A 144,179-nucleotide genomic window follows, 5' to 3' on the forward strand; every position below is an offset into this window, starting at 1 on the left:
TTATGGATGACCTCAGCCAGTACAGGAATTGAACCCATGCAGTTGGTATTACTCTGTATTGTAACCAGCCATCCAAGCCAACGGACCTCCAAACAAAAACAATGCCATCCAATGTAGTCAAGTGAGCATAAGAATGCATTCACAGGGCAAAATGCCTGACATTTCTCTGGATCACAAATCACACTGAATGGCTCAGATTTCACATTCCCTTAAAAAGAACAATAAAATACTTCAGCATTCTTAATGCACTTCATTATCATTCACACTTTTTCATTTCCAGAATCAGAACCCTTGAAAAAAATTAGAATTGAAGCTGTGTTGATTCTCCACCTCCCTTACTATTTCCACTTAAAAATAAAATTGGTAACAAAATAAAAATCGACAAAATGTCTTGTTACAACCAGTCCCCGGGTGAGGGCCCCCAATTTGTTAACTTCCCGAACGGGATCTTGTCATGCTCCCAGGTGAGGGGCAATGAGCTGGCTCCCCTTCTTTATTCAATCCCTTCGGTTGGTCGCAACAAGGTTAATTTAAAAGGAGCCCATTCACCCACCCCACCCAGCCCCCGTGGATAGCTTTTCCCAATCCAAATGTATATATTTTTTAAGAAGGAGCCAGTTTGACCAGGCTTTCTTAGTTTATTAGTGAGCGCATTAGTTACTAAAACCCGAGAAAAATATAAAAAAAAGCAATACACATACACACAAATCAGAAATGAGAAGTTAAGATTCCTAATAAAAGTTTTAATATAATACAAGTCAGTCTTTGGCTTGTCCATGAGACATAGATGGTGATATGTTGCGATTGTTAAATTGGGTGATTCCAGTAGAGTTGAGTTTGGCAGTTTTGCAGTTGGTTTGGAGATACTTGGTTCTGCAGGGTACCTGAAGAGGCTGTCCTGTTTCCTTTTTGATTGTGGATTTTGCTGAGTCTTGCCTCCAGAAACAGAGAGAGAAAAAGAGAGAGAGAGAGACTTTGCCTGCAACTGCAGGGGTGACTAGTTGGTTTTCTTGTGCTGTCACTCTCACAGCACACCAGCACACACTGCACTGCTCTGCAGCTAGCTTTCTAACTCATTTTCCCTGTGTACCCCATGAGGAGAAATGGACATCTTGCATCCATCTCAGAACTATTTACACATTCTGAGATATATATCAACAGGAGATGGATTTTTGGGTGACTGCTGAGATGTGAAAATCAGTATTTTGTCTCCACAACTGCAGGAGAATAAAGTTTAGTCTATTGCATCTTTCCTATCTCCCTTTCAAGTGTCTCTGCTTGAAGAAGGCCATGACACCTTTCCAGGCATGGCATTCTACAATCTCTTAGGACAGGTCTGTTAGTATAACCCAAATAGGAATTTCTCAGAAAGTGGTCACTTTACATTATCAGCCTTTTGCTCGGTGTTCTTGCCTGTAATTCTTTAAAAAATACACACATCTTCCTTAAAAATTTCAATATGCTTGAAAGTAATTTGATATTTGTCCAGCTGTATTAATGGTATTTAAAAAAAATGAATGGTGCTGCTTCAGACTCCATGTGAATATGAATCTTTTATTCTTTCATGGGCTGTGGGCGTCTCTGCCAAGACCAGCATTTGTTACCTATCCCTAACTGCACTTAAGAAAGTAGTAGTGCACTGCCTTCGTGAACCACAGCAGTCCATGTGGTGTAGGTATGCCCACAGTGCTGTTAGTGAGGGAGTTCTATCATTTGGACCCAGTGACAGTAAAGGAACAGCGATATATTTCCAAGTCAGAATGTTGTGTGACTTGGTGGGGAACTTGCAGGTGGTGGTGATCCCATCTGTCCGCTGCCCTTGTCCTAGATGATAAAGGCGTAGATTTGGAAGGTGCTGTTGAAGGAGCCTTGGTGAGTTGCTGCAGTGCATCTTGTGGATGGTACACACTGCTGCCATTCTGTGCCGGTAGTGGAGGGAGCAAATGTTTATAAGTGCCAATGAGGAGGGATGCTTTGTCCTGAATGGTTTTGGGTTTGATGCTGGAACTGTACTCATCCAGGTAAATGGAGAGTATTCCGTCGCAAACCTGACTTGTGCCTTGTAGATGGTGGACAGGCTTTGGGGAGTCAGGAGATGAGTTACTTACTTTGGAATTCCCAGCGTCTGACCTACTCTTCTAGCCAGAGTATTTACATGGCTGCTCCAATCAGGTTTCTGCTCAATAATCCCTAGAATGTTGATAGTAGGTGATTCAGTGATGGCAATGCCATTGAATGTCTGGGGGAGATTTGAATATAGTTTTCCTCATGTATTTTCTGTACAGCTGCAGATGGGGCTGCTTAGACTATAATTTGTTTCAGGAATCACTGTTGTTGCACCTTATGTTGCTGAACCTTAACATTTTCATCAACCATAAACAATTCAGTTGATAGATCATCAATTGTCATCTTCCAAAGGCACAGAAGTAGAGTAATTAGTCATTCAATTTTAAGGTGTAATTTCCTGCATAAATTGCCTGTGACTGGATGGTAGGCCAGTGGCTTTATCTCTTAATAATCCAAGAGAACGATAACTTGGACTCTTTATTTTCTTATTGATTTGTAATGCTTTTACAAATTGTTAGTGTTCTGAGTCTGTTAGTTTGATGGAATCGACTCATGCTGCCCTATAACTTGCGTATTAACAAAACTCAGGATCATAAGAATATTATTCCCTTGTGATCTGAGTTTGATATTCATATCCTTTACATATGTACTTCTTCAATCTCTCCCAATTTAGACATGGTTCAAAAATAATTTGTAATTAATTAATAATTAATAAAATAAAACACAATTCAAAAGTTACTGAAGGTTCCCAGGTGGTTACTGGGCTTTATGGGATCCTGGGCATTATAAATAGAAGTACAGAGTACAAAAGTAATGAAGCTATGGTGAATCTTGATCACAACTGGAGAATCGTGTTCAACTCTGAGAACCTCACGATCGGCCTTAGATAGAGCACAGAAAAGGTTTATGAGAATGAACGGTTCCAGCGATGAGGGGCTTCAGTGGTGACGACAGATTGAAGAAGCTGGGGTTGGTCTCCTCAGACAAGGCTGAGAGGGGATTTGATAGCTTTGAGGGGTCTGGACAGAATAGATGGAAACTGTTCCCATTGGCAGAAGCGCCGAGAGCCAGAGGACACCTATTTAAAGCGATTGGCAAAGGAAGCAAAAGTAACAGGAGGAAAAGCTTTTTAATGCAATGAGTGGCTCTGATCTGGAACACACTTCCTGAAAGGCTGGAGGAAGCAGATTCAATCACATTTAAAAGGAAATTGGAAAAGCACCTTAAGAGGAAAAAGACCCTGCATGGCTATGGGGAAAGACCAAGGGAATGGATCTAGCTAAATTACACTTGCAGAGAGATGCCACTGGCCCATCAGCTTGAATGGCCTCCTTGTTTGCTGTAATATTCTATGTTTCTAGAATAAATACTAAGTATGTTAAATTAAAGTTGCTTTACTTCATAATAAGATGAACATTCAGAATAGGCATTAGGGCCAGACTCGTTGACATCAATCTTGGAAATGTATCCTTACATAACAATATAAATTTAAAAACATCATATTATTAGCCCACATCAGTCAGCCACTGAGAGATTGAATCATTTATTAACTCTCAAGCAATTCTAACCGCCTTGGCCTCAGCAAAAGCTCCTATAGATTTCCCTTTAACAAACCAGATTCTCTGCACATCCCTCCTGTATCAAAAAGCTGTTCTCGCCTTGTATCCTTGTGTCTTTCCTTTTATCTCCCTCTTCACGTACAGAAAATAATCAAATGACTTTTGAACATAATGGATGTTAGGAAAAAACAGCTTCCATTTTCGTATAATTTCATTCAGGTATCTTTTTTTAAAAAATGCAGGAAAACATTTTGCCTAAAAATAACATTTAAGCATTCATTTAAAATCCTTTCCGTGCAGAAATGAACAAAAAAAAACCCTCCAAACCTGATAACAGTCATCATCTATTTTAGGATTATCCAACTCCTGTACATTGACAGAGGACCGATAGTAAGGGTGAGGCACTGATCAATAGCACTATTCCACCTGTTTGCCCTCGCCCAGTTATTTACAAGAGGCATTGATGTATCTGTTCTTTTCAGCATCACCGCTAATACAAAAGGCACCCAAAGACAACCGGTTGAGCACCCACTGAGGAGGAGTACATGGAAACAAAGCATTGAATACACCTCATCATTTTTTCTCAGCTCTATTGCAATGGAAGTATTTTCATTACAGTAATGTGAATGCCAAAATCTATTGATCTGAGTAGGATTTATTTGTACTGAATTGAAAAGAACTGAGAACGGTTGTCTAATATTTTCACTTGTTGTATTGTACTTGAATGTAAAAAAATAGTTTGGAAGATTAAGTTGAGAACATTGATTCATATTTCATTTGAGATGTTACTGATTAATAAAGGATAGCCAGTAATGATCTCTGCAGGATTTGTATGCTTTTTCTTTGAATAAAACAGCGTACGTGGATAGAATTTGTTCATAGATCCCTGATCAATGCAAATGCATCACCATAATTAAACTATTGTAGCTTGACATTGTTAAGGATCACATTCATTTCTCTAATAGATCCATATTGATATAACATTCTATAGTCAAATTGGAAAGAGCATACTAGGGATTATTATGAAGACCTTTTGTTCCTTAGTTGAAGAGCGATCCAAACAATGGAAGTGCACTTTCAGAATTTCAAATGCTCTTTCAGGAACTGACCACAATCAACTAATGACCACATGGATTTATGGTGTTTCATCTTATCTGTGTTCCGCAGGAGTTTGTGGTTTACACAGTGCAGTCCATCGCCATGATGGCTCAACGCCAAATTTGCAATCTCCCAGTAGCTGGTCCATATTGTATGTCATCTCTCCCTTTCAGTGGCCTGGGGCAGAATGGAATGACTCATGTATTGAGAATGGGTAGTTCTCGAACACATTACAAAAAAGCATGCGTATTCATTGAATAAAGCCCCTGCTTTCTATTCATCTGCACACAGACTTTAGGTGCCGTGAATTTTCATGAGGTGCCTATGGACAATAATAGTAACTAGCTGGAGAAAACATAAACGACGTAAATCTTAGGTTAAGTAGTTCCCTTATACTTCTCTGGCTGAGGAACATCGATTCATTGTGAAGCTCTCATTAGTAGAGTATTACTGAGTTCCTGTTTCTAATTAGACTTTGTGTTATACCTTTTTAGATTTACAAAGAGCCTGTAGCATAAAACAATCTGCGACACTGTGACTTGGTTAAAGCTAATTTGAGTGCTCATTGCCAATATATTTTTTGAGAAGGCCTAATTCACCAACCTCTCCTTATGCAATCTTCTTGCTGTTATAAAGCAACTGTTGTTGAATTGAAGCTTCTAAAGATATGAATGATGTAACTAATACAATTGCATATGAGCTTATTATGCCTATTTATCCTGAATTGCAACCATGACTTACGTACATGGGTGTATAAATAATCATAATTAAGGTACAGAGTGGTGTTAGGTTTATTTTATTCAACTACAGATTTCGAATTAGCAATTATCAAATATGTATAATGCATGAGAAAAACAGTGAAAAATGGGACTGATCAGTAATAGCAAATAATTTTATTGTCAACATTATCATCCATTAGAGTTGCTAAAGAAGATCAACAACAACATACATTTATAAAGACTTTCTCTCATGAAAGAAAGGTCCAATAAGATGGAAAAATAGATAGCAAGCAGAAGTGAAGCATCCGGAATTTTTATTGGAGCCCTCGTCATGGATCTACCTGGAAAAACTCAGCAGGTCTGGCAGCATCGGCGGAGAAGAAAAGAGTTGACGTTTTGAGTCCTCATGACCCTTCAACAGAACTGATCTTTCTTTACAAGGTGAGGAAAATATAAGCTGGTTTAAGGTGTGGGGGGGGGAAGTGGAGGGGGGGTGTTAGGATAGGAGCAGATCATCAAAAGATGTCACAGACAAAAGAACAAAAGAACACAGGTGTTGAAGTTGGTGATATTATCTAAACAAATGTGCTAATTAAGAATGGATGGTAGGGCACTCAAGGTACAGCTCTAGTGGGGATGGAGGAGCATAAAAGATCTAAAAATAATGGAAATAGGTGGGAAAAGAAAAATCTATATAAATTATTGGAAAAAAAAAAGGAAGGGGGAAGAAACAGAAAGGGGTTGGGGATGGAGGAGGGAGAACAAGACCTAAAGTTGTTGAATTCAATATTCAGTCCGGAAGGCTGTAAAGTGCCTAGTCGGAAGATGAGGTGCTGTTCCTCCAGTTTGCGTTGGGCTTCAGTGGAACAATGCAGCAAGCCAAGGACAGACATGTGGGCAAGAGAGCAGGGTGGAGTGTTAAAATGGCAAGCGACAGGGAGGTTTGGGTCATTCTTGCGAACAGACAGCAGGTGTTCTGGAAAGCGGTCGCCCAGTTTACGTTTGGTCTCTCCAATGTAGAGGAGACCACACTGGGAGCAACGAATACAGTTGACTAAGTTGGGGGAAATGCAAGTGAAATGCTGCTTCACTTGAAAGGAGTGTTTGGGCCCTTGGACGGTGAGGAGATTAATGGAATCCTTAATGATTTGACTGGTTATGTCCTAAGATTGAAAGGACTTATGTAGAAATAAGAGCATTTTTTTAACACAGGGACAGAGTCTGCCAGGTTGCTTCCTCAGGGACAAGAGCTACCCACAGAGGACATGGCTGATGACGCTCATGCGGTGACCTCAAACTGCAGCAGAGAGACAATGAGGCTCATGCCACAACCCAAACTTCGGTGGAGCAAATGTCAGCATCTTGCTGTGCACTATACAACCTGGCACTGCAGCATGGGGAGGACCTGGCTGAGGAGGAGATGGAAGAGTGGCATGTACCCTCCGAAGAGGAGGGCGTCAAAGGGGATGAGAGTGATGAATTCCTCGAAGGTGAGGATGCAGGCGATGAGGGCATCACACTAGTCAGACGAGGTAGGCACGCTCGGGAGGCCCTCATAGCCACAAGATTCATGGAGGATGATGACGAGATGCAGTGAGGATAGTCCTGACATCTTGTGAACGTTTGACTCCTGTGAGGCTGATGGTAGCGCACATACCCTCAGTGCTCAGGCTCATGTCATGGAGATACAGTGGAGGCCCTAATCGTTGCTGTATTACTGGAGGATGATGACAATATGCTGTGAGGATGCTGCATAGATTTTCACATAGCCTCTGTAAACATCTGACTCCTGTCTGGCTGAGGGCAGCTCACTTGCACTCGGTGATCAGGATCATAACATGGAAACACAGCTGTAAAACTTTAAATGCACCTGATCCTTTGTCCGCCTTCAGCACCTGACCCCTTCAGGACCACACCATCACCAGACACAGATGCTGAAGAAATGGGGGCCAGCCTCACCTCAAAGTTGCTGAGAGCACACAGAGAGAATGAGGGAACTCCGTGACGCTTGCCCACAACATTCTGGCAGCAATGACAAGCACCATTGAGGTGCAGGCATCACTGATGTGTCCAGTGAATGTGAAGCCAGACCATCACTTTGCTCTGAAGGTTACAAACTGCACAGGGAAGAGGCCCTGGACTGAGACACCTGCCCTTATCTTGTGCAGGTGCCAAGGTTTCACATCTGAGTGACACGAACACTGCTCATCAGAACAAGGAGCCATAAACAAGGAGACATTCTTGGGAGCTTATTTACAATAGTGAACATTATGTAAAAGTATTATATACCCACATGGAGCAACTACATCTTCTTAACCTTCCTAACCCTGCTGCTATGTCTTGGTTCTCCCTGGATATCCACACTGGAGGTGGAGGTAGCCTGCTGACTGCTACGCCCTGTTGTCTGTTCTGACTTTGGCAGGCGTCCTTTGAAGAGCAGAGACCTGGAGGGCCCAGGCCTGCTTTGGGTATCCTGCTGTGTACCAGGCGCACCCTCATGGGCCTGCAGATCTGGAGATGATGGGGTCACAGGAAGAGTGGATTTGGATCAGTCAGACATTCTTGGAGTCACCTGGGTAGATGGCTCCGGAGTGTTGACTCCTGCCTATGGGTGCTCGATGGCCCCTGGCTAACTCCTGGAGGAGAAGGGGAAGCTGGAGTGAGATCAAGCTGCCCTGCACCCCTCTCACGTTGATGCGATCGGAGGCCAACTATGGCATCAGCAATGGAGTTCAGCCCACACAGCAATGCAGGAGCGATGTCCTGGACCAAGGCCTCCATGGCGGCCACCATCTTGCCCGTGTTGACCTCGGTGCATCAGCAACATGCCAGCACCCACACCTCCAACTGAACATGGATGGACTCTTCCATCATCCCTTGCAACCTGAGGAGTGCACCAGACATCCCTTCCCGATGTTCCCATGATTGTCTTTGCAGTGCCACCAGCTTATTGAGGACTGAGTCCAGAGGCTCATCATCTGACACAGACTCAGCAGATTCCTTGCCTCCAGCAGTCCTTCGAGTGCTGGCAACCTCAGATGTCCCTGCCTCCACCTGCTGAGGAACAGGTTGTGTGCCGTGCTCACCATATTGCGATCCCAAGGCTGCTCTACATCCAGGTCCCGCTGAGGTGTGTGTCGCTGAGCTGGTGGAGGGTGTGGGTGAGCGCTGTGATGGGTCTTCAACGATTCTGTCCTTAGGGGCCTCATCTGAGGTGCTGTTAGTGTTGGGACCGGCGTCAAGGTTCTCTGAGACGGGATGAACAGGTGATCTCCAGAGGAGATGAGGCCACATGGATATGTGATGGTATGTGTGAGAGATTGAGTGGTGATGTCCCTTGATCTGGCAGTGAGTGAGATGCCAGTGAATGTGTGATGGGTTTGTGAGTGTGTGAGTTGCGAGTGGTGAGATGATTGCCTTACCCTGAAGGCACCGATGAGATCATTCATCCTTTTTCTGCACAGGATGGCCAATCTCTTGTATGCAGCATTGGCACTGACCATCGCTGTCACTGACTCCCAAGCCAGGGCAGTGAGACTCATGGGCCTCCTGCGGCCAGAGTGGGGGGTAGAGAACATCACGACGGGCCTCCACAGTGTCCAGAAGGCATCCCAGGGATGGGTCACTGGATTGAAAGGTGCACTCTTCTTGACTTGTCTTCACTGGAGCAGTCCTGGGCTGCAAGCATTGTGAGTTGTGCATGCAGCTGCAGTTTAAATGTGGCACCCAGAGTAAGGAAGTGGCAAAGTAACGGCATGGTGGGCAAATTGGAGGCCGCCCACCAGTGATCCGCCATGTTTCCCGTGAATGCATTACTAATGAGGTGGGATGAGATGAGAAGGGGATGATATGCTGCACAAATCTGCCACAGTGGCTAGTGGGCAAAACGTTGCTTTTCACACCCTGTACCGCACTTAGTGCAAATCTGGGGTGATTCCATCCCATATCTCCTTTTGGCTTAATACCAGCAGTAGTGGGATACAGCCCTTAAGTGCCCAACTTAATTGGCAGCAGGGTGGGAAGGCTATGCACAGACTTAATTGGGGTGGAGGTGGGAAGGTGGCAAGTCCCCACCTGCCACCCTCCAGCCTGATTAAATGCACCCCCACCACCAAACTCATCATGATGGAGGGCACAAGATTCCACCCAATGAGCCAATTGGGATAAATAATTATAGAACTGCAAGAGGACAGTGCCACTGTCTACCTTTTCAGGCTGTCAAAAATCCCAAGAGGTCTCATATTAATCTTGTTTTATTTGTGATGTTTCCATGAAAAGAATGCAAATAGGCTGATTAATGTAGAAATAAACTGTCAATAATGCACTAGGAAAGAAGGCAAAAGATAAGGACCTGAACCCCAATGAAGGCTATAGATCTGAACACCAATGAAGGCTATGGACCAGGACACCAATGAAGAGAATAAACTAGAGCCGCAATGAAGAGTGCAGTCCTGAACCCCAATGAAGGCTATAGACCTGAACACCAATGAAGAGTATAGACATGTACCCTGATGAAGAGCATAGTTCTAAACCTCAATGAAGAGTATAGACTTTTACAAGGGTGAAGAGTACAGGCCTGAACGCCAATGAAAGCTATAGACCTGAACCCTGATGACTTATATAGACCTGAACTCCAATGAAGAGTATAGACCTGAACGCTAATGAAGGTTATAGACATGAATCCCAATGAAGAGTATAGATCGGAACCCCAATACAGAGTATAGACTGTATCCCGATGAAGAATATGGACATGAACCCCAATGAAGGTTATAGACCTGAAACTCAATGAAGAATATAAATCTGTACCCCAATGAAGAGTATAGACTGTTTCCTGTTGAAGAGTCCAGAGCTGGGCCTCAATGAAGGCTATAGGCCTGAACCCCAACAAAGAATATAGACCTGAACCCCACTGAAGAGTATAGACCTGAATCCCAATGAAGAGTATAGACCTCAACCCCACTGAAGCGTATAGACCTAAACCCCAATGAAGAGTACAGACCTGAACCCCACTGAAGATAATAGACCTGGACCCCAATGCAGGCTATAGACCTGAACCCCAATGAAGAGTATAGACCTCAACCCCACTGAAGAGTATAGACCTGAACCCTATTGAAGTGTATAGGCCTGAACCTCAATGAAGAGTATAGACCTAAACCCCAATGAAGGTTGTGGACCAGAGCCACAAATATGGCTATAGACTTAAACCCCACAGAAGAGTATAGACTTGAACCTCAATGAAGAGTATAGACCTGAACCCCAATGAAGAGTGTCAACCTGTACCTCAATGAAGAGTATTGACCTGAACCTCAATGAAGACTGTCAACCTGAACTCCAATGAAGAGTATTGACCTGAACCTCAATGAAATCTATTGACCTGAATCCTGATGAAGAGTACGTATGCTTGAAAATTTTACCAGGGCTCAGGTGAATCATACCATGTTAACAGTAGGTTGGACATCAGTGGATGGCATAAATGTTATTGGTACATGCTAGTAAAATTTTGCTAGGTGCTAGAAAAATCTGAGACCAAAATAACTTTGCTGACCAAGATCATAAAGAGAGAATAGGGAATTCTTGGGGACGTAAAAGATCATTTTCAGTAAGTTTCCCTCCAAGCCACTCAGCATCCTGATTTGGAACTATATCACCATTTCTTTACAGTCACTGGGTCAAAAACCTGGAACTTCCTAAGAACAATGTGGTTGGTCCTGCAACACATGGACTGCAGCGGTTCAAGAAAGCAGATCACCACCACTTTCTCAAGGGTATTTAGTGATGGGTAATAAATGCTGACCTAGCCAGTGAAGACCACACCCCATGGAAGAATGAAAAAAAAAAGCCTAATGCTGATGGGAAAGATCAGGCAGAATCACCCCCCATCCACCCTACCACCGGTGGGAATTGTGGCGAGTAAGGGTGGAGAATCCCGCAGGAACTATAAAATTGGATTCCCAATGATGGCTCATCATTCCTTTCAGAGGCTGTCAGAAAGCCCTTTTGCATCCCATTGTTGGGATGCAAATAAACCCTGAACAGGCATTTACCCCTACCATCCAATTGTCCGCGCCTTCTGGCATGATTGCAAGCCGGTCCGGAATATGTCCGGATCAATGTGGCGTGCATATGTCAGGACTTACCTGGGTAAAGACCTGGGGCAGCTTGCAGAGATTGGAAGAGATGGAGACCTCCTGGAAGATCACGTACAGCAGTGGGTGTGTGGAGCATCTATCACGTGGGTCCTTGAGCTGCTGTTGTTTCCAGGATGTGGATCCCTGAGCTGCTGGTGGGTGGCTGAATGAGGTACTGCTGGACAGTGATGGTTTGCATTGGGAGGGGAGACATTGGGCTAGATGGAGAGCAATGAAGAGGTGGGGTAGATGTGTAGGCTTAGAGGGGAGCAGGGTAGGTTGCGGATGGTAGGGGAAAGAATGGGATGCTGTGGGGCTGTGGATGGGGTGAGGTGGTTTAAGGAGTGGGATGGTGGGAAGGGCTGCATTGGAGAATGGGCAGTGGGAGGGTGTGTGCAGGTGTGAGCAGACAGTGCAGGGTTGGAGGGGATGGTGTGTGTAGTCTGAACAGAAGGTAGAGGTGGGAGGAAAGGGGGGGAGATGGGGTTCATAGGGAGGTGTCTGTGCTGTCAACGGATGAATCCTCGAAGGCATACTGAGGAAAATGATGATAGGCAAGGAAACAGAAAATACTGGAAAACGCAGCATGCCTGACTGCATCTGTGGAGCTAAAAACAGAGTTACTGTTTCCAGTCCATATGACCCTTCTTCAGGAGTCAAAATATCAACTCTGTTTTTCTCTCCACAGATGCTGTCAGGCATGCTGAGTTTTTCCAGCATTTTCTGTTTTTTTCTTGCAGATTTCCAGCATCTGCAGTATTTTGCTTTTATGTTGATAGGAAGGGGTTGTTAGGGTTAAAGGGGGCAGTGGGAGCTGGTAGGGTGGGAGGGTGAGAGTTCGGCAATGACAGTTGAAGGGACGCTGAGGGTTGTTGGTGGGGATACGGAAGTGGAAGCGGATTCTGGGGGTCAGCAGAATAAGGGGTGGCAGACTTACTGTTGTGGGGTGGGCTCCTCTGGAAAGTAAGGGACATGGGCATTCATGTGCTTGGGATGGAGGGTAACAGGTAGGGTTGAAGGGTAATTGTACGAGGTCAAATGAAAAACCCTGGGGTTCAATGATTATGGGGGTAGCGTGTGGGTCATGGTGCGAGGCATAGAGGTATTGGATTGCTTCAAATGTCACATGAACCATGGCCGCTTGCAACTATCCAGAGCCTCGTGGTGGAAATCTTGAGATGCTGGATGGGAGTTGAGTCATCAGGGGTGGGCGGAGCGACAGGTCAGTTCAACTGGACAACTAAAGGGGAACCCCAAAATGTAATACTTACAATTCTAGAGCGTTGGAACTGAAAATTCAGGCCAAAATCTGTTGCATAATTTTAATCTTGATTTGCTTATAGAATTAGGCTTGTTAGGGTAATTGTATCAGGGTAATCTTATTAGGAGGTGCAGATGCTCAAGGTATATCCACAGCTCTGAAACCACTTTCTAGTGCCTGCTGTTGTCTTCCAACATGCACAGCTGCAAACCTTCTGTGGGTTTTATATTTTTTTTTGATCAGTTTTTTGCCAACTAGCATGGAGACTACATCCTTGACGCCTAATTATAATATTTACACAGAAGATTAATAAATTGTGACAACATCACTGAATCAGCAATTGGTTATGCATTCAGTATGAAATCATAGTGACTTCAATACTCCAGGCACGAATTCTCTTATGCTTCAATTTAGGTAATACCAATTAACTGCTCTTTGAATCTGCAAGCCCCTAAAATATTTTGTTTTCGAGTCAAAATGCAAAATATTTTGAATGCTAATACTTATTTAGAAAACTAGGTATGAATTTGGTTGACATATTCAAAATACAGGAGCGATTCCTGATTTGGAAGAGGTATAAGGAAGAATTTCATCTCCGGTGTGGGAACAGAGCCTAGTAAACTGCTGGCCTCTCTGTGAGAGGTAGCAGCCATGCCAGGCCAATTTTAATCACTAACTTGCCACTTGATGACCTCTGACCAAAATGACCAGGAAATCGGTGTAGAGTGCTGTCTGGCCGTTAAAACCACATGGGGAAAAGGTTGTTGACAGAAACCTATTCTTTGTACAAGGTAAAGAGGATCGTAGGTGAGTCATGGTCAGGAGAAGGGGAGAAAGCTGGGAAAAGGGGAGGCCCAAAGTTTCGTTGTGTGGCACCGAGGGGCTGAATTCCTGTTCCATAAGTAACCTTAGCACTATTTTTCAAAAACTTACCTCACTTGATACCTTCTGGCCTTAATTTGGCTCGTGTTCCTGGATGGTTTGGCCTTGGGGGGGAAGCCACCGGAGTCTGGCAGTCAGGTTTCTGATGGCATCATCATCGGAACTCAACCTGCCTATTTAAAAACAACCCCATCTTCAGGTTGGTTTTCTTTACCGCTGCGATTTAAAATTGCAGAAAGTAAAATTGATGTGGGGACAGGCTGGCTAAGTTCTGCACTCCTGCTGCTCCCTGTGAGACATAAATTTAGAGCCAGGCACAAGAGTAATGACAAATGACTTAGTGCCTGGGCTCTGAAGACAGACCTAATTTTTTCGACGGTTAACTATTACTTAACTCATTGGGTTGAATTTTATGCTGGTTGTGCGGCCATGCACCCGACCCGATCGGGTGTGGAATCGCACGAGATGACGTTGGGCAACCATCCGAACGCCATCCCGCGCTCGCGAGATATTTCGGTCAGCAGGTGCACGCAAAAGCTGGAGGCTCCCCCGCGGACAATTAAGAGGGCAATCAAGCCCATTAGCAGGGCATTGTACGCAACCCGTCCAACCTTACGGTTAGCGGACAGGCGAATTGGCCAGGAGGCCTTTACATTTTTTTAGCAAACCTCATCCAAGGGCGGGGATGAGGTATCCATTATTAAATAAAATAAAAATGGAAATCTGCGGACAGCATTTTTTTATCATCCATGTGTTCAGGTGCCCGATTGTGATGCCTGGACATTTTTTTCCTGATTTTAAAACTTTACTTCATGGGTTTCGGGTCTTTAGCTCCCTGAGGCAACTCTCTGCCTTCAGGGAGTTTTTGTCAGCGCTCGCCAACGCCCTTGTTGACATCATCGCCCGCCCTCCTCCCGCCTCCCACCCCGGCAGCACTGAGCTTTACAGCGTGCGCTTCATGTTGGCTGTCTGCTAATTGGCCAGTACCTAGGCAACATATCATAGGCAGATGCTTGGGAAAGCTTCAGTCAAAAGAAAATGCCTGCTAACTGAAACAATATATTGGCAAAGTTGATTTTTTTTCATTTTAATAAGGATTTCGTAAACCTTACGGGCGAAATTTTACAGGCCCATCGTGGTGAGGGGGGCGGGGCCATAAAAGGCAGAGTTCCATTCAAAAGTCCATTGACGTACAGTCCCACCAGTCTGAAATTCCACCCTGTGTAATTTCAGTACTGACAAAGGACATTGTGTCATGAAAATGCTTTATATTTTTCTCCTCTTTTCATCAGTAAAAAATGTTGGCATTTAGCTGGCTAAATCTATTACATTCCAATCAATTTTACTCTGGATAAGATCATTCTTGGTTTTTGAATCTCTCTTTTATGCTTTTGGTTATCAGGTTCAATTTGTCTGGCGAATGCTACCTGCACCGTTGATATTAACACATTAGTTGGTACTTGAAACAATATAGGCAGAGAGGCTGATTAACTGAACAGACACTAGTGGTTTACTGGAGCTAAGAACAGAGCACTAACATCATGGCCTGAATTTTTCAGTCGGTGGGCAGGCTCGGCAGAAGCGTGGGGGGGGGGTGGTGGGTGGCGGCCGCCCGCAATCGGCTCTGCGCTGCTATTTTATGTGGGCAAGCCAATTAAGGCCTACCCAGCATAAGACGCGGAGCTGCCTCAGGGAGATTGAAGCGCTTTTGAAATAAATAAATGGATTGAAAATTTAATTAAACATGTCCCCTCGTGTGACTGTATCATACGAGATGGGACATGTTTTTATATTTTAGGAAAATTTTTTATTTCATTCATAAAAACTTTAGGTAACCTCAACCTGCTTCTGGACACTTAAGGTTGGATGGGCAGTGTAAACAATGACCTTAATTACTTCCTTAATGACCTTAATAGGCCATTTAAATATTGGTGGGTGCGCAGCCGACTCCGGGGGGGCGCCCGCCGAACGAAACATCGCGAGATAGTGCAATGATGTCGGAACACACGCCTGATGTCATCGCATGTCATTTTACGCACCAGCATGTCAGGCCCACCCCCACAGCCCGACTGAAAAATTGAGGCCCATGTGCGCTTCTTCAATCAACTCCAGCTCTAGAATTACAGTTATCCAAATAACACGCGTTGTGTGGCGATTAGTCAATACACTCACATTGTCAATTAATTACATGCTCTTAAAGGTACATTGCACTACACTTTACCATATCTCTCCCCCTTTACTTGAAAGTACAATTGACAAGATTTGTAACATCCTAATTATTGACATGAATAACTATTTACAAGTCAAATCTCTCAGGAGGCTTCCTCAGACATGTTGAGCGTCGTAGCTCAACGGCCTTGGCTGGTTTTTCTGAGACCCCCTTCTCAGGGGTCAACTGTCCACCAGGCTCTTCAGTAGAAGTGGGCAAGTTTGTGTCTTCAACCCCTTTGGATCCACTGATACTTCAAAATCGTGTAACATTTCTTCCATGTGCGGTGCAGACACAAACACAAATGATAATGGTGTTCCTTCTTGTGGGACTGTCTCTCTTCTCCGGAGATGATTCATGAGTCATATTCGGTCGTTTACTGATACATTATAGGAGAGAGGTCCTGTCACACCACTCACTTTGCCTAATAGCCAACTGGGCCCATCCCAAAAATTCTTCGCGAGAGCTGTGTCTCCCACTGTGAAATTTCTATCATGATTATGGCTATCATGTCTAGCCTTCTGGGTCTCTTGGCTTCTCTCCACCCTCCCCCCTAAATTCGACCTTATAAGAGTTAGACAGGTGCGGAGATGTCTCTTCATTAGTAATTCAGCAAGGGCAACACCGTTGGTCATGTGCGGCATTGTTTGGTATGTGAACAAGAATCGTGACAATCTGGTGCTGATGGAACCCCCATCCAGCTTTTTCATCCCGGACTTAAAGTTTGGACCGCCCGCTCAGCCAAACCATTAGAGGCGGGGCGGTAAGATGAGGTTTTGGTATGAGTTATCCCATTGATGGTTGTAAAGCTGTGGAGCTGCCTGCTGGTAAATCCAGTCCTGCTGTCTGACATGAGCACCTCTGGTAACCCATGCACTGCAAAGCTTTGTTGCAAATGGTCTATGGTGGCAGCAGATGTGGGTGACTGGACTTTGTAGACATCCATCCACTTGGGGTGGGCATCTATCAGTAAAAGGAACATTGTGCCCAAAAAGGGCCCCTCGTAGTCAACATGGAGAGGCATCCATGGTTGCCCTGGCCATTGCCCAGGGTGCAATGAAGTTAAGAGGGGGCAGTTTTTGTACCTGCTGGCACTGAAGACAACTTTTGACTAGAGTTTTGATGCCCGCATCCATCCCTGGCCACCAAAAATAGCTGCGCACAAGCATTTTCATCCTACTAATGCTGGGGTGAGCGCTATGTAATTCGGCCAGTAGGTGGCCTTCGTCCTCTCAGGGGCACAATAACCCTTATTTCCCAGAGCAATATGCCAACCTGGCGGGTGAGCTGATATATGCGATCGAAATAGGGCTTCAGGTCTTAGACTTTGGCTCGCCTGACCATCCATTCAAGACCTGCTGCCGGACGTGAGATAAGAGGCTTGTCAACTCATGGATTTGTTTGGCCTGGGCAGGGGAGGAATCAAAAAAATTTAGTACTAAGACAAGTTCCTGGGGAATTGGAACCTTCACGTTGTTATCTGGCAGGGGGAGGCAGCTCAGCGCGTCAGCATGTGCGATCTGGCTTCCCAATTGGTGAATAAAAATGTATTCGTAAGCAGCCAACATCTGAATGAGAGCAGATGCGATGTGGGGGTATCTCCTTATCCTCTCCACATAATCCCAGCAGAGACTTGTGGTCAGACATAATGTGAAAGTGGCAGCCATGGAGGTATTGATGGAATTTCCAAATAAGAAACACAACAGACAAACCCTCCATCTCAGTTTGAGAATATCATTGCCCTGCAGCACTGAGCATGCGAGACATATAACCAATGGGCCATTCGGAGCCATCAGCCATCCAATGTGAAAGGACAGCCCCTACTCCATAAGAGGAGGCATCTCAAATTAAAATAAATTCTTTCTTTGGGTCAAAATGGGCCAGTAGGGCCAATGATCTTAACAATTGCTTTACCTTCAGGAACACATTCAGGTGCAGAGCTTGCCAAATTCATTTATTGTTTCTCTTAAAGCAATGCATATAATGGAGCCACAATGATTAATAGATTTGGGAGAAATTGCCAATAGTAGTTTATCATGTCTAAGAAGGCCCTTAGTTCTGTGCGTTTCTCAATACAGGTGCCTTGCGAATAGCCTTGACCTTTTCTTGCATGGGATGCAGGCCCTGTGCATTGACCAAATGACTTAACCCTGCTCCTAGTTTCTATGTCCTTATGGCCCAAGTAAATGTGGTAAAGTGGAGTGCTATGTACCTTTAAGAGAATGTTGTTAGTTGACCATGTGACTGTATTGACCAATTGCTGCACAGCGTGGGCTTCTTAGGTAACTGTAAGTCTAGAGCTGGAGGTGATTGAAGAAGCACACACGGCATTAGTGCTCTGTTCTTAGTCCCAATAAACCACCAGTGTTTGTTCAGTTAATCAGTCTCTCTGTCTATTTTGTTTCAAGCACCAGCTGATGTGTTGGTATCAACAGTGCAGGTAGCATTCGCTGGACAAAGCGAACCTGATAAACAAAATCATAAAAGTAAACTACCTCTTTGGCTTGGAAAATGTATTTTTCTTGTTTCAAGCTCAGGAGTGTCTCAGCACCTCCTCAAAATTAACTAAGTGTCCTTTGGCAGTTTGTCCAGTGGCTAAGAAATCATCCAGATAAACAATGACATACTTATAAAATTGGTGGAATCGAAGGATGTTATTGTTAGGAGAGGGAAAATTAAAAACCTAGTGATACAATGGAAAATTTACATTCAAAGAGAAAGATATGGATAAAGGAGAAAGGAGATTGTGTGTATGGTAGAGGCATTTTAAGATCAATCAAGTGTGAGAAGCCTCCAGCCTGTAAACCTCAAGTCTATCTGCAAGGGCGCACAGCTGAAAGAAACTCATTTTGAATGTGACCATCTAGGGTGTGCTCTGTCAGGTGTCTCTTTAAATCTATGAGTTTTACTGTTGGGGGTGTAAATGAGAGTCAGATTAATTAGGGGATTTTTGTAGTTACTATAGTAGTAATTCTGTAGACGTTTGTATGTATTTAAATTCTTTCTTAAATTAATAAGTGTTTAATTTAGTTTTATAAAAACCCTCTTGAGACTCGGTGGTCTTATTACTACTGATTTCAAAGGGCAGGATTATCCCCCCATCGGGGGTCAAGTTGAAGGGCGGGTGCACACAGCTTCCAATTGGCGCACCCGATTGGGGGCATGGCACCATTTTATGTGGGCGGGCTAATTAAGGCCCGCCTAGTGTGATGTCCGCACCGAAGCACTATGTAGTCCCTGCACGGGTTGGGGTGGGGGGGGGAATCCCAAAATCGAGAGTGCGCTCTTTTGCACATGCACACGAAAGAGAGCACTCATCTCCCTGAGGCTAAGTGCTGCCTCAGGGAGATCGGCTGTACTGTCAAAAATATTAGAAACAGAAAAAAAAATCCCGACATGTCCCCTCATGTGACACTGTCGCATGAGTTGGGTCATGTCCATAATTTTTACAAAAACTTTAATCAACTTTTTAAAAACCTGCATGAAACCTCATCCCGTCCGTGGATGAGGTTTCATGCTTTTTCTAATGCCCGCCGAGGCTCCTGGTTGCCCGCCAACCTTAAGGTTGGATGGGCAGGTCCATTAATTAGTTTAATTACTCTATCAATGGCCCCAATTGGCTATTGACAGGTTAGCGGGTTCACAGCTGCTTTTGCTGCACCCCCGCCTACCGGAATATTTAAATGGGGTGCGGTGACATCAGGAGTCCCACCCAACGTCACTGCACATCATTTTAAATGTCGGCGAGTGTGCCCCACCACCCCCCCGCTCGAAAGTCTGCATCTCGAAACATACAAATTGCAAAAAATGGATTATGACAGTTGTTTCAAGTTTCCCTCTGGGATTTGGACAACTCAGCCTTTACCATCGGCTGTGTCATAGTAATTGGGGGATCTTTTGCGGGATATATTTGTAATTACTTGCTGTTTTGGAATTGGTGAATCTTAAGGCTACGAGTACGAGAAGCACTTTGAATTCAGGGGTGGATGTGAAACAACTTTGAAGTGGTGAGACTGCAAAAATGGCTGTATCAATGGCTAAATAATTTTTGGATGTAGAAGATATAACTTTGGTTGGGTTAAAAAGTATCCAAGAATAAGTTAGCAGAGTAGGTGGATAAATTACAATTGGGGGCTAGGGAATCAGATATAACTGAAGTGATAGCACAGCATTTGAAATTGGAAGGAATATCTGAGAGACAGAATTCTCCAGGGGGTGGTTCATTGGAATGGGCCCAAATTCAGTTGTAAATGAAAACGCTTGAATTAGAAGAAAAGGAAAGAGACCGGGCATTCCAAAGGGAACAGGCAGAAAGGCAAGAGAGAGAAAGAAAACAGGAAAGGGAGTTAGAAGTTGTGAAGATAGAAAAGGAGGAAAGAAAAAGAGAGAGGGAGAGAATTCCAACTGAAAATGTTGGCAGTTAAAAAAGAGATGCCAGGAGGTGAGTGAGAGCTTATCTCCAGAGTATAACCCAGTGGGAGATGCTTAAATTTGTACAAGCTCTTCCAAAGTTTGTGGAAAGGGATATTGAAGCATTCTTTATTTCATTTCAGAAGATAATCAAACAGATGAACTGGCCACAGTTAAACTGGACATCATTGTTACAATCCACGTTGGTGGGTAGAGCACATGAGGTATATGCTTCACTATCAGATGAAATGTCGGTGAATTATGATATTGTGAAAAAGGTTATTTTGAGTGCATGTGAGTTGGTTACTGAAGCATATAGACAGAAATTTAGGAATATGAGAAAACAGCCTGGGCAAATTTACATTGTGTTTGAAAGAGTAAAACAAAGTAATTTTGACAGATGAATATGGGCATTAAAAATAGAGACAGCTTTTGCAGCTCTTAGAGAAGCAATTCTTTTGAAAGAATTTAAAGATTCAATTCCTTCGGTAGTGAGAACTCAAGTGGAGGAACAGAGGGTTGATCCTGTAAGACAGGCAGCAGCGATAGCTGATGATTATGAATTCGTTCACAGAGCTAAACCTTTTTCTCATCACCCTTTTAAATCAGAAAAGGATAGAAAGTGGGAAGGTGAAAGAAAGTTAGGTGGTCAGGGAAGAGAAGGAAATTCCCAGGAAGTTTTTTTCTCAGAATAAAAAGGAAGGTACTGAGAGCAGAAGTGACATTTGAACGTTAAGGTGTTTTCGTTGTTATAAAGTAGGGCACACAAAGTCAGTGTGTTGGAAATTGCAGGGAAAATCTGTGGGAATTATTGGGGTGCAGAAAAATTCTGGAAGTAAAAGTACTGTGGGTTCTGGGTTCAGGCACAGGAAAAAAACAAAGGTTTGTGAACAAGTAAAACAGGGAGAATCAGTGACAGGTGAAGAAGTGGGAATGTGTTAACGATTTACCCAAGAGAATTCTGAGGAGCAGGTTGCAGAAATGTTTGAAGATTTTGTGTGTGAAAGCAAAATCCTTCCATGTGTACAGGGTGGAGTAGGTAAAGATGTTAAAATTTTAAGAAACACAGGGACTAGTCAATTCTTAATGTTGGAGGATAGCAATATTTGTTGTTCAGTGGGAGTATTGCAGGATGATAATAAGTAGGTTCATAGAGGTGCTAAATCTATTCCCGTAAGGAAGATAAATTTAAAGAGTAAGTGCAAATCTGGTGAAGTGACTGTTGGGGTAGTGCAAAAAATTGCCCATTGCAGGGATTCAGTTCATTCTAGGTAATGATATAGCTGGATCACAAATGTGGGTTATGTCTATGGTAGTTGAGCAGCCTGGAGAAGTGCTTTCAACAGGGGTGTTACAAGAGGAGCACCCTGGATTGTTTCCGGATTGTGTGATAATGAGATCACAGGCACATAGGTCGAAGCAAGACAAACAAGAAGGACGGGAAGTTCAAAGGCAGGAAGAAGGTGTTGAAATACAATTAGCAGGCACTGTGTTTGTTTGGAAAGAGACAGGAGAGGACATTTCAGCTGAAGTGTTTAACTCAAAGCAGATAATTAATTTGCAGCAGGAGGATTTACAATGAAAAGAGTTATATCAGGCACCTTACTTAGAAACAGAAACAAAGGCCAGAAACTGACCTATGTCGGGCAGGCTGGGCAGGAGCGGGTGGGGGTGCGCATTGAGCAGATCGCTGCCTGCGATTGGCTGCATGCTGCCTTTTTACATGGGCGAGCCAGTTAAGGCCCACCCAGCGTAAAACGTGTTCCGTAGCAATCAGCACTACCTGTGCAGGCGGGGGGAAGAGGGAGAGTTGGGGCCTTCGCTCTTTTGCGCATGCGCACAAAAGAGCACAGCAATCTCTCTGAGGCACAGAGGTGTCTCAGGGAGATTAAGTCCATATTGAAATTTTTTACCAAAGAAAGAGAAAAAATGTTTAGACATGCCCCCTCATGTGAAAGTGTCACATGAGCTCGGACATGTGTGTCAATTTAGCAAAATTTATTTATTGATTTTATTGAACACTCAGAAAACCCATCCCGCCTGTGGATGAGGTTTCCTGAAAAATGCAAAAGTCGCTTGGGCTCTTCATCTGCCCGCCAACCTTAAGGTTGGATGGGCAGCACTGTTAATTAGCTAAATTACTTTCCTAATGGCCTTAATAGGCCTTTGACAGTTCGGTGGGCATGCAGCCACCTCTGGCACGTGCCTGCCGAACGAAACATCTAAATGATGCGCGATGATGTCAGGACGCATGCCCAAGGTCATCATGCGTCAGTTTGTGTATCGGCATGTCAGGCCTGCCCCTGCACGCTGATGGCAATATTCTGGCCAAAATGTATGCCAGAATGCTTTTATCTTAAGGGTGATATTTTAATGAGAAAATGGAGGCCGGATGATGTCTCAGCAAATGAAATTTGAAGGGAGGTACATCAGATTGTTATCCCATTAGGGGACAGAAATTAGATTCTGAGGATTGCTTATGAAATTCTAATGGGGGGGACAGTTAGGAATTAGAAAGAGACAGGCAAAAGTACAGAAACATTTTTATTGGCTAGGATTGCATAGGGATGTAGTCACATTCTATAGAACATGTTACCCATGTCAGGTGATAGGGAAACCACAAGCAGTGATTAAACCGGCACCTTTAATCCCTCTACCAGCATTTGAAGAACATTTTACGAGGCTCATGATTGATTGTTTAAGGCCCCTCCCTAACACTAAAAGTGAAAATCAGTACTTATTGACAATAATGGATGTGTCTACCAGGTTTCCGGAAGCAATACTTTTAAGAAATATTACAATTAAGAAGCTTGTGGAAGAGTTAACCAAATTTTTTACAAAAGTGAAGGCAGATAAGAAAGCTAAAGCTCGCAGTTTTATTACTGGAGAGAAAGTGTTAGTACGGGAAATTTGTACCAAATTTTAGCCAAGTGGTTACTCCACTGGCTGAACTATTAAAAAAGAACAAGAAGTTTCAAGGGAAACTGGAGTGTCAGAAGGCATTCGATAGTCTGAAAACTGTATTAACTACGACACCAGTGCTGGCAGTGCCCAATTACGTCAAACAATTTAAATTGGTCATTGACACAAGTGATATAGGCACCAGGGCCGTACTGTTAGAAGAAGATGACACTAGAATTGAAAAACCAATAGGATATTTTTCACGGAAGTTGAATGCACAACAGAGAAGATATTCAACAATTGAAAAAGAGACATTGGGTTTGGTGTTAGCGTTGCAGCATTTTAACATATATACGGCAAACAATTAATCAGAAACAATTGTTTATATAGACCACAATCCTTTAAAGTTTCTGGACAAATTTCGAGACAAAAGTGAGAAGCTATTCAGGTGGAGTTTATTAATGCAACCATTTAATCTACAGATTATACATGTGGCTGGTAGAGAGAATTTGTTTGCAGCAGTGTTATCAAGAGTTTGAAGCTTAAAGGGAAAACTAGACATTTTAAAACCTGGACACTGAACTGGAATGATTTCTGCTGATACCAAGGATTTGTATATATAATTGTTATGTTAATGCATGCATCTAGTAGTGTAATAAGTATAGGAGATGGGTTATTAAAAATGAAGCCATCTTTTAAAATTATGGTGGCTCAGTTTTTGATAAGGAGGGGGATGTCATGAAGAGATTAATGTCTATAATGTTATTGGAAATTATTTTTTAAAATAGAGCTTAGTAGTGTCTGTGTCTATGTATTTATATGTGTGTGTGTCGTAATAGGATTAAAGCCAGCTGGTCTAGAGGCTTTCATGTATAGAAAGAAGAAGGTTTGAAATGGTAATTAGATAAACATGGGGAAGTTTAGAAACATAGGTGTCAATGGGCAATTTGCATTTTTAAATAAACCATTCAAAAGAATGGGTGAAATCTTCCACCTAGCTAGAAGACACCAAGCAATGTGTTTATTTTTTTTCAGCTTACTAATAAAATTGGTGGAATAAAAGGATGTTAGAAGTGGTAAAATTAAAAGCCTGATGATACAATGGAAAATTTACATTCAAAAAGAAAGATATATATAAAGGAGAAAGGGTATTGTGTGCAACGCAGAGGCATTTTAAGATCCATTAAGATCCTCCAGCCTCTAAACCTCAAGTCTGCCTGCAAGGACCCAGACCTGAAAGAAACTCATTTTGAATGCTACTGTCTATGCTGTGCTCTATGAGGTATCTCTTTAAATCTATGAGTTTTACTGTTGGTGATGTAATTGAGAGCCAGGTTAATTAATTTTTGTAGTTACTATAGTAGTAATTTTGTAGACGTATGTATGTCTTTACAATCTTTCTTGTATTAATAAAAGTTTAATTTAGTTTTATGAAAACCCTCTTGAGACTTGGTGGTCATATTACTACTGAATTCAAAGTCCGCATCGTGAAACATACAAATTGCAAAAAATGTGTTATGAAGGTTGTTTCAAGTTTCCCTCTGGGATTTGAACAAGTCAGCCTTTACCTTTGGCTGCATAATAATGTTGAATTTTGAAAATGAGATGCCTCCTGCCAATTTCAAACATAATTCATCAATCTTCGGTAATGGTTGTCCATCAAGTTTGACCACTCTGCTTACAGTTGAGCTACAGCCACCGCAAAAGTGAACACTTTGGTCTGGCTTCAGTACGGGCACTATGGGTGCCACCCGTTCGGAAAATTGCACCGGTTGTAAGATACCCAACTTTTCCAATCTGTTTATCTCAGTCTCAACCTTGTCCCCTAGAGCATAAGGGGCTGGTCTGGCTCTGATAAATCTGGGGGTTGTGTTAGGGTCTACGTGGATTTTGGCTTGTAGCCCACGAATCATTCCTAGCTCATCATTGAAAACGGAAGCATACTTTTGTAATAATTCCTGTAAGTTCCTTGTTCTGATTTGAAAAGTCTCGGCCCATTGCGATTTAATCTTTTGAGCCAGTTGCAACCAATTAAACTGGGACCCGCCCCAGCTACTATTATAAGGGGTAAATTTGCAGACTGACCCCTGTAGTGCACTAGGACTTGACGTATCCCTTTCACTCTTATTTCTTTGCTCATATATGTTTTTAATTTAGTGTCCAATTCTTCCAAACTTAAAGGATGGATTCCTTTATTCAAGTATCTGAACATATATTCTCGACAGACATTGATGCCCCAGTATTGACCTCCATCTTGATGGGTTGTTCATTGACTCTAATGACTACCCGAATTTGTTCAGTTCTACCCACTTCCAGGTATATTGAATAGATGTCACATTCTGCTTCCTCTGGTTCTTCAACTAAACAGATTTCATGATTTCCACCTTTATTTTTAAAATGCTGTCTCAGCCGATCCTGATAGTGTCACGTTATGTGACTATTGCGGTGGCAGAAAAAACATTCGATATTTCTGAACTGTCAATCACCTGCAGGCTGCCTGGATGCATTTCTCTCATTAATGTCGTGGGTTTTTACTTGGTCTTCAATGGTCTGTACATAATGGGGGTTACCCACCTTTTTGCGGAGTCTGATATTTTTAAGCCTTTTTTTACTGGTCCTTCCTGCCTTACAAGATGGACGCGCCATTTTGTGTATCTTTTATTGCCCCTGAGTCTCGTACAGTGCTCTCCATGGCTGTTCCCAATTCTAATACCTTACTGTAGTTTCGATTTGTTTCAGATAGCAATCACTTTTGAATAGCTTCGTCCCTGATTCCACATATCAATCGGTCTCTCAACATGTCATTAATTGAAGTTCTGAACTCACAATATTCCATTAATTCCTTTAAAGCAGCTACATAGCCAGCAAAGCCTATTCCTGAAATTGAACTTAAAATGCTACGTAGTGACTGAGGGCTTTGGCTTCAGGTGTTTTTTTACAATATTTATTAACTCGTCGAATGTCTTCATAGCGGGAGTGTGAGGTGACGTGAGGCTGCGGATCAGCCCATACGTTTTGCTCCCACATGCAGACAAAAGAATCACCCTCTTCTTGTCCTCTCCTGAGATGCTGTTAGTGGTAAAGAAGAACACTAGGGGTTTGACGTAATGAGATTAGTCATTGGAAACAGTCATTGGAATGGTTCAAGATATCTGAACCGTGGTATATTTGATGACTAAGGAGACTGCACTTTCTAACAGCTTTCAAGGTAGTGGTGAAGTAACGTAGCTGGCTTACTGCAGCTTCCTCCATTGCCATCAATTGATCCAGTTACCCTCGTGACCAGTTTTATGCTTTTGGTTATCAGGTTCGCTTTGTCCAGTGAACACTTGCTGCCCTCTTGATGTTAACATATTCATTAGTGCTTGAAACAATAGAGAGACACCGATTAACTGAACAAACACTAGTGGTTTATTGGAACTAGGAACCGAGCACCAACACCATGTGTGCTTCTTCAATCACCTCCAGCTTTAGACTTACAGTTAGCCAAGTTTTCCATGCTGTGTATCTATTGGTCAATACAGTCACATGGTCAATTAACCATGCTCTCTTAAAGGTACATAGCTTTCCACTTTATCACACTCTCATTATTCAATGCTAGTTTCATTAATTCCCTCTGAGTTCCCTCACTCCTCCTTTACTCAGTTATACTTTCTCAATCATGAGGGGGAGAAGCACAAGCCTGGTCTGTGGACTTCTCCCTGACTGTTCTTCCCAACTAGCTGACAGTAAGTGCATGTCTCCTGGATAGACTCGGTCAGATCCCTGCTGGTGATGGTCCATGTTATGGTTAGAGTACACCCTGCGTTGGTCATCCTGTACATTTGAAAGTTATGATTAAATTTCAGTTCAAAACTTAAGGAAGAATATAAAGAAAGAACATAGATTTATATAGCACCTTACAGTCAATGAAGCATCTTACAAAGCAATTTGCAGTCAATAAAGCTCTTTTGATGCGTAGTCACTGCTATAATTGGGCTTTACACATTCTGTGCTGTAATCTTTTGTGTTGATAATAAAGGAATAGACATCAATTGCCCATGCCTCTCAAATTGATTCAGACAGTAAATAGGGTTTAATGCATCTTAATGGATGGGCCATTTTTTGCACAAATGGGAAAGTGCTCCAGATGACATAAACATCCTCATGGTGGTGAGGCCTATGTGATCATTGAAGTCAAAGCCATCAATTGTATTGCTGTGAGAAGACATACTTGTACACAAAATTCTCTTAAATTGTGAGGCTCGTACTGTGTATGATTATGTACTAAGGATTAGCCTATGAGTAATATGTCTCTCTCTCTTCAGATACCATGCCCTGAGACGGTGTTGGCAACCATGGACCTCCATGTTAACTTACTCTTGAGGTGTGGATCATCTTCGTTGGTGGTACATTCATCCAGTTTGCAAGACTCTTTGAAAAGATCATTCTTTGTCTAACTCGATCCCTTTTCCCATTGATGTCCAGGACTTTCTGCTCCTGGTTAAGCACCGTGGAGGGGGAAGGAAGCCGGAATATTTCCCTCCACAGAGCCCAGCAGGAAATCGCACCAAATCATGCGATGCTAAGCTCATTAATTATGCAGCCGGAGGTTTCCGACGCTTTACGCAGCAGGGCAGGCAGGGTGTTGTGTGCCACCATATCCAGGTGCCATATTTAAAAGGCACCCGGGCTCTTGCCGAATTTGAACAGCAGCCTAGGAGATGGCCTGGAGACAGAACGTTGTACCGGCACCCAGATTTAGTGACGCATCCATGGAGGTACTTCTGAATGTAGTAGTGGAGAGGAGGTACCTCCTGTACCCCAGGGATGGAAGGAAGAGACCCACCCGACTTACAAACCTTGCATGGTAGGCATTCGGCAGGGTGGTGAGTGTGAACAGCACACACCGGAGGACAGCCCTTCAGTGCAGAAAAAGGATGAACAACATCATCCGTGCTGCCAGGGTCAGTGAACCCTCCACTGCCCCAACTTACCTCACAGAGTGGGAGCTGGGTGATGGGCCTCAGTGGCCAGGCTACCACTTGTGCTATCTATGCATGAAGGGTTGCTCAACGTGAAGTGCTGAGGCCTCATTGCCCATCTGGTCTGCAAGTGCAGAGGCGACTGCGGGTCACTGACCCTGCCACACAGAGAGCTCATATTGTGGAAGAGGATTGTGGTGGGGGGTGTTGGCATAGCGGACACCAGCAGGCACAGCAGATGACATGCCTCTTCATGCCTGTTCCTTCTATGTGCATGAGCTCACTGCCCTGGAGGCTGCTGCCAAAGAATCTTAGTGGTTGAGGTGCAGTGGAGCTTTCACATGGCCTACCGTAGCCAGAAATTTGCTGCTGTCAACTGGCAGCATGGGTACCCCACTCAGTCTCTTTTCCCATCGATGGCCAGGACTTTCTGCTCCGGCATTAAATGCCGTGGAGGGGGAGGGAAGCAGGAATATTTCCCTCTAACCCAAGTGCTCGCAAACCATTTTCTCTCCTTGTGCAGAACAAATTGGCAGACAAAACGTGTGAGAGAGAGAGGACGGGAGGGGGCATGGCTGAAGTCCGGCACCTGATGCCACATGAACAGCGGGCTGCTAAGCTGGCAGGGGAGGATTGGGATCGGGCATGTGGAGTTGGCGAGGTTGGCATCCAGCCTCCATCCAGAGAGAAACAAAGCTTAATGTCTCTACTTAGAAACCTAAGGCTCATGCGTAGTGCCATGATGGAGGCAGCCCTTACAACCACTCACTCTCTCCTCTCACAATTGCTGGTGTCACCAAGAACATGGCAAGACCAGAACCCCGAGGCTGAGTGCACCGCATCCACCATCCCGCAGGTGAGCAAGGAAGATGAGGGCCAACAAAACATTTCACCTGTAGAGCCATCACAGCGGTCACCTACATCCTGTACCAGCCCAGAGACACATAGCTCGGTGGGTTCAAGAGTTAGTTCAGGCAGGGTTTCACATTCTGGTGGTAACCAGAATGCCAAGCTCACTGGCACTCAGAGGACTGCTGGGGAAGAGGCCCCTGCAAAGTCCAAAATAGGTGATGAGCCTCTGAGAGTGGTCCCAGACAAGATGCTGGAGATGCAGCAAGAGGTGGGGGAACATCAGGCGGAGTTGTTGGAGGCCCTCAACAGAATAACATATGAGGTGGAGGAGTCTGTCTGCCTGCTTTCTGATGAAGTGGTACTGACATGGGTGCACTTTGAGGCCTCCATGGGGAGGCTGGCAGATGCCATGGAGACCCTTATCCAGCTTCTGCCAGAGATGTGCGCAGACCTGCACTCCATTGCAGTATCCATGGATGAGGTTTCGCAGTAGCTATGCAAGAGTGTGACAGGGCACCTGGACCAATATCCAAGTGCCCCTTCTCCTCAAGGAGTCAGGCAGAGGCTCTCAGTCACCCAAGAGAGGAGGAACAGTAGACAGACACCCCTGGGACCTCTTTTCAAGACTCCCAGAGGGAGCGTGGCCCTTCGGGACCCCTTCAGTCTGTGACCCCATCAGCCTTGGCCTCTGTGAGTGCAGACGGTGCGGCTACACCAGAGCAGGAAACCCAAAGCAAGCTCGGGCCCTCCAGGCCTCGAGGGCACAGAGGAGGCCCACCAAAGTCATCAAGGACAACAAGGCATTGCGGTCAGCAGACTGCCCCCACCCTTGCTGCAGAAGTTGGGGGAGCATCTTGCAGTGGTAGGGTTTGAAAAATTAAGAAGTTGTGATTTCACTTGTGGTTGCATGGTGCACAATCATTGTTCAATGTTCATTCAGTTTTGTAAATAGTTGACACTTTCACTTTAATCAGGTCTGCTGAGGTTTCATCACAAATCTTACTCATTGAGCTTATGCACCCCGCCCATCTTTAGGGTGACACCACAGGCTGGGTGTATGTCCCCTGGAATCATGCATGTGCAGGGAGTCAAAGGTCTTTGCCAGAGCACTTGTGAGCCATGTGTAAGAAGCCTCCCGCGCATGCTGAGCCTCAACACATCCCCGCTGACTCCAGCAGGCCCAAGGCCATTTCTTGCTCTAACAAATGTTGATTGGCATAAGGCGAGACTTACATCCGTCACCAGGAGGATGTCCCACCTTGGAGAGCTGCTGGCCAATCCGATTGGCCAGCAGCTCTCCAGAACCTCCAGGAGCAGCGCTGCAGTGGCCGGAAGAGGCACTGGAGGGAACTGCTTGGAACTAAGTGCTTGGAACTGGGGGAGAGGTGAGTGGCAGGGATCCCAGGGCAGGGTGGGTAGGGAGGCCTGGGGCGTCACCAGGGGGGGCGATCGGGGTGTCGTGGTGGGGGGAGGTCCGGAGGTCACCGGGCCTTAATGGGAAGGTGCCCCCCCAGGCAGAAGGTGGCTTCTGATGGAGACGTCCCTAACCCTTCCTGTCCAAGATTGAACCCTTCCTTTTTGGGTTTGTCTGCTGATCTGTCATCCACCTGCCAGCCTAAAAATTGAAGCTGGGCAGGAAAAGGCCCTTAAGTAGGCATTAAGTGGCCACTTAAGGATCTTAATTGGGGCAAGAATGGGCTTCCAGCCTGAGGCCCTGCCTGCCCCATCATAAAGTCATGACCTGGTCAGGATGGGCGGGCTCCCATTGGGAATCTTGTCCATGCAATTTCACGCACCCCCTACTCCCCCCCCACTCTACCACCATAGCCTCAGAACCCGCCGGGGGTGGAAGGGGGGGTGCTGTGGGGGAGAATAAAATTCTGGTCTTAAAGTTATTACCTTTAGTTTTGGACTGCGATGAATGTTTCAGTATCCATATATTGAGTTAATTGGCCCTATTCAATATTGCCCAGCAATCAATGAATTGATTCAATCACATATAATTACATATGTTATGTATTCATTTTCAATCAAGTAATACCATGGTTGTGATGATGGTAATACAGGATGAATCGGTGGTTTATGTGTGGTCACGCCAGTATGTTTTTCAGTGTTTTTAAACTTAGTTTGGTTACAAAAACATATTAGGCTGAATATCCAAAATTGATTCATCCTTAAAGAAGCAAAGCTAATATGAGTAGGACATGAGAAAGAACCCACAATCAACGTAAAAATTAATTAGTTGTTAAGATTATGCTAATTTATGTATTTTTAGAAGTTAATACCAGTGATGGAAGTATTGTGTGTTTTTCTTCATTATCGACTCCCATATTGTAACGTGCTTGGAGTGTACTGCTTTGCTACAGGAAATTTATAAATACAAGTTGCATTATTCATCATCAATACTCAATTTAATGTTAAAAGTGATTCATTGGTACAGCAGGATTGGTCTCAGAGTCACATTTTTAATCTAAACAATAGACTGCTTTACATTTAGAACTTTTTTTTATTATCATTAGTCATGTGAACACAGTTATTTGACTTACTGCTTTGAAGCTGATCACTTCAATATATGAAAGTAATTTTCCATTCATTTCAGTATTCTGTTTATTTCAAAAATGTATTAAAATGTTGGGGAGTTGTTTACTCTGGTGACAAGACATGAAACTGAGTAAAGAGGCAGCTTTTTAATTTAGCAGATGATTGCTTTGCTGTACATTTGATGAATGAACACAGAAACAAGAGTCCACACAAAGATGATTTGCACTCACATGTGAAGGAAATTAAATACTTGAAAATGGACCACTTTGTTGATAGCAAAGGCTGTTGATAGTAAGGCAGAATTAAATAAAAATTTTGTTAACCCTTAGTAAATTATGCATTTTCTTCAGAGTTGCAGTTAGATTTTAAGAATTATTTGTATCATTACCAAGCCTAATGTGCAGACGAGATTGAGGATTGATGGGGTGTGGGGTATGTGGAACATTCCTTGTTGCAGTCCTACTCCGGCCCCCTTCCACAACTCTTTCTCCGGTACATCGATGATTACTTCGGTGCCGCTTCATGCTCTCGTCGGGACTTGGAAAAATTTATTAATTTTGCTTCCAATCTCCACCCCTCCATCATTTTCACGTTGTCCATCTCTGACACTTCCCTTCCCTTCCTTGACCTCTCTGTCTCAATCTCTGGTGATAGACTGTCCACCAATATCCATTACAAACCCAGCGACTCCCACAGCTATCTCGACTACAGCTCCTCACACCCCGCTTCCTGTAAGGACTCCATCCCATTCTCTCAGTTCCTTCGCCTCCGTCGCATCTGTTCCGATGATGCTACCTTCAAAAACAGTTCCTCTGACATGTCCTCCTTCTTCCTTAACCGAGGTTTTCCACCCACGGTCGTTGACAGGGCCCTCAACCGTGTCCGGCCCATCTCCCGCGCATCCGCCCTCACGCCTTCCCCTCCCTCCCAGAAACATGATAGGGTCCCCCTTGTCCTCACTTATCACCCCACCAGCCTCTGCATTCAAAGGATCATCCTCCGCCATTTCCGCCAACTCCAGCATGATGCCACCACCAAACACATCTTCCCTTCACCCCCCTTATCGGCATTCCGTAGGGATCGCTCCCTCCGGGACACCCTGGTCCACTCCTCCATCACCCCCTACTCCTCAACCCCCTCCTATGGCACCACCCCATGCCCACGCAAAAGATGCAACACCAGCCCCTTCACTTCCTCTCTCCTCACCGTCCAAGGACCCAAACACTCCTTTCAAGTGAAGCAGCATTTCACTTGCATTTCCCCCAACTTAGTCTACTGCATTCGTTGCTCCCAATGTGGTCTCCTCTACATTGGAGAGACCAAACGTAAACTGGGCGACCGCTTTGCAGAACACCTGTGATCTGTCCGCAAGAATGACCCAAACCTCCCTGTCGCTTCCCATTTTAACACTCCACCCTGCTCTCTTGCCCACATGTCTGTCCTTGGCTTGCTGCATTGTTCCAGTGAAGCCCAACGCAAACTGGAGGAACAACACCTCATCTTCTGACTAGGGACTTTACAGCCTTCCGGACTGAATATTGAATTCAACAACTTTAGGTCGTGAGCTCCCTCCCCCATCCCCACCCACTTTCTGTTTCCCCCTTCCTTTTTTTTTCCAATAAATTATAAAGATTTTCCTTTTCCCACCTATTTCCATTATAAAAAAAAACCCACTAGAGCTATACCTTGAGTGCCCTACCATCCATTCTTAATTAGCACATTCGTTTAGATAATATCACTAACTTTAACTTTAACACCTATGTGTTCTATTGTACTATTGTCGTTGACATCTTTTGATGATCTGCTTCTATCACTGCTTGTTTGTCCCTACAACCACACCCCCCCCCCACCTCTCTGTCTCTCTATCTCTCTGCCCCCCACCCACACACACCTTAAACCAGCTTATATTTCAACTCTTTCTTGGACTCGAACTCAAGTTCTGTCGAAGGGTCATAAGCACTCGAAACGTCAACTCTTTTCTTCTCTGCCGATGCTGCCAGACCTGCTGAGTTTTTCCAGGTAATTCTGTTTTTGTTTGAGGATTGAAGCCTGTTTATATGCATGAAAGAGTTATTTATATGTTGTTAGGAACAATGCATAATTTTTAAGTTGAATTTATATATTTGTGTGTTAAGTAAGGTAAAAAAAGGTATCAATTTCATGTAAGTTTGGTATGAGCCTTGGTGCCTAGAAGTTTTGGTGGACCTGTGGCTGAAAGGTCAGGTTTTTGTGTTTGTTTATGTGTGTTCTGAGGGACTAAGACTTCACCGTGTATATTTTTATAAAACATATATATAGATATCCACATTGCTATTTTGTAAATTTTACAATTGAACAAGATCATTAAAATGGCTCATCCGATGTCTGTCTGTGACCCTTGAACAAAAGAAGCCATGTTGCAGTTTCAAGGAGACTCATAACTCATTATCTTTGAGGAGCCACTAATGACCACCCATGGACTGCCCAGTTCAACTTCAAAGAGAATTATACAAATGGCATCTATATTTAAATCCCAGGTTAGCCAGAAGAAGGCTGATGAACTGCTAAGACAAAAGGCCCGGCAACCTTTCTATCAATTTGTAATGGCTGAGACATTTAGCAATCTTTGAAACCCAGCCACTCATCCTTTGTTGGAGACCGGGTGGAGAGGTGGGGATCATGTGATATAGGCCTGTGGCTTGTTGAACAATTAATATTGCCCTGTTGAGCTGAAGAGCTCAGTCAGCTCCTTATCATGTGAATAGCAGCCTTGTAGGCAAAGAGCTCTGCCCAGGTAGAACATCTGGCCCCCATCTACACTGCTTCTGCTGGAAGTTCTGTACAATTGCCTACAAGCCTGATTCATCTCTGCATGTCGATCTCATCTTGTGAAGTCAGCGCCGCCAGAAAAATGAATTATACAGCATTGGTTTTCAGCCTGCTGACCTCTGTGAAGGAATACCATATTGGGCTTTGATTCTGGACTCTGGAACCCATGTGAAAAGTATTTATTTTCTTTGTGGTCTCTGTACTGTAAAACCTTCTTTTCCCTATCTCTCTTTTACTATATGAATGTAAAGGGGTGACATAGTGACCCTCCTTTCTGTGTTTTGAGGATATGCAAATAAACTAACCTTTTGAGTTGATCCTATCTCAAGTTTGCTGTGGGGTTATTAATAGAAAACCAAGGGGTTGGAAAATATGCCACCGCTTATAAAGAAGGAAGCAAATCACCTTTCTATTTACGGACAGGTGGTGAGAGGAGAAATTAGTACTGTTTAAAATAACTGCCCTCCTGTCTGTAACAGAAATTGGGAGCTCAAATCTGGATCACCCATTTGAATTTGACCAGAGTCCAATTTTAAGACAGAAGCCAAATCTAATATAGAAGAGTCAATAGGAAGCCCAAAGGAAAAACTTCATGGCTGGAACAAATTGTAAGACACAAGTAATGTATCACAGCAAATTCATTTTCCATAACATTAAGAAAATGGCAACATTTTGTACCCAGATGTGGGTCAAGCAAGGAGATCTGAATGGTGGAACATTAACATCCCTTAGCACAGAGCAACTGGAAATTGCAGCGAGGAAGGTACAGCAAAAATTGCCTAGTAAAGTGAAGAGAAGAGAGCTGATCCAGTTATTGGTAGAACATTTGGATCTCACATACCCAACTGAACAGGTGAAGGAAGAGCCCAGTCCGACTCTGAATCCCATCCCCTACCCCACCAGATTCGAACTGGAAAAGCTCAGAATGTAGCTAGAATTTCATGGGAGGGAAAGAGAGAGAGAAAAAGTGACTCAGGAGAAAGACTAGGATCTCAGGAGAGAGAATAGGAAAGGGAAAGAGAATTCCAGATCCGTAGGTTGGAAATGGAGTGAGCAGCTCAAAGTGAGAGAGAAAGAGCAGACAGCTGGAAGCTGCGAGGTGAAATCTCTCCCTACCTGGTAGCACCTCCATCTCCCTACCCCAGAACAACTCTCTGAGGCCCTCACTACGCTGGATTCATTCCCAAAATTGAAGAGAGTGACATGGAGTCATTTTAGCCGCTTTTGAAAAAGTAGCAGGACAGCTAAAATGGCTGTGAGAGATCTGGACATTTTTAATTCAAGGGCAGCTGTCAAAGAGAGCCCAAGAGGTCTACTCCATGCTGCCTTCTACTTATCCCTGAATGATGAGCAGACCAAGGCTGCCATCCTAAATGCCTATGAGTTAGTCCTGGAGGCACATTGCCAGCAATTCCGGAACACACATAAGGAGCTCACACAAACCCACCTCGAATTTGAAAAGCTGAAGCAAATCACGTTTGATTGATGGATACGATCCCTAAAGATCCCATGCACCTATGAGGGATTGTGTGAGCTGATACTGTTGGAGGAATTCAAAAGCTTCTTACCCTCCAACCTGCGGATGCACTTAGGGGGACAGAGAATCCTCACAGCTAGGGATCCAGCAGTCACAGCAGACAGCTACGATCTCACCCACAAGCCTGTGCACTCAGGCCAACCCTTTCCAAACCATTCCTATGAACATTGGAAAGATAAGCATGGTGACCTAGATTGGAGAGGCCCACCACCCAGAAAAGAATACACAAAGCACCCACAGCCAGAAAGGAAAGCAGCCCGAAACTGGTGAGTTCCCATTGTAATAAAATAAGCCATCCCAGACCCGAGTGCCAGAAATTGTGAGGAAAGCCTGTTGGTCTAACAGGGCTCAACGTATGTAATCCCCCAAAGGGTGACCAAATGGGTCGTGCAACAGAGCAGGCAGAGAACCTTGCTCCAGAAACTTGTGTGAAGCTCTCCCAGAGAGCTTCCAGAGTTTTGTCCTTTCAGGAACAGTGTCCCCCTATCCATCCCAAAATGTGAATAAGTCCCTTATACTGCTCCAGGACACAGGGCCACGCAGTCCTTAATGGTGGAGGGAAAAATAAAACTACCTCCCGAGGCCTTCTTAAAGGCCAAAGCCCTGATCAGTGGAGTGGGAGGAGGATCTGTGTTTTCACCCCTCCATAAGCTCCACCTGGAGTGTGACCTTGAGTTTAAGGACACTGAGTTTAAGGAACTTGTGTTTACTCTGCAGTTGAAACAATAGTGAGCTTAGGTTGCAGTTTTGGGTGTCTCGGGGAGAGATGCTATTTGGGTGAGAAGCATCAAGTGCATGTTCAAGAATATCCTGGAAGAAAATCATTTGCACTTGACCCAATCCCAAGCAAGGAGCCTTTTTGTCAAGCTAGTGGTAATTCTTTACTGGTTCATGTGTCTATAAATATATTGCTGGTTAAACGAATATTGGGAGATTGAATAATCTTCTTGGGTTTGTATTGAAATCTTTCCAACCTTTTAGTCTGGTGTAGTATAGTTCATTTTTCTTGTTTAATAAATATTTTATTCTTTGTGTTAAAAGTGCTTCAGCAGACTCTTGTGAATTTGTTCAGTAACTTTCCCCCATGGTTTCTAAACAAAAAGGTTAGGATCTATTAAGCCAGGTTTCACTCTGAGATCTGACTTGTCCAGTATTGACATCAGCTGGGATCATATCAACGTACATCTGTTTCATGCAATTGTCCGAGCTTTGAGTGAAACAAATGAATAAATAGAGGTTTAAGCATTGATAATTTCTAATTCAGTTTCAAAATTAACGCCTTAACTAAACTATCTTTACAAGATAGTTATTGTTACGATCTCGGTAGAGACCAGTAATGTGTTTATTTTTTTAGAATCCGAAAACCCAGGCATTTACTAGAAGAATAAAACCACAAGATTCACTGTTTAAAACAGAATAATTTTATTACACCAAAGTCAAAGAACATGAATCCTAATAGCTGCACTTTAGCAGAATTTTACAGCCCGGCCACAAAGTGTGGTGAGCCTTTCAAAAGCCCACTGACTTTGGCGGGAACAAAATATCCCACCAGCAGGAGGGGTGGTAAAATTCTGCCCACTATCTTAAATAGTTAGGTTAAGGATATTAAAAATACAATAAACTCTGTTACTTATCATCTAATCCAACATTCTTCATTCCACTTTCCTTCTACACCCATTTGACTTAAAATTCAAGCCAGATACTTATCAAGAATTGGAAGATTAACTGCTTGGTCTGAGTACTGCTTTAAAAATTAGTTTAAGGGTAGAGGTTTCTTGGGCCTTCCATTTATTTCCAGCAAGGTTGTCCCTTCAAATCTCCTCTAACCACCCTAAGGTTGTAAATGCTGGAGCTCTACAACTGCTGGACGCTGGAGGAACATGTGCATCATATGCTGAGTGGATCCTCATGCACATGGCTCTGCTGCGAAGCACATCTCGGAAAGTGGAGGTCTCCGTTGTGCTTCGGGCCTGCTTCGGAGCATCATGGTCTTGGCCATGGCAAAGACAGGGGAGAGGAAGGTGAGTGGGAGAGGAAGGTTTACCGGGAGGGAGGGGGTTGGGAGAGGAAGGAGCACCGGAGTGGGGGTGTGGGGGAGGATGGTCTATGTGTGTGTAGGACAGGAAGGTGTACTTAGAGAGTTGGGAGAGGAAGGTCTAGGTGTCCATGTGAGAGAAAGGTATACCAGGATGGGGCAGTGGGCTGGTTGAGTTTGAGAGTGGGGGAGGAAGGTGTCAGGGTGGTGAGGTCGGGAGGGGGAAGGAGGGTTTCTGGGGGGAGGAGAGACTTTGGGGGAGGAGGGTGTAACGGGGTAAGAATGCTGCAAGTGAGGAGGTAGATGTCAGGGAGGAGGAAGGTGTAAGAGAGGGAGTTCAGCGGGGGGATTGTGTCTTGGGGAAGGAGGGAGTTTGGATGGAGGAAGGTATCCAAAGGGAGGAGGGAGTAAGAGTGGAGGAGCGAGTAAGGGTGGAGGAGGGAGTAAGGGGGGAATGTCCAGGTGAACTTGCAAGTGAGGTGTCTGTGGAGTCAATGACTGGCTATTGGGGAGTGAGCTGTGGGTGGGAAGGTAGAAGGGAATGGTGAATGTGAAAGGGATCAGTGGGAGTCCGTAGGGTAGGGGGTGAGGGTGCATCAGTAATGATGGAAGAAATGGCGAGAGTGGTTGGTGGAGACTCAGAGGCAGACAAAGACCCTGGGGGTGGGAAAGAGGAACATTGAGGAGGTCAATGTTGATGGTGGGTGGGGGGGGGTGGGGGCATTTTCAGGAAGGTAGGGAATGTGCATGTTCACCTGGACATCCTAGAATGTCAAGATTTCGGGTTGGTAGGTGACAGTGGGGAGGTGGAAGGTGATGCAGAGGGGTCCACAGTGATGGGGAAAGGAAATGGGTGATGGGGGAGGGGAAAGGATGGGGGAACTAATCAAAAACTTTACCACGACCATGTTTTTCAAGACAAAAGTGAGCAGAGCCGCATGTTGGACGGGCACCGGTGCTGCATGGGATTGAAAACAGTGCATGGGTGGAGATGCAGGTCGGCTCAGATGGACAACTGAAAGCAAACCCCAGCAGACAGCATTGAAAATGCTTGAAACAGTGAGGTGAGTGTGACGGATGAAGGGTCTGCGTGCGTGGGAGAGTGCTTGCACAAGGCTCCGAAAGGCCCTGCCACACATACACTTCTCCCTCCAGAAGCACTCATGGTCTGGCTGCAAGCGGCTGAACTGTTAGCGGGGGTGGGAGAATGCAGGGGGTAGGAATCGCAAAGCATGCAAATGAAGCTAAAAGACACCATTACACATTATTCAGTGAAAGTGAATATATTTTCAGATTATAAAGTGACAAAATATGTTCAATTGTGATCAGAACTTCTTAACTTTTCTAGGCCTACCACTTCTTCAAGGTGCTGCCCTGACACCCACTGGAGGGGTGGAGACAGCCTGTGCAATGGTTGGCCCTGTTGCATCTGATGACTTTGACATGCAACCTCTGGAGAGTTGAGGCCTTGAGGGGCCGGGCTTACTTTGGGGCTGCCTTCCTGTGGGACTGTTGCTCCCTCTCCAATGACAGAGGCCAAGGTTGAGAGGATGACAGGCAAAGGGGATTCGGAAGGAATGGACAGCCTCTGAGATTCCTGAGTGGGGGACCCAGGGGTGTCCAGCTGCCGCTCCTCTTCCCTTCTGGTGCCAGAAGGCCCTGGCGTGGCTCCTTGAGGGGATGGAGAACCTGGAGGGGGATTGAGGTGCCCTGTTTCCCTCTTGCATTGCCACTGCCAGAACTCACCCATGGCTACCACAGTGGAGTGCAGGTCTGTGCGCATCTCTGCGTTCTGCTGGACCAGGGTCTCCATGGAGTCTGACATCCTTCCTATGGAGACCTCCATATGCACACACGTGGGCACCACTTCATCAGGGAACAGGCAGACAAACTCCATGCTACTAGTTGATGGCTCTTAACAGCTCTACATGATGTTCCCTCACCTTCTGCTGAGTCTCCACAATGAGTCGGAAGACTAAATCCAGAGGTTCGTCATCTGACTCGGACCTCACAGATGCGTCCTTCCCAGCAGTCCTCCGAGTGTCAGGGAGCTCGGCTGAAGCTGCGCCCTCCTTCGGTGGACCTGTGTCCCTGCGGTGACCACCAGATTGTGAACCCGAGCCTGCTCTAGATCTGGATCCCACCGAGGTGTGTGTCTCTGCGCTAATTGGGGATGTGGGTAAGCGCTGTGACAGGTCTTCCAGGGTGCTTATTTCCAGCTCTTCAATGGAAGAGGTATCCTCTTGGTTGGAGATGAGGACCCGGATGGAACTGAGGGACTGGCTGGCTGAGGGTGTCAGTCATGTGGCAGAGCTCCCTGTGAACCAAAGGAGAGATAATTAATGATTGGCAGCAGAGTCAAAAGCAGCAGAGAGAGCACTCACAGTTGCATTGGGAGAGCAATGATCTGGTGCAGGACCCTCACGTAGGTGTTCGCTGCCGACCTGATTGTCGCCACAGGCACCATGCACATCCTCACCAGGCAGCAGAATGGCACGCTCCTCAAAGTGAGTGAGGGGTTTAAGGTGGGCCACTCCACACCCGGTCTGGGGCCTTTCCCTGCTGTTGTGAACCAGCTACTCCTGGATGGAAACAGATGGAGAGAGTGTGAGCAGGACTCATGGCACTGCATGGAATTCCTGTGTGGTGAAGGGAGCCATCGACAGGATGAGGATACGAGCTCTAGAGGATAAGAACCTGAAGGAGATGTGAAGGTGTGTGTGAGAGTTAGTGCTGTTGACCCTTGATGGGTTTGTGAGTGTGTGAGTTGAGAGTGATGAGGTGGCTGACTTCCCCTGGAGGAACAGATGAGAGCATTCATCCTCTTCCTCTGTGCTCCAGTGGCACTGAACGCCACTGCCACCACCTCCCAGGCCGGATTGGTGATTCTGGTGGACCTTCTGTGGCCAGAATGTGGGTAGAGGACCATGCTACGGCCTTCCACTCTGTCCCTCAGTTCGCCCCCAGAGATGTGTCACTAAATTTTGGGGCTGCCATTACCTTTGCTTTTGGGGCCATTTGCCATCTGGAGCAGTCGTGATCCGAAGACATGATGTAGGTTGTGCTTTGATGCGCTTTAAATGTGGCGCCCAGAGTGAGGAAGCGCTGAAGTAACAGTGTGGCGGGCAAATCCAAGCCTGCCTGCCAGTGATCCGGACTGTTTCCCGTGAATACATTATTAATGAGGCTGGACGCACCAGGAAGGAGATGATATGGTGTGAATGCCGCCATTGCAGCCGATGGGTAAAAAGTCTTTTTTCAGGCCTGCTACTGTACTTAGTGCAAATCTGGGACAATTCCACCCTAGTTCCTAAATGGACCAACAACCCACATAAAATATATTCTTTTCTCCAAAAACACATGGGCCATGACTATATGAATGAGAAAGGTCATTTTGGTTAAGTATTCTGAAAGATTCTAATACTCCCCCATCACTGTGTCCTTATTTCTTAAGTGAATTCAGTGCTTTTTGCCATTACTACCCAATCATGTGTAGATTACTCTGCGAGGAAAAATAAATTCGCTCCATGTGTTCTCATGCATTTGATTGTTCCTCAGCTGCTTCTCCCATTTTGTCATCAATTGTGACTTTACCCAGTTTGCATTGGGTTCTGAATGCAAATTGTGGATCTCAGTTCAAACTAAAAGACTTCCTGACACTAACCCCTGGGCTCTTCATCCATGCTGTTTTAAGTATTTTGTCTCAAATCCCATTTTGAGATGAATTTCATAAAGAAATTAGACTTTGGGAATGTTCTGAAGCAAATAGAAAAGCCAGTTAAAATCATTCTATTCCTTTCTCCTCCACTCCTCCCCATGGCATATCGGCACTGTCACTTATAACTAAGGGGGCAAAAGGATCTGAGCACTTATTTGAATCAAAGGCCTGAGTATTCACAACTCCAGAGAGGGTCTTCAGCTGATCCAACATGACTCTGAGCACCTGATTCTGGAAGTCCCACCCTTGAACATGCCAACTTCTCTGCAGGAAAGAGTGAGGCATGATTGGGGGTAGGTTGAAGATTGCACATTATGGTTCATGGAGGCAGTTGCACATGTTAAAGTGCAGGTTCCTTCAGTCAGATTTATTTTTTTTCTAGTGGGATGTCCAAAGCATGACTTGTGGGCTTTAGACCTACCAGTCAAAAATCTGAAATTAGTGGAATTCTTTGGAGAGAGGCAGTGTACTTTTTTGGATAGGTCCAGGCAGGCTCAAGGAGAGAAGTCAAGGACCCTGGTGCTTCTCATGTTTCCTGGCCCCTTATTCCTCCCCCCCTCACTTTAAAACACCCAATCTTCCCTCCAACCTCTCACCTCTGCCCCCTCCAACCTTCCCCCAACACCCATTCCCAGCTCCCCCAGTCTCTACTCAAACCTCCCCCGCAGCCTCCCCTCCAACCTCCCCCCAACCCACACTAGAGCTTCCCCTCAATCACCCCTCCAATGCGCCTCCAACATTTTCCTCCAACCTCACCCGCAAACTCCCCACCCCCCCCACACTTCCCCCAACCCCCCTCCAATCTCTCCTCTACCCACTCCCCAACTCCCCTCTAACCTCCCCATGCCCTCCCCTTCCCAAAACCTTCCCCTCCTCCTAATCTCCTCCAACCTTCTCTCCTCCCTCCTCCTAAACCAACCCCCCCAACACCCCGCAACACACACAAACAGCATCCTATTGGTACTAAAATTGCAGGGTTTTCACTTAATATTTTTCAAGCAAGAACATTCTCTGATAGTTTCGGCCTTCTTGTTGACCTTTGGGCAGCTTCAGTTTTCTGGTGGGCTTTTCAAAAAAAAATCAGGCCTACGAAGCTACCCAAAGATCGAAAGCAGCTGTACAGCAACCCGGTGAAATTAGCACTGATACACCTGTCCTGATGTTTTGAAGCTGCCCTGTGGCTTTGGCTGCTCAGTCTGGATGACGAGAAACTTTCAAACACTGAGCCTGGGCTCACCCTGGTCCCCCACCCCAGTGCTTGGCACCATATGCACTGTGCCCTCCCAGGCCCTGGGTCCAGAGTCACCTTTGCGAGATGTAAGAAGAGGTCAAGTTCCCCTTGGGGTTGTTAAAAGTGGGCATGCATGTGTGTAAAAGGTGGACAAACTCATTGGAACTGTTAAGCTCATTGGAGCCATCATGGGAACTGTCATGGGAGCTGTCAAGGAAACTGTCAAGGGAATGGTCAAGCTGTTAAGGGAACTGCTAAAGGAGCTGTCAAGGGACCCGCCAAGCTGTCAAGGTTTTTAAATCTCCTGACCTTTAAATTTTTTAAAAGGTAGTATGGTGTTTAAAAAAAAAATCAGTGCTTGCTGAGGTTTGTCATTATAAGATTTGTGCTGCATGACTGATTTCACAACCTATCATTATCACAGTTTGATTGACAACTCCAAGTGGTTATAAAGTCTTTGATGTGAGGCTTGGAATACAAATTGTTGTTGTTATAAGGGATTAAGCGGTTGAAGAAAAATGAATGGGCTTTATCAATGAGTTTTTTTTTAGAATAGTGAATTCATCAATAGACACTTAGGCCAGGACATTTAGGTTGGCAAGCGGGGGCGGGGCTGGCTTGTCGACACATAAAATGATAAGGATGGAACTCCCCACATCACCTCGCACCATTTCAATTTTCAGGTCGGCAGGGGTGCAGTCGAATCAGCTGTACACCCACTGACCTGTCAATAGCCTACTGAGGTTTTTAAAAAGTAATTGAAATAATTAATGGACCTGCCTGTCCAGCCTTAAGGTTGGCGGGCAGGCCAAGAGCCCTGACGGACTTCAGAAAAAGCATGAAACCTCATCCACGGGCGGGATGAGGTTTCATGAGGGTTTGAAAAATTTTAATCAATGGTTGATTAAAAGCGATGGACATGTCCCAACTCATGTGACAGTATCACATGAGGGGACATGTCAGGAAAATTTTATTTTTGCCCTTTCACCATTTTTAAATTTGGCACCAATCTCTCTGAGGCAGTATTTAGCCTCAGGGAGATGAGTGCATTTTTTTGCTTGCGCAGCTGAGGGATTCCACCACCGCCCCCTCCGCTTCCCCACCACGCCACCCCCACCCCCCCCCCCACCCCCCCACTTGCACAGCGTTGCACTTCCTGGTGGATGTCACGCTGGGCATGCCTTAATTGGCCCGCCCATGTAAAATGGCGGTGTGCCCCTGATTGGGGTCGCTGATCGAAGGCATGCCCGCATGTGCCCACTCCTGTGCTCCCCCCACCACTCCCTGATGGGGGGGGAAAATTCTTCCCTTAGAATTTTATTTATTCTCAGCATGGGTCCTGAGGTCTGCTCATGATGGATACTGGGTGAGTTGGCATGCAGGATGCTAAGGCAATGGGTGGTGGGAAGGGGGGCAGGCATTGGCATGAGATGGCACTAAGTTGGCATAGGGGTTATAAAAGTTGGCATAGGTTGGCATGTGGTGTATGGGGGCCATGGGAGGTTTGTGGGTGGGTATGAGTTTTCACAGATTGCCATGGATGGGGCATGGTCAGTGTTTGGCAGCTGAGCTGGTATGAGGGGCGTGAGGGCTGTGTTTAGTTTCAATGATTTTTCTAACAACTGGGAAAAGTGCCAGGCCACTGAGGCAGGCCTTTTACAAAGCCCACCTCTGCACCCAGCAATCCCTTTGATGCCTCCAAGCTGTATCTGGGGGCAGTGGGCATGATTCCTGTTAACATCCACCTCCCACCAGCAACCCCCACCCCTGCCCCCCGAACAAAAATCCAACTATCTGGGGCACATTGTCCCAAGTCTGCTTTGTGTTGCTGAGAATTTTTCTGACCCTGCACTTCCAAACCGGGAACGAAAATTAAGGCCAAAGAGTTGGAATTTGCAAAAATGCAACAGGACTACATCACATGAGGTAAAAAGAAATTGTAATCTAGACTGATTATTTTAATCAGCTAAACTTTGTTGTGCACTAATCCTTTCCTTACTTTTAAGCGTGTCCAGTCAATTAGCTAAAAGGATTCAATCTTTGATGTTGACTTTGCTCTGGAGCTAGGGATGTGAAGCTGCTGTCTGATGTTACACGAAAAATACTGGTGTCTGGAGGGTACAACGTGCAGCTGCTAGTTCCATGTTATACTGCTGGCTGCACCTTAGTTTTGTAATAAAACTGGCAGTAGCAGCACTTCTGTCCTAACCTGAGAAAGATTCCATGCCAAGTGTGTCAGCCGCTCAGGAAATCGAATGGGACTTGGTATCAGGCTGGAGATCTATACCACAAACTTCAAAGCCTAAGTGTTCTGAGACAGGTGGTCTCATGTTTCTCACCTTCACGAATCAGAGTAAGATGCAGCTCTTGAGCTACAATGCCATTTTTATCCACCCACCCCCACCACCCCCACCTCAAAATGGCTTCACAGCAAGAAAAGTGTGATAGTACAGTATAGATCTTAATCCATCTGTTACGTCATAACTTTATGATTACCTTTTGGCAACATTACCTCCTGTTACGTTAGGGCTATTCTGAGTATCCGTCTATTCATTCTTGCATTCCTCAGGAACTCCAGCTTATATCTTGGTTTAATTCCCTGGGCAGCCATTTCCTTGGAGCTGGTACCTCTGTACCACTTTAAACAGAGCTTCCGCCACACTCCCAGTGAAGTGATTCACTGCGCTGGTTCATGCAGAGTTGAGTAGCCAGTTGAATTTGCAAGCAGGTCCTCTGTAGACATTGGAGGAAGCCTCCATAGCCATTCCTTCTATTCTGGAATCACTTTGGAAAAGAAAACTAGAAAAAAACTTACACACTAGAAAGAAAAAACATTTGCATTCCTACAGCACTTTTCATGGCCTCAGGAGATTCCACAATGCTTAACAGCCAATGATTTACTTTTGAGATGTTCCTCTGATGTTTCTATGGATCTTTCATCAAAGTTACAGCAAATGATCAAGAGAACCCTCAAGAAGATGCAACCTCTTGGGTCGGGATTTCCCGCATCCACCCACCACTGCCATCTTCCAGTCCCGCAGCAAGTCAATGATTTTTTGGCTGGGGTGCCACCTCGCCCGCGGTGGGTCCCACCCGCAACGGGGGCCGGAAAACCCCGGCCTTAGTCATGTGCTACAAGCCCAGCACACGATCCAAACGTTAAACAAGCTGTGGGAACTTTCTTTGGTAATGAAAGGAAAGGTGCTGCCTGCAGGCGGAGGGATGGCTGGCCTGAATTTTCACTCCCGGAAAATTCCCGGCCTTGCAAACGCAACTCAGGAGAAAGTGCCGCGTTCCGAGTTTCGTTCCGAGGGGTGGGTGCTAATTGAAGTTGGGCCAACCAGGCCCAGGAGGAGTTTGAAGGCAGCCACAGGGGCCTGCCGGATGTAGAGGCAGGCCTCATGAAATGTTGGCCTCTGTGCTCTTGGAATCTGTCCCACCCATTAAAACAAAACAAAAAACAGTCCTCTGGCCCTTACCCTCACACCCCCTCAACCCCCCACACATGCTCTACACTGCATACATGCCACCTCATGCTCCCACCACCCTTATGATCCCTCATACCCTCCATGCCAACTAATGCCCCCTACCCACCTTCATGGCCCCTCACAGCCTCCATGTCAACCTATGCTCCTCTACCCACCCTATGGTTCTTTATAGCTCCTATGCAACTTAGTGCCAACCCATGCCAACCTGTGATCTTTTGGTTATACATCCTCTATGCCAACTCGCCCATTATCTGCCATGGGATCCATGCTGAGACAAAATAAAATAAGGTTCTAAGTGATCATAATATGATTGAATTTTGCATTCATTCTGAGGGAGAAATACGTGTACCCAAGGCTAGTATTTTAAACTTAAATAAGAGCAATTATGAGGGCATGAAAGCAGAGCTAGCTAAAGTGAACTGGCAAATGAAGTTAAGGTATAGGTCAATAGAGGTTCAGTGGCAGACATTTAAAGGGATATTTCAGAATAGACAGAATATATACATTCCAATGAGAAAGAAAAACTCCAGGGGAGGGCCCACCATCCATGGTTAACTAAAAAAGTTAGACAGTATCAAGCTTAAAGAAAAAGCATATAATTATGCAGGGACAGGTGGCAGGTCAGGAGATTGGAAAGAAAATAAAGAACAGCAAAGAATGACAAAACGATTAATAAGGAGGGAAGTATGAGAGAAAGCTAGCTACTAATATAAAGATGGAGTTTCTAGAGCTATTTACATAAGAAAAGAGTGAACAAAGTGAACATTGGTCCTATAAAAAGTGCATCTCGGGAATTGATAATGGAAAGTAGAGAGATGGCGGATGAATTAAACAGGTATTTTGCTTTGGTCTTCACTTTAGAGGACACAAATAACATCCTGGAAATGGCTGTAAATCAGCAAATGGAATGGAGGAAGGAACTCAGGAAAATTACAATCACCAGGGAAGTGGTATTAAGCAAATTGTTGGGGCTGTGGAGCTGACAAATCACCAGGTCTGGATGACTTCACCCTAAGGTCTTGAAATAAATGGCTTGTGAGATAATTGATGCATTGTTTCTAATTTTCCAAAACTCCCTAGATTAGGGGAAGTTTCCATTAGACTAGAAAATAGAGTCATAGAGTCATAGAGAGCTACAGCACAGAAAAAGGCCCTCCTGCCCATCAAATCTGCACCAGTCAGGCAACATCCTGGTAAATCTCCTCTGCACTCTCTCTAGTGCAATCACATCCTTCCTATAATGCGGATTCCAGAACTGCACACAATACTCTAGCTGTGGCCTAACCAACATTCTATACAGTCTCTGCTCTTGTATTCTATGCTTCAGCTAATAAAGGCAAGATCCCATATGCCTTCTTAACCACCTTATCTACCTGTCCCGCTACCTTAAGGGACTGGTGGACATGTGCACCAAGGTCCCTCTGATCCTCGGTACTTCCCAGGGTCTTTGACAGCTTGACAGTTCCAATTAGCCTTTCAGTTCCAATGAGTTTATCCACTTTTTACATAAAGTCATGTCTACCTTTAACAATCCCAAAGGGCACTTGACCTCTCCCAAGGTCTCCCTGGACCAATCCAAAAGGGAACCCTACCTCTCCAAAATGGTATCTTACCTCTCCAAAAAACTGTGACAGTTTTAGGCCTTCTCCTGTAAGGTCTAAAGTCCATGAGCAGGATTTTCCCTCGTCAGGCAGGCATGGTGGGCAAGCCCTGGAGCGGCTGTGAAATGGTCCACTACCCACGATTGGGCCCCAACCACGATTTCATGCTAGCCAGCCAATTAACGGCCAGCCAGCGTGAAACGCGGGCTGAGAGCCTCAGCGCTGCCGGGGTTGGGGAAGGAGGAGCGCAAGCACTGAAGTTTGCGCAAGCGCGAGGTTGCGCTCATCGAAATCTCCCTGAAGGCACAGAGCTGCCTCATGGAGCTGGAGGATTCAAGATTAAAATAAAGATTTGAACAATAAGGGGAACATGTCCCCACATGTGACTCTGTCACATGAACAGCGACATGTGAAAAAAAGTTTAAAAAATGTTTACTGTTTTTTTTTATCCACTGTTGGAAACCTCATCCCCTCTGTGGATGAGGTTTCGCAAAAAATGCAAAGGCCACCTGGCCTATTTGCCTGCCCGCCAACTGTAAGGTTGGACAGGCTGTGAAAAATTCAACTTAAATACCAGCTTAAGGGCCCTAATAGGCCTCTTAATTGTCGGTGGGCGTGCTGCTGACTCTCTTGTGCGCCTGCTGACCAAAATGCTAATGCGCGATAATGTCGGGACACTCGCCTGACATCATCTTGCGTTATTTCATGCTCAGGAGTGTTGGGCACGCGCCCGCATGCTGAACTGAAAATTCTGCCCCATAAGTTGTGTTTTGGACATCTCAGTCATGAAAATTTGATCTGTTTGAAGGCAGCTACACTTTTACATGTGCGGCTGCATCTGTGGACCATGGATGTGCAAACTACATCCAGCCTCCATTCTTCCCCTGGTGAAAGTGGTGGGCGCCAGGTTTAGCGGCTGCACTTCCAGAATTGGGTCTCCAACATCATTTTGACTAAGCTGGAGATCCTCTCCATCGTGGTGAAAATTCAGGCCAGTGTGGTTACTCATCGGCACCAAGCGCTCGGGGTGCCACGCCTGATGAAATTGGGTTTGTCTCACTGCCTAGTTCGACAATGTTGCTACTGTACTTTATAATACATGGTAAAAGATAGCATCTGCTACCTCACAGATATCGTTGTGAATTGCATACTGGTTGATCTAAATCTGCTGTTGCCTGCAAGTACCCATTGATGGAGCAATTTAGTGCTTTGGTCAATGTCAGTTCTATTGAAAGTGCCATCGGGCTGTTCATCCATGGTTGCAGGAGATGTCAAATATTTGATAGCGTGTTCCTGCCAAGGTACAATTTCCTAAAGATACACAATTATTTACTCAATAGAGTCAAGATCACCAATGGTCCTCACCCTGTCCCTGGCAGCAGTATCTGAAAATCCTTTGAGGCACAACCAAATCGCCATGATCTTATTGAATTGCAGAGCAGGTTCAAAGAACTGAATGTCCTACATTATCCTAATGCTCCTAATGCTCCTAAATTCTATGTTTCTAATCTGGCTCCGATAGTCTTGAGACTGCCGGGACCAATTTCTTCAGCTATTGCTGCTCTTTCTCCTTCAAAAATATCTTAGCATTAAGGGCATGATGCAAAGCCCATGTGGCAGGGCCCATCAACTGACTCCTCTTTGATTAGTTCTGTAAACTATCTCTTGCTCTGCTGCACTAGAGTGCTGTTAGTTCCCTCTGGTACTCTCATGTGAGCTTCAAATTAATGTGATGTGCTAATCATGTAAACGCTGAGTGCTTTTACATGTTAATTGCTGCTTAGCAAACAGGTAACAATTAACAAAACAAAAACAGAATTACCTGGAAAAACTCAGCAGGTCTGGCAGCATCGGTGGAGAAGAAAAGAGTTGACGTTTCGAGTCCTCAAAACAATTAACATTGGCTCAGTGCGTTATAGTGTGTCACACCTAATGCCTCTCGAGAAATTTTAAGAACAAAGGTAGAAGATCATATCCACTTTGTTAACACTAACAAAATTACTAAAAGAACAAAACTTGCATTCAATGGTGCCTTTCACAACCTCAGAATGTCTTAAAGTGCTTTACAGCCAATGAAATATAGTCGTTGTTGCCATATAGGAAAAGTGGCAGCCAATTGTGTACAGTAAATTCCCACTAACAGCAATGAGATAATGACCAGATCATCTGTTTAAGAGGATTGGAGAATAAATACCTGGCCAGGACTTTCTCCAAAACATTACATTGGGATCTTTCACCTGACTGGGCAGATAACATCTGTTTAATGTCTCAGATGAAGACAGAATTCTTCCATATAGCACACACTGGACTGTAGATTTTGTACTCAAGTCTCTTGAGTGGATTGAACCCATGATCTTTTGATGCAACAGTGGGAATGCTACCCATTGAGCCACTCTAATATATGGAAGGCACTTGTGCTATCTGTCACATGCAACATAAAGAGGACAAACTAACAAATTTTACTTGCCTCCCTCTAGAGGGTCACCACGTGGCTGTTTCTAAATTAAACTGCAGCATGTGGCAAATTAACACAAGAACAATTCTTGTAACAAACCATGCTCCACTATACCTGGGTACAGCCCTTTGCTGCACTACTTTGTCACTGAGCCTCTCAGTCAACCATTATCCTATCAAAAGAGCACTGCAATCTTTATTATAATGGAATACGTTAAAGCTGTTAGAATATTATTTTGTTGTTGAGCAGCCTAACATCCCAGAAGAATAATGTATATAGCATAGCTCCTTTGGACTCTTCCTCAAACTTTAATTTTGACTTGTACTCAAACTTTGTGAAGTAGCTTGAGACTTTGTGATATATAAGGACACATCCTCATTGCAGCAATGATAACAATAATAATTGGAACCATTTGACAGTTCCAGTTAGAGCTAAATTCCAAAATGGACTGATTGAAGCAATGCTTATTAGTTAAAGTGAACAATAGTCAGTATCACTTTGATAATGCTACTTGAAGTCAAAGCTTAAAAAGAGTCCTGAAGTTTGAACTACTGACTTCATTCACTTCAAGGTCAGCCTGTGTATTGTGAGTAAAGTTAATTTAATTAAAACCAGGACAGCATTGACACAGAAGAATTTGGTTGTTCCTTTGCATAGATTTGTATCTTTAAGACCGTAATGTTCTTTGTTAGATTGTGTGAATACTCCACAGTTGCAGACCGTATTTAATTATCTGTATGTGGAATTTCTAAGGATATCTGAAAACTAGAATTATAGAAATTACTGTCCATTGTGTTCATGACAGTACAAGTTCTTCAGCTGAAGCTATTGACTCTAATCCCATATTCTCATATCCTTTTATATTCTTTCAATGCAATTTTAAAAAAGCAGAATGGGATTTTGAGACACTGAAGTAAATCAAAAAAGTGCATTTATATAGCACCTTTCACAACTTCAGAATGTCCCACGGAATCACAGAAACTTTACAGTGCAGAAAGAAACCATTTGGCCCATTGAGTCTGCACTGGCTCGCTGAAAGAGCATTCTACCTAGTCCCACTCCCATGCCTTATCCCTGTAACATTGCACATTCTTTCTTTTCAGGTAGCAATCCAATTCCCTTTTAAATACCTCAATCGAATTTGCTTCCACCACCCTCTCAGGAAGATTGTTCCAGACTCCAACCACCCTCTGGGGGAAAAAAAAATTCCTCACATCACTTTTACTTATTTTGCCAATTAAAGTGCTTTGCAGCAAATTATGTACTTTTGAAGTATAATTATTGCTGCGATTTGGGAAATGTGGTAGCCAATTTTGAGCACAGCAAAATCCCTCAAATAGCAATGTGATATTGACCAAATAATTTGTTTCAGTGACGTTAGTTGAAGGGTAAATACTATCCAGGTAACTGGTGGAGTGCCCTTTCTGTTCTTTGACTAGTGCCACAGTGTCTTTTACATTTGCCTGAAAGGGCAGTTTAATGTCTCTTTGAAAAGACAGTACTTCTGCTGGTGCAGCTTTCCTTTAGATTTCCTTTGTGTGGTATGTAGAGAAGGACTGTAATCCTGTTCCTTCTAAAGAGGTTTATGATCTTGTTATGATCACAGCACACAAAATAAATCTTCCTCCCAAAAAGATAAATGTTGTAGTTTGTAACATGACTGAAGTTACTTCAAAATCATGGTATATGATCAGATCAAGTCTGGTTGTTTTGCTTTTGAATTATGCTTTACCATGCTAATAATTGAAAGCTTTGCAAAACTATGAAACCAAATCAGCAAAGGAAAGAGCTGTGATCTCCTGCAATGAGTGATCTTTCTTATTCCCAATGGTAACATATTCAAAAGCAAAATATTGGAAATCCGAAAATAAAATAGAGAAAGCTCAAAGCCAATTCCCATGTGTGAGGCGAGCAGACTGTTGAGAGACCATCAAGCTTATGAATAGAATTGGGACAAAGGGGGAAGAGGAAGTAGTGAAAGAAATAAGCCGGGCTGAATTTTTATGCCTCTATCCATGTCAGAATGGAGGCAGTGGGGATTTTAAAATAATGGGTGGAATCTGATTCTGGGATTCCCATCCCCATTCCTGTTTTGTGGGATTATTTTGGCCCTGGGATAAGAGGGATTATTTTGGCTCCAGGGTACAGATGCAGGTAGCAAGCCCCCACTCAGCACTCCTGCTGTTGACTACTCCATTGTGGGGGTGGTCATTTTAGACCCCCACACTATTTTACTAGAGTCGTTTTGTTAGGAGACATGGTTCATGGTGCTTCAGAGGAGTTGTGAGCTTTGGAGGAAGCCTGTTGTGGAGTTAGAAACCTTTTGATAAGTAAGTTTAAATGGTCTTACCAACTTCAACTGTCATAATTAGATGCTGTATGATGAGTTAAGTCTGTTATTAATGCACTGATTGATCATAAGGCTTTGTCCTTAAAAGGTAAATGACCATTAAATTGACCGGCATTGTGTAAGTGTTCACATGCATTAAAGTGCATTATCCAGTGGGTAAAGTCCTCTTCTGCATTCAAATTAATTGATAATCTGACTGTAATGTATTATCTGGATACTGTGTTGTCATATTTCCATTGTTTTAAAATCCAGAGATTTGCTGAGACTTTGAAGTACCCTTCCAGTATCTACTATGATCAGAACTCATGAGCCCTATAATAATACTGGGAAGACTTTGCAATATTCATAAAACTGTTAAAATAAACAAACACTCATGCAAATTCAGCTTGAAAAAACGTATTCATATTAAATACTCATAAAGCTATCAAAATAAATTAACAGACATTCAAAAAACACTTCAAAGAAACATAATTCTCTCAGCAGCTCATAAAATTGTCAATAAAACAAAGATTGAAATCCTCTTCAAAGCTGTATAAACAACCCCACATAGCTGAATCCATTAGTGAGCTCAGCCAATCAATCATAATTGGTTCCCATTGAACAACTGTGTCAACAAAGGCTGTAAATCTGAATAGTTGAAACTTTTGGCTGAACAGTTGGCTGACCTGTCAGTCAAAGGAGTTACACTGAACATATATATAAACACCAATGCAGCCCCAGCTGGAGTTTTGTGTCCAATTCTGGCATGATACTTTAGGAAGGACATGAAGACTTTGGTGAGGTTACAAAAGGGAATTATTAGAATGGGCGCAGGGATGAGAGGTTACAGTAACATAGATGAACTGGAAAAACTGGGGCTCCATTTCTTTGAGCAGAGAAGGTTAAGAAGAAAAATCATAAAAATGTTTAAAATCATGGAAGGTTTAGGTAGATTAAATAAAGAGAAATTGTTTCCAGTGGCTAAAGGTTATAGATTTCAGGTGACTGGCATAAAAAAAAGAATTGTGAGGAAAAGCGTTGAATGCAATAAGTGGTTAGGTTTGGAATGCACTGCCTCATAAGGTAATCGATACCGATCCAGTAGTAGCCTTCAAAAGGGACTGGATAAATACTGGGAAAATTGTAGGGATATGGGAAAGGAGAAGAAAGTGGGACTAATTAACTTTGAAAGATCCAGCACAGAATGAAGGCGTTGAATGGCCTCCTTCTATTCTGTACTATTCTATGATTCTAACAAGATGGTCATCAGTCATTTCCAGAAAAGAATGCATGTGGCCACCTTGCCTGCTATTTTGGATGATTAGACATCCATATTAGGCCTGAAAAATGGGAGTTTCATCAGCAAATTTCCAAGCCATTGCTCCTGAAGCTCATGTTGATCTTTGTAATAGAAGTGTAAGAGCTAAAGGACAGACCAGGCTGCAAGGAACTTGGGATAGAGTCGATGCATTGATCAAAGCAGTAACCTAATCTATGTTTGTTGTTTGTAGTGGAGAGAAGCACACTATGAACGGTAAACAAAGTATACTAGATTAGAAATAGTACAAGTGGCTTGTTGTGTCACATGGAAGGAATGTTTGGAGCCTTGGATAATTATATGGGACAGGTGCTGCATGAATTTACTGAGTCAACAACCAGACTTTGTCTTTCAAACTTGTTTTCTGAAGATGCTTCTGAAAATATTGTTATGAAGGGCAATTAGCTGAAAAACCCAGAAGTTACTGTATCATATATATGGATATCAATATTGCAACTTTCACTTCTGTAAATTTTGTACAGTGCTTTGAGTCTAAAGACCATGAAATTTCAGGCTGGAAATACATTGTAGCTCCATTAACATGCAAGTTAATATTTTAGGCAGAACGTTTCGTTAGGATATCTGGCAGTGTTTTGGTGAGGGGTTGGTACCCAGGCTACTTTTTGTCTTTTTCCAATCCTGACAGACAAGTCCTGAATCCCAACAGGTTTCACCCTCTTTCCTCCATTAACAATTCACAGACAAGTTTAAAATTCAACTCTTATACACATAACAGTTCTTCATTTCAATTTTCAGCTTTCCATTACAGTCATTGCCATTTGTGACTTCTCAGAAAATGAAGCAGTCTGTGTCTTCATGCAGCTCAACCTGGGCGACAGCTAGTGTTGGGTTGCTAAGTGGCAAATAAGAATTGAGCCACACAAGTGCTAAGCATTGACAATCTGCAGCAGGAGAAATTCTAATCACTTCTGCTTGACATTCACCGGCATTACCTTCGTTGAATTCCCCACCATCTACATCCTGGGTTACCATTGACCAGAAACTTAACCGGGCCAACCACATAAATACTGTGGCTACAAGAGCAAATCAGAGGCTGGGAATTCTGCAGTGGGTGTCTCAATTCCTGGCTCCTCAAAGCTTTTCCATCATCTACAAGGTACAAGCTAAGAGTGTGATTAAATACTCTCTACTTGTCTGAATAAGAGCAGCTCCAACAGCACTCAAGAAACTCAATACTGCTCAGGAAGAGGAAGCCTGCTTGATTAGCACTCCATCTACTATCTTAAACATTCACTCCTTCCACCACTGATGAGCAGTAGAAGCAGTGTGTACGATTTATAAGATATGTACAGCAGCAACTTGCCAACGCACCTTCAAAATCACATCCAATCCTATCTCTACCTCTTAGAAGGACAAGGAAAGAAGACATGTGGGACATCACCACCTGCGACTTCCCCTCCGGTTCACATACCATCATGACTTGGGAATTAATCACTATTCTCTCAGTGTCAAAAACTCCCTAACAGCAGCTTGGGTGTACCTGCACTGCACAGACTGCAGTGGTTCAAGAGCACCTTCTCAAGGGTAATTAAGAAGGGTAATAAATGCTGGAGTTGCCAGCGATGGCCACACCCTATGAAAAAATAGCTGACAGCAGCATTGTCATATAAAATGAAATCAATTTGCACTGGTTGCTCATGTAACGATTCCACCTCATTATACTTACCTTTAAAAAATGTAGCTTGTCACAGTCTCAACGTGTAACAATTACTAATCGAATCATCTTTACATAACTAGTCCTTTTGGTTCTCTTTTTTTCCCTTCTCAATTTGCCCCTTCAGTCTCAGAGTGTCATTGCAGTAAACCTTTCTTTAAGATTTCAGTATCTAAGCTCAGGGTGCTGCTGAGGAGGTGCTGGCATTGCTGGAGATGCCTTCTCTCAGTTGACACATTAAATTGATGCATGGCTTCAGATACCATGTCATTATTCCATTTAGAGCTAGGAGGTTTCCCCTTGTCCTGGCCTACATTCCTACCACAGTCACAGCTAAAAAAAACAGTTCAGCTGCTCATCCATCTCCTTTTCTATTTGTGATACCTTGCTGTTCACAGCTTGTTTTCATAACAACTGTGGCTGCACTTCAAAGGAAAAGTAAACTCTGACGACATGATAAGGTGCCTACTAAATGCAATTCTTTTCCCCATTGATTTAGAAAAAAGGATGAATTTCAGGGTAGATGTTTGCTGTTTCTCACCCCCACAGCCTGCCTCACCGGGTCCACAGACACAACAAAAAATTGCAGGCCGCATGTCCACAATATGGACTGGTCATGAGAGGGAACATAAACCTCTGGTTGTCCCACTTCACTCACAACGCCGTCCCTTTCTCAAATCGCAGGGCAGGGTCATTGTCACAACTGGATCGTTAGTCTAGTGGAAGGTGTTCACTCAACAGTTCAAAGCAGCACCATGATGCTCTGGTTGTGCAGGAAGAGCCCCTTGATCCAGAGGTATAAAAATTGCTCTTAAAACTGTAGTGATTAAATGGGCTAAATGGAGGAGGTAACTGATTTGCTCCACAACTGACTATCTTTCTCTAGCGCAGTCTTCGATTCATTACTAAGTCCTTCATAATGCGACACAGAGTTATTGGAACTAATGAGGTTGTAATCTGTGGAATACTTAGAACAACCCGGGAACCCCACACCACACATGACTTTCCTTAAAACTTGGGGAGGGTGGTGGGCAGGAAGCTTGTCTATACTCGTACCCCATCACCAGAATTAGGTCAAGAATTTAACTGAAGCAGAAACCAGCCTGCCAGCAGGTGATCCATCAATCCTCTGTCCTCTCTGTCAAGCAGCATTTCAGTTCTGGGCTGTTTAAATTTACATGTTACCATGAAGAAGTATGAAACTATATGTAATGAAACAACATTGAACTCTGGTTGATTACAGCAAGTTTCCTTTCATCAGTGCAGCAACATTAATGCTCCCTGCTGTCCGCGAGCCTTATTCAGTGCTGTTTACTTGACTTTGGATGGAATTCATAAATTTTTTTCTCTCCAGTCAGTTTCTTGTCCTTTTTCCAAGGGTCTACAACACATGGGACAAAAAGTTTGCCCTTTCATCCATCTTCTAAAATCAATTGAATCCTCTAGAGTGTACCTTCTGATGCTAATACTAGCCTTTAATGTTGATGATGTAAGTGTTGCGGTGAGATTTGTTCATGACTGTGTGCAGCTTCATCTCCTAGGGCTTCGGTATATATATTAGAAGAGAAGGACAAACGATAAGTCAGTGCATATAATTAGGCATGCTATTGTATCTGTGCTGATGGTACACAACATTAAAAGGATACTGCTTTGCACCCCATTTTTTAAAGAATTTTACCCATTATAATTATACAAACTTGGAGTGTAATCCTCTACTCTTGCTTCAATGTTAGTCATCAATGACATAGTAGCACTGACTTTTGTGATATCCACTTTAAAGGGAGATCTTCCAAGTCCCTTCTCCATTCTGTGGCCTGTGAAAGGGACTACTCTACTGCAAGGTATTACTGAAGTCATTTTCATAGTGCCCTCTTATGGCCATTTGTGTGTGTGTATCAACCAAAATCAGAATAAACCAGTGCAGTTGGCATGAGAACTCCATAGGGAGAATTTTCTCCCTGTCGGGGGGGGGTGGGTTTGGGCGGGAGAGGGCGTGGGTGGGTGTGCAGCCCGCCCAGTGTGACATGCAGCCAGAAACGCTGAGCACTCCCTGTGTAGGAGTAGGCCGAGTCTGGGCCTGCGCCCTTTTGTGCATGTGCACAAAAGAATGCAGAAATCTCCCTGAGGCACAGGGCTGCCTCAGGGAGATCAATTTGATATGTAAAAATTTAAATAAAGGAAGAAAAAAAATTTTAAGTATCAGATGAGCTGAGACATGTCTACGAATTTTTTTGAAAAATTTTATTGAAGTTGAAAAACCCTCATGAAACCTCATCCCGCCCATGGATGAGGTTTCATGGTAAATGCGAAGTCCGCCTAGGCTCTTGCCTGCCCACCAACCTTAAGGTTGGGCAGGCAGCTATGTTAATTATTTGAATTGGAATTTAAATTGCCTTAATAGGCCTTTGACAGCTGACTCCGGTGCGTGCCCAATTCTGGTACGCACGTGCCGAACTCAGGGTCTGAAGGACGTGCAGTGATGTCGGGACACACGTCCAACTCACCGCCATCATTTTATGCATCGGCGAGCAGGCCCCTCCCCCGCTCGCCGAACTGAAGATTCAGCCCCATGTGTCTGCACCAGCATTTTGGCCCTGCCAAGATATCACAGCCTGATCGTGAGAGCGGGATATTGGATTTCACCAGCTGAACAAATTTGGGTTGGAGAAGCTTCCAGGCAATGGGCAGAGGAACTGTGAGTTTTCTGGGAGGTGAGAAATAGGCTGAAAAATCCGGTCTTAAACAAAAAGCTGTTGGTACGCATTGGCGGACGGAACTTCAAAGGTAGCTGCGTCAACATATGTTATTGGATGACTGGGAGAGTATGACCATGACCGGTATAGAGCGGCTTGAGGTGTTTTCCATTGCTCATCGGTGAATATCTTGCTAATTCAGCTGTTAATCAGCTAGTGGGAGGAAGGAAAAGGGCAATGTTTCTAATGGAAGCAGGCCGAGAAGTGTATGAAGAGCTTGCTAAGCCAGAAGACATGCTGCTGTCAGACACTTTGTGTAAGATTGAGCAGCATTACAGTCCCAAGCCACTGGAGACTGCAGAAAGCTATTGGTTTGGAACAAATCAGTTGCCCAGCGAGGACGCTGGGGAGTTATCATGACTTTGAAAAACCTGTCCATTCATTGTAATTTTGGAGAATTTCAAGTGAGAACGTAGGGGAGACAGATATCTCTCTGCGGCAGAAAAAGTGAACACTTTCACGGTAAGTTGCTGGCAATGCCAAAGTTAACTGTCAACATAGCTTGCCAAGCAGCATTGTTCATGGATGTGACAGGACATGATCCGAGGCAAGTCAGAGTTAACAACTGCCAGTTGTCTGAAGTAAATAAGCTGCAGCTGAGTAAACCGAAGCAATTAGTAGCAGCAGTGGTACTACAAAGGCCTACTTTTGGGGCTTGGCCTAAATATCCAAGTGGTTATGGTACTGGGTTTGTAACCCCAAGATCAAGAGTTCAAATCTCACAATGGCAAACTATGAAACAACATCTGAAACAGATGGAAACGGGTTTGTACTCGAAAGAGTTACAAAGGCCTACTTTTGGGGCTTGGCCTAAATAGCCAAGTGGTTATGGTACTGGGTTTGTATCCCAAGATCAAGAGTTCAAATCTCACAATGGCAAACTATGAAACAATGTAACTTCATCTGAATAGGAACAGATGGAAACATGATTGTACTCAAAAGAGTTTCAAAGGCCTGCTACTAATGTTTAGACTGACACTGGGCACAGAGTTTGCTTGGCCTAAATAGCCAAGTGGTTATGGTACTGGGTTTGTAACCCTAAGATCAAGAGTTCAAATCTCACAATGGCAAACTATGAAACAATGTAACTTCATCTGAAACAGATGGAAACAGGTTTACTCAAAAGAGTATCAAGAGTTCAAATCTCACAATGGCAAACTATGAAACAATGTAACTTCATCTGAATAGGAACAGATGGAAACATGTTTGTACTCGAAAGAGTTACAAAGGCCTGCTAGGCTTGGCCTAAATAGCCAAGTGGTTATGATACTGGGTTTGTATCCCAAGATCAAGAGTTCAAATCTCACAATGGCAAACTATGAAACAATGTAACTTCATCTGAATAGGAACAGATGGAAACATGATTGTACTCAAAAGAGTTACAAAGGCCTGCTACTAATGCTTAGACTGACACTGGGCACAGAGTTGTCCATTTCTGAGGGCAGAGTGCTGCAGCTGGAGGGAGAAGGTTCATCTTGGCAAGGCATGTCAGAAGAAGGTAAATGGAGAAATGACAGAACCAACAATCACTGCATACGGTTGTTGAACAGCAACAGGTCGATGAGGGGTTGGTTGAGATCCATCTGATCTGAAGCACAAGGATGCCTGGTGGAAATTTGCAAGGCATCATGGTCCAAATAGCATGGAATGGAGATCCAGTAAACATGGAGGACAGCACAGGTGCCTGAACCCAGTTCACATGCAAGCCAGAGTCAGACAGACTCTGAAATGGAAAATTCAATTGAAGGTCAAAGGCAAAATCAGCTTTTGTTGGAGAAAATTTCTCCTCAGACTCAGGCCAAGATGGATCAAGGCCCTTTCCTAAGTTTTAAAAATTTGGTTCAAGAAAGGAGGTATCCCCTTAAGAATAGGAAAGCAATGGTTAAGTTGGATGTAAATAAATGAAAAACAAGAAATGTATCGAAGTTGTATGGAATGTGAATATTATGCAACTTTAGCATTAAGGAGGGAGGAGAGTAATAGCATCTGCTTGTGGCCATTTGTGTATGTATATATATAAACCAAAACTGGAATAAACCATTCATTTGGGAAATAGAACTTGATGTGCATGCGCCAGTGTTTTTGTCCTAACAAGATATCATAGTCAGCAAGCTGAAATGTTAACTCTGTTTCTCTTTCTCTCTCCACAGATGCTGCATGACCTGTATTTTCTGTTTTTATTTCAGTTTTCCAGCATCCATAGTATTTTGCTTTTGAACTCATGTCATGCTTGGTGTATTTTGATGTTTTACGATTCAACACATAACTTACTCCTTGAACATAATATACCTGGCAAACAGAATATCACATGAACGAATTGTTAAAAAATAGGTTCCTGTTTGATCCTTTCGCAGTCCATTTGCAACAGGTTATCGGAATCCAATTTAACAAGAACTTGCATTTATATGGTGCCTTTAACATAGCAAAATGTCCAAAGCACTTCGCAGAAGTGTAACCCATATTTAGGTATCTTAAATTACTTTTACTTGAGCAAACTCATCCAACATGATTCCTGGTGCTGTTGCAATGATGTTTTGGCAGTGGAATGGGAGGAGCTGCAAGGAAATGTGAATCCATTCTCATTTTAGGCCTCACTGCTTTCTTTAAGTCCAACATCTGATAGATGAGCTTGTTTCCACATGCTGTGGCCTCCTGCGTCTTCTTCAGCCTCTGAGCATTGGTGTCTTACTCTCCATTTCTCTCGACAAGGCTTTGATTGCCCTCAGGCAATCTGAGATAATCTGAAGATCTTGAGCCCAGGCTGTTCCTCTCACAAACATGTTATTTATAACATCTGGAATGCCCCTTCGCGCTTAAATGTATACTTAGCAAGTTGAGCAGTAATTTTGCACATGCTGTGCTCAATCTCCCAATTTAGCAAACCACTTAAGTCAGACACTTTTCATATTTTCTTTGCTAATGTGCATTCCCTTTCGTTTTTTTTTGTCTTCCTACTTAATTTGTGGTGATCCTACACTAGTTTTCTGCTCACAGTTTGATGTCACCAGAAAGTCGAATTCAAAATTAGTAAAGGTTAAAAAAGGACCAACACCACAACTGTTAGAGTGAAAATGAGCTCGGTGCTAAGGAAATTTGTTTTAAAAGATAAAACCAAAACAAAATGAGGCCTGGGAGCAATTCATATCTCTGCTGAGGCTGTCTTCTGGGAGATCTAAGCAGCTACCCCCTCACATAGGCTTCAGGATTTCCTTAAACGTGTTCCTTCACTTTGATCTCTTCATTGTCTCAACCAGACTATTTAGAAATGCTTTCTTCCCAGACTTGATTAAACTCTCAAAATTAAACTCTCAAATTAAACTCTTAAACTTTCACCTCTTTTCCATTTTTATTTAGTTCTGTTGAAGAGTCATACGGACTCGAAACGTTAACTGTGTTCCTCTCCGCAGATGCTGCCAGACCTGCTGAGTTTTTCCAGGTATTTTTATTTTTGTTTTGGATTTCCAGCATCCGCAGTTTTTTTGTTTTTATCTTTTGAATTAAAACAACTCAATTCAAGACAACTCCTGTTATTGTTTTATGTAAAACTCTGATTGAAGTTCCTCTTAGTTCATTAACATATCAAACCACTTCTTACTGTTGGCTTTAGACTCTTGTAGTCACACTGGCTCTCACTCCAATTACCATATTTACACCTCCAGCAGCCTGTCTTCCAGTACATAAGAAATATGACAGGATGATTAGCCGAAGAAAAATATTACAATTTATTGTCTCTTTGACACAGATTAAAGGTAACAAAAATGATGGGCTGAGGTTTGGGAAGTGGGCACAACCCCCCACCCAAAGTTTAGCCCATCATTTTTATTACCCCTAATCTGTTATTCTAATAGGTCTTCTAATTCCCAAGTACGTTATCGTCAATAGACATATTTATTGCTCCCAGGCCTCATTTTGTTTCGGTTTTATCTTTTAAAACAAATGTTCTTAGCATCTGGTGGTATTGCTCACCCACCCCTTCCACCAGATAGAAAAGTTGGTCGAGAGCCGACCAACTTTAAGAAAGCCTGGCCCGCAGTGATAATATGCTGGGGGCTGCCTTGATGAGGTAATTGTGGGAATTCCACCCCTCAGGGAAAGGAAGTTCTGCCCTCGAGAGCTGCCAGCTGTTCTGATTGGGCGACAGCTGAGAAGTCCCCGCAGCATCAGAACTCAGTAGTGGCCACTGCAGGGACTACAAGCAGTTCCAAGAAGGAAGACAATGCGGATATTGGACTAACTTGAGTCTGGGGTGTTTGGTCAGTGAGGTATCAGGGATCCGAGGGTGGAGGTTTGGGTTTTGGAGGCTGGGGGCAGAGCCATAGTGGTTGGGAGGGGGAGGGGGGGGTGCTACATCATGTGGAGGGATGGAGCGGCAGAGCTGCCCCTGATGAGCACAGGGCACCTCCTAAATGAGGTACCTGCCACCTTCTCTCCCACCTTGGCATCCAAGATTCTGAAGGAACAGACTGGCCTCTTTTGTTCTGCCTTCTCCAGCCACATGTATTATTGTGGCAGGACCAGAAACAGGCCCTTAATGTAATGCAGCCATTAACTGGCCAGCTAAGGTCCTCAATAGTCCTAAGGGTGGGTGGGCTGGCTGGTGTCTTACCCAACCACTGTATTATGGGGGACAATTGGGGCTGGACAGGAAGATGGAAGGTTGCCACACGTCCTATTTTAAATGCCCCCACCCTCTTGCAAATACACATGCTGGGGGCAGAGTGGGGAGGGGGGGGTAGCATAAAATCCCCCTGATGGCTGGATATTTCTGAGGACTATTCCTGCTCTGCCAGCATGTCCCATGTAAGAAGTAGATTGTAGTACAGAAGAGACAGTGAGGACAGAATTTGGTATCCCCCTCAGGGATCATAATGTAGGAATTAATATGAATCTGTTCCTTCCACTGCAAACAGCACGCAAACTTTTTACTGCCTGCGCATTTAAATGATAGTAGCATGCAGCCCAGCACTGAATATGTTGTTAAGTGTCTGAAATCCTCAGCAGGGGTCCCATGTTTGTGTGAGTCTAGCCTTAAAGCTAGCCTGCATCCCTTAAGGGAAGCTACATTCTGGCAGCTGGAGGTGCTGGGACTGCCTGGGGACAAATGTCTGATTGGCAAGAAGATGAATATGATGCAACAGATCAGACAACGTGCTCCAAGATTCTCTGACAAAGCAGTGGAGGTCCTTTGGAGACACTGATTGAGAGGATAGAAGTCCTCTATCTCTGGGAGGCAGGAGGTCCTTCAGGTAAATGTTGTGAAGATAGTGGGAGCAGATGGCCATTGTTATCAATGAAAGTAGTGTAGACCCAAAGGGTTGGATGCAGTGCAGAATCAGTTGAATGACCTCACACAAGTTGTCAAGGTCATTGAGATCACCCGCAGATGTCATATTCCACCGAATGAACCACCACCCACATACTCCGCTCTATTCCCACACCCATATCTCTTACCCACCAACAATCACTATTAAATTTGACTCATATCTCACATTCATAACTTCATCCACTGAGCATCGCTGTAACACTTACACCCACAGCATGTACACACTGCCAGTTATTCATCTATGACAGTCATATCAATCAAACGCATTGTACCGTATGCACTGACACACTTCCCTCTTATAGGGCAAGATGGCACACAACCGAAAGCAGCAACAGTTAACTGGCAGGGATGGAGGAGATGGCACTCGCCATCATTGGAGCAGCCATGACTGAAGCCATAGCCAGCAGCGAGGCTCCAAGGATTGAAGATGATGGTACATTCATACTTAATCCTCCTTTTCAGATTCCTCTTCTCCTTTATCCCAAAGTCTCTCTGGTTTACAAGTTACAGATGGATTAAGGATGCATCGCTTGCTTTCCCTCTCCCCTCATTTTAACCCTCTCCTCGCTGCCACCTTGGTGCCTTTCTCATTTCAGGTACCCAGGAACTGTTACCTGGCCAGGCAGTAATGCAGGAGCAAGAATTGGAAGAGTGACAAGAAGATATAATAATTCTCATGATGTTATTGGAATTTATTGTAAAATAGAGTAATAGTGGGATGTGTCTAGTTGTCTATATATGTTTGTGTGTGAGAGAGATTTAATTGAATTAGAGGCAGCTAGTTGGGTGCTTTGATCTAAGGTTAATTAGGTAAACATGGGGAAGTTTAGAAATATAGGTGTCAAGGGAACACTTGCATTTTGAAATCAACAGATCAGATTGTTTTCAAAGGAGGCATGAAATGTGTCACCCAGCCAGATGAAATTTAGAAACAGTGGGCTGAATCTTCTGGCTGATGTGCGGGTGGCAGAGTTCGCACATCAGTGCTTAAAATGTTGTGCGCTGACATTGCGCGAGCGTCCCAATGTCAGCGCACGGCATCGCGATGTTTCGGTTGGTGGGCGCGCGTCACACTGCATAGCGCACCCGCCATTAATTAAAGGCCTGGTTAAGGCCATTAAGTGACAAATCGACCAGGATTTTGAGAGGCCCGTGCGAACTTCGGCTCGGCGCACGGGCCCAACGGGCAGGCAGGTAAGTGATAAGCAGATCATGGACAGCCTGGACAGAAGGACAAGTGTTGGTTGCCTCCTCCACCTCCTTCTCTTCCTCAGCTGGTACCAAAGACTGTGCACTGATGAAGGCGAGGTTGTGCAAGATGCAGCAGACCATGATGAATTGTGACATGCACTGCAGGGCTCCTGCGGAGCGGTCTAGACAGCAGGAGAATTGTTTAAGCTCCCCAATATTCTGCTTGATGATTCATGGGGAGGTGGTGGCATAGCAGTATTATCACTGGACCTGGTATTCCAGAGACCAGGGTAATGTTCTGGGTGCCTGAGCTGAAATCCCACCATGGCAGATGGTGAAATTTAAATTCAATAAAAATCTGGAATTAAAAGTCTGATGATGACCATGAAACTATTGGCAATTGTTGTAAAAACCCATCTGGTTCACTAATGTCCTTGAGAGAAGGGAAACTGCCATCCTTACCTGGTCTGGCCTACACGTGACTCCAGATCCACAGCAATGTGGTTGACTCTTAAATATCCTCTGAACATGGACAATTGGGCAATAAATACTGGCCACCTAGCGACAGACATATCCCAGGAATGAATTAAAAGAAAATTTGTGTGGCAGAATGACTCGTGTTATATGCATGCTGCTGCTCACACCAGAGGTATCCCTTGTCATCCAGGGACCATACTGGGGTCTTTCCCATGATGGTTCAGAGGACTGATGCCGAATAAAGGTATCATGATTGCTGCCTGGATAACTGGGTATTGACAAGGTTGATGCACTGAGTATGGTCACACATCGGCTAGGCATTGAGGGAATGGAACGCTTTGTGATTGTGACACATCTCTGAATTTAGATGCTGCACCTTCATATCAACGTGTGTGCAGTCAATGGAACCCTGCATCATGCCAAAATCTGCAACCACAGTGAAGTCAGATGCATGCTTTGCCAGCTTCTCTCTGGAACGAGAGAGTACAATGTATTCCCCTCTCTTTGCACATAATGCCTCAATCATCTCCCCTGTACAATAGTGGCCTGCTCCCTTTTCGAGCATCCTATCCTCCTCAGTGTTGCCGCTGTTCATTCTCTGTCTCATGTTGCAGGCCAAAGGGCTCATGACTGGGAGCAAGTGGTCTGAGCAGAATCCATGAAGTCAGAACCAAGGTCTTCACCACATATCACACCACTCCCTGTAGACGTCACCAACTTTAAGTGACAGTACAAACCATTAAAACACTTCTACTAACTCAGCAACCGCTAGCAGAAAATCACTCAACAGCTACCTGAAAGTAGTTGGTGATCCCTTTCAGTAGCACCGTTGTTTGAAAAAAGTTCAGCTACGCAGGGTTAAGAAAGGGCAATAGCTGGAGTGCTGAGGTTGAAAATGGCACCTCTACAGTTGAATCCATGTTACATGCTCACTCATATCCCAATCTGCCGACCCGACATATTTCCACAACCCTCTCCAAGTGCCCGCACTAATAATCTCACCAAAATAACATCTGTCACACGCTGTACCAGGGCTGTATGTGCACAGCATGGACACCATTTTGGATCCAAAATGCCACCCATAGCACTAAAAATATGCCTCCAAATTCTGTGGCAACAGGCAGAGGTTGGGTAGAAATATTGTGAGAGATTTTTAGATTAAGTCAATTTGTCACACCGTTCATCATCATTTAAAATGAGTCTGGGTAAATGCCAGATCTAGGTTACCCCAGAATTGGACTCTGATGATTTTAAATTTGGTTTCCATGGTGTTTTTTATCCAATGTCAGGCTTCAGTGAGGAGTAATGGCTGTAATTTAAGCAAATTGCCTTGTACTATTAACATCATCAAGGATCTTGGGCTGGAATTTTACCAGTAAATGTCCTGCTGTTGGGACTCAAAGTGGGTCCCAAACACACCTGGGGGTGGTTGGCAGGACCCTGGGGGTGATTTTAATGGTGGTGGCCAATTAAATGACAGCTCCCGGGATCACTGAGCAATGAAGGATGGCGGCTTACCCCTGCGAGCTGCCAGCCCATTTAAAGGAACGGAAGCTCGGCAATCAACATCACTGGGATAGTGGCTGCTGCTGAGGCTGCAGGGAGAGACGGAGAATACCTCCGTGTTGAAGCGCCTTTGAAAGGTGGGTAAGGATTCTTTTTAATATGCTGGGGCCAAGAGGGTCCCGTTGATCAGAGGGGCGAACCCTCCAGCGGTGGCATTGGAGCCACATGGCAGTCATTGCTGTTGTGGGGTTCCTTGTGGGCTGTGGAGCACCCATTAAGTAAGGCCCCCCCCCCCGCCACACTTACCCCACAGGAACACACTGGGAGGCCGCCACAGTTTGCCCAGCGGTGTCCCTGTGCCGAGGGGCACGTCTGGACTAGATATCAGCGCCGTTGCTAAGATCACCTATTTCCACCTCCTAAACATAGCCGAACTTTAACCCTGCCACAGCTCATCTGCTGGTGAAAACTTCATCCATGGATTTGTTGCCTCGAGACTTGCCTATTCTGCCAATCGCCTGACTGACCTCCACACTCTACCCTCTGTAAACTTGAGTCCATCCAAAACTTTGTTGTCTGTGTCTCTTCCCGCGCCAAGTCCCATTCACCCATCACCCCCCAGCTTCTGATCTACTTTGTGTCTCAGTTAAGCAAATCTCCAATTTTAAATTTCTCATACATGTTTTCAAATCCATCCTAGGCCTCGCCCCTCCCTACTTCTGGAGTCACCTTCAGTCCTAGAACCCTCCGAGATACCTGCGCTCTCCTAATTCTGGCTCTTGAGCATTTCCGATTTCACTTGGCCATTGGTGGCCTTGTCTTCAGCTTTTTAGGCCCTAAGCTCTGGAACTTCCTCCCTAAACCCCTCTGCCTCTCCTACCTCTTTTTCCTCCTTTAAGAACCTCACTAAAACCCATCTCTTTGATCAAGGTTTTGATCACCGGTCCTTACATTGCCTGGTGTGGCGAAGTGTCCACCTTGGCTCCTGTGAAATGCCTTAAACGTTATATTACAGTAAAGGCCCTATATGAATGCAAGCTATTTTTGTTATTGTTGTAGGCACTATAATGAGCTTCACAAAGTAAAGATAAAATTGACTATGGCATTTTCAGGCACTGATGGGCAAAAAATTCTGAAGTATGATTTAGTAGCTTTCAATTATTCCACTTTCAAACTCAGTGGTTCAACTGGGTCAAACGTGTTTTTCTTACCCCCTAACTTGCAGTCTAATATGAAACCTCAGAGTCTCACAGCTAATTACAAAATACAATGCCATGGCATAAAACTAATCCATAAGGACATTGGTCTTACTCATTACCATCTAATATTAGCCAATTATCGTATGCCTCCCTTAAATCTGACTTTTCAAGTATATATATTCACTTTAAATTCTTCCACTGGAAAGGTTACAACATCAATACTGATGCATTGCCCAATAAATAATTTAAAGTACCTCACATGTCATGCACAATGGATTAGTCAAGACAGCACAGAAAGGGAACTAAGTAAAACAGCTTCATTTCTTTCTTACTTAACCCAGCTCAACAGAAGTTGAGTGTCCTTCATAAAACTGCAAATGGTTGCTGGGCTGCTCACGATAAGTTTAATTGCTGCTAACTGAAGGAAATATTGTTAAATCACCCAGAATATAACTTAGCATCAATAGATCAAATTCACTGAACATTTCTTCTACAAACACCTCTCACAAGGGCAATAAAATCTTATATTACTTCGAAACACAACACTGAGACTGTCATCTAAAGGATGATAGTTGACTGTGATTATAGATTCCTAGTTAAACAATTCAAGGCTGATTGCTTTATTAATTGTTCTATTGAATACGTAATCACTGTTTGGTTGTTCACCAAATAAATTTCCTAAATCAACATTATTAAGTAATCAAGTCAAACATTGTATTAGGTTCCAGTGTATCTTTGGCGATTGATAGTCGAGCATTAACCAAAAGAAACATGACTAACTTTTTAAAATTGTAACTCTGTTTTCATGACAAACTGCTAGTCACGCTAGTGAACTAAAGCACTTCAGAACAATGTGGTTATAGTTGATGGTCCTGAAAAATAAATGGGTTGTAACTCAACTTTTGGACTGAAAAAAAATTAAAGGACTTTTTAAGTCACTAGTTTTTGTAATGAACTTGTATTAACAGATCAAATTGATGGCCCACACCTCAACCTTCATCGTCCTCTTCACTGCCTTCATTTAGCAGAGTTAGGTGGTGTATGAAATCATAGATAAGAAGTGATAGCATTGGGCAGCAGTAAAAGCGGATGCTCACTTACAATGTCTCGTGTTCTTGTGGATGGTGTACTGGAGAAACAGATGTCTATATGTTTCTCCTTGATACAATGTACTGATGCTTAGCAAAAGCAGCAAAGAAGAAACCTTTAAATCCAAATGTTAACCAATTTTGAAGAGATGGTTATGGGCGCAATTGGTCTTAGATTAATTGACATGGAACTTGGAGTGGAGGGGGATTTAGTTGTTCGTACCTCATTATTTTTACTCTAAAAGATGTCAGTAACTGGTGCTCTAATGGAAGTGGAACATGCCAAGCTCTCAAATCATATTTTTTGGAGATTCCATAGATAGGGAGCCAGAAGCAGCACCAACCCACAGCCCAAAAGCCTCCAACAGCATTGGCACCACCTCAAGATAACACCTTCTCAGATTCGCCAATGATGAGCTAGACAATGACTTATAAGAGACATCACATTTGGTACAAGTAAACATAAATAAGGGTAATTACAAAGAAATAAGGGCAGAGTTGGCTGGCGTGGACAGGGAAAGGAGTTTAGCAGAAAAGGCAGTTGTTGAACAGTGGCTGACATTTAAGAAAATAGTTCAAGATATATCCCAGTGAGGAGGAAGGATACTAGGAAGGGGGTAAACCAACCATAGTTAACCAAGGAAGTTAAGGATAGTATCAAATTGAAAGAAAAAATGTACAATGTGGCAAAGATTAGGGGTAAGCCAGAGGATTGTGAAAGTTTTAAAAACTAACAAAAGCTGACCAAAAAAAATAGAGGGAGAAAATAAACTTTGAGGGTAAACTAGCAAATAATATAAAAATGGACAGTAAAAGCTTCTTTAAATATATCAAAAGGAAGCAAGAGGCCAAAGTAAACATAGGCCCCTTATAGAATGAGGCTGGGGAAACAATAATGGGGAACAAGGAAATGGCAGAGAAGTTGAATAAATGCTTTGTATCAATCTTCACAGTAGAAGGCACTAATAACATTCCAAAAATGCTAAATAATCAAGGGAGAAAAAGAGGGAGGAAACAATACAATAACCATCACTAGAGAAAAAGTATTAGGGAAACTGATGGGGTTAAAGGTTGAAAAGTCCCCTGGACCTGATGTGTTGCATCCTGGGATATTAAAAGTAGCTACAGAGATAGTGGATGCACGGGTGGTAATCTTCCAAGAATCCTTAGATACTGGAAAAGTCCCAGAGAATTGGAAAACTGCCAATGTAACACCTCTTTTCAAAAAGGGATGGAGACAAAAACAGGTAACTATAGATCAGTTAGCTTAACATCCATCATTGGGAAAATGTTGGAGTCTAGTATAAAGGATGTAATAGCAGAGCATTTAGAAATGCATAATATAATCAAGCAGAGTCAGTATGGCTTCATGAAGGGGAAATCATGCCTGACAAATTTATTAGAATTCTTTGAGGAGGTAACAAGCAGGGTAGATAAAGGAGGACCAGTAGATATAATATATTTGGATTTCCAAAAGGCGTTTGATAAGGTACTACGCATAAGGCTACTTAAAAAGATAAGAGCCCATGGTATTGGGGGAGTATATTAGCATGGATAGAGGATTGGCTAACTAATAGAAAACAGAGAGTTGGTATAAAGGGAAAACAAAAACAGAATTACCTGGAAAAACTCAGCAGGTCTGGCAGCATCGGCGGAGAAGAAAAGAGTTGACGTTTCGAGTCCTCATGACCCTTCGACAGAACTTGAGTTCGAGTCCAGGAAAGAGCTGAAATATAAGCTGGTTTAAGGTGTGTGTGTGGGGGGCGGAGAGATAGAGAGACAGAGAGGTGGAGGGGGTTGGTGTGGTAGTAGCGACAAACAAGCAGTGATAGAAGCAGATCATCAAAAGATGTCAACAACAATAGTACAATAGAACACATAGGTGTTAAAGTTGGTGATATTATCTAAACGAATGTGCTAATTAAGAATGGATGGTAGGGCACTCAAGGTATAGCTCTAGTGGGTTTTTTTTTATTTTATATAATGGAAATAGGTGGGAAAAGGAAAATCTTTATAATTTATTGGGAAAAAAAAGAAGGGGGAAACAGAAAGGGGGTGGGGATGGGGGAGGGGACTCACGACCTAAAGTTGTTGAATTCAATATTCAGTCCGGAAGCCTTCCGGACTGAATATTGAATTCAACAACTTTAGGTCGTGAGTCCCCTCCCCCATCCCCACCCCCTTTCTGTTTCCCCCTTCTTTTTTTTCCCAATAAATTATAAAGATTTTCCTTTTCCCACCTATTTCCATTATATAAAATAAAAAAAAAACCCACTAGAGCTATAACTTGAGTGCCCTACCATCCATTCTTAATTAGCACATTCGTTTAGATAATATCACCAACTTTAACTTTAACACCTATGTGTTCTATTGTACTATTGTTGTTGACATCTTTTGATGATCTGCTTCTATCACTGCTTGTTTGTCGCTACAACCACACCAACCCCCTCCACCTCTCTGTCTCTCTATCTCTCCGCCCCCCACACACACACCTTAAACCAGCTTATATTTCAGCTCTTTCCTGGACTCGAACTCAAGTTCTGTCGAAGGGTCATGAGGACTCGAAACGTCAACTCTTTTCTTCTCCGCCGATGCTGCCAGACCTGCTGAGTTTTTCCAGGTAATTCTGTTTTTGTTTTGGATTTCCAGCATCCGCAGTTTTTTTGTTTTTATCGTTGGTATAAAGGGGGCATTTTCAGGATGTCAACCTGTAACAGATGGAGTGCCACAGGGATCAGTGCTGGGGCCACAATTATTTACAATATATATATTAATGACTTGGCTGAAGGAAGTGAATATACTATCACCAAGTTTGAGGATGACACAAAAATAGGTGGGAAGTTAAGTGGAGAGAATGACACAAAGAGTCTACAGAAGGATAGAGAGAGGTTAAGTGAGTGGGCAAAACCTTGGCAGATAGAATGTAATGTGGGAAAATGTGAGGTTATGCACTTTGGCAGGGAGAATAGAGGAGCTGAATATTATTAAAATGGAGAAAAGTTGCAGAAAGCTGCGGCACAGAAGTATTTGGGGTCCTCGTGCATGAGTCACAAAAAGCTAACATACAAGTTCAGCAGGTAATAGGGAAGGCAAATAGAATATTGGTCTTTATTTCAAAGGGAATGGAGTATAAAAATAGGGAAGTCTTGCTAAAACTATAGAAGGCGCTAGTTAGACCTCACCTAGAATACTGTAAACAGCTTTGGTCCCCTTATCTAAGGAAAGATATACTGGCATGGGGGGCAGTCCAGGGAAGGTTCAGTAGGTTGATCCGGGTATGGAGGGATTTTCTTATGAGGAGAGGTTGAGTAGGTTGGGCCTTTACTCATTGGAGTTTAGAAGAATGAGAGGCGAACTTATTGAAACATATAAGATTCTTAGGGGGCTTGACAGGATAGATGCTGAGAGGGCATAATCTCAGAGTAAGTGGTCACCCATTTAAGACAGAGATGAAGAGGAATTTCTTCTCTCAGGGAGTGGTGAATCTGTAGAATTCTTTACTGCAGAGGGTTGTGGAGGCTGGGTCGTTAAGTATATTCAAGGTTGAGGTAGACAGATTTTTAATCAGTAAGGGAATCCAGGGTTATGGAGAAAAGGCAGGAAAGTGGAGTTGATGATTATCAGATCAGCCATGATCTCATTGAGTGGCAAAGCAGATTCGATGGGCCGAATGGCCTACTTCTGCTCCTACGTTTTATGGATTTACAGTGAAAAAGTGGAATGAGTGAAGACTGAAGGAGGGCAGGCCATGGCGGTACTGAGGTCTTAGGGATTTAGGCCCTCCCATGAACTCTTACGGTAATAGAATCCTGCTCTGCACCCGAGTCCTTACATGATAAATTGAGGTGACGCAATACTCTAACGTCAATGTGTTTTTCCTTTACATTTAAATATTTATGTTTTTGCAGAAATAGTGCAACAGGAGGCCTTAAGGATTCTTCAGTGCCTGCTGTTAATACTCTGTAGATAACTACAGGTTACAAATTTTAAAAATGGAGGTTAACAGCTTCAAAGGACAAGATTGTGAACAAGTGTTGAGCACTTTAGAGATCTTGCGGGGCGGTACATTGCTCTGCATTCTCACAGCAGATCTATTCTCAAACAGAGGCATGCAACAACAGAATGATAAGCATCTACCCAAAGGTGACTGGTAAGATGACAGCATGTGTCTCTGTGCAAGCAGCTCCTCATGGTTCCCCATTCCCTAAATGTGCTAGCTGAAGATTCTAAATACTGCATCAATTGTTGAGCTTTCAAGATATGTAGATGCACTGCAGGAACCTACCAATCGTCCTTAGACAGCATCTTCCAAACCCAAGACCAATACCATCTAAAAATACACGGGCAGCAGATACATGGGAAGATCATCAACTGGAAGTTTGCCTCCAAGCCATTCACCATCCTGACTTGGAAATATAACGCCGTTCCTTCACTGTCACTGCATCAAAATTCTGGAACTCCCTTCCTAACAGCACTGTGGGTGTACCTACACCACATGGACTACAGAGGTTCAAGAAGGCACCTTCTCAAGGGCAATTAGGGATGCGCAATAAATGCTGGCCTGGCCAGTGACACCCACACCCCATGAATGGATTTTAAAAAAGCCTTTTTTCTATATTAAAGGTGCTATATCAATGCAAATTGTAGTACCTGGACAATCTTAAGGAGCTGAGCAGAACTGTAACACCTAATTCCTAATTCTTCTCTTCCTATTAGATCTTTACAAGAACTGGACCAGGAGAAAAAGAATATTCCAATAGCATACCATGCACAGAAAAACAGCACCTAACTCATAGCCACAAAAACACTTTCTGTGTACACTATGATTTTTTTTAGTACAATCATTATGTAAAAGCCAAGGGAGTTATTAGAGTGCAGACAGCAACAGCAGTAAACAGAGGGAAAGCGAGTTCAGCCAGCTGGATTGTATAAATGGAAAGGCCCATTTGTTGTATTTCAGTTGCAAAAGTCAGTAATCAGAGGCTAATGTGTTGATCTGCTTCAGCATATCCTGGCATCTCTGCCATGTGGCTGTTGTACAGGCTGTTTACATCTTCTCCCATGAGCTGCTCCTCTTCCTACTGACCTGGCACTCATCCTCAGTTGATTGAAGACTGTGCAGCACATAGAACACAGCTTTTATTCTGCCAACAGATTGTGGGGCAAATTGCACGACACTTCAAATCAAGTATGTCTCATATTGCTGCTGGCAATCCTTAGTGATTCGGACAAGAAGGCTGCTGTGTCATAGAGTAATGCATTTACAAGTTCCCTGACACTATGGTGGTCAGCATACCGGGCCACAGCCAATGTAGCCTATGGCAGGATATGGAATTGTAAATGTCAATGAGATCCCCACTTTTATTGTCACAGTTAAAATAGTCCTATTGATTAACCATGTGTCCAAGACTGGGTGTAGAAGATGGGATAACTTTGGTCATGACCCAGATTTTCACAAAAGGTTAGTATGCAGGTGCAGCAGGTAATTAGGAAAGCTAATACAATGTTATCACTTATTGTGAGGGAAACTGATTACAAAAGTAGGGAGGTTATGCTTCAGTTGTACAGGACATTACTAAGACCACGCCTGGAGTATTGTGTACAGCACTGGTCACCTTATTTAACGAAAGATGTAAATGCGTTAGAAGCAGTTCAGAGGAGGTTTACTAGACTCTTACCAGGAATGGGCAGGTTGTCTTGTGAGGAAAGGCTGGACAGGTTATGCTTCTACCCACTGGAATTCAGAAAAGTAAGAGGTGACTTAATTGAAACCTTTAAGGTCCTGAGGCATGTTGACAGGTTGGATGTGGAGAGATGTTTTCTCTGGTGGGAGAACCTAGAACACTAAGGGATCACTTATTTAAGACAGATGAGGAGGATTATTTTTCACTCAGAAGGTTGTGAGTGATTGGAACTCTCTTCCTCAAAAGGCAGTGGAAGAAGAGTCTTTGAATATTTTTAAGGCAGAGCTGGATAGATTCTTGCTCAACAAGGCAGTGTAAGGTTATCAGGAGTAGGCAGGAACGTGGGGTTGAGGTTACATTCAGATTAGCCATGATCTCATTGAATGGTGGAGCAGGCTTGAAGGGCCGAGTGGACTTATCCTGCTCCTAACTCGTATGTTCGTATGTATGTTCTTTTCCCAATAGCAGCAAACACTGAGACATTCTCTGCCATTGAGAGCCGCAACAGCATTGGAATGGAGAGCAAGTTCCAAAAAACCAGGTAAGTATGTTTTCCTCTGCTTCACTGCTGAACTGTAAATCTGGGCTAACAGATCCACTCAGAATCAGCCCCTCAGAGAAGCCCAGGAAACTCTGGTTGCATAGGGAGAGTTTGGGTACAGATGCAAAAAATTTCTTTGCTCTTCACCCACCCTCTACGTTTCTTTCTGATCCACAAACAGTAGGACCAGGCACCAGAGTGAACTTTTCATCTTCCGGGACCAACCAGGTGGCTATCTAATAGAGCAGATTGACGAGTCATTGTAGAAGCTATTTGATATTAGTTCCAGTGAAATATCCACTCAGGTGGTGAAGATGCTCATTTACACATAGTTAAAGCGCACCCGAGAGCAGCCTACTTCATGTCTTCAGACCCGGGCTGCTCCAGGTGACAGCAAAAACAGCAGCCCCCAAATTTAGTGAGGCCTCTCTGGGGCACCTGCTGGATGCAGTGGAAGGCCACCGCGGTGTCCTCTACCCCAGCTCTGGCCACAGGAGATCCACCAGAGTCACCCGATCCAGCCTAGGAGGTGGTGGCAGCAACGGTCAGCGCCACTGGAGCACAGAGGAGGTCAGCCATCCAGTGCAGGAAGAGGATGAATGGTCTCATCCGTTCCATTAGGGTAAGTCAACCACCTCATTCTTCACAATTCTCTCATTCACAAACCCATCACACATCCACAGGGATCTCAAAGTTCTGACCCAGGGGTCTTCAGCTGCCACTTCTCCTCCCTTCAGGTGCCCGAGGGCCCTGGCCTGACTCCTTAAGGGGAAGGAGCACCTGGAGGGACATTGAGGTGCCCTGTTTCCCTCTCGTGCTGCCACTGCACAAACCCATCCATGGCTGCCGCGATGGAGTACAGGTCTGTGTGAATCTCCACATTCTGCTGGAGTAGGCTCTCCATGGCATCAGCCTTCCTTCCCGTGGAGACATCCATACGGGCACAAGTGGGCACCACTTCATCAGAGAATAGCCAGACGCACTCCCCTGACTTGCGTGCCGCTTTGTTGAGAGCTTTCAACAGCTCTGGGTGATATCCCCTTGCTTCTGCTTACTCTCCACAATCTGTTGGAAAGCCGAATCCAGAAACTCGTCATCTGACTCGAACATCACAGATGCCTCTTCCCCAGCAGTCCTCCGAGTGCGGGGAGCTCGGTTGAAGCTGCCTCCTCCTGCTGCAGACACGTGTCCGTGTGGTGACCACCAGACTGTGAACCCAAGCCCGCTCTAGATCTAAGTCCCACCGAGGTATGTACGTCCGCGCTGGTTGGGGGGGGGGTGTGGTTAAGCACTGTGATGGGTCTTCCAGGCTGCTTATTTACAGCTCTTCAATGAAGGACTGTCTTGACTGAACGTGAGGACCTGGATGGAGCTGAGGGACTGGCTGGCTGAGGGTGTCAGTCACTTGGTAGATCTCCCTGTGAATCAAAGTAGAGATAATTAGTGCATGGCAGCAGAGTCAAAAGCAGGAGAGAGAGCACTCACAGTTGTGTTCAGAGGGGGATGATGTGGTGCAGGATCCTCATGTGGGTCTTCGCTGCTGACCTCACTGTTGCTGCAGGTAGGGTCCACGTTCTGACCAGCCAGCATAATGGCACACTCCTCAAAGTGAGTGAGGGGCCTAAAGAGGGCCACTCCACACCCAGTCTGGGACCCCTCCCTGCCAGTTGGGGGGGTGTCTGCCTCTGAGTCTCCACCAAAGACACCCGCCATCCCTACTCCTGCTATCATCGCACTCTCACCCTCCCACCCTTGCAGCTTACTCTGCCCCCTCTCATACTCACGATTCCTTCCTAACACATCCAACATCAGTTCACTCCCAGGAGACAGTTATTGATTCCACAGACCCCTCCCATGCACATTCACCTGGGCATCTCCCCCTTACTCCCTCCTCCCCCTTATTCCTTCCTCCACCCTCATTCCCTCAACAACCTTACTCCTTCCCCCTTGAATTCCTTCCTCCCCCTGGACTCCTTCCCCCCCGAACTCCATCCCTCCTCCGAACTCCTTCCTTTTCACCTTCCTCCTCCCTTACACCTCCTCCCCACTTGCTGTATTCTCCCTTGTTACACCCTACTGCCCCCATATTCCCTCCTCACCCCACAACCTCATCCCACTGACACCTTCACCCTCTTTCCCCATCTCAACCGCCCCCCCAACACCTTTGTCTCCCCCCTACCAACCTCACCACCCCTCCACCTCCCTCCCCTCAACTGGTATGCTTTCCTCTCCCAGTCAAACCTAGACCTTCCTTTCCCAACCCCACTGCCAGTACACCTTCCTCTCCCACTCACAGCTGGACATCCCTCTCCCCCCCACTGGCCTCGCTGATCACCCATAGCAGCCCATGGCTAAGGCTGTGATGTTCCAAAGCAGACCTGAGACATCAACAGAGACCTCCCACCTTCTGTGAGCTGCTTTGTGGCAGAGCCATGTCCATGAGAATCCATCCAGCCTGCGATGCACGTGTTCCTCCAGGGTCCGGTAGCCGTAGGGCCCCAGCATCTTCTGCTCCTCGAATGTCCGCGAACTGAGCAAGGCCCTGTCAGTAAGCCCTGACTTCTGTAGGTCATGCTTGTCCAGATGTGTTCTGAGTGAGTGTGTTTTCCCGCCGGCTCAACACTAAATCCTATTAGTGAGATGCAAAGTGAATTCACGCCAGCCTCCAGCGGGATTAGTGCTCTGCCATGGCGGAGACTGTTGGATGATCCCTCTGTGCTTTCATGTCGGTGTAAAACTGGTTTTTGGCCTTCTCGCCATATTGCCTGCCATGATGCCAGACACCAACGGGGCTGGAAAATTCTGGCCAAGTTTTTGGGACTGCTTTTCTGTTCTATTTTGCTTTACTACTTTAAACACACAAACATCAGTTATAACAACCACAGAATCTGCTCTTTAATGAGTTCATATTATATGATTCAGCATAAGGGCAGCAGACACATAGGAACATCACACCTGCAAGTTCCCCTCCAAGTCACTCACCACCCTTACTTGGAACTATATCACTGTTCCTGCACTGTTACTGGGTCCAAATCCTGGAACTCCCTCCCTAACAGCATTGTGGGTGGTACCTACACCACATGGACTGCAGTGTTTCAAGCGGACAGCTCACCGCCACCTTCTCAAGGGCACTTAGGGATGGGCAATTAAAATGCTGGCCTAGCCAGCGATGCCCACAGTCTGTGAAAGAATTTTGAAAAAGCACTCACGTAAATCATAGTACATAATTCCAATATGACCACACAAGTCTTTAATCAGCTGAACGAAGTTGCATCACACTCTACAATCCAATTTTACTACAATATAAAGTAATTTACTCAAAATTCTTACCAATTCTACCTTTGATCTTTATTTCATGCATACCAAAACACTTAATGTGCACTCCTGGCAGGGCAGTGCAAAATGAATATTAGGAAGCGATAGGTAATACTCCATGACTTTCCACCTATGGAAAATGATGGGAAAGTGCATATGCAATTTTCTAATACATACCCTAACAGATAAGACTGTGCTCTGGAATTGAGCATTCATTCTGTGGTGTAGCTTTTATATAACTGTAAGATTGTCAAATAGAGAGCACACGCACTGTCTTTTTGCCTGCATTCATAACTCCTGCCTTCAACTGACTACATCTCATTCAAATAATTTATGCGAAGGATTTTGATACATTTCTCAGAGCTATGTGGGCTGAATTTTTCCATTGGCGAGAAGGGGGCAGGGCCTGCTTGCTGACGCGGGAAATCGTTGGGGGGAATCCCTGATGTCATCCTGCCTCATTTAAATCTTCAGGAAGGCGGGGGCACATTGCGATCAGCTGTCCACCCGCCGACCTGTCAATGGACAATTGAGGCCATTGACAGGATAATTAAAACAATTAAAGGACCTGCCCGTCCAACCTTAAAGGCTTCTGAAAAATCATGAAACCTCATCCACCGACGGAATGAGGTTTCATGTCAGTTTTTAAAAAGTTTATTAAAGTTTTTGTGCAACTTATTAACATGTCCCATATCATGTGACATTGTCACATGAGGGGGACATGTTAATGATTTTTTTTATTTTTTTATTTTTAAAGTTTGAAAACCTTTCAGCAATCTCCCTGAGGCTGCACTTAGCCTCAGGGAGCTGTGCGGTCTTTAGCCTGCATGCATGAAAGACCGCACTCTCATATTTGGGTAATCCCTCCCCCACCCGCACAGGGAGCGCATAGCGCTTCCCGCCGGACATCACGCTGGGGGGCCTTAATTAGCCCGCCCACTTAAAATGGCGGCGGGGCTCGCTTCTCCGGTGGGGATCGGCTCCCCGCCCGCTGGAGATTGGGTCGGGCCTGCCCACACGACAGGCAGAAAATTCTGCCCACAGTAAGATGCAATAAAAGACAAGTCTTTCTTTCATTTCTTCCATGGTACAAAGAACATATTGGTGAAACGAACTGTTGTGTCCATCAAGTAACATTAGTTCAACCTGAAGGTCATAAGTCAAATCTCAGCTGCCACATTCACTGGCCTCAGAACTGTCAAGGAGGACAGTCAATCTGAACGCAGGGATCAATCCTGATGGACATTGAGCTTTGTTTACATCAGCCTGACTAGCTTCAGATACTTGCTCGATGTACCCAGGAAGCTTTGGCAGTGAAAACCATTTGAGTTTTGGGTCTTTGTCAGTGAGGTAGGTAAATCTTGCAAGTTATAGGGGACAGTAACTGGGAGAGATGGGGAGGATCTTGATCTGTGTCTGTGGGTGGCAGTGGGTTGAGGGCTGTTTTAATCAGAAGACTGATGGAAGGCGATGAAACGGACAGAAGGGCTAACCAAGATGAGTGTTGAGGGACCAATCTGGAGAGGAGGTTGATGCAGTAAGGTGGGGTGGGGGGGTGACAATTGGAAGAGGGAGTGTTCATGTAACATTTAAGAGGGACGAGGAAGTGATCAGGAGGGGGCTGAGATCATTATAGAGTCAGAGAATGATACAGTACAGAAAGAGGCCATTTGGTCCATCGTGTCTGTTCTGGTTCTTTGAAAATTACTCACTAATCTCTGATCTCATTCTAGGAAAAATGCACGTGCTTAATCCTAATAGGATCAATTACCTCAATATTAAACTTCACATTTCCCTTTGGGGAAAATTATATGTAAAAAAAATCACAATGTATTCAACTTTTCCCTGATTTCATCCATCATTATAAAACAGCATGACACTGCTCCAATTTTCACATGAGGCAGGGCAGGTTAGGTAGGGCAGGAACCAATATAATTGCCATACAGGTGTACACCTCCCAAGCCAACTATTTAAATGACTCCATCTTTCCAACTTGCATTATTTGGTTGTATGCCCTTCACTGCCAGGAGCTGAAAGACTCTTCCTGTCGCACCTTCCCAGATTTCAGGGTCAATCTGTGTTTTAATTCTGAAACTATTTCTGTTGTAAAAGTCTACTGTTTTAATAAAATTTCATAAAGTACTATATGTTATGAAAAATACATCTTAATGAAATGAAAACATTAAATTAGTCATTTTCACTGGTAAAGATAATGGAATTAATCTCCGCTTTGTTAAGGTTTACAAAATATAGGTCTAATCCCAGGGACAACCTGCCATTAACCACAGGATGAAAGTGCCGACTACCATTCTGTAGAATTATCTGTAAAACCACTCACTTCAAGTAATAGGCAGTGGCAGATATCTGCACTGCGGCTAATCTTTGTTTCCCCAACTCAGTAACTTCCTGTGGTTCTGAATGTTGCCTGCAAGGTCAATGCAGTCTCCTAGTTACTAAAAAATCGACATGTTAAATGGCAAATAACTGTAAAAGAGTTGCTGTGACTTTAAAAGGAAGGGAGTACTAGTAATATCCACAGTAATATTCCCAACGGAATAGATTTAGTTAGTATAGGCATGAGTGAATTCTTTTGAGTAAAAACAGTAGGAGAATAATCCTTTGGCTTTCAAAGCATGGATGCTTCTGTGTTAGTGTCATTCTGCTATGAGAATTAGAAAGCGTAGATGATAGAAATTTCATTTCAATCCAGGGTAAAAGTGCGTATTTGGACTGCTAGATTTTAATCTGGTTGCCCCACATAAAAGGTGATATCGACACAGATAAGGTCAAAAAGTGTAGTGCTTTTGTCCATGTTCTTACCTTGTTTTTCAATTATTATGATAGTCAGAGCTACATCCTAGAGTATGAAAATCACTTTTAATTTGAGTACCTACCTAATCATCTATTTGTGTATATGTTTTCCCTGGACAGTTTAGGGAGGGGATAGTCCATTCTCCCCTTATTTAGTGTTACAGAAAATAACAGCACATAGAATATGCTGAAAAAAAACTCCTTAAAAATTTAATTGATGCCTTTTTACCTTCTCAACTCCATTGGGCAATTCATCTGTTCTTTTTACGCTTTCTTCATATTTATTCCTGCTATCATTCCTCTCATTCCTGCTATCCTTTTCATAGATCTTCAATGCATTCTTTCTTTAAGTCTGACATTCTCCCTACAATGAGATGACCAGAACACAAGGTTCCAACTGTAAACTAGCCAATGTCTTATATAAAGTGAGTATCAGTTTCTTGCTATTATGTTCAAAATATGTATGTACAAAGCATGGAATTCCATTTGGTCTTTAATTGCATTCTCTCTCTTCACGATCATCAATAAAGATCAAGGAATCTGAAGACCATGGATCCCCCTGTTCATCTTTTGTGAAGGGTCTTACCACAGTGTCAGGAACAATAGCAGAAATCCTGAGTCCCATTTTAATTTTGTGTTAGTGAATGGGTTTTGAGTGAGTGAAAATCACGCCCACCAAAGCTGATTACAGCCTAAGTAGCATTTCTTAAAGAGACCAGTGCAGATCACCCTCAAAGAGATAAGGGTTTAAAAAAATGCTTACTTGAATGTGCGGCTGAACAAGCCACTCAGTTGTATAGACTGCTATGAAGCCTATAAGGAATGAAAAGGGAAAGACCACTCGGCATTGACTTAGACACTGGACACGACAATGGCAAACTCAGCCACGTTGACCCTGCAAAGTCCTCCCTACTATCATCTGGGGGCTAGTGCCAAAATTGGGAGAGCTGTCTCACAGACTAGTTAAGCAACAGCCTGACATAGTCATAACTTACAGGCAATGTCCCAGACACCACCATCACCATCCCTGGGTGTGCCCTGTCCCCCCGGTAGGACAGGTCCAGCAGAGGTGCGGCACAGTGGTACACAGTCAGGAGGGAATTGCCCTGGGAGTCCTCAACATCAACTCCAGACCCCATGAAGTCTTGTAGCATCAGGTCAAACATGAGCAAGGGAACCTCCTGCTGATTACCACGTACCACTGCCCCCTCATCTGATGAATCAGCATTCCTCCATGTTGAACAGCACTTGGAGGAAGCACTGAGGTGGCAAGGATGCAGAATATATTCTGGATGGGGGACTTCAATGTCCATCAGCAAGAGTGGCTCGGTAGCACAACTACTGACCAAGCTGGCTGTGTCCTAAAGGACATAGCTGCTAGGCTGAGTCTGCAGCATGTGGTTGGGGAACAAACAAGAGGGAAAAACATACTTGACCTCATCCTCACCAACCTGCCTGCTGCAGATGCATCTGTCCATGACAGCATCTTTAGGAGTGACCACCGTACTGTACTTTTGGAGACATAGTCCTGTCTTCATATTGAGGATACCCTCCACTTTATTGTGTGGCACTACCACCATTCTAAATAGGATAGACTTTGAACAGATCTAGCAACTAAAGATTGGGCATCCATGAGGAGCTGTGGGCCATTAGCAGAAGCAGAATTGTACTCGAACACACTCTGTAGCCTCGTGGCCCAGCATATCCCCCAATCCACATTACAACCAAGCCAGGGATCAACCCTGGTTCAATGAAGAGTGCAGGAGGGCATGCCAAGAGCAGCACCAGGCATATTTAAAAATGAGGTGTCAACCTGGTGAAGCTACAACTCAGGACTACTTGCATGCCAAACAGCATAAGCAGCATATGATAGACAGAGCAAAGCGATTCCACAACCAACGGATCAAATCTAAGCTTGGCAGTCCTGCCACATCCAATTGTGAATGGTGATGGACAAACAACTCAGTGGAGGAGGAGGCTTCACAAATATGCCCATACTCAATGATGGGGGAGCTCAACACATCAGTGCAAAAGATAAAGCTGAAGCATTTGCAATGATCTTCAGCCAGAAGTGTTGAGTGGGTGATCCACCTCGGCCTCTTCCAGAGTTTCCCAGCATCAGCCAATTCGATTCCCTCCACGTGATGTCAAGAAATGGCTGAAGGCACTGGATACTGCAAAGGCTATGGGCCCTGACAATATTCCGGCAATAGTACTGACTTAGCTCCAGAATTTGCCGCACCCCTATGAAGCTGTTTCAGTACAGCTACAACACTGGCATCTACCTGGCAATGTAGAAAATTGCCCAGGTATGTCCTCTGCACAAAAAGCTGGACAAATCCTTCCTGGCCAATTACCACCCCATCAGTCTACTCTCCATCATCAGTAAAGTGACGGAAGGCGGTCATCAACAGTGCTATCAAGCTACACTTGTTTAGCAACAACCTGCTCACTGATACTCAGTTTGGTTTCTGCCAAGGTCACTCATTACAGCCTTGGTTCAAACATGGACAAAAGAGCTGAACTCCAGAGGTGAGGTGAGAGTGACTGCCCTTGACATCAAGGCAGCATTTGACCAAGTGTGGCACTGAGGAGCCCTAGCAAAACTGGAGTCAGTGGGAATCAGGGGGAAAGCTCTCCGCTGGTTGGAGTCATACCTAGCACAAAGGAAGATGGTTGTGGTTGTTGGAGCTCAATCATCTCAGTCAGGCCGTCATTGCAGGAGTTCCTAGACCCAACCATCTTCAACTGCTTCATCAATTACTTTCCTTCCATCATAAGATCAGAAGCGGGGACGTTCTCTGATGACTGCACAATGTTCTGCACCATTCGTGACTCCTCAGATACTGAAGCAGTCCATGTCCAAATGCAGCAAGACCTAGACAATACCCAGGCTTGGGCTGACAAGTGGCAAGTAACATTCACGCCACACAAGCGCCAGGCAATGACGATCTCCAACAAGAGAGAGTCTAACCATCACCCCTTGACATTCAGTGGCATTACCATTGCTGAATTCTCTGACTATCAACATCCTGGGGGTTATCATTGACCAGAAACCGAATTGGATTAACCATATAAATACTATGGCTAGAAGGGCAAGTCAGAGACTAGGAATCCTGTGGCAAGTAACTCATCTCCTGACTCTCCAAAGCCTGTCCACCATCTACAAGTCAGGAATGTGATGGAATATTCTCCATGTGTCTGGATGAGTGCAGCTCCAACAACACTCAAGAAGTTCAACACCCTCCAGGACAAAGCAGCCCGCTTAACTGGAGCTCCATCCACAAACATTCACTCCCTCCTCGTACCGTCGCAGCAGTGTGTACCATCTACAAGATGCACTGCACAACCTCACCAAGACTCCTTAGACAGCACGTTCCAAACCCAGAAACGCTATCATCTAGAAGGACAAGGGCAGCAGACACAAGGGAACACCACCACCTCAAAGTTCCCCTCCAAGCCACACACCTCCTGACTTGGAAATATATTGGTGTTCCTTCACTGTCACTGGGTCAAAATCCTGACACTCCCTCCCTAACAGCACTGTTGGTGTACTCACACCACATAGACTGTAGTGGTTCAAGAAGGCAGCTCACCACCACCTTCTCAAGGGCAATTAGGGATAGGCAATAAATACTGGCCTAGCCAGCGATGCACACATCCAATGAGTGAATTAAAAAACACTCTCCTCTAATTGCTATATTGAGCCCACTGATCAGTTCTATTATCAATATTCCCCTCCCAATTGCTACCTAGACCCCGGTCCTGACTGCTACCTAAACCCCTCCTCCTGAATGCTACCTCAGTCTCCTTCCAGTCTCTGCTTTGACCCCCATCATCTCTGTCCTGATCACAACCTGATCTTGCCCAACTCTCTCTTGACATTCCCCTTGACCCCACACCTTGTTGCTTATACATTTCAACATTATGCAACTGTTGCTACTGCAAACCTTTCAAAATTGTCTACAAATCTCACCCTGCAATTTCTTTCCCACCACTCAGTGGTCCATATTATCCTCCAAATGTGGCGACAGATCCCTTATTGTCACTATATGAATCCTGAATTTCCTTTGGTTTTAATCATATGCTAATTATTAAGGGAAACACCCCATCCCCTCCTTTTTAACTATCATTCTTGAAAATCCCGGAGTCAAGAACACCTAGGTTTCCGTCCATCGCAATTGAAGCCAAATTTCTGTTAAGCCTAAAATATCATGTTCCTTCAGTTTATTTAGTGCTAGAACTAGAGGTTCACTGCCTGCATTTTTCATATATGCACATTAACCTGCCAAATCCTGACTCAGTCCTTCTACTTAACTTGCTTATTTTCTCATTCTTTTCTTCACCATCCTCCTTATTAAGATCGCTCCTTATTTACACTAACATAATTCCATCCATTCCTACTTTGAGTTTACAATTTCAGACTGGCTTTTCCTCCTTTCTAAATTTATTCCTAACTCCTGCACCCATTCCAGGATTTGCCTCACTCCTTCCTTGCACTGCTAATTTAATTTCTTCTCCCAACTTACCCTTTCTCTCAGGGCAATTTGTTCAGTTTATCTAAAGCCCATTTTGTTTGACCCTGTTTCCCTGCTCCCGTGTGTTCAGTTTGAACACGTTTCTGTAACCCTAGCCATGAAGCATGTAAGTAAGGTGGTGGCAAACCTGCATTTCCTGATCTTAGATTTGCATAATAATTGTAACACAAAACAAGCCATTGGTCCCAATCGGTTTTCACCCCGTCAACGCCCCTTCGCCCTTTTGTCTATGACATCTTTGGCAATCTCTTCTTTGCCTCCACCTATCATGGGCCCTCTATCCAGCTCTACCTGTCCCACCCCCCTCAACCAGCTTATATTTCACCTCATTTCTAGTTTTCCTTAGTTCTGATGAAGAGTCATATAGACTCGAAACATTAACTGTATTCCTCTCCAGAGATGGTGTCAGACCTGCTGAGCTTTTCCAGCTATTTTTGTTTTTGTTTCAGATTTCCAGCATCTGCAGTATTTTGCTTTTATCTTAGGTTTTTGTTGTTTAGCCTCTATACAAAGACTGGTTATAATTCAAAGTGTTCACGCTTTATTATATCCCATTAATCTATTTCTTTCAACCACCTACCTACTACAAAAGCTTGCACTTATATAACACCTTTAATGTAGTTAAACGTTCCACGGCTACTCGCCTAGTGTTAAATTCATGTTTTGAAATATTTCTTTCTGTCTAACCTACAGAGTTCAGTATAAACCAATGTAACTTCTCATTGATTGGTAAAATCAATGCTGCATTACATTATGTGTTTGGTTCCCTGCCAAAGAAGACTTCTGATTGGTTTCTACTAGAGATTGAGGTTAGCATTACATAATGCTGCTACTTACAAGAGAAAAACACAAGGGGAATGAGCTGGCAGCTGGTCTTTTAACATCAATCTTGATAGTCAACACATATGAAAGAGTAGATGTCAAACACCTCATTCAATTTGCCACAACAACAGCATAACTATTAATAAAGCAAATTGGAAACAGAAGACCCACAGAGAGCAAGGGGGACTGAAAAAGGGGAAGTCAACCGAGATGAAGTCATTTCACTTGAAAGTAGAGATAGTATTAGATTCATTGGAGGATCAAAGGATTGGCAATTGTATTTCTGTTACGCCCTTGAATCAATAATATAGCAAGTAATCTAAAAGACAACACTTGATTGAAGAGACAAGTTTTTTTACATAAAGTACAGAGAGCAACTAAATCTCAACAGAATTTAATAATGAGGTAAATTTTAAATACAAACTTCATGTTATTTGGATTTAGAAAGAAACCTGGAATAATATGAATACAATAGTTAAACATATTAGATTATTCTAATCAATATTAAGCTCATTGTGGTTTATAATGTCAGGAAGATGATCAAATCAATACGTATGATGATGTTCACCATCAAATAATTCAATCTCCTATAACTTCTTCCTCTACAGATCAGAGCCTTTTAAAAAAAAAGATTGTTGCTTAAACACGCACTGTTTGGAAAATCTATTCTACCTGTATTAAGCCAAGTTTTTATGACCTTTTATAAGGTAATTTTCTTCAGTAAGAGCTTACATGATTAAAGATGGCTATTTCAGATGGTTTGTTACTCAAATGGATTATCTGTTCATTTTGTGGGGACAGCTTCCTGGCAGTAAATTGAGGAGCAGACAACTGAATTATTGGATCAGTGGTAAAAATTAACTCATAAGACTGCATATTTATTTTATACTTTGTGATGGCAGCAAACAATGAGGATACTGTAAAGTAGAAGACATATTTTCCTCTATAGTCATAATTAATAAACTTCAATTAACAGTCAGGGCAATTTGTACATGATACTGTTATGCATTTGTTGGTTTGTTATATACCTTAGATGTCTAATTTGTCTCAGAGCAATGCAGAGATAACACTAGTTCTAAAGCTACAGCAGATTTATTTACATTTCTTATAAGTGTCTTAAAACATAGAGGATTTTCTATAAACTTGGAGCGGAGTCATCCCAGATTGGCACTGAGTGCGGGAGCAGGTGGGTAAAACAACGTTTTACCCACTGGCCGTGATGTCAGGTTTTCGCACCGAATAGTTCCAATCCCACCACGTTATTTATGTATTCCAGGAAACGCGCCGTTTTGATGGCGGGTGGGCTGTCATTCGCACTCCTGCCCTCACCTCATCGCTTCATCACGCCAGGCGTCATATTTAAAGTCCAGCCGCGTGCATATAGCTCAGTGCTTCCAGACCAAAACTGCAGGGAAAATGTCCACAAAAGGTAAGAAGGCTGCATCCCCCAGGTATAGCCATGCGTCACTAGAACGCTTTTGGATACCGGGGAGGCCCGTTGCGATATCCTCTACCCTGGCTCTTGGCCACAGGGTGGGCAGTGGCATTACCAACCAGGCTTGGGAGGCAGTGGTCAGCGCCAATGCCTTGCAAAAGAGGACAGCCACCCAGTGCCACTACAGGATGTATGGTCTCATCCGTTCTGCCAGGGTAACTCAATCTTCTCATCACTCTCAAATCACACACTCACAAACCCATCACACATCCACAGGGATCTCACACTTCAAGGGACAACACCACTAACTCTCACACACACCCTCACATCTCCATCAGGCTTATATCCATTGGAGCTCACATTTTCATTCCTGTCCATGGCGCTATTCATTGCACAAGCATTCCACGCAGTGCCATGTGTCCTGCTCACACTCTCTCCATCTGTTTTCATGTAGGAGAAGCCTACTCACATCAGCAGGGAGAGGTCCCAGACCATGGGTAGAGTGGCCCCCATTAGGGCCTTCACTCACTTTGAGGAGTGTGCCATCATGCTGACTGGTGAGGGTGTGGACCCTGCCAGCAACTACAGTGAGGTTGGTAGTGAACACCCACCTGAGGATCCCACTATATCATCCCTCCCTCAACGCAGCTTTGAGTGCTTTCTCTCCTGCTTATGACTCTGCTGACATGCACTAATTATCACTATTTTGATTTACAGGGAGCTCTGCCAAGGGACCAACACCCTAAGCCAGCCAGCCCCTCAGTTCCAACCATGTCCTACCACGACTCTTGTTTCACTTTTGATTTAGCAAGTAGGGTTTGGTTTCACTGAATTGTGCACTCCCTCATCTTTTACCCTTCCCTGGTCACCCATTCCCTCTCCCCCATCACAGTTGAATCCCCCCAGCATCCCTTTCCACCTCCCCTCTGCTACCTACCAGCCACAAGCCTTTTCCTTCGGGGATGTCCAGGCAAACGTGCACGTTCCCTTCCTTCCCGAAAATCCCACCCCCATCCACATTCACTTCCCTGACCTCCTCCTTCCCACCCCGAGGGTCCGTGTCTGTCTCTGGGTCCCCAACAACCACCCTTGCCATCCCCTCTGTCACTACCATTGAACCCTCACCCTCTCACCCTATTGCCTCACTCTACCCTCAGTCTTCACACCTTTCCTCCATACCAGGTCCACCCTCAGTTTGCTCCCCAGAGGGCAGACATGGACCCATCAGACCTCTCCCATGCACGTTCACATGCACAACCTCCCAGCTGCACCCCTTGCCTCCTCCGCAATTCTTCCCCGTGGAACCCCTTCACCGTCCCAGTCCTCCCAACCCTTCAGTCTCCCACCCCCCACCCTCTGCTTAGGCCCTCCCCCTTCTTGACTCTTCCCTCCACCCTTACCTCTTCCACCACTCTTAGTCCCTCTCCCTCCTGACTCCTTCCTCTAGCCCCATTTCTGCCTCCAGCCTCACTTCTTCCTCCAGACTTACACATACCCTTTTCCTGACTCCTTCCTCCACTCTTACTTCGTCCTCAACTCTTACTCCCTCCCCTCTCTGCACCCCTTCCTCCCCCTGGCCACCATCCCCTCTCCGCACCCCTTCCCCCCCGGAACCCCTTCTCCCCACTGCACCCCTTCCTACCCTTGGACACCCTCCCCTCTCTGCACTCCTTCCCTTACACCTTCCATCTGCCTTGCGCCTGCCTCCCCGGCTTGGGTCTTCTCCCCCGTTAGTCCCTCCACCACCCCATCCTCCTCCCCCTCCCAATCATCGCCCAACTCTTTCATTTCCCCCCCCCACCGCCAACCTTACCCCATCCTAACACCTGCTTTCCCCCCCTCCCAACTTCCCCCCAACACTCCTTCCTCTCCCAGCTGACCCTAGCCCTTCCTCTCCCACCCCCTCAACCATCACCCATTGTGAACATTAATGGTGACTACCCAAATTCTGTGCACTGCTTGCAGCAGCGCCATGTCCATGAGAATCAACCTAGCATGGCATGGAGATTCCTCCAGTGTGCTGTTGGTGTCAGGTTCCAGCATCTCATAGACTCATGGACATCTGCAGCACAAAATGAGGCCATTCAGCCCATTGTGTCCAAACCAGTCAACTAAGATCTGACTACACTAATCCCATTTTCCAGCGCTTGGCCCATAGCCCTGGAGGCTATGGCAACAGAAGTGAATATCTAAATACTTCTTAAATATTATGAGAGTTTCTGACTCAACCACACTTTCAGGCAGTGAGTTTCAGACTCTGGATGAAAAAATTTCTCCTCAACTCCCCTCTTAGACTTCTACCTTAAATCTATGCCCCCTGGTTATTGGCCACTCTACTAATGGAAAAAGTGCCTCCCTATCCACCCTATCTATGCCCCTCATAATTATATACACCTCCATCAGGTCCCCTCTCAACCTTTGTTGCTCCAAGGAAAACAGCCCCAACCTATCCAATCTTTCCTCATAGCTCAGACCCTGCAGCCCAGGCAGCATCCTGCTAAATCTCCTCTGCACCCTCTCCAGTGCAATCACATCCTTCCTATAATGTGGTGACCAGAACTGCAAGCAGTACTCCCGTTCTGGCCTAACCGGCGTTTTATATAGTTCCAGTATGACCTCCCTGCTCTTGTATTCTATTCCTTGGCCAATTCAGACAAGTTTCCCATATGTCTTCTTAATCACCTTATCTGAACGCCCTGCTACCCTTAGGGATCTATGGATATGCACACCAAGGTCCCTCTGATCTTCAGTATTTTCCAGGGTCCTACCATTCATAGTAATCCCTTGCCTTGTTAGCCCCCCAAGTACAATACCTCACACGTTTCTGGGCTGAATTCCATTTACCACTGCTCTGCCCATCTGATCGGTCTGTTGATATCCTCCTACAGTTTATGGCTACCCCCCTCACTATTTACCGTCCTACCAACTTTCATGTCATCCGTGAAATTCTTAATCATACCCCCCACATTTAAGTCCAAATCATTTATGTTTACACCACAAACAGCAAGGGCCCCAGCACCAAGCCCTGTGGAACTCCATTGGAAACAGGCTTTCCTACTTCACAGAAACATCCCTCTACCATCACCCTCTGCTTTCTGTCTCTCAGCCATCTTCTGCTCCTTGGATGTCCACGTTGTGAGCAAAGCCCTGCGGGGTAAATCCCGACTTCCACGCATCACAGTTGTCAAGACAGCTACACTGGCGTGCTTTCCCGCCGACATGGGCAGTCGATCCTGAGGGTAGTGGGGGGACGATTCTGGTGGGCAGGCCTAATGATGATCTGCTGATGTATTACAGTGAGGTTTCTGACGTCCGATAGTGGAGAACGCGGCCTTCCAACGGTGGGCTGAACGGATGATTGTGAACTGGTTTCACGCCGTCACGAAACCGATCTTGCCAAATTGTCCATTTACACCACTGAACATGCCCGGCACTGCAGGCACGGAAAATCCCATCCATGGTGTCAGCCAGATCCCCAGGTCTTTTCCCTGAAAGCTTCTCTGTTTTTTATGTATCTCTCCAGTTCCATCCACAGCTCAATCAATCAAGTGCTGTTACATAGATCAGAGAACCAACTAACATAATCAAACACAGATCAATCAAACCATTGAAAATGATAGCTACCAACACTATCACTGAGGCCCCATTATCAAAACCTTGTGGGTGGGTGGGGGGACCAGTGGCAGTCACCATTTATCAGAAGCTGAACTGCACCAATAACATCATACTTTAAAGAGTAAGGACAGAGGCTAGTGACGAGTGACTTATTTTTTGATGCTTTAAAGCCTCTCAAACATCTTTTAGACTCAACTCAAGAGTATGATGGAATACCCACTACTTTTCTGATGTGTATAGTTACAACAATACTCAAGAACATCAATATCACCAAGAACAGAGCTGTTTTCTTGATTAATGTCTCTGCAATTGGAATTAATCTCCACCCTGTTCACCATTGTGTCTATAGTATGTAAGATCTGCAAGATTCACTGCAGTAATTCACAATGTTGCTTCAACAGCAGCTTCTTTAGTTGTGTGACCTCTACCATCAAGAAGCACAAGAACTGTAATGTTGTGGGTCACTCATGACCTTCCCCTGCTGGTCACATACCATCTTGACTTGTGCATATAGAGCTATTCCTTCATCATAGCTGGATCAATATCTTGGAGTTTTATTTAACATAACATCATTGTAGGAGTACCATCAGGACAAAGACTGCAGCAGCTCAACAAGATAGCCCACTAGTACCTTCTCAGGATAACTAAGGTTGGAAAGCATCGCCCACATCCTGAGAGAAAAAGCAAAAAGTTTGTACATGCATCAAAAAAGATCTCAAAATAATTGGCAAAATTTTGTCTTATACTTGGGTTAAAGCCAAAAGCGACATTTGAGGCCTTGGCATATCTAATTGTGTCACTGTAAGGAATTAGTATACATTGGATTCTTGATTTGAAGTGATCTTTCTTTAAATTCTGGAATCTTGTGTAAAGTTCTGGTCACTCACCACATTACAGGAAGGACATAATTGCCCTGAAGAGAGCACAGCTGAGATTTACAAGAGTGTTGCCAGGGTTTGAAATTGCAGCTGTGAAGAAAGATTAGATAAGCTAGGGTTGTTTTCCTTAGAACAGAGGAAGCTGAGGGGTGACCTAGTTGAGGTGTACAATATTATGAGGGACCTAGATAGGGTAGACAGGAAAGACCTGTTTCCCCTAGCTGAGGTGTAATTACCAGGGGGCATGGATATAAGGTGATTGGTAGAAGGATTAGAAAGGATACGAGGCATTTGGAATTCATTGCCTAAATTTGTGGTTGAGGCTGAAATGTTCAACTCATTTAAAAGGTACCTGGATGTGCACTTGAAGTGCTGTAACCTGCAAGGCTATGGACCAGGTGTTGGAAAGTGGGATTAAAAATGAGCTGCTAGTTTCTTTTCTTCAGCCACGCAGGCACAATGGGTTGAATGACCTCTTCCTGTGCTATAACATTTCTATGGTTGTCTGTTTCCAAAATTTTAAATTGTGTTTCTACGCAGCAGAGAAGTGGTGACAAGGTTAGCACAAACTGTGTTACGGCATTTAGACATTGTATTTTAAGTAAGTGCTGCATTCATGTTCACATTGTTTAGAGCTCTTGTAATAGCATTTTAATCCATCTTCTAATGTTAAAGTTAGTTTTATTTAATGTTACTGGCAAGGATAGAGTGAATGAATGTATCCTCCTTATTATCCAAAACCTATTGAGATGTTTATGAGGATCACTTCCCACGCTGCCATATTAGAAATAACCTCTTCTCTGGAAATATGCATTTATCATATAAGAAAATACATGTTGGATATGATTAGAAACATAAAGAAGGTATAGATGGAGGCATTGCAAAATGAAACTGGTTAAGGAGTTAGACTCCTTCTTCCCCTTCTTCAGTTCTCTGCCTGAAGACTGGTCCGAGCCTCAGCATCACGACCTCCACAATGATAGAACAAGGGAGTAGGTACGGGATTATACTATTGTGGGAAAAATTAAAATAAGACAGCCATAGACTTAAAGATTTAATGAATAAAGAAGAACACATAGTTCTGATTACATTATGCCAAGCCAATATGGCTTTTTTTAATTACTGGAAAATCTACATAAGAAGCTAACATACCTAGCACAGGAATCTTCCAAGGTTGGAAAGAGTGAAAGGGAAGGTAAATTAAATCAAAGAAGAATGTTTTGGATGATGCTGAGTTTGGGATGAAGCACCTCTGGATTATAGGAGGAATGAAAGGCTTTTGAAGGTAAGGAGCACCAGAATTTTGAATCCCTAAGAAAAAATGAGTTGAAGCATGTTAGTAAATACAAAAACATGAAATATTGGGAATACTCAGTAGGTCTGGTAGCATCTGGAAGGACGATTAACATTTCCGGTTTGTGGCCAGAACACATTCGAATGTAAACATGTATTCCTTCTTCTGCCCTATCTGCTAACTATTACTACTTCTAAACTGTACTTTACACTGAAGTTATGAAATAAAGTGACTGAATCATCGACTGAGGTGGACTGAAGCAAACCTCAAACGTCAAGAACTCAATTGCGAATGAGTCCTAGGTTGACTGTTTCAAATTTTAGCAGTGCAACAAGACACAGCGTAAAGAACACATTTATGTGTGAGCAGTGTTCAGTTTGTTTAGGGAGTAGAGCAGATACCTGGTTGTTATGGTGTTTTAAAGTCAGTGGCTTGGAGACTACTGTATGAATTCAACAACTGCCAAACCTGATAGGCATCATGGAGAGGGGGAAGTTAGTGTAATTGGGGAAATAGGAGACTGATCACTTCTAGTAAAAGGCTAAGTCCAAGAAGAAAAGGGTCAAATGCAGAACAGCTATTAAATAATAATAATAATAATAATTGTTTGAATAATGAGGATAAAGGAGTATTTTCATGATGGTGTATGCAGAAAGTTATGTCCTGAAGCATATGAGGGAAATTATCTGCAGGACAACATGAATGAACTTATGGCGACTTTACAATAAAGTGTGATTATCATCATGAAAATGAAAAAAAGCAAACAAAATAGGCCAACTGGATAATGGCAATAACACAAATAATAGCTTGAATGAGGACTAAATTAAACAGGGTAGCTAGGTTCAGACTCTGCAGGCAGAAATGGAGAGTTTGAAAAATTAATTGGGCGTCGTAGAGGCAGAACATAGATTAGATGCCACTCACAGTTGGAGTTGATCAAGAAGTAACTGGATTACGCACCCAGCTGCAGAGATCTCCTGAAACAATGCTTAAGAGGCAGGGAAAATAGAATTATACCAAAATTGCTCATTGAGACCGATGAAATTTGTCACAGGATAACAAGGACACACAGGTAGTAAGGTGATGGAGGGAGAAATGCTGGGAAAGAGCAGAGAACAGGAAATAGATTAAAGGATTAAAAGAGTGTCAACCTTGTCGTTCAGCACTGGTGAGGAGGAATCCAGCGGTGACAATGACGAGCATGATCCGATCCTCTCGACAATGCACCTGCTGGCCGGAATAGCACTCAAAATGGGGAATTTTGATGGCAAGCAGAGAAGTGACACTCCTATTATCATTAATAATCGGGATATCGCTACTTAAACCTGGTCTAAAACAGAAGGTAGTATGGGTAAACACAGGTCTGTTAACATGGCCCTCAGAATTGCCAAAGACCTGCAACAGAAATACAAAGTCAAACAGCGGATGAATACGAAGGTGAGGGAGTAAATCAGGATCTGACCTTTTCAGAAATTTATCCATTTAGTAACCAATTACCCAAATGTGAGCAAATAGAAGATCGAATTCAATTACAAAATAAAGTTTGATTGCTATAGCAGGCAAGACAGACAAGAATAAAAACAAAACAAAAAAACTGCGGATGCTGGAAATCCAAAACAAAAACAGAATTACCTGGAAAAACTCAGCAGGTCTGTCAGCATCGGCGGAGAAGGAAAGAGTTGACGTTTCGAGTCCTCATGACCCTTCGACAGAACTACTGTCTGTCGAAGGGTCATGAGGACTCGAAACGTCAACTCTTTTCTTCTCCGCCGATGCTGCAAGACAGACAAGAATGCTTGTCGACTGCTGTTTGTTGCTTTATCTCCATATGTGACATTGCCTGATGAGTTTATAGTGGGAGTTAAGGGTGAATCTCCGGACCATGAAGAGCATACAGGCATATGAGACAGTAAGATATAGGGTAATGAAAGGTATGGGAAAAATGATAGACTCTATGCCCAGGAAAGTGCACCCATCCCAGTATTTGAGAAACTTTGGAACCATATAGCCATTCCTCTTGGGGGAAGTTTCGACCCTCTTAGAAGAGGCTGGATTTAAGATCGATCCAAAGAAAGCTGCGCATGATCGAAAACTGTAACTTTCTTGGGTGTTAAAATTAGACGGTGAGAGAAAGCTCCAGACCCAGCCAGGGTACACAAAGACCTCACACAGTTAAAGCTCTGCGGTCACTCCTTGCTATTGTGGGATATTGGAGGGTGGTTATCGAAGGATTTAGGCAGGTGGCAGCCTCTTTTTATCGTCACCTGCAGGGAAAATTCAGAAAATGATAAAGAGGATGCGCAAGAATTGGGCCTCAGGATCCCATTGGACATTTGGAAATCCTGAAATGCTCAAGTAAGCTCCAGCCTTGCAGAGTCCTGATCGTTCAAAGTCCTTCCTCCATTGTGGAAGTTGCAGTATTAGGATAGGGTAGTGTCCTGGGCCCAAACATCTTCAGCTGCTTCATCAATGACCTTCCTTCCATCATTAGGTCAGAAGCGGGGATGTTCGCTGATGATTGCACAACGTTCAGCACCATTCGCGGCTCCTCAGTTAGTGAAGCAGTCCACATCCAAATGCAGCAAGACCTGGACAATATCCAGGCATGGACTGACAAGTGATAAGTAACATTCGTGCATTACTAGTGTCAGGCAATGACCATCTCTAACAAGAGAGAATCCAAACATCGCGCCTTGATGTTCAATGGCATTACCATCACTGAATCCCTCACTATCAACATCCTGGGGGTTACCATTGACCAGACACTGAATTGGACTAGCCATATAAATACTGTGGCTACAAGAGCAGGTCAGGGACTAGGAATCGTGTGACGAGTAACTCACCTTCTGCCTCCCCAAAGCCTGTCCACCATCTACAAGGCACAAGTCAGGAGTGTGATGGAATACTCTCCACTTGCCTAAATGAGTGCAGCTCCCACAACACTCAAGAAGCTGGATACTGTCCAGAACAAAGCAGCCCACTTGATTGGCACCACCTTCACAAACATTCACTCCTTCCAGTACCAACGCAGAGTAGCAGCAGTGTGAACAATTTACAAGATGCACTGTAGGAATCCACCAAGGCTCCTTAGACAGCACCTACCAAACCCTCGACCACTACCATCAAGAAGGAGAAGGGCAGCAGATAGATGGGAATACCACAACCTGGAGGTTTCCCACTAAGTCAATCACTATCCTGAAATATATCGTCGTTCCTTCACTATTGCTGGGTTAAAATCCTGGAACTCCCTTCCTAACAGCACTGTGGGTGTACATATACCACATGGACTGCAGTGGTTCAGGAAGGCAGCTCACCACCACCTTCTCAAGGGCAACTAGAGATGGGCAATAAATGCTGGCCCAGCCAGTGAAGTCCACATCCCGTGAATGAATAGAAACAAAGGCGGCTGGTTAGCTCAGTTGGCTAGACGGCTAACGTGTGGATCAGAGTAATGTCAACAGCACAAAGATCGATCCCCTTTTTGGCTGAGGTACATTGGGGACTGTCTCCCTGCCCTACCCCTAGCAAAATAATCACAGTGCCTAGCTGCGTTTTGGCATGTGATCAGCAAGGACCTGCCTTCAGGCAGAGAACTCAAGAAGGAAAGGAAGAATTATTAGAACAATGTATGTCTGCTGTTAATGCAGGTACTTTTCGTGTATATTCACGCCTGTGGAGAGATCTTATCATCAATGTGCCAAGCAGATTTTGGCTGCCCATTCGTTAGTCAAACACACAGAATATTTGGTAGGAATAATCTCACATACTTCACAGATCCTAGTTAATAGTAAAAAGTCAAGTGAAAGGAGTGTCCTGGACTGATGTAAAAGATGGACCCTGGAATTGGTCATTAATATTACACTTCATCACTCTTACAACTACAGTACATTATAAATGAAGGAGTACACCATGTCTGATGTTAAAAAAAAATAGAGGGTGGAATGCCTGAGAGGCTAACTAGAAATGTCTCTGTGAAATCATGGAAACATTGGCAGAAACCAAAGATAAATTGGTCATCTGGAAATGAGGGGAGAAACAAGGTATGTGGTATTATGTGGATCGGTGTAAACCCTATAAAAGGGGTGCAGATACTGAATTAAGAATAAATGTTATATGGTGTACATCCTGCTACATTTTGTGATTGGAAGTGAACACAAATGAACACGAGGTGAGTCCCAAAAGAGTTATGTTATTGAAATGGAAGGCAAAGAGACGTTCAAACCTAGATCTTCAGAAATTCCCATCCTGCAATTATACATGACAGGACCAGTTAGTTGGACAAGGCGAGGGGCGTGTCTTGAATACAACTGCCCAGATTCCAATGATGTCACATTCCATAAGGAAAAACTGGAATTGAGAACAGGAAACTGGCTGAAGTAAGGCGATGACCAAAAGTCACACCAAAATTAGACTTGTTTTAGCTTTATAATAACAGGACATATATGTGTCAGTGTAAAAATAGAACCTAGGGAATATGCTATGTTGTTACAAAGACTGGAGGATAAAAGAAAAGGCAAGTGTCATATTAAAAATGGACAGGAAGATAGTGGTTGAAGAGGTATTCAGGATACAGTTAAAATTATTACAATTATGGGGTTTACAAGTTTGCTTTATTTTAGGACTGTGCCTTTAATTTAAGGTAACTTGAAGGGGGGGAGTGTCATATGACCTGTTCTGAGCCCAACAGCAAGTCTGTGTAGCTTAGTCATTAGAGATTAAAGAGGCCCAAATTGTTTTACTGGAAAGAAGGTGCAAGGTGTTTACGCTTGGAGTCAACAGCAGCAGCCTGTGTGTTAACAGTGAGGCCTGGATTTTTGCTCCTGAAGTGGGTGTGCAGAGCTGGGAAAATTCCCAGCTTCAGCACCTGCCTGGGGAAAAGGTGCCTTGGATGGTGGCATCTTCAGGTGGGTGCAGGATGGGGTTGGGCACACCACACCTGGTCACAAATTGTAGGCAAACAGGGGCCAAGTGCCTTTCTTAAATTCATTCATAGGATGTGGGCATCACTGGCTATGCCAGCATTTATTGCCCATACCTAATTGCCCTTGTTCAGGGGGGCAGTTAAGAGTTAACCACATTACAGTGGGTCTGGAGTCACAGACCAGGTAAGGACAGTAAATTTCCTTTCATAAAGTACATTAGTGAACCAGATGGGCTTTTACAACAATCAGCAATGGTTTCATGGTCATCATCAGACTTTTAACTCCAGATTTTTATTGAATTTAATTCCCACCTGTGACCATCTGCTATGGTGGGATTTGAACCTGTGGTCTCTGGAATACCAGTCCCATGACAATACCACTATGCCGCAACTTCCCCCAGTGATTGCTGGTTAAAAGGTCTGCCTCGGTTTTCTGGGACATCATTGCAGTTGTTTTCTTAAACATTAGGTCCTCTAGGTCTCACCCCTCACTCCGCCTCAACACCTCACCCACTCCCCATGCCCATACATGCCAATTCATGACTCCTCACCCATCCAATAGCCTCTTATAGAATTTCTGGAGGAAGACAATAAGTTACCAGGCCGAGGAAAAAGAACAGAAGAACTATGAATCTCATTGTATTGCTTCCATGAAAACTAAATTTCTACTTAAAGGACAGTGTGTAAGTATATCTGTGATTTTTGTGACCAATATTTCCCTTTGTTTTAACATACTGTGTTCATTCTCCCCTCCTCCCATAATTCGAAGCCCATAATGCAGCTTGGAGGATCATCATCCAGGACAAATCCACAGGCTGGAATAGCATAGTAGCCAGTAAGTGTGGAATTATAGCCATTGCCTAGATTATTTCAAGTGGGATTGGTGGCAATAAAAAAGTTAGAACTAGTAATGAAAAGAAGCCAGGATTATGAATGTAAAAGGTGCTAAACACTACCAAGAGGAAACCAACTAACAAAAAGAGTAAAAATGTTGATACAAGTATCCTAGCCTAGCAACAGTTAGTGAGAGAGAGAGAGATATATATCAACCTAACAACAGTCAGTGTGCTCAGACAAGACCTTTAGGATGAATCTTAAGTCTAAATGACGACAAAATAAGAACACTTAGATCTGCAAACAATGTTTTTTTCATTGCTGGCCTAGTCAGTATTTATTACCATTGTTCAGAGTGCATTTTATTTTATTTCCTGGAGTCACATATAGGCCAGACCAGCAGGTTTCCTTCCCTAAAGGGCATTAGTGAACCAGATGGGTTTTTACAACAATCAGCAATAGTTTCATGGCCATCATCAAACTTTTAATTCCAGATTTTAATTGAATTCAAATTCCACCATCTGCCAAGGTAGGATTCAAACCCAGGTCCCCAGAGCACTATCCTGGGTCTCAGGGTTACCAGCTCAGTGACAATACCACTATGCCACCACCTCCCCTGTGTGTCAATGGGATCACCTGTCATTTTTCTAAACTCCAAGAATATAGACCCGATTTACTCAGCCTCTCATCATAGGACAAGCTATTCCAGAGACCAATGTGGTGATGTGCATAACTCATTGAAAAGTGTAAACCTGTGCACTATGGATAAACATGTACTGAAAGTTACTCAGAATTAAGTGAGGAATTACCACTGGAAATGCCAGTGCCAATTTAATAAGAAAGGCCATTTTCCCTTTGTTCAAAATCCATGAGAAGGAATGCATGCCAAAATTCAAATGTACCCTATTTGAGAAAAAAATGCTCCACTGGTAATTTACTTTTTATGCTGAAGTTTTTTTAAAAAAAGTAATTGAATCACTGGCTAATTTTGTTACAAGAAGGTTTTTTTTTAAGTCACAGATCAGGGGACAGTTCGATTAGCTTTGAGTGTAAAGGGAGGGAAATGTTGTCAAGGATTATGTACTTGCAGCTTAAGAGGAATAAGAATAAATATTCAGAGGGGAAATGATCATAGGTTTCTTTAAAAAAAAGAAAATAATAGAGGTCGCAACAGAGGGAAAGAAGTTAGAACTTGTCCTTGTGTTCTGTCAGGAGGCATGACTGTTGTTGGGAGACCCTCTCCAGATGAAAGAGTGGTAAATAAAAACTGGCCTTTGTGTAGAGCTAATGTTTTTTGAAAGGAGTGATGTTTGGGATAAGAGAAATGAAGCCAAGCACCTTGGAGGAAGATTTAACAGTGGAAATATAAAAGTTTAATCAAGGTCACAAGAGCGGGTAAGGCTAAGAATATCATAGATGAAAAACAGTTAAGGGCAGGACTATCGAAGTTAACTATGGTAACTGCTAGAATTACGAGGAACATTAAAATGTTCTTGAAGAATTGAAAAAATAAGTGAACAACAGCTAGTGAGTCATGTGGAATAAAAATTGTGCCAGCTGCTTAGTGCCATGTAACGTAAATTCAAATATTAATCTGGTATATAGGAAAGGCAACAGAATTGATCTTTGTACTGGGCCAAACCTGGTTAAGTGAAATGCAATATCCTGTAGTAGTTATACTTTTATCAATGTACTAGCAGGGGTTCTATGACACTGCTCCCAGCCTGGGGTCTGGAGCACAGCACTGATGTTCAGCTAATGTGTCTTTAAGATCACACAAATACTCCAAATTGGCAACTACAGGCAATTGTTGCTGTTTTGAGGTGTGAGACAATGTTAACTGCTTGTAAATTACAGGCTGCAGATCATTCACATGCTTGACTCAAAATTGGGTCCAGTAGTACCTAAAACAAAAACAAAAACAGAGTTACCTGGAAAAACTCAGCAGGTCTGGCAGCATCGGCGGAGAAGAAAAGAGTTGACGTTTCGAGTCCTCAAGACCCTTCGACAGAACTACTGTCTGTCGAAGGGTCATGAGGACTCGAAACGTCAACTCTTTTCTTCTCCGCCGATGCTGCCAGACCTGCTGAGTTTTTCCAGGTAATTCTGTTTTTGTTTTTGTTTTGGATTTCCAGCATCCGCAGTTTTTTGTTTTTTGTTTTTATCCAGTAGTACCTGTTGTTTAGCTGCTACAGTTGCCATTTGAGGACCAAAATAGTGTCCGATGTACATGCGCACATTTGTGACATGAAACACGCTGGATGCTATATTGGTGAAGGCATTAGTACGTATCTGTTGAACATCAATCAGTGTGATTTGATCCAAGCAATGACATTTTAGAGCTCAACACTCCAGCCCTGCCCTCTATTAACATGACAAGCAGCAGGGAGCACCCCTCTGCACAACACCATTTAAAGGTTAGTTGCCACTTGATTTCTTCTGGCTGTTTCTACAATTTTACAAATGTTTGGTATTTTCCATATTTCTTTCCAATTTCAAAAGTCTATGGGGCATGGTGTGGCAGATGCTGAAGGAGGCTTTGCTGACTTCAAGACTTCTGCACAATCCAGTTGCTCCAAGACACAGGTGCACCTGTCAGCATTCCATTTGGAATCAAGCAGGACTTGGAGAACAAACAGAGCAGGTTAAGCTGCTGGAAGAAGGAGGAGGAGGAGAATGACTCCCACAGGAGGTCATATCCATCCAGGTGTTCAGGGAACAATTCCTGAACCTCAGTGAGGAACAGTGTGTGAGATGTCTGTTCTTGCATAAGGACATCCTCGCTGAAATCTCCCACATGCTGCAGCCACAACCTCAACCTCAAGGGCAAGGACAGAATTACCAGTGCTGTGAATGTGACTGTGGTGATGAGCTTTTATGCATCTGGTATTTTATAGGCTGGATTGGGGGATACTTTGCGTACACTCTTGCATTGAGGCTGTCCATTCAAAGACATTCTAGTCATTCTCTCTTGCTAGAGATCAGGAAGCAGGGCAAGCACATGGGTCTGCTAGAATTGAAGGACAAGCTGTGGACTGTGCCGCCTCAGCATGGGTGGCAGTAATTTAGGCTAGCCGGCTGAAAGGTTACAGCAAGGGCACAGTCAAATTCTCCTGAAAAATGACTGAGGGGTGGCCAAATAGAGGTCTTTAAAATATGAAAGGTTTTGGTAGAGTGGATGCAGAGAGAATGTTTCCTCTTGTGGGGAAGAGCATTACTAGAGGCCATCGATATAAGATAGTTACCAAAGGCTGAATTTTATGTGTCACGAGTGGGCGTGATGCCCGTGGGGGTGCTGTAAAACAGGACGGGTGCCCAGCCCAGCACCTTCCTCCCCACCCCCAAGTTCACCCTAATGTAAGGGGGTGGGGGGTGGTTGGATGCCGAAATTGGCAGCCTATCCATCATATTTAAATAAATAATCAAGGTTCAATTAGGCTTGTTTTCTAGCCAATTGACCCTGATAGTACCATGCCCACACCATAAAACGTTTGGTGTGGGAAGCTGGGCAGGAGCGAGCAGCCTGATTTTTTAACTTATCTGTTTAGTTGGCGGGAAGGAAGGGGGGAGTCGCTTTTCGGGGGTTGCACATTGCTGACCGCGATGCAGCCCCCCTAAGATCCAACACCCCTTTCCTTCCTACCTATTCCTTCCCTTAAACCCACCACCTCCTCCCATTTTCCCCTCTCCGCTACCTTCCCAAATCATCCTGGCCCAAGACCCCAGACTTACCTGCTCTGGGGCGCTAGGGGCCTTGGTCTTCTTCTTCTGCAGTCCCAGCAGTGGCCACTGATGCCCTCCTAGTGCTACCGGGACTGATGGAGCTGCCGGCCAATTGGATTAGCTGGCAGCTCCAGAGGGCGGGACTTCCTCCCCAGTGAGGGGCAGAAGTCCCACTTGGCCCTCTTAATCTGCCCCGCAGCACTTTATGGCTGCGAGGCGAGTCGGCGTGGAGTAGATCATGGATTTGTTTCCATATCATTGCCACCCTTCTCCCACCCCATGTTATTATGCCCCAAGTAATCCAATGGGTAAGTCAGAAGAAACTTCTTTACCCAGAGAGTAGTAAGAGTGTGGAAATCACTGCCTCAGGGAGTGGTCGAAGCAAATAGTATAGATGCATTTAATGGGAAGCTAGGAAAGCATATGAGGAAAAAGGGAATAGATGGTTATGATGATAGATTTAGATGAGAAAAGATGGGAGGGGGCTCAAGTGCAGCATAAACAATGGTATGGACTGGTTGGCTGAATCCAGGCCAGCTTCTGTACTGTCCATCCTATGTAATTCTAATAATCTGTTGAAGGACAGGTTGCTTAACTGTAGCGACAACCCACAAAACCCTTTGAATGCTAACCCAAATCCTTGATGGCAGCAATCTGAGTTTGCCTGGCAGCGAGCTGACCTTTGCACGGCACCAGTCTCAGATTTCACAAAGGCATTGGGTGGCTGCTGCTTGCATTGCCATGGAAGTTGCAACATCAGCCAAGAGACTCTGCATCACGGTTGGGTCCACAAGATCCAGAATGGAGTTGGTCACTACATCCATGCTCAAAAGGATGGGCTCCAGGCTCAGCTAAATTGGTGCTCAACTCTTCCATGTTCCTTGACATTGGGTACAGGCTTTCTGGCAGACTTCCCAGTGCGTCAAGCGTTTCGGTGTGCAGATGAGCCTCATGTTTCCCAGGACAGATTCATTTACTGTATGATTCCCAAGATCTGCTCCATCCACAATGCAACTCCCCTTTAAAGGGCACAGGCTAGCTTTAGGTAGCGTAGGCCAGCTTTAAATGAATTTAAGTGAAGGCCAGAAAATCATAATTTTTTGGGGCCCCCTGCTGAAGGGCATTGTCGATGAACGGTGTGGTAAATGCAGGCTGCGTGCAGAAATCCTTATAATGAGTAGGCAGCACGAAGCTGGCATGTTGCCTCCTTTTCAATCAATGGGAGGTTTATCGTGCACCACAAGCCCTACACCTGTTTTTGGGATGAATCCAACTGAGCCCCAGCTTTCTTCTCCTATTATAAATGTTTCTTTTGCATCTGCAACACTATGTGACACTGAGAAAGTGCACACTAAGCGCAACAATTGTATAACAATAAATTCAATAATGCAGCACCCCAGTGTTAAAGATATATTTAGCAGTTTTAACTTGAGGTTTTACTTGTTCAATTTCTTCTCAAACTTTGTAATCACTCAGTTAGGGATCAATGCATTTCGAACTCGTCGCAAACTTATCAAATAAAACTGCTGAACCTATAAGCCAGCTCTGCGTTCATGTAGCCAATAAGTAGCAATAAATTAGAATGACACTTCACTGTGAAGATATGCTGATTAATTCCGAAACAGATTCGAAGAATTGCTTTGGGGGATGGAAGAAAGAAGCTCAATTGATGCCAATTTGAGTGAAATGATCTGATTGAGGGCTGAAGGAATTATCACAAAATATGGCAGGAGTTAGGAAAATATAAATCTACGCTGGCAGTAAGAAGAACGCATTTTCCTGATGCAATACAGTATAGTGAATCCAGAACCATCTTATCAGTAGAATTGAATAAAAACCATTCTGGAAATAAATAAAGAAGTAGGATTTATAAATAGCATGGTAATCTAATCACTAGTTATGTGTTTATTGGAAGAATTTTGGTTAGATCAGGACTGTGTCTATAACAGAAGATTAACTCAATACAACAGAGGGGAGTTAATGACAACTGGGCTTTAAATGGTCCTGGACTAGCATGGGACTGAGACATTCAACACCTGATAATACAAAGTCTTTTTTTTGTATTTGAAAATAATTGAATTCTCTAGTAAATCTGAATTAAACAACATAAATGACATGGGGAAGTAGAAATCTGCTGTTTAAAATTAATGGAGCATCAGATAATTTGAATGAATTGACTTTGAAATCAAGTGGAGGAGACCATCTTAGAAAGATAGAGGAGCCAACTGGCTTTTTAGGCCAGAGTTATCACACAGCCCATCCACTGAAGTGTAGAGGAGGAAGTGCTATTAAGTGAGCCAAGCTGACACTTGTTGTTATCGATAACAGCACATACTGGTTCAGTGTTAGAAATTATTTGTTCAGGTCTTAATTGTTCAAAAAGGTACCAACCAACAAAGGACAGGAAATTATTCATTCACCAATTCATTACTGCCAAATAACCAACAGTGCTACTCAGCTCTAATAGCTCCCTCCCCTGGATTCATCTTTAACAAGGGAAGTATATATTGTAATTCCCATATACAGGCCTTCCATTTGAAGAATTGTCACTGCTTCACCACAGAAATTCCTCCGAAATGAGGCAGAAAACACATTTTCCTCCTGGTTTGGAACTTATCTCCTCATTTTTCTGTAGCCAATAAACATGTTTTAACAAACTTTTAGTGAATATTGACTGAGTGTGCAGGGTGGATAGGCTATCTCATTAACAAAATTAGGAAAAGGAGTCTGAATAGTATGAATCTCAAGTGAAGTAAAATGTTTGCACTGCCTATAACATATGTATACATGTTGGGAAAAGGAGGGTCATATCTTTTATGCTCACCAGTCCATTGAAACAATTGGAACAAATATTACACCCCTGTTCAAATAAAGGAAAGAACATAAATCGGTCAACTACAGAATGGTCAGCCTAACATCAGTAGTGAGAAAGCTGTTGAAGACAATAATCCAGGAGAATATTGTCACTTAGAAAAGCATGAAAGCGGGACCAGATTTTTAAATCGTGTTTTACTATTTCGATTGAGTTCTTTGATGATGTATGGAAAGCGTTGATGAGAGTACTGTGGTTGATGCCATTATATAGACTTTCAAAAATCCATTAAGTTGTGCATAATAGGGTTGTTAGCAAAATTGAAGCTCATGGAATCAAAGGGCAGTGGCTGGGCGAATATACAATTGGCTAAGTGGCAGAAAGCAGAGAATAGTGGTGAACAATTGTTTCTCAGGCTTCAGAGAAGGGGTGGTCCCCAAGGGTTGGGACTGGGGACCAAGGTTTTTTTAGTTATCTATTAATGAGCTCAATTTAGGAATACAGGGCGTAATTTCAAAGTTTGAAGATTACACAAAACCCAGGAATGTAGTGAACAATGTGAAGAATCGAAACAGACTTCAGGAGGACATAGACAGACTGGTGAAAACGGGAAGACATATGGCAGATGAAATTTAATGCAAGGAAGTGTGAAGTGATTCATTTTGGTAGAGAGAATGAGCAGAGGTAATATAAACCAAATGGTACAACGTTAAAGGGTGCAAGAACAGAGAGATCTGGGGCTATACACACAAGTTTTTGAAGGTGGCAGGACAAGTTGTTACAAAGGTATCTGGGATTCGTGACTCTATAGACAGAGGCTTGGAATAAAAGAACAAAGAAGTAAAACAAAACCTGACAATATTCTGGCAATAGTCCTGAAGACTTGTGCTCCATAACTTGGCGTGCCCCTAGCCAAGTTGTTCCAGTGCAGCTACACTTGTGGGAAATTGCCCAGGAATATCCTGCATACAAAAAGTAGGACAAATCCAACCAGGCCAATTATTGCTCCATCAGTCTACTCTCGATTATCAGTCTACTCTCGATGGAAGGGATCATCAACAGTGTTATCAAGCAGCACTTCCTTAGCAATAACCTGCTCACTGATGCTCAGTTTGGGTTCCACCAGGGAAACTCAGCTCCTGACCTCATTACAGCCTTGGTTCAAACATGGACAAAAGAGTTGAACTCCAGAGGTGAGATGAGAGCGATTACTTTTGACATCAAGGCAGCATTTGACTGAATGTGGTATCAAGGAGCCCTAGCGAAACTGGATTCAATGGGAATCAGGGGGAAAACCCTCCGCTGATTGGAGTCATACCTAGCACAAAGGAAGATGGCTGTGGTTGGAGGTCAATAATCTCAGCTCCAGGACATCACTGCAGGAGTTCCTCAGGGTAGTGTCCTCAGCCCAAACATCTTTAACTGCTTCATCAATGACCTTCCTTCCATCATAAGGTCAGAAGTGGGGATGTTCGCTGAAGATTGCACAACACTCAGCACCATTCGTGACTCCTCGGATACTGAAGCAGGCCATGTCCAAGTGCAGCCAGACCTGGACAATACCCAGGCTTGGGCTGACAAGTGGCATGTAACATTCACGCTATGGCCATCTCTAACAAGAGAGAATCTAACCAGTACCCCTTGACATTCAATGACATTAGCGTCGCTAAATCCCCCACTATCAACTTCCTGGGGTTAACATTGACCAGAAACCGAAGCGGACTAGGCATATAAATACTGTGGCTACAAGAGCAGGTCAGGGGCTAGGAATCCTGTGGCGAGTAACTCACCTCCTGACTCCTCAAAGCCTGTCTACCATCTACAAGGCACAAGTCAGGAGTGTGATAGAATACCCTCCATTCGCCTGGATGAGTGCAGCTCCAACAACACACAAGAAGCTTGGGAGAGAGGTTCTGAGGTTCACTCAAGTTCTGTCGAAGGGTCATGAGGACTCGAAACGTCAACTCTTTTCTTCTCCGCCGATGCTGTCAGACCTGCTGAGTTTTTCCAGGTAATTCTGTTTTTGTTTTGGATTTCCAGCACCAGCAGTTTTTTTGTTTTTAATCTGCTGTCCTCACCTGGTCTGGCCTACATGTGACTCCAGACCCACAGTAACGTAGTTGATTCTTAAAAAAAATGCCCTCTGAACAAGGGCAATTAGGGATGGGTAACAATTGCTGGCCTAGCCAGCGACACCCACATCCCACGAATGAATGAAAAAAAACATCCAGGACAAAGCTGCTCACTTGATTGGCACCCCATGCACAAACATTAACTCCCTCCTGCAATGATGCACAGTAGCAGCAATGTGTATCATCTACAAAATGCACTGCAGAAACTCACCAAGTCTCCTTAGACAGCATCTTCCAAACTCATGACTGCTACCATCTAGAAGGACAAGGGCAGTAGATACATGGGAGCACCAGCACCTGGAAGTTCCCCTCAAAACCACACACTATTCTGCCTTGGAAATATATCGCCGTTCCTTCACTGTCACTGGGTCAGAACCCTGGAACTCCCTTCCTAACAGCACTGTCAGTGCACCTACACCTCATGGACTGCAGCGGTTCAAAAAGGCAGCTCACCACCACCTTCTCAAGGGCAATTAGGGATGGGCAATAAATGCTGGCCTCACCAGCGACACCCACATCCCATGAATGAATAAAAAAAAGCAACATTGTAAAACACTGGGTTCGGTCCCAACTGGAGTATTGTGGTGAATTCTGGGCACTACACTTTAAGAAAGGCATCAAAGACTTAGGCAGGATGTAGGGAAGATTTATTAGAATGGTATCAAGGATGAGGGACTTCAGCTTTATGGAGAGACTAGAGTAGCTGGGAGTTTCCTCCTTAGAGCAGAGAAGGTTAAAGGGAAATTTGATCACGGTGTTCAAAGCCATGAAAGTTTTTCAACAATGTAAATAAGGAGAAACTGTTTCCAGTAGCAGAAGCATTGGTAATCAGAGGGCACAGATTTAAGGTACTTGACAAAAGATCCAGAGGTGACACAAGGAATAATCTAATTACAAAGAAGATTGTTATGATCTGGGATGCACTGTTTGAAAGATTGAATAATAACTATCAAAAGGAATTTGAATAAATCCCTCAAGGGAGAAAGAACAGGAGAGTGGGACAAATTGGATGGCTTATTCAAAGAGCTAACACACCTGAATGTGTTCAACCTCCTCCTGCGCTGTAGAATTCTATGATTCAGTGAACGTGAGATTGATAGTAAATCTGCCATATTCAATTGAAGTAACAACTTAGTTCAAACAATAATAAAATTAGTATCACCTCTTTCAACTGGCAAAAATGAATATCTTTGAATTGGCACAAGTGGGTTTTTGAATGCCACCAGTCATGAGATATTTGATAGTTTGGATATCACTGTCTTCCATAACCTTCCAAATGTTCTAATGCAGCAATATCACAAACAAGGAAGTTGCTGAGATTATTCTGTCTGCCTCTGTTAATATCAACCACTAACTGGCTACCTGTTAAATCTTGGCAGGCAGGCAAATAGTCTGTAGACAACTATATTTTGGATAAGTAGAATGGATAAATCATTCAGGATAAGAGGTTGGACTCATATAAACTGTGGCAGACACTCACGCCCATGGACCTACATTTGTGACGGCACCAATAAGAGTGATGTCAGTGATGGGTGGGGACACCTTGGCTCACCATGATGCTCCTAGCCTACATTGTGGAGCCAGGTAATCAGCATATGGGGAACCTGTTGTCTTTCAGGTACACCAGTGTGATGGATAATGTGTTGCTGCAAATAGTGTCACAAGATTCCTGCAAAGGTGTAAGTATGGCCCCAAATGAGCTCTGAGTGTTCAGTAAAGGGAAAGAGTGAGCAGCAGGGTCTAAAGCCTGCGGCTGCTTAAAGAGGGAGTGGCAGCACTGGAGGAAGCAAGCAACCTGGCACAGAAGGATAGCAGACATGTTGAAGAAATTAATTGCAAATAAACCTCATCGTGTTGGGCCTGGATATGCTCCTTGTGAAGTTATAGAATAGGAGGGATAAATGGTTTGGAGTCAAGGGCTAGAAACCCACCAAAAATATGTGTCCAGTGGAGGACGATGTCTGTGGTGAGTGCTATCCCCCGAATTCCCAGATTACCTTTGTAGTGCAGGAAATATAGTTCAATGACCTCACCAGTACAGCCAAGATAATCTTCCTGCTGCTCGTGACCCTGTGAATCTCTTAATATCTGTGATAATCTGTCATCCATTACCCTCCTTGTTGAACCTGTTGCTGATGAAGAGGCAGGAGGGCCAGTGTCAGTTGTAAGTTTGTCTGGACTACCTTCAGGTTACCTGTATAATAACTTGAGAGGGCAAACACTAAGTAAGAAACTTGATCAGGCACTTTCACAAGCCAGGATAGTAACTGCTCTAATGGCATCATAACATTATAAAATGCCCCGAGCTAACTCAAAGCAAGATAGCACTAAACAAGAGAGCTCTTCAACCAGTTACACCCTAGTCTATTCTATCACTCACTCTTTCTTTCATTAGATGCAGCAAAGCCATGTATTTGCAGCAAATTGTGCAAAATTGTTGGTGCTTCAACATTTGTTGCTCTACAATATCATATTAATGAGTCACTTAAATGTGGAAAATGTCACACCCTCGCAAATGTCATTAGCAACTAGTTGGAATTAGTTGGTGATATAAAAAACAAACCAGCTTTGACCTTCAGGCAGCTGGAGTCTCAATATGTTCAGCCCCACTTGTTAGGCCTCAGAGATCATGGCTCACTAACTATTAATGGAGAGGGCCTTTGTATCTACCAGATTTCTTAGAACCAATACAAAAACAGAAAATTTTAACTTAATCCCCTTTTCTCTACATTCATTTTTATTTTTTACCCATTTATTTTATTTTTATTCATTTATCTGTGGTTTTATCCCCCTTTTCATCCCATTTTCTATCCTTTTTTAGCGCTAACCACTACCGTCAACACTCCCTTTGTCCTTCAGTTCATGACATCTTTGTCAATCCCTCCTTTGTCCCCACCTATCGTTGGCTTTCTATCCAGCCCCACCTGCCCCACCCCACTTTAAACAGTATAAATTTCATCACATTTCCACTTCTCTTCACCTCTGAAGAAGGATCATATGGACTCGAAACGTTAACTCTGTTTCTCTCTCCACAGATGCTGCTAGACCTGCTCAGTTTTTCCAGCATTTTCTCTTTTTGTTTCAGATTTCCAGCATCTGCAGTATTTTGCTTTTTTCCTCAGGACCGATGTTTGGTTAACTATGTATAATTGTCTGGCTTATTCCTTTTCCCTTCATTGAACATGGGTGCAATGATTTGCCCAAATCCAGGCCTTTGATACAATTTTTGCTTTGAAAGAACTTTGGAAAATGTTGATTAGTATTACTTATATTATCACCTCTCTTAATTTTAGGACCAGTGATTTATCAACTTTAAGTCTAATTGACTCTTGTAACACAATTCCCCTTCAGTCCTTTCTTTAGGTTCCTTCTTTAATATAGCAACATTCCAAATTAAGGGGGTATCTTATGACATGGATGGAGGGCTCATGGATTGCTGGCAGCAAGAAATCTTAATATTTGAATGAAATGGATACGTGAATTACTATTGTAATCATATGCATGCAGCACACATGTTCTTCTGAATAATTCGGTTCCCAACAAGCATTTACACACCATTATCCCAAAAACGTGTGGGGCAGAATATTGCGTGAGGAGGCAGGCCCGACAGGTCGACGCGTAAAATGACGCAAGATGACGTCGGGCTTGCATCCTGATGTCATCGCGCGCCATTGTGATATTGAGTCCGGCGGGCGTGCGCTAGAGTCGGCTGCGCACCTGCCGAACTGTCAACGGCCTATTAAGGCCATTAAGAAAGCAATTTACCCTATTACCAACACTGCCTGTCCAACCTGAAGGTTGGCGGGCAAGCGAAAAGCCCAAGTGGCCTTCGCGTTTTCCGGGAAACCTCATCCACGGGCAGGAGGAGGTTTCCTGAAGGTTTTATAAAATTAATAAATAAATTTTGCCAACTTCATAAACATGTCCCAGTTCATATGACACTGTCACATGAGGGGACATGTTTAAATAATTTTTGACTTTCGTTTATAAAATCTTTTATTATCCATTTGATCTCCCTGAGGCAGCTCGGGGAGATTGCTGCGCTCTTTTGCATGCATGCGTGAAAGCGCGCAGGCCCCGACTCTCCCTCTTCCCCCCGCCCGCACAGGTAGGGCTGAGCGTGACCAGCTGCGTGTTACGCTGGGCGGGCCTTAATTGGCCCACCTGCGTAAAATAGTGGCGCACAGCCGACCGTGGGCGGCAATCGGCTCTGTGCCCACCCCCACTGCCCCCACCCCCCATCAGGAAATTTTACCCTTGTTGTTAATAAATTGATAAAGTGAAATTGCACACGCACTGGTTGAACAAAAGCATGACTTCTTATCCCAGTGTAACAGGGCAGATGCTTCCAGATCAGGCTGTTTCAAAAGGAGCCAAAATATGATTTGTTCACAAATTAAAATGAACTGATGTAACTCAGATTGATTTAAGGCTCTCTCCGGAAAACAATTATTGGTTTTGTGCAGAACTGAGCTTTCGCTCTGCTGTGTGTCTCATCACATCAGAGAATACCAGTCTGGTAATCACAATTCAAAGAGCTCTCGGTTGTACTTTCATTTGAATAACCTAAATTATTCCATTTGAATAATCCAGAGCATTAAATCCTGTAGACTCTGGACTGCATTATCTGGACTCATCTACTGCTGAGACCCTTATTCATGCCTTTGTTATCTTTAGACTCAATTATTTAAATGCACTCCTGGCTGATCTCCCACATTCTACCCTTCATAAACTTGAGGTCTTCCAAAACTCTGCTGCCCATGTCTTAACCAAGTCCCTTTCACCTATCACCCCTGTGCTCACTGACCTGCACTTGCTTCCCAGTCAGGCATCAGCTTTACTTTAAAACTCGCATCTTGTTTTTAAATTCCCACCATTGCCTTGTCCCTCCCTATCTCTGTAATCTCCTCCAGTCCCCAATTCTCTGGGCAGAAATTTCCTCCCGTTAGGGGTGTTGTGCTGGGGCGGGCATGAACCTGTGCTTCACAGCAACTCTGTGCTTCAAGGAGATTTGTTTCAGTTTTAAACATCTAAGTAAAGAAATTAAAAACTTTTTAAACACGTCCCCTCATGTGACAGTGTCACATGAGCTGGGACATGTCAATGAAATTTTTTAAAACATTTTATTGAATTTTAAAACACTTCATGAAACCTCATCCCGCCCGTGGATGAGGTTCCATGAAAAATGCGAAGGCCGCCTGGGCTCTTCGCCTACTCGCCAACCTTAAAGTTGGACGGGCAGCTCAGTTTATTACTTTATTTGATATTTAAATGGCCTTAATAGGCCTTTGACAGTTCGGCGGGCACGCAGCTGACTCAGCTGTGCGCCCCCCGCACTGAAAATCTAAAAGACGCGCGGTGATGTCGGGACACCTGCCCAATGTCACTGCGTGTCATTTTATGCGTCGGCGAGTAGGCCCCACCCCCACCTGCCGACCCGAAAATTCGACCCTCTGAGATTTTTTAAATTCATTCATGGGATATGGGCATCACTGATTAGGCCAGCATTTGTTGCCCATCCCCAATTGCCCCTGAGAAGTTTTCAGTGAGCTGCCTGAATCGTTGCGGTCCATGTGGTAAATGTGCAGCAGTTCAAGAAGGCAGCTCACCATCACCTTCTCAAGGGCAATTATGGATGGGCAATAAATGCTGGCCTTGCCAGCGGCGCCCACATCCCATGAATGAATAAAAAAAAAGATTCTGCGCTTCTCCAATTCTGGCCTCTTTTCTTCCCCAATTTTAATTGCTCTGCTATTGGTGGTTGTGTCTTCAGTTTTCTAGGCCCCAAGCTCTGGAATTCCCTTCCTACACTTTTCCATCTTACTACCTTAATAGCTACCTCTTTGACCAAGCTTTTGGTCATCTGAACTAATATCTCCTTATGTAGTTCAGTGTCGTACTTTGCTTTATAATGCTCCTGTGAAGTGCGTTGGGACATTTTATTATGTTAAAGATGCTGCATCAGTGTAAGTTGTTGTTCTTGTTCTAACTTGAGAGGCATTTGCCGGAGTGGCAGCAAATATCAAAACAGAGTATGATTACATTCTCAATGCTCCAGAGCTCATGTTGTGTAATACTGTAAACAAGTGCAATCATTTTCTCCTTGACTGGCCATTTTCTTCATGGCAACTTCCAACGATCATCACCAAAGAAACAGTATCTGGCCAATCATTAAAGCTTCTATTTATTTGCTGAATAAAGGGCTAACATCAGGAGCCCCTGATACTGCGGTAAGTACTGATGTAAAGGTGATGCAAAGTCACATGGCTACGAGACTGAGATCGGGTGGGAAGCAGAAGTACAACCTTGTGTAGAGTGCTGAAATGAGTTGCTCGCTAGGCATACGCGATCGGCAGGCCCGGAGTGGATAGGAAACGGAACACCGACTGCGATCAGCCACCCACCACAATTTTACGCTGGCTGGTCAGCTCATGCTATTTTACAGCTGCATGGGTCGGGCACATGCCCACCCATGGGACATAAAATTCTGGCCTATAGATCTGTAAATAAATAAGTAAGGTTTTTACCGATAAAGTTCTATGGTAGCATTCTTCAGATAATTGGCAAACCCTAAAGAAACTCCACCTAGACCCCAAACCCAAGATGAAACATTTACAGACACTTTACATTTCATGTATTGAATGTTCAGTGCCTTTTCAGTGTCATTAGTCACACTTCTTTTGGTTGAGGCATTAAACTGAGACACTGTCTGCCCATTCAGGCGAATGTAAAAGATTCCTTCGCACTATTTGAAGAGCAGCTGGGAGTTCTCCCAGATGTCCTGAATAATATTTATCCCTCAACCAACATCATTAAAACAGATTGTCCGTTCATTATCTCCTAGCTGCTTATGGGACCGAGTGCGTAAATTAGCTGCCACAATGCCTACAAGAGTGATTACACTTCAAAAGTACTTAATTGCTATTAAGCACTTTGAGACATCCTAAGTTCAAGAAAAGCACTATATAAATTCATGTGCTTTTTTTGGTTATATAATATTTTGTAATATAATGTGTTATTGATTGCATGATGACAGGAATGGTTCTCGTGCAAGTTAATTGATTTGAACTACAAGGTTAATAAACCACTGAAGACATTTTCATTTTAGCAAAAGTAAATTTAGTCCCATTCTGAAATAACTGTTACAGTTGTCACGACAATGGGAAATTGTGACTGAGTGATATCTACCTACAACTTCACCAGCTAACCAAAAGCATACTGAACTGTTTAAAAAGGACCTTTTGTCTAAATATAAGAAATGACACTGACCAAATCTGGAATTGTAAGTGGACCACTTCTGATTTTTTTCTTCCTTAATAAATGTTTTATTCTTTGTGTTAACTGTATACTGGCAGACTCTTATGAATGCATTCAGTAACTGACCTTCATGATTTCTAAAATCTAAAATCTAAAATCTACCAAACCAGGTTTCACTCTGGGATCTGACTTGCCCAGTATTAATATCAGCTGGGATCATAACAGTTTCAAATGTATCAAATGTTTCTGAGGTGAAACATTAAAATGAGATACCTTGGTTTACAACAATGACCATAACAGACATGATAATCAAATTCCTTTGGAATATACAGCGAGCAGGACTTTAAGAACTTGGATTGCAAAGCAGAAGCAGAAGCTGCTAATGGAGCAATAAGGAATCTCTCTTCCTCTGTCTTCCAGGGAATAAATGTAGCATCCAGTTCAATAAACCAGGTACCCAAGACTACCAGTGAACCAAAATCTTAGAAGAATTGAAACATCTTCTATATCTACCTGCTCCAAAGAACCATATAACTTCAGTTGGCTGCAATGGTTAATAATCTACATGTCAAAGCTGAGCAAAGAACTTCTAACCGTATATTCTTTTAACTTTCATTTGGACTCTAACTTTTCTTACTTCTGACACCTGTTTGTGTGCAACATGGTGTCTTTTATTACTTTTTTCTCAGGTTTAGTAGCTAATAAGAAAATCTTGTGATTGGCTTCTTCTTGTTCACTGCATTGAGGGTAAAAACATACATTTGGATTTGAAAAAAGTCAAAAGAAACTTAAAAGCCTAATTGTGTTCACCTGAGGAGGCTGAATAGAGAGGATCCAGTTCACTCCTACCCACCTGGTCATAACACAGTTAACTTTCATTACTGCCAAGGTGAAAATCTCAATTGCACCACTTGCACTACAGGCAGTGTTCTGGTATGTCCTGGATTATAATTTGTGTGTTGTGTGTACATATTAGTGCCTACTGCATAGAATTGGTTATGACAGGACTCAAATATGTGGGGGTGAGTTTCTGCAGAGATTCCTATTACTCATACATCAATAGTCAATGGAGATCTTCAGTGTAAACAACAACAGCTTAAAATTATATAACACCAAGACGATTCACAGGAGCATTATAAAACAACATATGACACCAAGTCACTTAAGGAGATATTGGGCTGAATTTTATTCCGTGTTGCGGTCCTTGGCCTATGCCCATAAAATTCCAGTTATTAGGTCAGATGGCCAAATTGTTCAAAGAAATAGGTATTAAGGAGTGACTTAAAGGAGGAAATTGATATAGAGAGGCAGAGAAGTGCAGTGAAGGTATTCCAGATTAATGCTTAGGTAACTGAAGGTAATGCCTAGGTGAAACAATTAAAATTGGGATGCACAAGAGATCAGAATTTGAGAAATGGAGATATCTTGGAGGGTTGTGGTGTTGGAGGAGATTACAGAGATAGGGAGGGATGAGGCCATGGGGGGATTCAAAAACAAGGAGGAGAATTTTCAAATCAAGACCTTGCTTGATCAGGAGCCAAAGTAAGTCAGAGAACACAGGGGCGATAGTGGAATGGGACTTGCTGCAAGTTAAAACATGGGCAGCAGAATTTTGGATGACCTTGAGTTTACAGCAGGTAGAATATGAAGTGCGTTGCAATAGTGGTGTCTAGAATCTGTTAAGTGCTGTTTAAACCATTGTGCGTGGGTACTTGGAGCTTTTCCATTGAAGTTTTTGGTAGATGGTTGAGAGAAGCCGCAGGGAAATTTACCATCCAAGCTTTTGAGTAAGTTTTGACTCGTTGAGTGGGATGCTAGCTGTTAAAAAATTAGTTTTTATTGATAGCATTGCAGAGTAAATTAGAATTGAACCCATCACTGCAAGCGTATTAGTTTGTACCAGTTTTATATAAATTCCACCTGTCCTAATTGTGCATGCTTGGCTCAGAGCCCAGACCAATAAGTGCATGATCTCAGCAGAGATTGTGTTTTGCCAAGTGAAGTTAATTGTTAATTTTATTTGACATCTTTAAGTGATCATAATAAGTTGTTCTTTCTGCGATCTCTTTTATCAATGTCTCAGTGTTTATTTGGACAAGGTAAAGAGGTGTGAAGTGTTTGAAGACTTAAATTTACAATTTAATGGTGTTTCTGACTGACACTTTTATAGGGCTGTAGGAGCAGCAGGTTTTTGTAAGAAAAATCCATTCTGAGTGGGCATTTTCTTTTCTCAGCCCTTGCACACTTGCCATTGTAAATAATGGCTCCTTGTTTATATACATGATGCATACAACATGAATGGGCATAGAAGGGGAATGATTTGGCATTGAATTGGCATGGACAGTATGAAGGGCCATGGAAAGTGGTTGGGGGCATGGGTAAGACCTTTTGATCATATCTTTCAAAAGATTCCTGGATCCTGACTATCATTCATGCCTTCTCTGAGGGGTTGTGAACCACGAGTCATGGAGAAGGTAGCCTGACTCCATGAAAATTGTGGGGACCTTCAGGTATTGACTACTGAAATGGAGCTGACCAGGTCTGGAGTGTAGGGTGCAGAAAAAGTACCGGCATTGGGAATGGGGGTGGGAAACCTGGAATTGGGTTCTGCCAATAGCATCCTAAATGGCATCCTATATGAATATGACATTTTCTTGCTGTCCCATTTCATCCTGCTACATCCATCTGGTGCATTCAACAGTGTTAACTGTGCTTTTGATATACATAGCTGGAAAGGTTTTTTTAATTTAGTCATTCATGGGATATAGGGGTCACTGGTTAGGCCAGCACTTATCGGCCATCCCTAATTGCCCTTGAGAAGGTGTGGTGAGCTCCCTTCCTGAATTGCTGCAGTCCATGTGTCAGAGGAACCCCCATAGTGCTTTTTAAAAAGGAATTCCAGGATTTTGACCCAGCAACAGTGAATATATGCCATGTAATGCCATGAACCAACATTCATTGCACAGCATTGCTATTAGAGCACAGGAGTGCATTATCAGCCCCGACGTATAATACATTGCCCAACTAAATATATACGTATCTCATTTATGTCTTGTGGTGTGGTACCTGCCTCTAAGCCAGAAGCTTTGGGTTCAAATCCTACTCTAGGACTTGTTGGCCAAGGAAGGCATGTTCATAATGCAGCCAAACAGGTTGATCATCAACCTGTGAATTCTTGCAACCCATGCAATGGCAGCTATTAAAAGCAGGAGAGATTCCTGGTCAGCCATGTGAAAGAAAGAACACTGGAGCCTCTACCATCACTATTCATAGCTCCAGACTGCCATATGCATGTAGAAATCTATGTTGCCACAGCAGCTCAGACTCCTTGGGGGATTGGTTAGCTCAGTTGGCTGGTTGTTGTGGATCAGATTGGTGTCAACACCTTGGGGTTCAATCCCTGTCCTGGCTGGGCTGGATTTGGGGTCTGCCTCCTTGCCCTACCTATGGTGCTGTAATTGAACCTTTGATTTGACTTAAAGCCTCTTGTACAGACAGGACTAAAATGGTAGTTTCAAATTGTCTAGGAATTTTCTCAGCGGTACATTACAATATTTATTTATTATTTACACTTTTCAAAGTGAAATAACAGACTAATAAACATATTTCAGTGGTTAGAAGGTGGAAGCTAGTAATGCTTGTTCAGTTTAGATGAATGCTTTGTTCTAGTTTTGCTGAAAATTCTTATAAAGCAACTGTCAGTCAACAGATTGTCCCAATAACATCAGAATTGCACTTTAAATAATTTATAAGCAAAGCCACTTTAAAAATTGTGGAAGATTGAGCCAGAAACATTCCCTCATTATTTGCAGGTTTTCCCTTCTCTCCTGTTATGAACAGTAGTTTGTAAAGGCTGAGTTGTTTAAATCCCAGAGGGAGACCTGAACAACTGTCATAACCTATATTTTCAAATGGTATGTTTCAGACCACTGAGCATCAAGAGGTTTTTTTTTATATAAAACTAAATTAACCATTTATTAATTGAACAACAAACTAAACACATACACATGTCTACAAATTATTACCATAATAACTTTTAAACAAATCCCCAAATTAATCACTCCCAGGTAAATCTCCACCAAGGCAACAGTAACCCATAGACTTTAAACAGATACCAGGCAAAGCATATTTGACCTTACAAATTCAAAATGAAGTTCCTTGCAATTTGGTTCCTTTGCAGACACAGTTGTAGGCTTACAGGCTGGTTAGATCTTAAACGCCTCTACCTTATCTAGCTTTTCCTTTGAATATAAATTTTCCATGGTATCCTAGGCTTTTAACGCTCCATCTCCTAACAATAACATTTTCATCCCACTAATTTTATTAGTAATATAAACACATTGATTGGTGACTCCCAGTTAGGTACATAATTTTACTCCCACTCTTGAATGCCTTATTCAACAAATGCAAATTTACATTTTACCTTCTATCCTCCTTACTGTTTATCTAATTAACATCTCAAAACTACTACACATCAAAGTACCCAGACTAGCTGGCTTTAATCCAATTAAGACAAACATATAGACAAAGACCCCATTACAATTCCATTTTTAAATAATTTCCAATAACTTAATAGGCATTAATATCTCTTCATGACACTGCTTAGCGCATGATGGTAGCTCTCATCCGCAATCCTCAGTCCACCCCTCTTTACAAAGACACTATTTTTGTCACTTTCCCCCTCCACCCTTGCCTCAGCCCATCTACTTCCAAAGCTGTCATCCACATGTTTTCCACCTCAGGACTCAATTATTCGAATGCTCTCCAGGCTGCACACTGTCCAAACTTCAATACAATTCAGCTCGCCCATAACTCTACTGTCTGCATTCTACCTTAAAGCCAGACAACAAGTGCCACTCACACATTACCCTTCTTCTCAATGACCTACATTGGCTCCTGGTCCCCCAATGCCTCATTCAAAGGCCAGCAGCTCTTGTGCTCAGTTGTGCCACAGAGGAGGCCATGGTTGCATATAGATGAACAAACCCCGAGAGTTCCAGGAAAGTGGAGCAACCTCCGTTGTAGAGGACAATGGTCAGTGTTGTTGTTGGCAGGGGAGGGGGGGTTTGTGGAGTGGGGATTGCAGGAGGAGAAGTGCAGGGTGGTTCAGGAGCAAGGGCAGGGTGGTGTCTCTAAGTGGGCACTATGCTCCTTCCTGATGTCCAGTCCCACTGAATGTCTTTGATCAAGGGACCCAACACAACGCCTCCCACAACCTATCACTGGGTTATTCCCAGTGGTGGCAGGATGACGCCCTTAACGGGTCCTTAATTAGCCACTTAAGGGCCTCCCACCAAGAACTTAATTCTGGTGGAAGCAGAAAGGTAGTAGGGATTAGGTACACCACCATCCCACCTAATTAAATGCCCTTCCCATCTCTAAGCTCCTAACCAGTGAGAGGACAAGATTCTGCCCACTGACCAGGGTATTTTGAGGCACCGAAACCTTCAGTCCCTGCCACAAAAGACCCTGAAAATTCAGCCCAATGGACAGAATATTGCACTTGTTGGGTGGGCATGCACCTGACCCGAACGAATGTAAAATGTCGCGCGATGATGTTGGGTGAGTGTCCCAACATCATCGCGCACTTGCGCGATATTTCGGCCGACGGGTGCACACAGGTGTCGGCAGCACACCCGCCGACAGTTACCAGGCCTATTAAGGCCATTAAAGTAGTAATTAAATGAAAATTTTCACGGCCTGTCCAACCTTACGGTTGACGGGCAGACGAAAAGGCCAAGCAGCCTTTGGATTTTTTAGGAAACCTCATCCACAGGCAGGATGAGGTTTCCAACAGCAAATAAAACTAAAATGCAAACATTTTTAAATTTAATTCTTAACACGTCCCTACTCATGTGACAGAGTCACAACGAGGAGACATGTTTTTGACATTGCTTAAGTTTTGAATTTTTAATTTTAAAAATCTTCAGCTCCCTGAGGCAGAGAGCTGCCTCAGGGAGCTTTAACTGTACACACCCATGAACTTCAGCACTCGCGCTCCTCCTGCTCTCGCCCCGGCAGCAGGCGGCAGGTGGCTTCCCGACCACTCCCGAGCCTGCCTGTCAAGCCCGCCTGACCACCGGAAAATCCTGGTCAACGTTTCTGGTCGACGACCTCCGTCAGAACAGGAAAATATTAGCGATATAACGGATTTTAACAAGTACAGATGGGTCCTGAGTTTGGGGGGGGGGGACGTTGTTTAGGGAGAACTGAGAAATGAACAAAAAGCTTGTGATGAAGTAAAAAGCAACAGAGATTAAATGACCAAAAAAATGATGGTGGAAGAGGCAAAATTGAGAGGTGATGGAACGATTAAAGTCGTTAAAAATACATCTATCAATCAATCAGGATCAAAAAAATATCATTTTTCCAACAGAAGAGTGTGGATTACTTTAATGCTTCCTGGATGTTAGACTGGAATATCATGAAGAAGATCCCAAAGAATGTTGACGTGGAGTCAGAGAATTGTGACATCTGCTGACATTTCCAGTCTATAAAAGAACAAAATGCACTATACAAGTTACATTTAAATAATAGGGTTTGACTATCAGGCATGGGGAATGTTAAGTGTCACTGAATAGGCAAGTGGGATTTTGGAAAGTAAGTGGATATGTACAGACATGATCAAGACCATTATACATGGAAGACATCAAAACTGTGTGCTCCAAGGGCAGGATTTTGGCCTTAATAAAAACAAAAAAACTGCGGATGCTGGAAATCCAATACAAAAACAAAAACAGAATTACCTGGAAAAACTCAGCAGGTCTGGCAGCATCGGCGGAGAAGAAAAGAGTTGACATTTCGAGTGCTCATGACCCTTCGACAGAACTTGAGTTCGAGTCCAAGAAAGAGTTGAAATATAAGTTGGTTTAAGGGGTATGTGTGGGGGGCGGAGAGAGAGAGAGAGAGAGAGGTGGAGGGGGGGATGTGGTTGTAGGGACAAACAAGCAGTGATAGAAGCAAATCATCAAAAGATATCAACAACAATAGTACAAAAGAACACATAGGTGTTAAAGTTAAAGTTGGTGATATTATCTAAACGAATGTGCTAATTAAGAATGGATGGTAGGGCACTCAAGGTATAGCTCTAGTGGGGGTGTTTTTTTTTTAAATAATGGAAATAGGTGAGAAAAGGAAAATCTTTATAATTTATTGGAAAAAAAAAGGAAGGGGGAAACAGAAAGGGGGTGGGGATGGGGGAGGGAGCTCACGACCTAAAGTTGTTGAATTCAATATTCAGTCCGGAAGGCTGTAAAGTGCCTAGTCGGAAGATGAGGTGTTGTTCCTCCAGTTTGCGTTGGGCTTCACTGGAACAACGCAGCAAGCCAAGGACAGACATGTGGGCAAGAGAGCAGGGTGGAGTGTTAAAATGGCAAGCGACAGGGAGGTTTGGGTCATTCTTGCGGACAGACCACAGGTGTTCTGCAAAGCGTTCGCCCAGTTTACGTTTGGTCTCTCCAATGTAGAGGAGACCGCATTGGGAGCAACGAATGCAGTAGACTAAGTTGGGGGAAATGCAAGTGAAATGCTGCTTCACTTGAAAGGAGTGTTTGGGTCCTTGGACGGTGAGGAGAGAGGAAGTGAAGGGGCAGGTGTTGCATCTTTTGCGTGGTCATGGGGTGGTGCCATAGGAGGGGGTTGAGGAGTAGGAGGTGATGGAGGAGTGGACCAGGGTGTCCCGGAGGGAGCGATCCCTACAGAATGCCGATAGGGGGGGGTGAAGGGAAGATGTGTTTGGTGGTGGCATCATGCTGGAGTTGGCGGAAATGGCGGAGGATGATCCTTTGAATGCAGAGGCTGGTGGGGTGTTAAGTGAGGACAAGGGGGACCCTATCATGTTTCTGGGAGGGAGGAGAAGGTGTGAGGGCGGATGCGCGGGAGATGGGCCGGACACGGTTGAGTGCCCTGTCAACGACTGTGGGTGGAAAACCTCGGTTAAGGAAGAAGGAGGACATGTCAGAGGAACTGTTTTTGAAGGTAGCATCATCGGAACAGATGCGACGGAGGCGAAGGAACTGAGAGAATGGGATGGAGTCCTTACAGGAAGCGGGGTGTGAGGAGCTGTAGTCGAGATAGCTGTGGGAGTCGCTGGGTTTGTAATGGATATTGGTGGACAGTCTATCACCAGAGATTGAGACAGAGAGGTCAAGGAAGGGAAGGGAAGTGTCAGAGATGGACCACGTGAAAATGATGGAGGGGTGGAGATTGGAAGCAAAATTAATAAATTTTTCCATTCCCGATGAGAGCATGAAGCGGCACCGAAGTAATCATCGATGTACCGGAGAAAGAGTTGTGGAAGGGGGCCGGAGTAGGACTGGAACAAGGAATATTCCACATACCCCATAAAGAGACAGGCATAGCTGGGGCCCATGCAGTTACCCATAGCCACACCTTTTATTTGGAGGAAGTGAGAGGAGTTGAAGGAGAAATTGTTCAGCGTGAGAACAAGTTCAGCCAGACGGAGGAGAGTAGTGGTGGATGGGGATTGTTCGGGCCTCTGTTCGAGGAAGAAGCTAAGGGCCCTCAGACCATCCTGGTGGGGATGGAGGTGTAGACGGATTGGACGTCCATGGTGAAGAGGAAGCGGTAGGGGCCAGGGAACTCGAAATTGTTGATGTGATGTAAGGTGTCAGAGGAATCACGGATGTAGGTGGGAAGGGACTGGACAAGGGGAGAGAGAAGAGAGTCAAGATAACAAGAAATGAGTTCTGTGGGGCAGGAGCAAGCTGAGACGATCGGTCTACCGGGGCAGTTCTGTTTGTGGATTTTGGATAAGAGATAGAAGCGGGCCGTCCGATGTTGGGCGACTATCAGGTTGGAAGCTGTGGGAGGGAGATCCCCAGAGGAGATGAGGTCAGTGACAGTCCTGGAAACAATGGCAAGCAGGTAATTCAGGATTTTGGACTTGTCGGGTGGGCTTGGAGGGATGGGCGGGAGCGGTCAGGAAGCCAACTGTTGCCCGTGATCACGACCGTGATTTCACGCTGGCAGGCCACCTTCTTCACCTTGGAGGAAACACACCATGCGAGACCCACATTAGCAGCTATTGAAAAGACTGTCCAGCCCCCATATTGAATCCCCTATGACTGCTGCATTTCTACACTTTGCTGTGCCGCTCCCATGCAAGCATTTACCTCATGGCACCTTGGACGTGCTCTAGATTGCACTATACCCCGGAGGTGTCAGCCACACCTGTATTCAGCAGTGTATTCTGGTATGAGAACGTCACACATAGAAATATGGAGAATAGGAGCAGAAGTAGGTCACGCAGCCCTTCAAACCTGCTCCGTTATTCGATATGATCATGGCTGATCCTCTATCTCAATGCTACACTCCTGCTCTCTGCCCTTGATGCCTTTAGTGTCTAGAAATCTAACTACTTTCTTTGTAAATTTATTCAGTGACTTGGCCTCCACAGCTTTCTGTGGTAGAGAATTCCACAGGTTTACCACCCTCTGAGTGAAGTAATTTTTCCTCATCTCAGTCCTAAATGGTCTACCCGACAACCTGAGGCTGTGACCCCTTATTCTAGACACCCCCAGCCAAAGGGAACGTCATCCCTGCATCCAGTCTGTCCAGCCCTGTCAGAATTTTATACATTTCAATGAGATCCCCTCTCATTCTTCTAAACTCTAATGAATACAAGCCTAGTTGGCCCAATCTCTCCGCATATGACAATCCTGCCACCCCAGGAATCAGTCTGGTGAACCTTCGTTGCACTCCCTCTATGGCAAGTATATATTTTCTGGTAAGTAGACCACAACTGCTCACAATACTCGAGATGTTGTCTCACCAAGGCCTTGTACAGCTGCAGTAAGACATCCTTGTTCCTGTACTCAAGTCCTTCCTAACTGCTTGCTGCACCTGCATGCTGGCTTTTAGTGACTGGTGTAAAGGACACCCAGATCCCTTTGTACATCATCATTTCCAATCTATCACTATTGTGTTTTTCTTATCAAAAGTGGATAACTTCACATTTATCCACATTATACTGCTTTAGCCATGTATTTGCCCACTCACTCAACTCGTCTACATTGCCCTAAAGCCTCTTTACATCCTTCTCACCACTCACCTTCCTATGTAGAGTCTAGTGCAGAAATTCTCCACACACCTGGAGGATTCCTGCACTGTCTGCCTCTTCCTACCCTGGAGACTTTGCTATCCTCCTGAACTCTGCACCCGCAATGTGACAACCTTGTGGAACATGCACGCTAGTCAATTCTCAGCCAGTTATATATCCTGTAGTGGCTCCTGCTGCTCCTCAAGCTCTGAAAGCCTGGGCGGAGTGTTCCATGCCCGTTGGTGTCAGGTGTCATGGTGGGCATGAGCAGACAATATGGCGGGAAGGCCAAAAATCGGTTTCCTGCCATTGTGTAAAGAGTTTGCAATCATCCGCTCTGCCCATCAATGGCGAGCTGTGTTTCCCGCCAGTGCACGTTGGTAAACTCATTTTAATACATCTACATATCATTATAAGCCCCGCTTGCTGGAATCACCCCCACCATGTCAAAATTACCACCCACGTCGGCGGGAAAACACACCGGTGCAGGACACGTATTAACAGGCTGTAATGTGCAGAAGTCAGGACTTACAGTCAGGGCCTTGCTCATATCACAGACATCCAAGGAGCAGAGGATCCTGGAGCCCTCCATCTACTGGATCCTGGAGGAACCTGCATTGTCATGGAAATGGCTCTGCCGTGAAGCAGCTCATGGAAGGTGGAAGGTCACTGTTGAGGGTCTGCATCGGGGCATGAGTGTCTTGGCCATGGTGTGCTATGGATGATCGTCAAGGGAGTGGAGAGGGATGTGTAGGTTTGACGGGGAAAGGAAGGTGTACCAGGGTGGGGTGGGAGAGCTGGGAGAGGGTGATTTTGGGTGTGAGCGATGGTGTCGGGGTGGGGTGAGGTTGGGAGTAGGGAGTGAGAGCACGGGGGGAGGGAGTAGAGTGGGCGGAGGGTGTAACGGTGGAGAATATGGCAGCTGGGGAGGAAGGTATAAGGGAAGGAGTTCAGAGTGGGGAAGGAGTTCGGAGAGGAGACAGACTTCAGATGCAGGAAGGACTCCAGGGGAGAAAGGAGTAAGGGTGGAGGGAAGTGTAAAGGTGGGGGATGTCCAGGTGAATGTGCAAGGGAGGGGTCTGTGGAGTCAATGACTGGTTCCTGGGGACCAAAATGAGGGTGGGCGTGGTAGGAGGGAATGGTGAGTGTGAGAGGGGGTAGACGGAGCCTGTAGGGTGGAAGTGTGAGGATGCAGCGGCAGTGGTACAAATAATAGTGTGGGTGATTGGTGGGGACATGGAGGCAGATACGGACCCTGGGGGTAGGAGGAGGGGGTTGGGGAGGTCAGTGTAGATGGAAGTGGGAATCTCAGGGTGGTCGGGAATGTACACATTCACCTGGACATCACAGAAAGAAAAGGGTTCTGGCTGGCAGGTGACGGTGGGGAGGAGGAAGGTGATGCAAGGGGGGTCAACAGTGATGGGGGAAAGGACATGGGGGAGGGGAAAGGATGGGAGAGCTTACAAGAAACTTAACTACAACCATGTTTTTCAAATTGAAAGTATTGGGCAGAACAGGCGCTGCATAGGAGTGCGTTCAGTGGGCAGGGTGGAGATGCTCAGGTGAACAGCTGAACGAGAACCCTAACAGGCAGCATTAAAAATGCACAGGGCATTTGAGATGAGTGTGATGGAGGAAAGATCTGCGTGCATGGGAGGGTGCCTGCACGAGGCTCCGAAAGGCCCTGTCATAGGTCACTGGGTCAAAATCCTGGAACCCCCCCAACCAGAGGGACTGCATCAATTCAAGAAGACAACTCCCCACCGCCTTCTCAAGTGCAATTAGGGATGGGCAATAAATGTTGGTCTAGCCAGCGACACCCAAATCCTGCGAATTAAAAAAAAATACACACACTGCTCCATCCAGATTCACTTGAGGGCTGGCAGTGTGCAGCTGAACTGCTAGTAGGCGGAGGGGGGATGCAGGGAGAGGACTCTTGAAGCCTGTAAATGAAGCAGAAAGATACCATTACACATTATTCAGTGAAAGTGAATATACTTCCAGATTATAAAGTGACAAAAAATGTTCACCTATACAACCGTATATGTTCAGAAATTCTTAACTTTTTTAGGCTTAACACTTCTAGGTGCTGCCCTGACATCTGCAGCAGGGATTGAGACAACCTGTGCAATGGTTGGCCCTGTTGCCTTTGATGACTTTGGCATACATCCTCTGTAGAGCTGGGGCTTTGAGGGCCCCAGCTTGCTTTGGCTGCCCTCATGTGGTCCAACTGCTCCCTCTGTGGTAGCAGAGGACGAGGTTGAGGTGGACACAGGCAAAGGGGACTTAAAGGGAGAAGGCAGCCTCTAAGATTCCTGAGTGAATGACCCAAGGGTAACTAGCCGCCGCTCCTCCTCCCTGTGGGTGCCAAGTGGCCCTGACTTGACTGTTTGAGGGGAAGGAGCACCTGGTGGGACTTTGATGTTTCCCACCTGCATTGCTAGTGGGGAACCCACCCATGGCTACCATAATGGATTACAGAGTGCATTTCCACATTCTGCTGGACCACGGTCTCCATGGCATCCGCAATGCTTCCCATGGGATCTCCACATGTGCACATGTGAGCACCAATATCATCAAAGTGCAGGAGGATGCACTCCTTCAACTCATGTGCTACTCTGTTGAGGACTTCCAACAGGTCTGCATGATGTTCTCCCACTTTCTGCTGTCTCTCCATGATGAATTAGAAGGCTGAATCCAGAGGCTCATCATCTGACTCGGGCCTCACAGATATCTCTTCCCCAGCATTAGGGAATGTTAAACAGCAGACTCCTTGTGAGGCCAAAGATATAATGTTAAACTTTCCAAAAGGCCAGAGGCTTGGGTCATGTGACATGGTTCATTAATGTATTGTTTGCAGCTTAACAATCATTTTCTGCAGTTCAAGCCAGAATCCATTGTTCCTGCTTAGGAGAGACACAAGGTGTCTATTAGCATCTCTTCAGGTGTAACGAGTTTTGATCTCTCTCCTTTGTGATAGTTCAGGATGGAGAGCCTGTTTGTCTGCACTTCTTTGCTTTCATTGATTACAAGGGGTTTGTACAATGAGATGTGAGATGTCACATGCCAAAAGAGGGAGTCTTTTTTTTCTTGTGACTGCCACTGGAACTTTCCTGAAACTGCGGCCAGTCTTGTGGTCAGGTAAACTGTTATAGCCGTCTTGTGGCGCAGCAAAAGTCTATTTTAAAAAGACCGAAAAGGAGTAAAACTCGGGCCAGAATACGATGCTCGTCGCAGGTGAGCGCCCGACCCCCACGAGCGTAAAATGACGCGTGATGACATTGGTGAGCATCCTGACATCATCGCGCACTCGTGTGATATTTCGGTCGGTGGGCACATGCGGGAGCTGGCAGCACGTCCGCTAATTTTTCGCTGCCCGTCCAACCAACCTTACGCTTGGCAGTGGATGAAGTTTCGCCAAAAATGCAAAGGCGGCTTGGTCTTTTCGCCCGCCTGCCAACCAAACAGTTGGGTGGGTGAGGAAAACTTCCAAACAATTAGTTGATGAAGGGCCTCAATAGGCTGTTTAATTGTCGGTAGGCATGCTGCCGGCTCCTGTGGCGCGCCCACCAGTCGATGTCGTTGGGACATTTGCCTGACATATTGCATGTCATTACTTTATGCTTGAGCGTGTCAGGCATACACTCGTACACCGAGTGAAAAATTCTGGCCCGAAAGTGTAATCGCAGTTCGATAAGACAGTATAATGTTTGGGTGCAGAAATGGTGCAGGAGGAAGATTTCTGGGACAAAATTTAGGATAGGAGGGACTTGTGTAAGATGTGCGGGTTGGACCACAACAGGACTGGGACCAAGGTGGTCAATTAGTGCTGATGAAGAGAGTTTAAACTAATTTGCCAAAGGGAGCAGGACATGGATGAAGCATTAAGGAGGAGATACAAGGTAAACAGAGGACTAGTAACAATAAGTACCACTAGAATGAAGAACAGGGATCAGACAGGGGGAAAGGCAAGGCAGACCAAGGTGAGTTTTGTGTAAATGCAGAGCATAGTGAACAAGGTTGAGTTGGAGGCACAAAAGTCACCACATTGGATTCTGATATCATGGCATAGCGGAGACCTGGCACAAACAAACAGGAATGGATACTTAAAATTCCTGTCTACAAGATATTCAGCAAAGATAGGGAAGGGAAAAACTGGTGGAGAAGGTGGCAGCAATGATCGAAGGAGGAGAGCGTTAAATGGCTGCGGCATTGATGGGGATGCTGACTTCCCCGCCTCTCTATCCAAAAACCCCAGTCCATAGGGCAGAATTTTCACCTCAGGATGTCCTTGTCCCCTCAAATAAAAACAGAATATGCTGGGAAAACTCAGTAGGTCTGACAGCATCTGTGGAGAGAGAAGCAAATGTTTCTAGTCCGTATGATTCTCCTTCAGATTCTGTTTTTATTTCAGATTTCCAGCAGCTGCAGTGTTTTGTTTTAACTTGCCTACTCAATCTTTACTCATAACACAATGCCGTTAACCCAGGGACCAGTCTAGTGAACCTTTGTTGCACTCGCTGTAGTATGTTCCTCCTTAGGTTGTATCGTTCTACAATTTATATTCCACCTGAATTAAAGTTTGACTTTAAAGCATATATATTAGTCTAAAAAGACAAACTTGTTGCATTCCCATCTGATATCAAGTTGCAGCTGGAACTCCAGACACAGAAAACCATTAGTTGCATTTGGATAGGATTTCACACTATGAAGAACAAAGCGTTCAAGAGAATAATCAATGATGTTAATCAGAAACAAAAACAGAAAATGCTGGAAAAACTCAGCAGGTCTAACAGCATCTGTGGAGAGAAAGGCAGAGTTAATGTTTCAAGTCCGTATGACTCTTCTTCAGAGCTGATGTTAATCAGTCTTGATTGTATTGAATGCCGTGCCAGGTTTGAAGGGTGAAAAGGCTGCTTGCTCTTATTTCTTATATAACTTGCATAAAATCTGAGAGCTGCAATGGTCAAAAATTAGAGTGACTAACCACAATTAAAATGATCCAAAGTTTTAAAAATGTGCAACACCCTAGTGTTCCCTAAAATCTCACCCCTGCTCATCAGTATTGAAGCAAGCTCTCGAGGTAACCTTTCGAGGTATCAGGGAAGCTTTTTCTCTTTTCATTGCTGTCAATTGCTGAAGAGATGAAGTATCCTGGGTCTTTATGAAACAGCACAGCCAAGGCTTTTGGCAATGAGTTGAAGTGAGGACAATTGCCAGCTGCTCCCAGTCACCTTATCAAAGCCTGACTGTAGAGGTTCTTCTGTTATTTCTGCAGCAACTACAGACCACATGCTGATTGCACCTAGGCCGTCTAAGTCCCATCATTTCCTGAACTCTTGCAATCAATGAGATAAGAGAGATTTTCTTTTTAAACAGTCATCTGCACCCACTCGTGCTCTTCAAAATCTTTCATCCCAAACAACAGTGCCTTATTAACAACGCAAAGGAGCTATTTTTTTTGATCAGTTTAAAATGCACTCAACATCATCGAACTCAGCAGCATTAAACACAAAGCTTGCCTTTTCTATAACTTTTTTTGCAGTAATGTTATATTGGTAATTTTGTTGTCTCCTACTCTAAGCTGCACTTTGACATCGTAAAGTAAAATATTGCATGGAAATTTGTGTGCTTTGCTTCGCTACATTTAATTTTATTTATTTCTTTGAGGAAAGCAAAAATCTCTAAAACATACACTGTAAAAAAGTGATGTTGAACTTTACCTAACAATTGCAAAGATTGATTGCTAAATAATTAACTTCAGGGTATTTAAAATGCACCATTATACATCATTGACTTCTTCCCAATTTTAAAATTGTTAATAATAGATAAAAGAAATATTGTATTCGTTATTTTTCACCTAAGGCAAATCCTTTACTAAGCCAACATATTTGAGTATTATTTCAAGTTATGCTTAAATATTGATTTATGCCTCAACAGAGGGAAAATGCTGATTGAATTGATATCAATATATATAAATATGACCCAATTGGTGATTTTGATTTCAGCATCAAGATATTCACCATATTTCAACAGCCTTTGTAAGTATACATCAAATGATGTAGAACTTACAGCATAGAAGTAGGCTATTTGGCCCAAATGATCTCTGTCTCTGTTTATATTCTACAGGGAAGTCTTCCCTTCTAAATGACCTAATGATATCAGCATACCCTTATATTCCTTTCTCCCTCATGTACTTATAGTTTCCTCTTAGAAACATCTATGTCACCTGCCTCAAATACTCCATGTGGTGGCAGGTTTCACATTCGACCTACTCTCTGGGTAATAACAAGCAATGAATTATTTCCTTGTTTTGTTTTTTTGTCTTGCTGTATTTCTCTTTACCATATTGATTTTATTTTCTATTCTCCCTTTAAATATCTGAGGTGAGCCGCTGTTTTTTTTTTCTTGTAGGGAACAAGTAACTTAATCCAAAACTCAAGAGATAATTTTATTGGTATTGTAAGTTAGGGAAGCTATGTCTGTGAGTCTATCTATTGGCAACTGAACCAATACTCAACCATATGTCCCCTAACACAAATGCCATTGGGTGTACATTCATCATGTCTGCTTGCACTAGGGCTGAACCCAAGTAAAGATGTCGATAGAGGAAACATTTGTTGGCCTTTATTCGCAAAATAGGCTCAAATACTCACTCGAGTAAATTTTACAAGAGGTGGTGGGGTGGGGGCGGGGGGGTGTGCTAACAAGTTAAGTGTGGGACTTCTGCCCTTCAGGAAATCCTGCTCTGGAGTTCTGCTCCCAGCAGCACCGGAACACAGTAATGACGGCAGTTTTGGTCGGAGAGAGATTGGGGGCCCTAGGGAGTTCGCTTTTGGAGGCCAGAGGCTGAGTCACGAGGGTGGGGTGTACAATCCTGGGTGGGAGGGGGAGGGGGAGGGCACCTCCAATGGGCACAGGGAAGCCCGAAAGGAAGTACCCCCACTTCCTTCCTGCCTTTTAGCCCAAGTTGCAAAAGTAGAGGGCTCGCCTCCTTCGTTCCACCTTCCCTGCCACACATATTATTGTGGCAGAAGCAGAATGAGGCCATTAATTGGCCAGTCAAGGCCCTCATAGGCCTAAGGGCAGGCTGGCTGATGCCTTACCTGCCAACCGTAATATGGAGGACAGCTCTGAGGTGGGCAGGAATGCGGTGGGTGGACTAGCCACTTTTTATTTAACGTGCCTCCACCCTCACATGTGAATACCCCTGTGGGGTGGGGCTGTACAATTCCCCCCACAGTTACTCAGGAGAGCAGCTAAGCCTGACAGGCAAGAGAGGTGTCAGCTTTGATTCCTGCTTCATGTATGGTGCAAAGATGGGGAGGCTATACTTGGGTCAGAATTTTCTACTTGTCGGGCGGGCCCCACCCAATCTCCGGCAGGCGGGGAGCCGATCCCCACCGGAGAAGCGAGCCACACTGCCATTTAAAGTAACGTCTGGCGGGAAGCGCTATGCGGTCCGTGGGCGAGCTGGGGGGGGGTGGGGTGTGTATTCAACAAAAGCGAGAGTTCGTTCTTTCGTGCACGCACACGAAAGAGCACACATCTCGCTGAGGCTAAGTGCTGCCTCAGGGAGATCACTTACACTTTTAAAAATATTAAAAATAGAAAAAACTTTTCCTAACGTGTCCCCCTCATATGACAATGTCACATGAGATGGGACATGTTCATAATTAACATAACTTTATTAAAAATTTTAAAACCCTGCATGAAACCTCATCCCGCCGCTAGATGAGGTTTCATGTTTTATCTGTTTGCCATTGGGGCTCCTGGCCTGCCTGCCAACCTTAAGGTTGGACGGGCAGCTCCTTTAATTGTTTAAATGGTCCTGTCAATGGCCTCAATTGGCCATTGACAGGTCGGCGGGCGCACAGCTGATTTTGCTGCGCCCCCGCCTTCCTGAAAATTTAAGTGGGGCGGGATGATGTCGGGGGTTCTGCCCGATGTCATCCTGGGTCACTTTACGCGTCAACGAGTGGGTCCCGCCCCCTGCTCGCCGATGGCAAAATTTTGCCCTTGGTCTCTGGTTAGGAAAGGTAAAATTAGCCAAGATTATTTTGCTGCTTGCTAAACTGCTGGAAATGCACATGTCAGTACTCATTAGACAAGGTTGTAATCAGATTTGATTATGAATTCCCCCTGAGATTAGCTTGTTGATGCTTGAGTTTTACATTTATCAATACATAATGTGGTTTATTTATTGGGAGTGAGCTTTGAAAATGTACCCGTGCACTGCCCACCATTTTGAAAAATTAGTCTCAAAATAGTGGGCATCGCACCATTGTGTCCGATATTTTACTTCAGCTGGCAAGATTCCTCACTGGAAAGAAGTCAGAAGATCATCTCTTTATTGCCAACTCTTCCATCAAAGTGGTGGGCATATGAACGATGAACAGTGCCCATGGAACCATGCCCCAGCACGAAATCTATTGCCAAGGTGTTCTGATTGCATCACCAATGGTAACCCATTAAAAATGAATGACCTACCATTGATGCCATTTTAGAAAACTGTGGCCAAAGCCTTCAGGACAGAGGACAAAGGCAGGAGATAAAAGTGGTCAGAGAATAAGCACCTTTCAATAACACAGTGATGAAATTATATTCAAAATGGTAACTGATTGATGAAGGCACAAATGTACATTTCTCCTTGTACATGGAGCAGATACTTCACCTATCCTCTGGCAGCCGTTCTTTGGAATAAAGGATTTTAATCAGTAAAAGGTAGGTTTTTGCTTTTCCAAACAAATGTTGATTAGTTAATTAAATCAGTAGAATGACATTTCTTGACATTTCAAAAGCATTTTATTGCAAGATCACATCTGTGTAACTGAATTCCATGTGGAGTTAGTGGCCAACAAAAAAATTATTGCAATATGTTTCTTATTAAAAAGGACAGTTTTGACATTATGTAGATTAAACTAATTATGCTATTTGGAATCAATGCTGTTATAAATACTAGCTCCTTTTGCCCAAAGTATGGCTCAGTAAGAGAAGAATTGATACATGTGCATATACAATTTTCAAATGCTAAGGCAAATAAATGGTTTGACATTTGAAAAAAATTCTACCAATACCTTAACCACCTCAAATCATGTGGATGATAAATCCTCCCCTCTTCAGCTCAGATGTTTACCTGCAATAGTCTTTTTAACTATTTGAGGGTCATTTAGCATTCCAGCATCAAAGAATATTTCATTAGGAGCACTGCAGACACAATAAGTTTACATTTGCCTTAACAAGTGCCGACTGCCATTTCTGAATGAAAATTACTGCAGAAAATAGGGTATTTTCTATGGGGTAGAATTCTTTTCAATTTCTTTTTTTCTTCCTATTTCTGTCTTAGTAATGTTCTTCCCTCCTCTATTGCTCTGCTGAAGCAGCTGTGTTGGCCACTGTGCAAACAATAAGAAATCAGGTTTGTTCGTTTGCTGTTGCAGTAACCTTAGTGGGGCCACTGTCATTATCTTGTTTCTTCTCTGGCTTTTGTCAAGCCTCCCTCAGTCCACTTCTCAATGTTATCCACCTCTCCAATTTTTCTTTTTCCTTTTCTGTTTTTACTCTCAACTTCTCCTTCAATTGTTGCCAGGACAAGGCTGTTGGGATATGCCCATACTTGGCTATTTTTGTCTCACTAGCTTGTAACAGCTGAAAGTGGTAGTGTAGTGGGACCAGTATTCATGGAATTAGTCATCCAGAAGCCCAGGTTAATGCACTGGGGGCACAGGTTCAAATCTGTTTACAGCAGCTAATGGAATTTAAATTCAATAAATAAAATCTGTAAATTGAAAACAAGTCTCAGTGATGGTGACCATGAAACCATCATTGCTGCAAAAATCCACCTGCTTCACTAATGTCCACTAAGGTAAAGACACCTGGTCTGGCCTACATGTAACCCCAGACCCACAGCAATGTGGTTGACTCTTAGCTGCCCTCTGAAATGGTCTAGTCAGTCACTCAGTTTAAGGGCAATTAGTGATGAGCAACAAATGCTGACCTTGTGAGTAATGCCCATATCCCATGAAATAATACACTTTAAAGAGCCATATTTTTTATTCCTGGCCTTCTACTCTCAATTTAACCCGTTCTTTTATTGTTCTGTCCATCCAGCTAATTCCGAGCATCTTCCACTTTCTAATCTCCTCGGTGGCAATAATGAGCGGCTCGTCCTTGCTCCAAACTGCTGCTCCTCCAGGTAATGGAATGCTGCAGTGGGCAGGAGCTCTTGCATCTGATATTGGTAGAATCTCAGCTCCGAGCCCAAGCCCTCCTTCTCTCCAAGTAGCGGCAGCAGCGGGCAGAGGAGAACAGAACAGGAGAGTGCCAGGAAGAACTGTGAAGGGTGAAAGATGCCATCATGAACTGAGGGATTAGGGTGCTGTTTTCATGTTGTCAGCTTTCAAAGCAAAACTTCAGTTCTACAACAACAACTTATATTTATATAGAGCCTTCAATGCAAACATCCCAACATGCTTCACAGCGGCATTATTAAACAAAGTATGACATTGAAGCAGATAAGGCAACATTAGGGCAGATGGCCAAAAGCTTGGTCAATGAGGTAGGTAACAAGGAGTGTCTTACAGGAGGAAAGCGAAGCAGAGAGATTCAGGAAGGGTATTCCAGAGCTTAGGGCCGAGGCAACTGAAGGCTCAGCCACCAATGGTGGAGTGAATGAAATCGGGGATCCTCAGGAGGCCAGAATTAGTGGAGGGCAGGTATCTCAGAAGGTTGTAGGGCTGGAGGAAATTACAGAAATAGGGAGGGGCGAGGCCATAGACAGATTTGAAAACAAGTGTGTGAATTTTAAATTCAAAGCATTGCTAATGTAGGTCAGTATGCACAGGGCAGATTGGTGAATATGAGTTAGGACATGGGCAACAGAGTTTCGGATGACCTTAAGCTTATGGAAGGCAGCCAGGAGTGTAGAATAGTCAGGTCTGGAGGTAACCAAAGCATGGATAAGGGTTTCCACAGCAGATGAGCTGAGGCAGTTCATGTTGGGATCAATCAAATGAAGGCTGAAAACAGTCTGGTTCAGCCTCAAACAGTTGCCAGGAACAGGGATGGAATCAGTAGCTGGGGATCAAAGATAATAGCTCCAATTTTCCCAATATTTATTTGGAGGAAACTTCTGCTCAGCCAGTACTGGATGTCAGACAGCAGTCTGATAATTTAGAGACAGGAAGGACTCAGGTGATGTGGTGGTAAGGTAAAGCTGGATGAAATCAGTGGTCTGTGTGGAAACTGACATAATTTTTGGATGATGTTGCTGAGGGATGGCAGCTAGATGAAAAATAGGAGGAGGGAGTAGGGATAGATCTTTGGGGGACACCAAAGGTACTGGTGTGGGAATAGGAAGAGAAGCCATTGATGGTGATTCTCTGGATAGATAAGAATGGAATCAGGAGTGCAGCCCCACCCAACTGGATGACAGTACAGAAGTGTTGGAGGAGGACAGTGCAATCAACTGTGTCAAAGGCTGATAGGGAAGGGTGAGGAAGGATAGTTTGCCTTTGTTGTCATAACATTAAATGTCATTTTTTACTTTAGCTGACTTACTAAGTCTATATTGCCAGGAAACTCTGCTGCTCAGAATTGGTGCTGCTGTGGAATCTGCATGTGGTAGTTTAGAATTTCCCTGATCACTCACCTGCAGCCTAAGATTGTGATCCTGAATGAACTGGCTGCAGTTGGAATTGCTGGCAGGGAGCTCACTGAGGCTCGAGAACATTATACAAAAAACGAGCAAAATAAATGAGTGGTTGTTGATGGTGAAACAAAATCAGAAATACCTGGAAAAACTCAGCAGGTCTGGCAGCATCGGCGGAGAAGAACAAAGTTTACATTTTGAATCCTCATGATCCTAACGTCAACTGTGTTCTTCTCCGCAGATGCTGCCAGACCTGCTGAGTTTTTCCAGGTATTTCTGTTTTTGTTTTGGATTTCCAGCATCTGCAGTTTTTTGTTTTTATCTCTGTTGTTGATGGTGAGTTTCAGGTCCCCCGTGAATCTGGAGGCAAGGAGAAGTTGGAGAAGGAAGCTATCTGTAGGAATTTGCAGGGAGGTCATTGGCTTAAAGGGGCACTGTTATGAGCTCAAAGACTACAGTCTTTCTAGTGTAATATTTTTATTGAACTCAATGTATCATTGTGGCCCCCAGGCATTCCCTCATGGCAGATGTCACATGACTACGGCAAGCCAGGTAGGACATGGAGTAGTGAATGCTTTTCAAAACCCCAAGAGGCATCATGAACTTTCAGATATTACTTTTGGGAAGTGATTCCTTATCAAAATACTATATATTTCCTTATAATTATTTTATTCAAATGGTGAAATAAAAAATGTTGGTCAACCAGAATGATCCATATTAATATTAAAATTCAACATTTTCTGAAAATGCAAAGCCCCAGGTGCTTCAGGAATATTATGTGCACCATGTGAGAGCTTTATAAGGCTTGAAAATGGATAGCACCCTGTGCTCAAAGGGGTAAGTCCAAAAAACACTTAACATTGGGCCACATTTAAGATAGATCAGGAGAAATGCTATGTGACCCTAGGCAGCTGACCTGCAAAATTGATTTTTTTAATTCATTCATTTATGGGATGTGGGTGTTGCTGGCCAGGCCAGCACTTATTACCCATCCCTAGTTGCCCTAGTTCAGGGGCATTTAAGAGTCAACCACATTGCTGTGGGTCTGGAGTCACATGTAGGCCAGACCAGGTAAGGACAGAAGATTTCCTCCCCTAAAGGGCGCTAATGAACCAGATGGCTTTTTACAACGATGGTTTCATGGTCATCATCAGACTTTTAATTCCAGATTTTTATTGAATTCAAATTCTACCATCTGCAGTGGTGGAATTCAAACACAAGTCCCCTGAGTGTTTCCTTGGGTCTCTGGATTAGTAGTCCACTGACAATACCACTATGCCATCGCCTCCCCAAAGTATTTAATTATTATGCTGCTGTGTGGCTGCCTTATAGAGAATGGGAAGGGCAGCAGATCAATCAACTACAATGAGGAACCAGCCAACCCTCAGAATCTATGGGTTGAAGACAATCCTGTGGAGGGGACTTGCTTGTTTGCTTAGGCCTGAAAGGCTTTTACTTATGGACTGAAAAGGAACACTCCTGCTCTACCTGGTCAAAAAGAAATCCTGGCTATTTTATCTGCTGTCTCCGCCTGCCCCTTTAAATGGAGCATGCACCAGCTTTGTATTAATTTAGCTTTGAGGAAGGTCATGTAAAATGGATTTTACAGTCCACAATGGCAAGTATCCAAGGCTTAGAGAATGTGACTTCAATCCTGATGAAGCTTGGAAAGCCACATAATGTTCAAAAGAAGCCAGAAACAAAGATCTTACAAAACACTGATGCATAAAATACCTGGCTTCCATCTTCCACAAAACTCATGGGAAAAACTGCATCCTCTCAAAAAATGGCAGATGTGGACACTTGATGCATAATTGGAAAACTTAAAAACTCTCCCTGCCTGTGACTGTGGTCGCCCAGAACAAACCATGAAATGTCCGATTTACAAATTCAAAGGAAACTGTTCTTTGTTTCAGGACTGCTGTACTGCTTCAGTGTGTTCTCAGTGAGAGCTTTTATTGAACCGCCTTAAGATGTCTTCCTCCAGAAAGACAGCCTCATGGCTTGGTCACATGACTATGGAAAGCCATGTGACATGTAGACTGATTACGTTTCAAACATCCGCCTTTTTATATCAAACAAAGGATACAAACACTCCACTTTCCTAGTGAACAGAAAAAACATTTGCATGCACAATCCTGTATGACTGTGTGTTACCCAAGTTACCCACTATACACCCACTGTGTCATGCATTAACAACTGTTTGTTTTACTAGTCAGTCACTGCACATGCATTGCAAACATAGGGTGACATTTTACAGCCCCATCATGGGATGGTGAGCCATTTATAAGTCCATTGACTTTGGTGGGACCAGAAAACACTGCAGGTGGGAGGAGCTGTAAAATTCCTCCCATAGTTTTTAAATCATATGGGTCTCTTAATGGTACACATGCACGTTGACATTGACTGTTCTTCTGAGTGATGTTCCTTGTCTGGAGAGTGTCATTCCCGTGGCACTTGTTGCCATGGTAACTGTTATTGTTCCATTGCGGTTGTTGGGAGCACATGGACCTCGGGATTGATGATCATCTGTACTCAGTATGGACCTTTCAGGGTTGCAACTTCTTTGCGTGCCTTTTCTGTCTGTCATTTCTCCTGGCTGCACATCTGGTTGAGTTTTTTATCCACTCCTGCTTTGAATTGCCAACTGTGGAATTGAGGATCATTGTTTCCTCCCGGTACCTTTGTGTTGTCTCTGAAATTTGTTTGTGCAGATGTCGCACAGCTTGGTTCATTGAACACTTCAGTTTATTATGCATTTTCCAAGGTATATACTCAGCTGGAATCTTACCCTTCAAATTTTCCAGTTCAGCTCTGATGTGTATATTTCCCTGTAGAACTGCTTCATTTACCTTCAGCTCATGCATTTCATTACAGTGACATGGTCAGCAACCATTTTGTGGTCTACTTAAATATTGTTTCCCTTGCTCTGGAATATTTTGTTTCCCTCTCTCTGTGGTTTTCTGTTGCCTTCTCCATGGGGTCTTTTGCTGCTCTTTCTCTGATGGCACATTTAGGGTTACCAGTCCAAGCTTTAGACTTGTTTCAGCTGACATGAGTGGCTGTTACATCCCATCTATGAGCTGGAACTCTAAATCTTCCTTCTTGCCATTGCATTGGGCTCTCAGACTAATCTGTCCTCTCGGTATGAGTATTGTGCCATCATAAAGCCTCAACCTCACTTCTGAAGGTTTCATTTCGCACTGGTCAGTGAAGGTCATTATGTTGCATGACGTGCCAGTATCTATCTGACATTTCTTGTTCACTTGATACTCTCCCTCTGGGGTCATCATTGTAACAGTGACAAACCATTCACTTGATGGAACCAACCTATTGTATTGAAGCTAGATCTTCACCATACTCTTCTGCAGATACCTCTCCAATGGCCATCAGTACAGGCTTATTTTGCTTCTTTCTAGCCAACCACTTGTGTGTGAAATGATTCTGCTTCTTGCAGTTAAAACACTGCTTTCCCCATGCTGGGCAATCCTTCTTTTCCTTTGTGTGATGTCCTCCACAGTATTTGCATCCTGCCCTTTGTCCATGATTGTTCTGCTTTTTTGGCTTGGAATGTCTCTCAGCATAATGTATCTCATGGTCTGCTTTGCCATACATTTGCTCTAGCTCACATTTCACAACTTCCACATTTCAACACACGTCTATCACTTCCTTTAGCTTCAGTTTCTCATATTTCAGTAGAATTTCTCTCACATAGGGGTCTTGCATGCCTAAGATTAATTTATCTTTAATCAGACCATCTTTTAGCTGTCCAAATTCACATGATTCTGCAAGCTGTATTATTGCCATCACATACTGTTTAATTTTCACCCTGAGCTCTAGTGTAGAAGACATAGTGTTCATATGTAACATTCACTCACAGTTCAAAACATTCGTTCAAGGTATTTGCCATCTGTTTTCTTTACTTGATTAGGTTTAGGGTGATATACACATTGCAACAATCCCTGCGCAGCAGGGTTAAAAGTGTGGCTACTCCCATTGATTCAGGCTTGTTAATTAAGTCTGTTGAAATCTCATAGTTTTGCCATTGCCAGTGGGAACACTGCCAATTCTGCCAAGCATCACCTATCATTTCTATTGGAGCTGGGATTGGAAAGTTTACAAAGTTTGCCATGTTCACTCACCCAGTATTTACTTGCAGCCTTTGACACATGTTTGCCTTCCTTTTGTTTTTGTGTTTCCTTTGTCCTCTTTTAGTAGCTTTCTGCTGATTTCAACTTTTCTGTGTGAGCTGTGTCTTCTCTGCAGCCTGTTTTTTTACTTGCAGCCTTCAGTGTGTGTTTGCTTTCCTGACACAATGTTTCATATTTAAAGGCAGCTGTACTTCTGTGTGTTCTCAGTGAGAGGCTTTATTGAACTGCCTTAAGATGTTTGCCTCCAGAGAGAAAGCCTCATGGCACAGTCACATGACTACTGAAAGACATATGTAACAAGTGGACTGATTACATTTCAAAACCCAACAGAGATATTACAACAATACACTCCATTACCCCTGATGCAATCGTCTGGCTTAACCACCTAAATGTAAAATTATAGTTGTTCCTCCACATCGACATCAGGCATAAGAAAGCGAGGCAGAAAGCAACAAGCTGAAATATGGTGAAGCAATGATTTCTAAAGCAGACAATGTTAGTACCAGGAAATATTTCATTTAATGTGATAAATGTTATATAGTAAATGCATGAAGAGGTTCAGCTTCAACCTTAACACTGCAAATTGCTTCCCCAGTCGAAAGCGTCAATTCTTCCGTCCTTAAGGTTTTTATTGAGTTCAGTAATGTCTGCACGCTTCTTTGGGTTATGATGCTTTACAGGTTCTTTTGTGCATTGTACGTGCACTTGCCTACGTTGATAATCTTACCTTCCCTGCTGATAGAAAACCATGTAAGGGGACTGCTAAGCAATGGATGTGGATGAGCACTAAGTTGGTGTTGGGTGAATAGAGGATCAGGCTCTGTTGAGACTTGGCAACTGGTGTTGGGCCATTCAGCCCCTCAAATCTGTTCCTTCATTAAATTAGATCAAGGCTGATCTGTACCTTAACCCCATCGACCCACCTTGGTTCTGCAATCAGTAATATCCTTACATAACAAAATCTACAAATTGCCAGGGAGTTCTTTTCCTGAGCTAGCAGGAGAGTTCTATTGGATTTCACTGAGATCGAGGCCACAGCAATCAAGTTCACAGACTGAGAGTCAGAAATTTAGAAGCTACTGTTGCCACGGTAGCCACCAACCATGCCCCTATTTCCAGTCAAAATGTTATGCCTGTGAGGAAAGTCGGTCATATCAGGACAGCATACAGGAGTGGAGGAAGCAGTAATGCTGCAGATCATGGTAAAGCTCCAGGCTGCAGCTACACTCACAGTAGAAATGAAAGTGAGAGATTCGCAATTTACTTTCATCAATGATACAGCTGCAGCCATGTCTGTTATCTCGGAAGGAGATACAAGAAGTCTCTAAGTCACAGTCCCTCATGCAAAACTGGTGTAAAAATGGCTAGTTATTCCAATAACAGTAATCCAGTCTAAGGTGAAGTTAGTGTTAGCGTGGAATATGGTGATACATCCTATTACTTGACATTGGTATAGTGGAAGGAGGGAACAAAGTTTTTCTGATGGGAAGAAATTGCTTTAAGAAGATATGGTTGAACTAGGCTGAGTTATTTACAATAGGGGTCAGTAAGAATACATCTGACATGAGAAAGTGCTAAGAGACCACAAAGTGGTCTTTGATCAAGGAGGACCAAAAGTTAAAATTAGGCATTACAAGGCTGAAGTCAAGATAAAGGACAATGTACAACTGACACTTTGCAAGGCTAGGCCATTGCCTAATGCACAGTTAAAAGCACTAAGCGCAGGATAAGTTAGGAAGAACAGGGGCAATTAAGAAGGTGAAGAACATGAATGTGCTGCACCCATTATGGTAGTTTGAAAAGCAGATGGGTCCATGTTGACGATTTTGATTTATGGGGATCATAAGCAAATGGTGAACAAGGTGACCGAGAATGATAATTACCCAGTACCTAGTCGCGAAGACAAAAATAAAAATACCTAGAAAAACTCAGCAGGTCTGGCAGCATCTGTGGAGAGGAACACAGTTAACGTTTCAAGTCCGTATGACTCTTCAACAGAACTAAGTAAAAATAGAAAAGAGGTGAGATATAAGCTGGTCTAAGGTGGGGGTGGGACAGGTAGAGCTAGATAGAGGGCCAGCGATAGGTGGAGATTGCCAAAAGATGTCATAGACAAAAGAACAAAGAGGTGTTGATTGTGGTGATATTATCTAAGGAATGTGCTGATTAAGGGTAGAAAGCAAGACAAACAAGTTACAGATAGCCCTAGTGGGGGTGGGGTGGGGTGAAGGGAAGGGATCGAAATAGGCTAAATTGTGGAGATAAAACAATGGATGTAAATACATTTAAAAATAATGGAAATAGTGGGAAAAGAAACATCTATATAAATTATTGAGGAAAAAAGAGGGGAATTGGAAAGGGGATGGGGATGGAGGAGAGAGTT

This window comes from Carcharodon carcharias, chromosome 21 (assembly GCF_017639515.1).
Source record: "Carcharodon carcharias isolate sCarCar2 chromosome 21, sCarCar2.pri, whole genome shotgun sequence".
Taxonomy (NCBI): domain Eukaryota; kingdom Metazoa; phylum Chordata; class Chondrichthyes; order Lamniformes; family Lamnidae; genus Carcharodon; species Carcharodon carcharias.